At 34.1% G+C, this 144179-nt stretch overlaps 3 protein-coding genes, 1 long non-coding RNA gene, 2 other non-coding genes and 1 pseudogene across 9 annotated transcripts; 4 read left to right on the top strand and 3 right to left on the bottom strand.

The window, feature by feature from the left end:
* Nucleotides 1–39360: 39360 nt before the first annotated feature.
* On the top strand, nt 39361–39440 carry LOC115983012. The gene has a single exon (XR_004089829.1). It is a non-coding gene; the product is annotated as a small nucleolar RNA R160 (small nucleolar RNA).
* Nucleotides 39441–39666: 226 nt separating this feature from the next.
* LOC115983013 lies at nt 39667–39745 on the top strand. Its single transcript, XR_004089830.1, has one exon. It is a non-coding gene; the product is annotated as a small nucleolar RNA R160 (small nucleolar RNA).
* Nucleotides 39746–43254: 3509 nt separating this feature from the next.
* Nucleotides 43255–52616, bottom strand: LOC115980976 (annotated as a pseudogene).
* A 14762-nt stretch (nt 52617–67378) lies between these two features.
* LOC115982142 (deoxymugineic acid synthase 1-like) lies at nt 67379–69950 on the top strand. Its single transcript, XM_031104665.1, has 4 exons — nt 67379–67771; nt 68749–68992; nt 69095–69274; nt 69529–69950. The coding sequence occupies exons 2-4, from the start codon at nt 68879–68881 to the stop codon at nt 69751–69753; spliced, it is 519 nt and encodes a 172-aa protein (XP_030960525.1). The 5' UTR covers nt 67379–67771; nt 68749–68878; the 3' UTR covers nt 69754–69950.
* Nucleotides 67431–68863, top strand: LOC115980974 (NAD(P)H-dependent 6'-deoxychalcone synthase-like). The gene is made up of 2 exons (XM_031103166.1): nt 67431–67771; nt 68749–68863. The coding sequence occupies exons 1-2, from the start codon at nt 67431–67433 to the stop codon at nt 68861–68863; spliced, it is 456 nt and encodes a 151-aa protein (XP_030959026.1).
* Nucleotides 69951–82754: 12804 nt separating the features above from the next.
* On the bottom strand, nt 82755–84393 carry LOC115979668. The gene is made up of 3 exons (XR_004089138.1): nt 84036–84393; nt 82985–83092; nt 82755–82869 (listed from the first exon to the last, which is right to left on the bottom strand). It is a non-coding gene; the product is annotated as an uncharacterized LOC115979668 (long non-coding RNA).
* Nucleotides 84394–94208: 9815 nt separating this feature from the next.
* LOC115981978 (chaperonin 60 subunit beta 4, chloroplastic-like) lies at nt 94209–118192 on the bottom strand. 4 transcript variants are annotated; one of them, XM_031104439.1, is made up of 15 exons: nt 117917–118191; nt 117701–117826; nt 116446–116583; nt 115831–115926; nt 115496–115738; nt 115183–115417; nt 114271–114440; nt 114015–114092; nt 113839–113910; nt 113656–113760; nt 113362–113454; nt 113146–113238; nt 112561–112684; nt 95322–95528; nt 94217–94279 (listed from the first exon to the last, which is right to left on the bottom strand). In XM_031104439.1, exons 1-14 carry the CDS (start codon nt 118064–118066, stop codon nt 95494–95496), a joined length of 1758 nt encoding a protein of 585 aa, XP_030960299.1. In that variant the 5' UTR covers nt 118067–118191; the 3' UTR covers nt 94217–94279; nt 95322–95493. The 4 variants fall into 4 exon arrangements, with proteins under 4 accessions (XP_030960302.1, XP_030960299.1, XP_030960300.1 ...); XM_031104442.1 differs by lacking the exon at nt 113362–113454 and having other exon boundaries at nt 94209–94279; nt 117917–118192; XM_031104440.1 differs by lacking the exons at nt 94217–94279; nt 95322–95528 and adding an exon at nt 112071–112465 and having other exon boundaries at nt 117917–118190.
* Between the last annotated feature and the right edge of the window lie 25987 nt (nt 118193–144179).

The raw sequence follows: 144179 nt of genomic DNA, 5'->3' as shown, positions 1-144179 counted from the left end.
TTTCAGCCTCTCCTGACCCGTTTCGTCTTGAAATTAAGCCTGGATGATGTTTTTTAATTTTTAGAATTTTTTTGTATTTATTTTTGAATTTTCTAACTCGGGTTGGGTTCGAACTGATACAAATGAAATTTTTTTTGTTCTCTATTTTTCGGCCTGACCTGACCCGTTTCATATTGAAATGAAGCCTGGATGATGTTTTTTAATTTTTAAAATTTTTTTGTATTTATTTTTTGAAATTTTTCCTAACTCGGTTCGGGTTCGAATGGATAGGAAGGAATTTTTTCTTATTCCCTCTATTTTTCGGCCTGTCCTTTGCCCGTTTTCGGTCTTGAATGAAGCCTGGATGATGTTTTTTTTAATTTTTTAAATTGTTTTACATTTATAATTTTGGAATTTTCTAGCTCGGGTCGGGGTTCGAATGGATAGGGATGGAAATTTTTTTGGCTCTCTATTTTTACGGCTGTTCCTTTGACCCGTTTCGTCTAGAAATGAAGCCTGGAATGATGTGGTTTTTAATTTTTGAAAATTTTTTTTGATTTATTTTTGAATTTTCTAAACTCACGGGTCGGGTTCAACGGATAGGAAGGAAATTAATTTTTGTTCTCTATTTTTCGGCCTGTCCTGGCCCGTTTCGTCTTGAAATGAAACCTGGATGATGTTTTTTAAATTTTATAATTTTTTTGCATTTTTTTTTGAATTTTCTAACTCGGGTCGGGTTCGAACGGATAGGAATGAAATTTTATTTGTTCTCTATTTTTCGGCCTGTCCTGACCCGTTTCGTTTTGAAATGAACCCTGGATGATATTTTTTCATTTTTAGAATTTTTTTGCATTTACTTTTGAATTTTCTAACTCGGATCTGGTTCGAACGGATAGGAAAGAAATTATTTTTGTTCTCTATTTTTTGGCCTGTTCTGACCCGTTTCAGCTTGTAATGTAGCCTGGATGATGTTTTTTGATTTTTACAATTTTTTTGCATTTATTTTTGAATTTTCTAACTCGGGTCTGGTTTGAACGGATAGGAAGGAAATTATTTTTGTTCTCTATTTTTCAGCCTGTCCTGGCCCGTTTCGTATTGAAATGAAGCCTGGATGATACTTTTTAATTTTTAGAATTTTTTTGCATTTATTTTTGAATTCTGTAACTCGGGTCGGGTTCGGATGGGTAGGAAATAAATTTTTTTTATTCTCTATTTTTTGGCCTGTCTTCACCCGTTTCGTCTTCAAATGAAACCTGGATGATGTTTTTTAATTTTTAGAGTTTTTTTGCATTTATATTTGAATTTTCTAACTCGGGTCGGGTTCGAACGGATATGAAGGAAATTTTTTTTGTTCTCTATTTTTTGACCTGTCTTGACCCATTTCGTAGTGAAATGAAACCTGGATGATGTTTTTTAATTTTTAAAATTTTTTTGCATTTATTTTTGAATTTTCTAACTCGGGTCTAGTTCGAATGGATAGATAGGAAATTTTTTTTGTTCTCTATTTTTCGGTCTGTCCTGACCCGTTTCTTCTTGAAATGAAGCATGGATGATGTTTTTTAATTTTTAAAATTTTTTTGCATTTATTTTTAATTTTCTAACTTAGGTCGGGTTCGAATGGATAGGAAGGAAATTTTTTTTTTCTCTATTTTTCAGCCTGTCCTGACCCGTTTTGTCTTGAAATTAAGCCTGGATGATATTTTTAAGTTTTAGAATTTTTTTCCATTTATTTTTGAATTTTCTAACTCGGGACGGGTTCGAACGAATAGGAAAGAAATTTTTTTTGTTCTCTATTTTTCAGCCTCTCCTGACCCGTTTCGTCTTGAAATTAAGCCTGGATGATGTTTTTTAATTTTTAGAATTTGTTTGTATTTATTTTTGAATTTTCTAACTCGGGTTGGGTTCGAACGGATAGGAATGAAATTTTTTTTGTTCTCTATTTTTCGGCCTAACCAGACCCGTTTCATATTGAAATGAAGCCTGGATGATGTTTTTTAATTTTTAAAATTTTTTTGCATTTATTTTTGAATTTTCTATCTCGGTTCGGGTTCGAATGGATAGGAAGGAAATTTTTCTTATTCTCTATTTTTCGGCCTGTCCTTGCCCGTTTCGTCTTGAAATGAAGCCTGGATGATGTTTTTTAATTTTTGAAATTGTTTTACATTTATATTTGAATTTTCTAGCTCGGGTCGGGTTCGAATGGATAGGAAGGAAATTTTTTTTGCTCTCTATTTTTCGGCCTGTCCTGACCCGTTTCGTCTAGAAATGAAGCCTGGATGATGTTTTTTAATTTTTGAAATTTTTTTGCATTTATTTTTGAATTTTCTAATTCGGGTCAATTCGAACGGATAGGAAGGAAATTATTTTTGTTCTCTATTTTTCGTCCTGTCCTGGCCCGTTTCGTCTTGAAATGAAACCTGGATGATGTTTTTTAAATTTTATAATTTTTTTTGCATTTATTTTTGAATTTTCTAACTCGGGTCGGGTTCGAACGGATAGGAATGAAATTTTATTTGTTCTCTATTTTTCGGCCTGTCCTGACCCGTTTCGTCTTGAAATGAACCCTGGATGATATTTTTTAATTTTTAGAATTTTTTTGCATTTACTTTTGAATTTTCTATCTCGGATCTGGTTCGAACGGATAGGAAAGAAATTATTTTTGTACTCTATTTTTTGGCCTGTTCTGACCCGTTTCAGCTTGTAATGTAGCCTGGATGATGTATTTTAATTTTTACAATTTTTTTACATTTATTTTTGAATTTTCTAACTCGGGTCTGGTTTGAACGGATAGGAAGGAAATTATTTTTGTTCTCTATTTTTCGGCCTGACCTGACCCGTTTCATATTGAAATGAAGCCTGGATGATGTTTTTTAATTTTTAAAATTTTTTTATATTTATTTTTGAATTTTCTAACTCGGTTCGGGTTCGAATGGATAGGAAGGAAATTTTTCTTATTCTCTATTTTTCGGCCTGTCCTTGCCCGTTTCGTCTTGAAATGAAGCCTGGATGATGTTTTTTAATTTTTGAAATTGTTTTACATTTATATTTGAATTTTCTAGCTCGGGTCGGGTTCGAATGGATAGGATGGAAATTTTTTTTGCTCTCTATTTTTCGGCGTGTCTTGACCCGTTTCGTCTAGAAATGAAGCCTGGATGATGTTTTTTAATTTTTGAAATTTTTTTGCATTTATTTTTGAAGTTTCTAACTCGGGTCGGGTTCGAACGGATAGGAAGGAAATTATTTTTGTTCTCTATTTTTCGGCCTGTCCTGGCCCGTTTAGTCTTGAAATGAAACCTGGATGATGTTTTTTAAATTTTATAATTTTTTTTGCGTTTATTTTTGAATTTTCTAACTCGAGTCGGGTTCGAACGGATAGGAATGAAATTTTATTTGTTCTCTATTTTTCGGCCTGTCCTGACCCGTTTCGTCTTCAAATGAACCCTGGATGATATTTTTTAATTTTTAGAATTTTTTTGCATTTACTTTTGAATTTTCTATCTCGGATCTGGTTCGAACGGATAGGAAAGAAATTGTTTTTGTTCTCTATTTTTTGGCCTGTTCCGACCCGTTTCAGCTTGTAATGTACCCTGGATGATGTTTTTTAATTTTTACAATTTTTTTGCATTTATTTTTGAATTTTCTAACTCGGGTCTGGTTTGAACGGATAGGAAGGAAATTATTTTCGTTCTCTATTTTTCGGCCTGTCCTGGCCCGTTTCGTATTAAAATGAAGCCTGGATGATATTTTTTAATTTTTAGAATTTTTTTGCATTTATTTTTGAATTCTGTAACACGGGTCGGGTTCGGACGGGTAGGAAATAAATTTTTTTTATTCTCCATTTTTCGGCCTGTCTTCACCCGTTTCGTCTTCAAATGAAACCTGGATGATGTTTTTTAATTTTTAGAGTTTTTTTGCATTTATATTTGAATTTTCTAACTCGGGCCGGGTTCGAACGGATATGAAGGAAATTTTTTTTGTTCTCTATTTTTCGACCTGTCTTGACCCATTTCGTAGTGAAATGAAACCTGGATGATGTTTTTTAATTTTTCATATTTTTTTGCATTTATTTTTGAATTTTCTAACTCGGGTCTAGTTCGAATGGATAGGAAGGAAATTTTTTTTGTTCTCTATTTTTCGGCCTGTCCTAACCCGTTTCTTCTTGAAATGAAGCCTGGATGATGTTTTTTAATTTTTAAAATTTTTTTGCATTTATTTTTAATTTTCTAACTTGGTTCGGGTTCGAATGGATTGGAAGGAAATTTTTTTTTCTCTATTTTTCAGCCTGTCCTGACCCGTTTTGTCTTGAAATTAAGCCTGGATGATATTTTTTAATTTTTAGAATTTTTTTCCATTTATTTTTGAATTTTCTAACTCGGGTCGGGTTCGAACGAATAGGAAAGAAATTTTTTTTGTTCTCTATTTTTCAGCCTCTCCTGACCCGTTTCGTCTTGAAATTAAGCCTGGATGATGTTTTTTAATTTTTAGAATTTTTTTGTATTTATTTTTGAATTTTCTAACTCGGGTTGGGTTCGAACGGATAGGAATGAAATTTTTTTTGTTCTCTATTTTTCGGCCTGACCTGACCCGTTTCATATTGAAATGAAGCCTGGATGATGTTTTTTAATTTTCAAAATTTTTTTGTATTTATTTTTGAATTTTCTAACTCAGTTCGGGTTCGAATGGATAGGAAGAAAATTTTTCTTATTCTCTATTTTTCGGCCTGTCCTTGCCCGTTTCGTCTTGAAATGAAGCCTGAATGATTTTTTTTAATTTTTGAAATTGTTTTACATTTATATTTGAATTTTTTAGCTCGGGTCGGGTTCGAATGGATAGGAAGGAAATTTTTTTTGCTCTCTATTTTTCGGCCTGTCCTGACCCGTTTCGTCTAGAAATGATGCCTGGATGATGTTTTTTAATTTTTGAAATTTTTTTGCATTTATTTTTGAATTTTCTAACTCGGGTCGGGTTCGAACGGATAGGAAAGAAATTATTTTTGTTCTCTATTTTTCGGCCTGTCCTGGCCCGTTTCGTCTTGAAATGAAACCTGGATGATGTTTTTTAACCTTTATAATTTTTTTTGCATTTATTTTTGAATTTTCTAACTCGGGTCGGGTTCGAACGGATAGGAATGAAATTTTATTTGTTCTCTATTTTTCGGCCTGTCCTAACCCGTTTCTTCTTGAAATGAAGCCTGGATGATGTTTTTTAATTTTTAAAATTTTTTTGCATTTATTTTTAATTTTCTAACTTGGGTCGGGTTCGAATGGATTGGAAGGAAATTTTTTTTTTCTCTATTTTTCAGCCTGTCCTGACCCGTTTTGTCTTGAAATTAAGCCTGGATGATATTTTTTAATTTTTAGAATTTTTTTCCATTTATTTTTGAATTTTCTAACTCGGGTCGGGTTCGAACGAATTGGAAAGAAATTTTTTTTCTTCTCTATTTTTCAGCCTCTCCTGACCCGTTTCGTCTTGAAATTAAGCCTGGATGATGTTTTTTAATTTTTAGAATTTTTTTGTATTTATTTTTGAATTTTCTAACTCGGTTGGGTTCGAACTGATAGGAATGAAATTTTTTTTGTTCTCTATTTTTCGGCCTGACCTGACCCGTTTCATATTGAAATGAAGCCTGGATGATGTTTTTTAATTTTTAAAATTTTTTTGTATTTATTTTTGAATTTTCTAACTCGGTTCGGGTTCGAATGGATAGGAAGGAAATTTTTCTTATTCTCTATTTTTCGGCCTGTCCTTGCCCGTTTCGTCTTGAAATGAAGCCTGGATGATGTTTTTTAATTTTTGAAATTGTTTTACATTTATATTTGAATTTTCTAGCTCGAGTCGGGTTCGAATGGATAGGAAGGAAATTTTTTTTGCTCTCTATTTTTTGGCCTGTTATGACCCGTTTCGTCTAGAAATGAATCCTGGATGATGTTTTTTAATTTTTGAAATTTTTTTGCATTTATTTTTGAATTTTCTAACTCGAGTCGGGTTCGAGCGGATAGGAAGGAAATTATTTTTGTTCTCTATTTTTTGGCCTGTCCTAGCCCGTTTCGTCTTGAAATGAAACTTGGATGATGTTTTTTAAATTTTATAATTTTTTTTGCATTTATTTTTGAATTTTCTAACTCGGGTCGGGTTCGTACGGATAGGAATGAAATTTTATTTGTTCTCTATTTTTCGGCCTGTCCTGACCCGTTTCGTCTTGAAATGAACCCTGGATGATATTTTTTAATTTTTAGAATTTTTTTGCATTTACTTTTGTATTTTCTATCTCGGATCTGGTTCGAACGGATAGGGAAGAAATTATTTTTGTTGTCTATTTTTTGGCCTGTTCTGACCCGTTTCAGCTTGTAATGTTGTCTGGATGATGTTTTTTAATTTTTACAATTTTTTTGCATTAATTTTTGAATTTTTTAACTCGGGTCTGGTTTGAACGGATACGAAGGAAATTATTTTTGTTCTTTATTTTTCGGCCTGTCCTGGCCCGTTTCGTGTTGAAATGAAGCCTGGATGATATTTTTTTAATTTTTAGAATTTTTTTGCATTTATTTTTGAATTCTATAACTCGGGTCGGGTTCGGACGGGTAGGAAATAAATTTTTTTTATTCTCTATTTTTCGGCCTGTCTTCACCCGTTTCGTCTTCAAATGAAACCTGGATGATGTTTTTTAATTTTTAGAGTTTTTTTGCATTTATATTTGAATTTTCTAACTCGGGTCGGGTTCGAACGGATATGAAGGAAATTTTTTTTGTTCTCTATTTTTCGACCTGTCTTGACCCATTTCGTAGTGAAATGAAACCTGGATGATGTTTTTTAATTTTTAAAATTTTTTTGCATTTATTTTTGAATTTTCTAACTCGGGTCTAGTTCGAATGGATAGGAAGGAAATTTTTTTTGTTCTCTATTTTTCGGCCTGTCCTAACCCGTTTCTTCTTGAAATGAAGCCTGGATGATGTTTTTTAATTTTTAAAATTTTTTTGCATTTATTTTTAATTTTCTAACTTGGTTCGGGTTCGAATGGATTGGAAGGAAATTTTTTTTTCTCTATTTTTCAGCCTGTCCTGACCCGTTTTGTCTTGAAATTAAGCCTGGATGATATTTTTTAATTTTTAGAATTTTTTTCCATTTATTTTTGAATTTTCTAACTCGGGTCGGGTTCGAACGAATAGGAAAGAAATTTTTTTTGTTCTCTATTTTTCAGCCTCTCCTGACCCGTTTCGTCTTGAAATTAAGCCTGGATGATGTTTTTTAATTTTTAGAATTTTTTTGTATTTATTTTTGAATTTTCTAACTCGGGTTGGGTTCGAATGGATAGGAATGAAATTTTTTTTGTTCTCTATTTTTCGGCCTGACCTGACCCGTTTCATATTGAAATGAAGCCTGGATGATGTTTTTTAAATTTCAAATTTTTTTTGTATTTATTTTTGAATTTTCTAACTCGGTTCGAGTTCGAATGGATAGGAAGAAAATTTTTCTTATTCTCTATTTTTCGGCCTGTCCTTGCCCGTTTCGTCTTGAAATGAAGCCTGAATGATTTTTTTTAATTTTTGAAATTGTTTTACATTTATATTTGAATTTTTTATCTCGGGTCGGGTTCGAATGGATAGGAAGGAAATTTTTTTTGCTCTCTATTTTTCGGCCTGTCCTGACCCGTTTCGTCTAGAAATGATGCCTGGATGATGTTTTTTAATTTTTGAAATTTTTTTGCATTTATTTTTGAATTTTCTAACTCGGGTCGGGTTCGAACGGATAGGAAAGAAATTATTTTTGTTCTCTATTTTTCGGCCTGTCCTGGCCCGTTCCGTCTTGAAATGAAACCTGGATGATGTTTTTTAACTTTTATAAATTTTTTTGCATTTATTTTTGAATTTTCTAACTCGGGTCGGGTTCGAATGGATTGGAAGGAAATTTTTTTTTCTCTATTTTTCAGCCTGTCCTGACCCGTTTTGTCTTGAAATTAAGCCTGGATGATATTTTTTAATTTTTAGAATTTTTTTCCATTTATTTTTGAATTTTCTAACTCGGGTCGGGTTCGAACGAATTGGAAAGAAATTTTTTTTCTTCTCTATTTTTCAGCCTCTCCTGACCCGTTTCGTCTTGAAATTAAGCCTGGATGATGTTTTTTAATTTTTAGAATTTTTTTGTATTTATTTTTGAATTTTCTAACTCGGGTTGGGTTCGAACTGATACAAATGAAATTTTTTTTGTTCTCTATTTTTCGGCCTGACCTGACCCGTTTCATATTGAAATGAAGCCTGGATGATGTTTTTTAATTTTTAAAATTTTTTTGTATTTATTTTTGAATTTTCTAACTCGGTTCGGGTTCGAATGGATAGGAAGGAAATTTTTCTTATTCTCTATTTTTCGGCCTGTTTGCCCGTTTCGTCTTGAAATGAAGCCTGGATGATGTTTTTTAATTTTTAAAATTTTTTTGTATTTATTTTTGAATTTTCTAACTCGGTTCGGGATCGAATGGATAGGAAGGAAATTTTTCTTATTCTCTATTTTTCGGCCTGTCCTTGCCCGTTTCGTCTTGAAATGAACCTGGATGATGTTTTTTAATTTTTAAATTTTTTTGCATTTATTTTTGAATTTTCTAACTCGGGTCGGGTTCGAACGGATAGGAATGAAATTTTATTTGTTCTCTATTTTTCGGCCTGTCCTGACCCGTTTGGTCTTGAAATGAACCCTGGATGATATTTTTTAATTTTTAGAATTTTTTTGCATTTACTTTTGAATTTTCTATCTCGGATCTGGTTCGAACGGATAGGAAAGAAATTATTTTTGTACTCTATTTTTTGGCCTGTTCTGACCCGTTTCAGCTTGTAATGTAGCCTGGATGATGTATTTTAATTTTTACAATTTTTTTACATTTATTTTTGAATTTTCTAACTCGGGTCTGGTTTGAACGGATAGGAAGGAAATTATTTTTGTTCTCTATTTTTCGGCCTGACCTGACCCGTTTCATATTGAAATGAAGCCTGGATGATGTTTTTTAATTTTTAAAATTTTTTTATATTTATTTTTGAATTTTCTAACTCGGTTCGGGTTCGAATGGATAGGAAGGAAATTTTTCTTATTCTCTATTTTTCGGCCTGTCCTTGCCCGTTTCGTCTTGAAATGAAGCCTGGATGATGTTTTTTAATTTTTGAAATTGTTTTACATTTATATTTGAATTTTCTAGCTCGGGTCGGGTTCGAATGGATAGGATGGAAATTTTTTTTGCTCTCTATTTTTCGGCGTGTCTTGACCCGTTTCGTCTAGAAATGAAGCCTGGATGATGTTTTTTAATTTTTGAAATTTTTTTGCATTTATTTTTGAAGTTTCTAACTCGGGTCGGGTTCGAACGGATAGGAAGGAAATTATTTTTGTTCTCTATTTTTCGGCCTGTCCTGGCCCGTTTAGTCTTGAAATGAAACCTGGATGATGTTTTTTAAATTTTATAATTTTTTTTGCATTTATTTTTGAATTTTCTAACTCGGGTCGGGTTCGAACGGATAGGAATGAAATTTTATTTGTTCTCTATTTTTCGGCCTGTCCTGACCCGTTTCGTCTTCAAATGAACCCTGGATGATATTTTTTAATTTTTAGAATTTTTTTGCATTTACTTTTGAATTTTCTATCTCGGATCTGGTTCGAACGGATAGGAAAGAAATTGTTTTTGTTCTCTATTTTTTGGCCTGTTCCGACCCGTTTCAGCTTGTAATGTACCCTGGATGATGTTTTTTAATTTTTACAATTTTTTTGCATTTATTTTTGAATTTTCTAACTCGGGTCTGGTTTGAACGGATAGGAAGGAAATTATTTTCGTTCTCTATTTTTCGGCCTGTCCTGGCCCGTTTCGTATTAAAATGAAGCCTGGATGATATTTTTTAATTTTTAGAATTTTTTTGCATTTATTTTTGAATTCTGTAACACGGGTCGGGTTCGGACGGGTAGGAAATAAATTTTTTTTATTCTCCATTTTTCGGCCTGTCTTCACCCGTTTCGTCTTCAAATGAAACCTGGATGATGTTTTTTAATTTTTTGAGTTTTTTTGCATTTATATTTGAATTATCTAACTCGGGCCGGGTTCGAACGGATATGAAGGAAATTTTTTTTCTTCTCTATTTTTCGACCTGTCTTGACCCACTTCGTAGTGAAATGAAACCTGGATGATGTTTTTTAATTTTCAATATTTTTTTGCATTTATTTTTGAATTTTCTAACTCGGGTCTAGTTCGAAAGGATAGGAAGGAAATTTTTTTTGTTCTCTATTTTTCGGCCTGTCCTAACCCGTTTCTTCTTGAAATGAAGCCTGGATGATGTTTTTTAATTTTTAAAATTTTTTTGCATTTATTTTTAATTTTCTAACTTGGGTCGGGTTCGAATGGATTGGAAGGAAATTTTTTTTTTCTCTATTTTTCAGCCTGTCCTGACCCGTTTTGTCTTGAAATTAAGCCTGGATGATATTTTTTAATTTTTAGAATTTTTTTCCATTTATTTTTGAATTTTCTAACTCGGGTCGGGTTCGAACGAATAGGAAAGAAATTTTTTTTGTTCTCTATTTTTCAGCCTCTCCTGACCCGTTTCGTCTTGAAATTAAGCCTGGATGATGTTTTTTAATTTTTAGAATTTTTTTGTACTTATTTTTGAATTTTCTAACTCGGGTTGGGTTCGAACGGATAGGAATGAAATTTTTTTTGTTCTCCATTTTTCGGCCTGACCTGACCCGTTTCATATTGAAATGAAGCCTGGATGATGTTTTTTAATTTTCAAAATTTTTTTGTATTTATTTTTGAATTTTCTAACTCGGTTCGGGTTCGAATGGATAGGAAGAAATTTTTTTTTATTCTCTATTTTTCGGCCTGTCCTTGCCCGTTTCGTCTTGAAATGAAGCCTGAATGATTTTTTTTAATTTTTGAAATTGTTTTACATTTATATTTGAATTTTTTAGCTCGGGTCGGGTTCGAATGGATAGGAAGGAAATTTTTTTTCTCTCTATTTTTCGGCCTGTCCTGACCCGTTTCGTCTAGAAATGATGCCTGGATGATGTTTTTTAATTTTTGAAATTTTTTTGCATTTATTTTTGAATTTTCTAACTCGGGTCGGGTTCGAACGGATAGGAAAGAAATTATTTTTGTTCTCTATTTTTCGGCCTGTCCTGGCCCGTTCCATCTTGAAATGAAACCTGGATGATGTTTTTTAACTTTTATAAATTTTTTTGCATTTATTTTTGAATTTTCTAACTCGGGTCGGGTTCGAACGGATAGGAATGAAATTTTATTTGTTCTCTATTTTTCGGCCTGTCCTAACCCGTTTCTTCTTGAAATGAAGCCTGGATGATGTTTTTTAATTTTTAAAATTTTTTTGCATTTATTTTTAATTTTCTAACTTGGGTCGGGTTCGAATGGATTGGAAGGAAATTTTTTTTTCTCTATTTTTCAGCCTGTCCTGACCCTTTTGTCTTGAAATTAGGCCTGGATGATATTTTTTAATTTTTAGAATTTTTTTCCATTTATTTTTGAATTTTCTAACTCGGGTCGGGTTCGAACGAATTGGAAAGAAATTTTTTTTCTTCTCTATTTTTCAGCCTCTCCTGACCCGTTTCGTCTTGAAATTAAGCCTGGATGATGTTTTTTAATTTTTAGAATTTTTTTGTATTTATTTTTGAATTTTCTAACTCGGGTTGGGTTCGAACTGATACAAATGAAATTTTTTTTGTTCTCTATTTTTCGGCCTGACCTGACCCGTTTCATATTGAAATGAAGCCTGGATGATGTTTTTTAATTTTTAAAATTTTTTTGTATTTATTTTTGAATTTTCTAACTCGGTTCGGGTTCGAATGGATAGGAAGGAAATTTTTCTTATTCTCTATTTTTCGGCCTGTCCTTGCCCGTTTCGTCTTGAAATGAAGCCTGGATGATGTTTTTTAATTTTTGAAATTGTTTTACATTTATATTTGAATTTTCTAGCTCGGGTCGGGTTCGAATGGATAGGAAGGAAATTTTTTTTGCTCTCTATTTTTCGGCCTGACCTGACCCGTTTCATATTGAAATGAAGCCTGGATGATGTTTTTTAATTTTTAAATTTTTTTTGTATTTATTTTAATTTTCTAACTCGGTTCGGTTTCGAATGGATAGGAAGGAAATTTTTCTTATTCCCTATTTTTCGGCTTGTCCTTGCCCGTTTCGTCTTGAAATGAAGCCTGGACGATGTTTTTTAATTTTTGAAATTGTTTTACATTTATATTTGAATTTTCTAGCTCGAGTCGGGTTCGAATGGATAGGAAGGAAATTTTTTTTGCTCTCTATTTTTCGGCCTGTTATGACCCGTTTCGTCTAGAAATGAAGCCTGGATGATGTTTTTTAATTTTTGAAATTTTTTTGCATTTATTTTTGAATTTTCTAACTCGGGTCGGGTTCGAACGGATAGGAAGGAAATTATTTTTGTTCTCTATTTTTCGGCCTGTCCTGGCCCGTTTCGTCTTGAAATGAAACCTGGATGATGTTTTTTAACCTTTTATAATTTTTTTTGCATTTATTTTTGAATTTTCTAACTCGGGTCGGGTTCGAACGGATAGGAATGAAATTTTATTTGTTCTCTATTTTTCGGCCTGTCCTAACCCGTTTCTTCTTGAAATGAAGCCTGGATGATGTTTTTTAATTTTTAAAATTTTTTGCATTTTTTTTAATTTTCTAACTTGGGTCGGGTTCGAATGGATTGGAAGGAAATTTTTTTTTCTCTATTTTTCAGCCTGTCCTGACCCGTTTTGTCTTGAAATTAAGCCTGGATGATATTTTTTAATTTTTAGAATTTTTTTCCATTTATTTTTGAATTTTCTAACTCGGGTCGGGTTCGAATGGATTGGAAGGAAATTTTTTTTTCTCTATTTTTCAGCCTGTCCTGACCCGTTTCGTCTTGAAATTAAGCCTGGATGATGTTTTTTAATTTTTAGAATTTTTTTACATTTATTTTTGAATTTTCTAACTCGGGTCGGGTTCGAACGGATAGGAAAGAAATTTTTTTTGTTCTCTATTTTTCGGCCTGACCTGACCCGTTTCATATTGAAATGAAGCCTGGATGATGTTTTTTAATTTTTAAAATTTTTTTGTATTTATTTTGAATTTTCTAACTCGGTTCGGTTTCGAATGGATAGGAAGGAAATTTTTCTTATTCTCTATTTTTCGGCTTGTCCTTGCCCGTTTCGTCTTGAAATGAAGCCTGGACTGATGTTTTTTAATTTTTGAAATTGTTTTACATTTATATTTGAATTTTCTAGCTCGAGTCGGGTTCGAATGGATAGGAAGGAAATTTTTTTTGCTCTCTATTTTTTGGCCTGTTATGACCCGTTTCGTCTAGAAATGAATCCTGGATGATGTTTTTTAATTTTTGAAATTTTTTTGCATTTATTTTTGAATTTTCTAACTCGAGTCGGGTTCGAGCGGATAGGAAGGAAATTATTTTTGTTCTCTATTTTTTGGCCTGTCCTAGCCCGTTTCGTCTTGAAATGAAACTTGGATGATGTTTTTTAAATTTTATAATTTTTTTTGCATTTATTTTTGAATTTTCTAACTCGGGTCGGGTTCGTACGGATAGGAATGAAATTTTATTTGTTCTCTATTTTTCGGCCTGTCCTGACCCGTTTCGTCTTGAAATGAACCCTGGATGATATTTTTTAATTTTTAGAATTTTTTTGCATTTACTTTTGTATTTTCTATCTCGGATCTGGTTCGAACGGATAGGGAAGAAATTATTTTTGTTGTCTATTTTTTGGCCTGTTCTGACCCGTTTCAGCTTGTAATGTTGTCTGGATGATGTTTTTTAATTTTTACAATTTTTTTGCATTAATTTTTGAATTTTTTAACTCGGGTCTGGTTTGAACGGATACGAAGGAAATTATTTTTGTTCTTTATTTTTCGGCCTGTCCTGGCCCGTTTCGTGTTGAAATGAAGCCTGGATGATATTTTTTTAATTTTTAGAATTTTTTTGCATTTATTTTTGAATTCTATAACTCGGGTCGGGTTCGGACGGGTAGGAAATAAATTTTTTTTATTCTCTATTTTTCGGCCTGTCTTCACCCGTTTCGTCTTCAAATGAAACCTGGATGATGTTTTTTAATTTTTAGAGTTTTTTTGCATTTATATTTGAATTTTCTAACTCGGGTCGGGTTCGAACGGATATGAAGGAAATTTTTTTTGTTCTCTATTTTTCGACCTGTCTTGACCCATTTCGTAGTGAAATGAAACCTGGATGATGTTTTTTAATTTTTAAAATTTTTTTGCATTTATTTTTGAATTTTCTAACTCGGGTCTAGTTCGAATGGATAGGAAGGAAATTTTTTTTGTTCTCTATTTTTCGGCCTGTCCTAACCCGTTTCTTCTTGAAATGAAGCCTGGATGATGTTTTTTAATTTTTAAAATTTTTTTGCATTTATTTTTAATTTTCTAACTTGGTTCGGGTTCGAATGGATTGGAAGGAAATTTTTTTTTCTCTATTTTTCAGCCTGTCCTGACCCGTTTTGTCTTGAAATTAAGCCTGGATGATATTTTTTAATTTTTAGAATTTTTTTCCATTTATTTTTGAATTTTCTAACTCGGGTCGGGTTCGAACGAATAGGAAAGAAATTTTTTTTGTTCTCTATTTTTCAGCCTCTCCTGACCCGTTTCGTCTTGAAATTAAGCCTGGATGATGTTTTTTAATTTTTAGAATTTTTTTGTATTTATTTTTGAATTTTCTAACTCGGGTTGGGTTCGAATGGATAGGAATGAAATTTTTTTTGTTCTCTATTTTTCGGCCTGACCTGACCCGTTTCATATTGAAATGAAGCCTGGATGATGTTTTTTAAATTTCAAATTTTTTTTGTATTTATTTTTGAATTTTCTAACTCGGTTCGAGTTCGAATGGATAGGAAGAAAATTTTTCTTATTCTCTATTTTTCGGCCTGTCCTTGCCCGTTTCGTCTTGAAATGAAGCCTGAATGATTTTTTTTAATTTTTGAAATTGTTTTACATTTATATTTGAATTTTTTATCTCGGGTCGGGTTCGAATGGATAGGAAGGAAATTTTTTTTGCTCTCTATTTTTCGGCCTGTCCTGACCCGTTTCGTCTAGAAATGATGCCTGGATGATGTTTTTTAATTTTTGAAATTTTTTTGCATTTATTTTTGAATTTTCTAACTCGGGTCGGGTTCGAACGGATAGGAAAGAAATTATTTTTGTTCTCTATTTTTCGGCCTGTCCTGGCCCGTTCCGTCTTGAAATGAAACCTGGATGATGTTTTTTAACTTTTATAAATTTTTTTGCATTTATTTTTGAATTTTCTAACTCGGGTCGGGTTCGAATGGATTGGAAGGAAATTTTTTTTTCTCTATTTTTCAGCCTGTCCTGACCCGTTTTGTCTTGAAATTAAGCCTGGATGATATTTTTTAATTTTTAGAATTTTTTTCCATTTATTTTTGAATTTTCTAACTGGTCGGGTTCGAATAACTCGAAATTTTTTTTCACTATTTTTCCAGCCTGTCCTGAACCGTTTTGTCTTAAATTAAGCCTGGATTGTATATTTTTTAAAAATTTTTAGCATTTTTTTCCATTTATTTTTGAATTTTCTAACTCGGGTCGCGGGTTCGAACGAATTGAAAGAAATTTTTTTTTTCTTCTCTATTTTTCAGCCTCTGCCTGACCCGTTTTCGTCTTGAAATTAAGCCTGGATGATGTTTTTTAATTTTTAGAATTTTTTTGTATTTATTTTTGAATTTTCTAACTCGGGTTGGGTTCGAACTGATAGGAATGAAATTTTTTTTGTTCTCTATTTTTCGGCCTGACCTGACCCGTTTCATATTGAAATGAAGCCTGGATGATGTTTTTTAATTTTTAAAATTTTTTTGTATTTATTTTTGAATTTTCTAACTCGGTTCGGGTTCGAATGGATAGGAAGGAAATTTTTCTTATTCTCTATTTTTCGGCCTGTCCTTGCCCGTTTCGTCTTGAAATGAAGCCTGGATGATGTTTTTTAATTTTTTAAATTGTTTTACATTTATATTTGAATTTTCTAGCTCGGGTCAGGTTCGAATGGATAGGAATGAAATTTTATTTGTTCTCTATTTTTCGGCCTGTCCTGACCCGTTTGGTCTTGAAATGAACCCTGGATGATATTTTTTAATTTTTAGAATTTTTTTGCATTTACTTTTGAATTTTCTATCTCGGATCTGGTTCGAACGGATAGGAAAGAAATTATTTTTGTACTCTATTTTTTGGCCTGTTCTGACCCGTTTCAGCTTGTAATGTAGCCTGGATGATGTATTTTAATTTTTACAATTTTTTTGCATTTATTTTTGAATTTTCTAACTCGGGTCTGGTTTGAACGGATAGGAAGGAAATTATTTTTGTTCTCTATTTTTCGGCCTGACCTGACCCGTTTCATATTGAAATGAAGCCTGGATGATGTTTTTTAATTTTTAAAATTTTTTTGCATTTATTTTTGAATTTTCTAACTCGGTTCGGGTTCGAATGGATAGGAAGGAAATTTTTCTTATTCTCTATTTTTCGGCCTGTCCTTGCCCGTTTCGTCTTGAAATGAAGCCTGGATGATGTTTTTTAATTTTTGAAATTGTTTTACATTTATATTTGAATTTTCTAGCTCGAGTCGGGTTCGAATGGATAGGAAGGAAATTTTTTTTGCTCTCTATTTTTCGGCCTGTTATGACCCGTTTCGTCTAGAAATGAAGCCTGGATGATGTTTTTTAATTTTTGAAATTTTTTTGCATTTATTTTTGAATTTTCTAACTCGGGTCGGGTTCGAACGGATAGGAAGGAAATTATTTTTGTTCTCTATTTTTCGGCCTGTCCTGGCCCGTTTCGTCTTGAAATGAAACCTGGATGATGTTTTTTAAATTTTATAATTTTTTTTGCATTTATTTTTGAATTTTCTAACTCGGGTCGGTTTCGAACGGATAGGAATGAAATTTTATTTGTTCTCTATTTTTCGGCCTGTCCTGACCCGTTTCGTCTTCAAATGAACCCTGGATGATATTTTTTAATTTTTAGAATTTTTTTGCATTTACTTTTGAATTTTCTATCTCGGATCTGGTTCGAACGGATAGGAAAGAAATTATTTTTGTTCTCTATTTTTTGGCCTGTTCTGACCCGTTTCAGCATGTAATGTAGCCTGGATGATGTTTTTTAATTTTTACAATTTTTTTGCATTTATTATTGAATTTTCTAACTCGGGTCTGGTTAAAACGGATAGGAAGGAAATTATTTTTGTTCTCTATTTTTCGGCCTGTCCTGGCCCGTTTCGTATTAAAATGAAGCCTGGATGATATTTTTTAATTTTTAGAATTTTTTTGCATTTATTTTTGAATTCTGTAACACGGGTCGGATTCGGACGGGTAGGAAATAAATTTTTTTTATTCTCCATTTTTCGGCCTGTCTTCACCCGTTTCGTCTTCAAATGAAACCTGGATGATGTTTTTTAATTTTTAGAGTTTTTTTGCATTTATATTTGAATTTTCTAACTCGGGCCGGGTTCGAACGGATATGAAGGAAATTTTTTTTGTTCTCTATTTTTCGACCTGTCTTGACCCATTTCGTAGTGAAATGAAACCTGGATGATGTTTTTTAATTTTTAATATTTTTTTGCATTTATTTTTGAATTTTCTAACTCGGGTCTAGTTCGAATGGATAGGAAGGAAATTTTTTTTGTTCTCTATTTTTCGGCCTGTCCTAACCCGTTTCTTCTTGAAATGAAGCCTGGATGATGTTTTTTAATTTTTAAAATTTTTTTGCATTTATTTTTAATTTTCTAACTTGGTTCGGGTTCGAATGGATTGGAAGGAAATTTTTTTTTCTCTATTTTTCAGCCTGTCCTGACCCGTTTTGTCTTGAAATTAAGCCTGGATGATATTTTTTAATTTTTAGAATTTTTTTCCATTTATTTTTGAATTTTCTAACTCGGGTCGGGTTCGAACGAATAGGAAAGAAATTTTTTTTGTTCTCTATTTTTCAGCCTCTCCTGACCCGTTTCGTCTTGAAATTAAGCCTGGATGATGTTTTTTAATTTTTAGAATTTTTTTGTATTTATTTTTGAATTTTCTAACTCGGGTTGGGTTCGAACGGATAGGAATGAAATTTTTTTTGTTCTCTATTTTTCGGCCTGACCTGACCCGTTTCATATTGAAATGAAGCCTGGATGATGTTTTTTAATTTTCAAAATTTTTTTGTATTTATTTTTGAATTTTCTAACTCGGTTCGGGTTCGAATGGATAGGAAGAAAATTTTTCTTATTCTCTATTTTTCGGCCTGTCCTTGCCCGTTTCGTCTTGAAATGAAGCCTGAATGATTTTTTTTAATTTTTGAAATTGTTTTACATTTATATTTGAATTTTTTAGCTCGGGTCGGGTTCGAATGGATAGGAAGGAAATTTTTTTTGCTCTCTATTTTTCGGCCTGTCCTGACCCGTTTCGTCTAGAAATGATGCCTGGATGATGTTTTTTAATTTTTGAAATTTTTTTGCATTTATTTTTGAATTTTCTAACTCGGGTCGGGTTCGAACGGATAGGAATGAAATTTTATTTGTTCTCTATTTTTCGGTCTGTCCTAACCCGTTTCTTCTTGAAATGAAGCCTGGATGATGTTTTTTAATTTTTAAAATTTTTTTGCATTTATTTTTAATTTTCTAACTTGGGTCGGGTTCGAATGGATTGGAAGGAAATTTTTTTTTCTCTATTTTTCTGCCTGTCCTGACCCGTTTTGTCTTGAAATTAAGCCTGGATGATATTTTTTAAGTTTTAGAATTTTTTTGCATTTATTTTTGAATTTTCTAATTCGGGTCGGGTTCGAACGGATAGGAAGAAAATTTTTTTTTGTCTCTATTTTTCGGCCTGTCCTTACTCGTTTCGTCTTGAAATGAAGCCTGGCTGATGTTTTTTAATTTTTAGAATTTTTTTGCAGTTATATTTGAATTTTCTAACTCGGGTCGGGTTCAAACGGATAGGAAGAAAATTTTTTTTACTCTCTATTTTTCGGCCAGTCTTCACCCGTTTCGTCTTGAAATGAAACCTGGATGATGTTTTTTAATTTTTAGAATTTTTTTACATTTATTTTTGAATTTTCTAACTCGGGTCGGCTTCGAACGGATTGGAAGGAAATTTTTTTTGCTCCCTATTTTTCGTCCAGTCTTCACCCGTTTCGTCTAGAAATGAAGCCTGGATGATGTTTTTTAATTTTTAAAATTTTTTTGCATTTATCTTTGAATTTTCTAACTCGGGTCGGCTTCGAACGGATTGGAAGGAAATTTTTTTTGTTCTCTACTTTTCGGCTTGTCTTCACCCGTTTACTCTTGAAATGAAACCTGGATGATGTTTTTTAATTTTTAGAATTTTTTTGCATTTATTTTTGAATTTTCTAATTCGGGTCGGGTTCGAACGGAGAGGAAGGATATTTTTTTTGATCTCTATTTTTCGGCCTTTCCTGACCCGTTTCGTCTTGAAATGAAGCTCGGCTGATGGTTTTTAATTTTTAGAATTTTTTTGCAATTATATTTGACTTTTCTAACTCTGGTCGGGTTCGAACGGATAGGAAGAAAATTTTTTTTGTTCTCTATTTTTCGGGCAGTCTTCACCCGTTCCGTCTTGAAATGAAACCTGGATGATGTTTTTTATTTTTTAGAATTTTTTTGCATTTATTTTTGAATTTTCTAACTCGGGTCGGGTTTGAATGGATAGGAAGAAAATTTATTTTGTTCTCTACTTTTCGGTCTGTCTTCACCCATTTCGTCTTGAAATGAAACCTGGATGATGTTTTTTAATTTTTAGAATTTTTTTGCATTTATTTTTGAATTTTCTAATTCGGGTCGGGTTCGAACGGATAGGAAGAAAATTTTTTTTTGTCCCTATTTTTCGGCCTGTCCTGACTCGTTTCGTCTTGAAATGAAGCCTGGCTAATGTTTTTTAATTTTTAGAATTTTTTTGCAATTATATTTGAATTTTCTAACTCGGGTCGGGTTCAAACGGATAGGAAGAAAAATTTTTTTGCTCTCTATTTTTCGCCATTCTTCACCCTTTTCGTCTTGAAATGAAACGTGGATGATGTTTTTTAATTTTTAGAATTTTTTTGCATATATTTTTGAATTTTCTAACTCGAGTTGGGTCCGAACAGATAGGAAGGAAATTATTTTTGTTCTCTATTTTTCGGCCTGTCCTGACCCATTTCGTCTAGAAATGAAGCCTGGATGATCTTTTTTAATTTTTAAAATTTTTTTGCATTAATTTTGGAATTTTCTAACTCGGGTCGGCTTCGAACGGATTGGAAGGAAATTATTTTTGTTCTCTACTTTTCGGCCTGTCTTCACCCGTTTCCTCTTGAAATGAAACCTGGATGATGTTTTTTAATTTTTAGAATTTTTTTGCATTTATTTTTGAATTTTCTAATTCGGGTCTGGTTCGAACGGATAGGAAAGAAATTTTTTTTGGTCTCTATTTTTTGGGCCTGTCCTGACCCGTTTCATCTTGAAATGAAGCCCGGCTGATGGTTTTTAATTTTTAGAATTTCTTCGCAATTATATTTGAATTTTCTACCTCTGGTCGGGTTCGAACGGATAGAAAGAAAATTTTTTTTGTTCTCTATTTTTCGGCCAGTCTTCACCCGTTTCGTCTTGAAATGAAACCTGGATGATGTTTTTTATTTTTTAGAATTTTTTTGCATTTATTTTTGAATTTTCTAACTCGGGTAGGGTTCGAACGGATCGGAAGAAAATTTATTTTGTTCTCTACTTTTTGGCCTGTCTTCACCCGTTTCGTCTTGAAATGAAACCTAGATGATGTTTTTTAATTTTTAGAATTTTTTTGCATTTATTTCTGAATTTTCTAATTCGGGTCGGGTTCGAACAGATAGGAAGAAAATTTTTTTTGCTCTCTATTTTTCGGCCAGTCTTTACCCGTTTCATCTTGAAATGAAACCTGGATGATGTTTTTTAATTTTTAGAATTTTTTTGCATATATTTTTGAATTTTCTAACTCGAGTTGGGTCCGAACAGATAGAAAGGAAATTATTTTTGTTCTCTATTTTTCTGCCTGTCTTGGCCCGTTTTGTCTTGAAATGAAGCTTGGATGATGTTTTTTAATTTTTAAAATTTTTTTGCATTTATATTTGAATTTTCTAGCTCGGGTCGGGTTCGAACGGATAGGAAGGAAATTTTTTTTGCTGTCTATTTTTCGGCCTGTCCTGACCCCTTTCGTCTAGAAATGAAGCCTGGACGATGTTTTTTAATTTTTAAAATTTTTTTGCATTTATTTTTGAATTTTCTAACTCGGGTCGGCTTCGAACGGATTGGAAGGAAATTTTTTTTGTTCTCTACTTTTCGGCTTGTCTTCACCCGTTTCCTCTTGAAATGAAACCTGGATGATGTTTTTTAATTTTTAGAATTTTTTTGCATTTATTTTTGAATTTTCTAATTCGGGTCGGGTTCGAACGGATTGGAAGGATATTTTTTTTGGTCTCTATTTTTCGGCCTGTCCTGACCCGTTTCGTCTTGAAATGAAGCTCGGCTGATGGTTTTTAATTTTTAGAATTTTTTTGCAATTATATTTGAATTTTCTAACTCTGGTCGGGTTCGAACGGATAGGAAGAAAATTTTTTTTGTTCTCTATTTTTCGGCCAGTCTTCACCTGTTTCGTCTTGAAATGAAACGTGGATGATGTTTTTTATTTTTTAGAATTTTTTTGCATATATTTTTGAATTTTCTAACTCGGGTCGGGTTCGAATGGATAGGAAGAAAATTTATTTTGTTCTCAACTTTTCGCCCCGTCTTCACCTGTTTCGTCTTGAAATGAAACCTGGATGATGTTTTTTAATTTTTAGAATTTTTTTGCATTTATTTTTGAATTTTCTAATTCGGGTCGGGTTCGAACGGATAGGAAGAAAATTTTTTTTTGTCTCTATTTTTCGGCCTGTCCTGACTCGTTTCGTCTTGAAATGAAGTCTGGCTGATATTTTTTAATTTTTAGAATTTTTTTGCAATTATATTTGAATTTTCTAACTCGGGTCGGGTTCAAACGGATAGGAAGAAAATTTTTTTTGCTCTCAATTTTTCGGCCAGTCTTCACCCGTTTCGTCTTGAAATGAAACCTTGATGATGTTTTTTAATTTTTAGAATTTTTTTGCATATATTGTTGAATTTTCTAACTCGAGTTGGGTCCGAACGGATAGGAAGGAAATTATTTTTGTTCTCTATTTTTCGGCCTGTCTTGGTCCGTTTCGTCTTGAAATGAGAAGCTTGGATGATGTTTTTTAATTTTTAAAATTTTTTTGCATTTATATTTGAATTTTCTAACTCGGGCGGGTTCGAATGGATAGGAAGGAAATTTTTTTTGCTGTCTATTTTTCGGCCTGTCCTGACCCGTTTTCATCTAGAAATGAAGCTTGGATGATGTTTTTTAAATTTTAAAATTCTTTTGCATTTATTTTTTAATTTTCTAATTCGGGTCGGGTTCGAACGGATAGGAAGTAAATTTTTTTTGGTCTCTATTTTTCGGCATGTCCTGACCCGTTTCATCCTGAAATGAAGCCCGGCTAATGGTTTTTAATTTTTAGAATTTTTTTGCAATTATATTTGAATTTTCTAACTCTGGTCGGGTTCAAACGGATAGGAAGAAAATTTTTTTTGTTCTCTATTTTTCGGCCAGTCTTCACCCGTTTCGTCTTGAAATGAAACCTGGATGATGTTTTTTAATTTTTAGAATTTTTTTGCATTTATTTTTGAATTTTCTAAGTCGGGTCGGGTTCGAACGGATAGGAAGAAAATTTATTTTGTTCTCTACTTTTCAGCCTGTCTTCACCCATTTCGTCTTGAAATGAAACCTGGATGATGTTTTTTAATTTTTAGAATTTTTTTTCATTTATTTTTCAATTTTCTAATTCGGGACGGGTTCGAACGGATAGGAAGAAAATTTTTTTTTTGTCTCCATTTTTCAGCCTGTCCTGACTCGTTTCGTCTTAAAATGAAGCCTGGCTGATGTTTTTTAATTTTTAGAATTTTTTTGCAATTATATTTGAATTTTCTAACTGTGGTCGGATTCAAACGGATAGGAAGAAAATTTTTTTTGCTCTCTATTTTTCGGCCAGTCTTCACCCGTTTCGCCTTGAAATGAAACCTGGATGATGTTTTTTAATTTTTAGAACTTTTTTGCATATATTTTTGAATTTTCTAACTCGAGCTGGGTCCGAACGGATAGGAAGGAAATTATTTTTGTTCTCTATTTTTTGGCCTGTCTTGGCCCGTTTCGTCTTGAAATGAAGCTTAGATGATGTTTTTTAATTTTTAAAATTTTTTTGCATTTATATTAGAATTTTCTAGCTCAGGTCGGGTTCGAATGGATAGGAAGGAAATTTTTTTTGCGGTCTATTTTTCGGCTTGTCCTGACCCGTTTCGTCTAGAAATGAAGCCTGGATGATCTTTTTTAAATTTTTAAATTTTTTTGCATTTATTTTTAAATTTTCTAACTCGGGTCGGCTTCGAACGGATTGGAAGGAAATTTTTTTTGTTCTCTACTTTTCGGCCTGTCTTCACCCGTTTCGTCTTGAAATGAAACCTGGATGATTTTTTTTAATTTTTAGAATTTTTTTGCATTTATTTCTGAATTTTCTAATTCGGGTCGGGTTCGAACGAATAGGAAGATATTTTTTTTTTGTCTCTATTTTTCGGCCTGTCCTGACTCGTTTCGTCTTGAAATGAAGCCTGGCTGATGTTTTTTAATTTTTAGAATTTTTTTGCAATTATATTTGAATTTTCTAACTGTGGTCGGATTCAAACGGATAGGAAGAAAATTTTTTTTGCTCTCTATTTTTCGGCCAGTCTTCACCCGTTTCGCCTTGAAATGAAACCTGGATGATGTTTTTTAATTTTTAGAATTTTTTTGCATATATTTTTGAATTTTCTAACTCGAGTTGGGTCCGAACGGATAGGAAGGAAATTATTTTTGTTCTCTATTTTTCTGCCTGTCTTGGCCCGTTTCGTCTTGAAATGAAGCTTGGATGATGTTTTTTAATTTTTAATATTTTTTTGCATTTATATTTGAATTTTCTAGCTCGGGTCGGGTTCGAATGGATAGGAAGGAAATTTTTTTTGCGGTCTATTTTTCGGCCTGTCCTGACCCGTTTCGTCTAGAAATGAAGCCTGGATGATGTTTTTTAATTTTTAAAAGTTTTTTGCATTTATTTTTGAATTTTCTAACTCGGGTCGGCTTCGAACGGATTGGAAGGAAATTTTTTTTGTTCTCTACTTTTCGGCTTGTCTTCACCCGTTTCCTCTTGAAATGAAACCTGGATGATGTTTTTTAATTTTTAGAATTTTTTTGCATTTATTTTTGAATTTTCTAATTCGGGTCGGGTTCGAACGGATAGGAAGGATATTTTTTTTGGTCTCTATTTTTCGGCCTGTCCTGACCCGTTTCGTCTTGAAATGAAGCTCGGCTAATGGTTTTTAATTTTTAGAATTTTTTTGCAATTATATTTGAATTTTCTAACTCTGGTCGGGTTCGAACGGATAGGAAGAAAATTTTTTTCTTCTCTATTTTTCGGCCAGTCTTCACCCGTTTCGTCTTGAAATGAAACCTGGATGATGTTTTTTATTTTTTAGAATTTTTTTGCATTTATTTTTGAATTTTCTAACTCGGGTCGGGTTCGAACGGATCGGAAGAAAATTTATTTTGTTCTCTACTTTTCGGCCTTCCTTCACCCGTTTCGTCTTGAAATGAAACCTAGATGATGTTTTTTATTTTTTAGAATTTTTTTGCATTTATTTCTGAATTTTCTAATTCGGGTCGGGTTCGAACGGATAGGAAGAAAATTTTTTTTGCTCTCTATTTTTCGGCCAGTCTTCACCCGTTTCCTCTTGAAATGAAACCTGGATGATGTTTTTTAATTTTTAGAATTTTTTTGCATATATTTTTGAATTTTCTAACTCGAGTTGGGTCCGAACGGATAGGAAGGAAATTATTTTTGTTCTCTATTTTTCTGCCTGTCTTGGCCCGTTTCGTCTTGAAATGAAGCTTGGATGATGTTTTTTAATTTTTAAAATTTTTTTGCATTTATATTTGAATTTTCTAGCTCGGGTCGGGTTCGAATGGATAGGAAGGAAATTTTTTTTGCGATCTATTTTTCGGCCTGTCCTGACCCGTTTTGTCTAGAAATGAAGCCTGGATGATGTTTTTTAATTTTTAAAATTTTTTTGCATTTATTTTTGAATTTTCTAACTCGGGTCGGCTTCGAACGGATTGGAAGGAAATTTTTTTTGTTCTCTACTTTTCGGCTTGTCTTCACCCGTTTCCTCTTGAAATGAAACCTGGATGATGTTTTTTAATTTTTAGAATTTTTTTGCATTTATTTTTGAATTTTCTAATTCGGGTCGGGTTCGAACGGATAGGAAGGATATTTTTTTTGGTCTCTATTTTTCGGCCTGTCCTGACCCGTTTCGTCTTGAAATGAAGCTCGGCTGATGGTTTTTAATTTTTAGAATTTTTTTGCAATTATATTTGAATTTTCTAACTCTGGTCGGGTTCGAACGGATAGGAAGAAAATTTTTTTTGTTCTCTATTTTTCGGCCAGTCTTCACCTGTTTCGTCTTGAAATGAAACGTGGATGATGTTTTTTATTTTTTAGAATTTTTTTGCATTTATTTTTGAATTTTCTAACTCGGGTCGGGTTCGAATGGATAGGAAGAAAATTTATTTTGTTCTCAACTTTTCGCCCTGTCTTCACCTGTTTCGTCTTGAAATGAAACCTGGATGATGTTTTTTAATTTTTAGAATTTTTTTGCATTTATTTTTGAATTTTCTAAGTCGGGTCGGGTTCGAACGGATAGGAAGAAAATTTATTTTGTTCTCTACTTTTCAACCTGTCTTCACCCATTTCGTCTTGAAATGAAACCTGGATGATGTTTTTTAATTTTTAGAATTTTTTTTCATTTATTTTTCAATTTTCTAATTCGGGACGGGTTCGAACGGATAGGAAGAAAATTTTTTTTTTGTCTCCATTTTTCAGCCTGTCCTGACTCGTTTCGTCTTAAAATGAAGCCTGGCTGATGTTTTTTAATTTTTAGAATTTTTTTGCAATTATATTTGAATTTTCTAACTGTGGTCGGATTCAAACGGATAGGAAGAAAATTTTTTTTGCTCTCTATTTTTCGGCCAGTCTTCACCCGTTTCGCCTTGAAATGAAACCTGGATGATGTTTTTTAATTTTTAGAACTTTTTTGCATATATTTTTGAATTTTCTAACTCGAGCTGGGTCCGAACGGATAGGAAGGAAATTATTTTTGTTCTCTATTTTTTGGCCTGTCTTGGCCCGTTTCGTCTTGAAATGAAGCTTAGATGATGTTTTTTAATTTTTAAAATTTTTTTGCATTTATATTAGAATTTTCTAGCTCAGGTCGGGTTCGAATGGATAGGAAGGAAATTTTTTTTGCGGTCTATTTTTCGGCTTGTCCTGACCCGTTTCGTCTAGAAATGAAGCCTGGATGATCTTTTTTAAATTTTTAAATTTTTTTGCATTTATTTTTAAATTTTCTAACTCGGGTCGGCTTCGAACGGATTGGAAGGAAATTTTTTTTGTTCTCTACTTTTCGGCCTGTCTTCACCCGTTTCGTCTTGAAATGAAACCTGGATGATTTTTTTTAATTTTTAGAATTTTTTTGCATTTATTTCTGAATTTTCTAATTCGGGTCGGGTTCGAACGAATAGGAAGATATTTTTTTTTTGTCTCTATTTTTCGGCCTGTCCTGACTCGTTTCGTCTTGAAATGAAGCCTGGCTGATGTTTTTTAATTTTTAGAATTTTTTTGCAATTATATTTGAATTTTCTAACTGTGGTCGGATTCAAACGGATAGGAAGAAAATTTTTTTTGCTCTCTATTTTTCGGCCAGTCTTCACCCGTTTCGCCTTGAAATGAAACCTGGATGATGTTTTTTAATTTTTAGAATTTTTTTGCATATATTTTTGAATTTTCTAACTCGAGTTGGGTCCGAACGGATAGGAAGGAAATTATTTTTGTTCTCTATTTTTCTGCCTGTCTTGGCCCGTTTCGTCTTGAAATGAAGCTTGGATGATGTTTTTTAATTTTTAATATTTTTTTGCATTTATATTTGAATTTTCTAGCTCGGGTCGGGTTCGAATGGATAGGAAGGAAATTTTTTTTGCGGTCTATTTTTCGGCCTGTCCTGACCCGTTTCGTCTAGAAATGAAGCCTGGATGATGTTTTTTAATTTTTAAAAGTTTTTTGCATTTATTTTTGAATTTTCTAACTCGGGTCGGCTTCGAACGGATTGGAAGGAAATTTTTTTTGTTCTCTACTTTTCGGCTTGTCTTCACCCGTTTCCTCTTGAAATGAAACCTGGATGATGTTTTTTAATTTTTAGAATTTTTTTGCATTTATTTTTGAATTTTCTAATTCGGGTCGGGTTCGAACGGATAGGAAGGATATTTTTTTTGGTCTCTATTTTTCGGCCTGTCCTGACCCGTTTCGTCTTGAAATGAAGCTCGGCTAATGGTTTTTAATTTTTAGAATTTTTTTGCAATTATATTTGAATTTTCTAACTCTGGTCGGGTTCGAACGGATAGGAAGAAAATTTTTTTCTTCTCTATTTTTCGGCCAGTCTTCACCCGTTTCGTCTTGAAATGAAACCTGGATGATGTTTTTTATTTTTTAGAATTTTTTTGCATTTATTTTTGAATTTTCTAACTCGGGTCGGGTTCGAACGGATCGGAAGAAAATTTATTTTGTTCTCTACTTTTCGGCCTTCCTTCACCCGTTTCGTCTTGAAATGAAACCTAGATGATGTTTTTTATTTTTTAGAATTTTTTTGCATTTATTTCTGAATTTTCTAATTCGGGTCGGGTTCGAACGGATAGGAAGAAAATTTTTTTTGCTCTCTATTTTTCGGCCAGTCTTCACCCGTTTCCTCTTGAAATGAAACCTGGATGATGTTTTTTAATTTTTAGAATTTTTTTGCATATATTTTTGAATTTTCTAACTCGAGTTGGGTCCGAACGGATAGGAAGGAAATTATTTTTGTTCTCTATTTTTCTGCCTGTCTTGGCCCGTTTCGTCTTGAAATGAAGCTTGGATGATGTTTTTTAATTTTTAAAATTTTTTTGCATTTATATTTGAATTTTCTAGCTCGGGTCGGGTTCGAATGGATAGGAAGGAAATTTTTTTTGCGGTCTATTTTTCGGCCTGTCCTGACCCGTTTTGTCTAGAAATGAAGCCTGGATGATGTTTTTTAATTTTTAAAATTTTTTTGCATTTATTTTTGAATTTTCTAACTCGGGTCGGCTTCGAACGGATTGGAAGGAAATTTTTTTTGTTCTCTACTTTTAGGCTTGTCTTCACCCGTTTCCTCTTGAAATGAAACCTGGATGATGTTTTTTAATTTTTAGAATTTTTTTGCATTTATTTTTGAATTTTCTAATTCGGGTCGGGTTCGAACGGATAGGAAGGATATTTTTTTTGGTCTCTATTTTTCGGCCTGTCCTGACCCGTTTCGTCTTGAAATGAACCCTGGATGATATTTTTTAATTTTTAGAATTTTTTTGCATTTACTTTTGAATTTTCTAACTCGGATCTGGTTCGGACGGATAGGAAAGAAATTATTTTTGTTCTCTATTTTTTGGCCTGTTCTGACCCGTTTCAGCTTGTAATGTAGCCTGGATGATGTTTTTTAATTTTTACAATTTTTTTGCATTTATTTTTGAATTTTCTAACTCGGGTCTAGTTTGAACGGATAGGAAGGAAATTATTTTTGTTCTCTGTTTTTCGGCCTGTCCTGGCCCGTTTCGTATTGAAATGAAGCCTGGATGATATTTTTTTAATTTTTAGAATTTTTTTGCATTTATTTTTGAATTCTGTAACTCGGGTCGGGTTCGGATGGGTAGGAAATAATTTTTTTTTATTCTCTATTTTTCGGCCTGTCTTCACTCGTTTCGTCTTCAAATGAAACCTGGATGATGTTTTTTAATTTTTAGAGTTTTTTTGCATTTATATTTGAATTTTCTAACTCGGGTCGGGTTCGAACGGATATGAAGGAAATTTTTTTTGTTCTCTATTTTTCGACCTGTCTTGACCCATTTCGTAGTGAAATGAAACCTGGATGATGTTTTTTAATTTTTAAAATTTTTTTGCATTTATTTTTGAATTTTCTAACTCGGGTCTAGTTCGAATGGATAGGAAGGAAATTTTTTTTGTTCTCTATTTTTCGGCCTGTCCTGACCCGTTTCTTCTTGAAATGAAGCCTGGATGATGTTTTTTAATTTTTAAAATTTTTTTGCATTTATTTTTAATTTTCTAACTTGGGTCGGGTTCGAATGGATAGGAAGGAAATTTTTTTTTTCTCTATTTTTCAGCCTGTCCTGACCCGTTTTGTCTTGAAATTAAGCCTGGATGATATTTTTAAGTTTTAGAATTTTTTTCCATTTATTTTTGAATTTTCTAACTCGGGTCGGGTTCGAACGAATAGGAAAGAAATTTTTTTTGTTCTCTATTTTTCAGCCTCTCCTGACCCGTTTCGTCTTGAAATTAAGCCTGGATGATGTTTTTTAATTTTTAGAATTTTTTTGTATTTATTTTTGAATTTTCTAACTCGGGTTGGGTTCGAACGGATAGGAATGAAATTTTTTTTGTTCTCTATTTTTCGGCCTGACCTGACCCGTTTCATATTGAAATGAAGCCTGGATGATGTTTTTTAATTTTTAAAATTTTTTTGCATTTATTTTTGAATTTTCTAACTCGGTTTGGGTTCGAATGGATAGGAAGGAAATTTTTCTTATTCTCTATTTTTCGGCCTGTCCTTGCCCGTTTCGTCTTGAAATGAAGCCTGGATGATGTTTTTTAATTTTTGAAATTGTTTTACATTTATATTTGAATTTTCTAGCTCGGGTCGGGTTCGAATGGATAGGAAGGAAATTTTTTTTGCTCTCTATTTTTCGGCCTGTCCTGACCCGTTTCGTCTAGAAATGAAGCCTGGATGATGTTTTTTAATTTTTGAAATTTTTTTGCATTTATTTTTGAATTTTCTAACTCGGGTCGGGTTCGAACGGATAGGAAGGAAATTATTTTTGTTCTCTATTTTTCGGCCTGTCCTGGCCCGTTTCGTCTTGAAATGAAACCTGGATGATGTTTTTTAAATTTTATAATTTTTTTTGCATTTATTTTTGAATTTTCTAACTCGGGTCGGGTTCCAACGAATAGGAAAGAAATTTTTTTTGTTCTCTATTTTTCAGCCTCTCCTGACCCGTTTCGTCTTGAAATTAAGCCTGGATGATGTTTTTTAATTTTTAGAATTTTTTTCCATTTATTTTTGAATTTTCTAACTCGGGTCGGGTTCCAACGAATAGGAAAGAAATTTTTTTTGTTCTCTATTTTTCAGCCTCTCCTGACCCGTTTCGTCTTGAAATTAAGTCTGGATGATGTTTTTTAATTTTTAGAATTTTTTTGTATTTATTTTTGAATTTTCTAACTCGGGTTGGGTTCGAACGGATAGGAATGAAATTTTTTTTGTTCTCTATTTTTCGGCCTGACCTGACCCGTTTCATATTGAAATGAACCCTGGATGATATTTTTTAATTTTTACAATTTTTTTGCATTTATTTTTGAATTTTCTAACTCTGGTCTGGTTTGAACGGATAGGAAGGAAATTATTTTTGTTCTCTATTTTTCGGCCTGACCTGACCCGTTTCATATTGAAATGAAGCCTGGATGATGTTTTTTAATTTTTAAAATTTTTTTGCATTTATTTTTGAATTTTCTAACTCGGTTCGGGTTCGAATGGATAGGAAGGAAATTTTTCTTATTCTCTATTTTTCGGCCTGTCCTTGCCCGTTTCGTCTTGAAATGAAGCCTGGATGATGTTTTTTAATTTTTGAAATTGTTTTACATTTATATTTGAATTTTCTAGCTCGGGTCGGGTTCGAATGGATAGGAAGGAAATTTTTTTTGCTCTCTATTTTTCGGCCTGTCCTGACCCGTTTCGTCTAGAAATGAAGCCTGGATGATGTTTTTTAATTTTTGAAATTTTTTTGCATTTATTTTTGAATTTTCTAACTCGGGTCGGGTTCGAACGGATAGGAAGGAAATTATTTTTGTTCTCTATTTTTCGGCCTGTCCTGGCCCGTTTCGTCTTGAAATGAAACCTGGATGATGTTTTTTAAATTTTATAATTTTTTTTGCATTTATTTTTGAATTTTCTAACTCGGGTCGGGTTCGAACGGATAGGAATGAAATTTTATTTGTTCTCTATTTTTCGGCCTGTCCTGACCCGTTTCGTCTTGAAATGAACCCTGGATGATATTTTTTAATTTTTAGAATTTTTTTGCATTTACTTTTGAATTTTCTATCTCGGATCTGGTTCGAACGGATAGGAAAGAAATTATTTTTGTACTCTATTTTTTGGCCTGTTCTGACCCGTTTCAGCTTGTAATGTAGCCTGGATGATGTTTTTTAATTTTTACAATTTTTTTGCATTTATTTTTGAATTTTCTAACTCGGGTCTGGTTTGAACGGATAGGAAGGAAATTATTTTTGTTCTCTATTTTTTGGCCTGTCCTGGCCCATTTCGTATTGAAATGAAGCCTGGATGATATTTTTTAATTTTTAGAATTTTTTTACATTTATTTTAGAATTCTGTAACTCGGGTCGGGTTCGGACGGGTAGGAAATAAATTTTTTTTCTTCTCTATTTTTCGGCCTGTCTTCACCCGTTTCGTCTTCAAATGAAACCTGGATGATGTTTTTTAATTTTTAGAGTTTTTTTGCATTTATATTTGAATTTTCTAACTCGGGTCGGGTTCGAACGGATATGAAGGAAATTTTTTTTGTTCTCTATTTTTCGACCTATCTTGACCCATTTCGTAGTGAAATGAAACCTGGATGATGTTTTTTAATTTTTAAAATTTTTTTGCATTTATTTTTGAATTTTCTAACTCGGGTCTAGTTCGAATGGATATGAAGGAAATTTTTTTTGTTCTCTATTTTTCGGCTTGTCCTGACCCGTTTCTTCTTGAAATGAAGCCTGAATGATGTTTTTTAATTTTTAAAATTTTTTTGCATTTATTTTTAATTTTCTAAATTGGGTCGGGTTCGAACGGATAGGAAGGAAATTTTTTTTTTCTCTATTTTTCAGCCTGTCCTGACCCGTTTCGTCTTGAAATTAAGCCTGGATGATATTTTTTAATTTTTAGAATTTTTTTCCATTTATTTTTGAATTTTCTAACTCGGGTCGGGTTCGAACGAATAGGAAAGAAATTTTTTTGTTCTCTATTTTTCGGCCTCTCCTAACCCGTTTTGTCTTGAAATTAAGCCTGGATGATGTTTTTTAATTTTTAGAATTTTTTTGTATTTATTTTTGAATTTTCTAACTCGGGTTGGGTTCGAACGGATAGGAATGAAATTTTTTTTGTTCTCTATTTTTCGGCCTGACCTGACCCATTTCATATTGAAATGAAGCCTGGATGATGTTTTTTAATTTTTAAAATTTTTTTGCATTTCTTTTCGAATTTTCTAACTCGGGTCGGGTTCGAACGGATAGGAAATAAATTCTTTTTATTCTCGATTTTTCGTCCTGTCTTCACCCGTTTCGTCTTGAAATGAAACCTGGATAATGTTTTTTAATTTTTAGAATTTTTTTGCATTTATTTTTGAATTTTCTAACTCGGGTCGGGTTCGAACGGATAGGAAGGAAATTTTTTTTGGTCTCTATTTTTCAACCTGTCCTGACTCGTTTCGTCTTGAAATGAAGCCTGGATGATGTTTTTTAATTTTTAGAATTTTTTTGCATTTATATTTGAATTTACTAACTCGGGTCGGGTTCGAACGGATAGGAAGGAAATTTTTTTTGTTCTCTATTTATCGGCCTGTCCTGACCCGTTTCGTCTTGAAATGTAGCCTGGATGATGTTTTTTAATTTTTAGAATTTTTTTGCAATTATATTTGAATTTTCTAACTCGGGTCGGGTTCGAACGGATAGGAAGAAATTTTTTTTTGTTCTCTACTTTTCGGCCTGTCTTCACCCGTTTCGTCTTGAAATGAAACCTGGATGATGTTTTTTAATTTTAGAATTTTTTTGCATTTATTTTTGAATTTTCTAATTCAGGTTGGGTTCGAACGGATAGGAAGGAAATTTTTTTTGGTCTCTATTTTTTGGCCTGTCCTAACCCGTTTCGTCTTGAAATGAAGCCTGGCTGATGTTTTTTAATTTTTAGAATTTTTTTGCAATTATATTGGAATTTTCTAACTTGGGTTGGGTTCGAACGGATAGGAAGAAAATTTTTTTTGTTCTCTATTTTTCGGCCAGTCTTCACCCGTTTCGTCTTGAAATTAAACCTGGATGATGTTTTTTAATTTTTAGAATTTTTTTGCATTTATTTTTGAATTTTCTAACTCGGGTCGGGTTCGAACGGATAGGAAGGAAATTATTTTTGTTCTCTATTTTTCGGCCTGTCTTCACCCGTTTCGTCTTGAAATGAAGCCTAGATGATGTTTTTTAATTTTTAAAATTTTTTTGCATTTATTTTTGAATTTTCTAACTCGGGTCAGGTTCGAACGGATAGGAAGGAAATTTTTTTTGTTCTCTATTTTTCGGCTTGTCCTGACCCGTTTCGTCTTGAAATGAAGCCTGGATGATGTTTTTTAATTTTTAAAATTACCCGGGCAAGAAAATTCCGAGAAAAATAGAAAAAAAAAATGAAAAATTAAAAAACCTCTTTCCGGCATTATATTTAGCAAAAACGTGATGAGATAGGCCGAAAAAGAGAGAAAAAAATTTTAGTCCCGAATTCCGTTCATACTCGACCCGGGCAGTAAAATTCCGAAAAAAATAGCAAAAAATTAAAAAACCTCTTTCCGGCATTGTTTTTCGCCAAAATGGGATGAGATAGGTTGAAAAAGAGAAAAAAAAAAATTTTAGTCTCGAATTCCGTTTATACTCGACCTGGGCAGGAAAATTCCGAAAAAAATAGCACTCGGCTCGGGGAAGAAAATTCTGAAAAAAATAGCAAAAAAATTCATAAAATTAAAAAACCTCTTTTTGGCATTATTTTTAGCCGAAACGGGATGAGATTTTTTCAGAATTTTCTTCCCCGAGCCGAGTATGAACGGAATTCGGGTCTAAATTCTTTTTCCCTCTTTCTCAGCCTATCTCATCTCGTTTTGGCTAAAAATAATGTCGGAAAGAGGTTTTTTAATTTTTTGAATTTTTTTGCTATTTTGTTCAGAATTTTTTCCCCGAGCCGAGTATGAACGGAATTCGGGACTAAAATTTTTTTCATTTTTTTTACTTTTTTTATTTTTTTGCTATTTTTTCCGAAATTTTTTTACCCGGGTCTTCTTTGAACGGAATTCGGGACTAAAATTTTTTTCTCTCTTTCTAAGCCTATCTCATCCCGTTTTCGCTATAAATAATGCCGGAAAGAGGTTTTGTAATTTTTTGAATTTTTTTGCTATTTTTTTTCGGAATTTTCTTGCCTAGATCGAGTATGAGAATTCGGGACTAAATTTTTTTTCTCTCTTTCTCGGCCTAACTCATCCCATTTTGGCTAAAAATAATACCAGAAAGCGGTTTTTTAATTTTTTGCATTTTTTTGCTCTTTTTTTTTTTCAGAATTTTCTTGCTCAGGTCGAGTATGTATGGAATTCGGGACTAAAATTTTTTTCTCGCTTTCTCGGCCACTATCAACCCGTTTTGGATAGAAATAATGCCAGAATTAACTTATTTAATTTCGAAAAAATAGCAAAAAAAATTCAAAAAATTAAAAAACAAGTTTCCGGCATTATTTTTCGCCAAAATAGGATGAGATAGGTCGAAAAAGATAAGAAATAGACAAATATTATAAAGTGATATTTATAGTAATCATAACGTGGTCTTATATTTGGTTTAATAAGTATTATAAAAGAATTAGTAAACATAATTAATATTCTTCTAAAAAAAACATAATAAATATATAATTGTGTTTACATCTTTAAGCTTTATCCAATGTTTTTTTATTTTTTGTCCCCTCTCTTTGTATTTAAATAGAAAAAATTACAAATGTGTGGAGGCAATTGTTTACCATTTTAATCATTTTAGAGGTTTTTAGATATTTTGGACATTTTAAAGTTTTCGGGGTACTTTTGTTTATTCTAGAGGTTTTGAGGATATCTTGGTCATTTTAGAAGTTCTAAGAGTACTTTGATCATTTTACTAGTTAAAAGGTATTTTGGTCATTTTAATAGTTTCAAAGCATTTTTCATCATTTTAGAGGTTTTATTCTAGAGGTCTTAGGGATATTTTGGTCATTTTAGAGGTTTTCTTCTGGAGGTTTCAGGGATAGGTCATTTTAGAGGCTTTGAGAATATTTTGATCATTTTATTGGTTAAGGGGTATTTTGGTCATTTTAGAGGTTTTGGGGGGGGGGTTTTGGTGTCATTTTAGAGGTTTTGGGGGCATTTTGGTCATTTTAAAGGTTTCAATATTATTTTGGTAATTTTAGGGGTTTAGGGGTAGTTTGGTCATTTTGGAGGATTCAAGTAAGGTCATTGTAGTGGTTTCAGAAGTATTTTGATCATTTTTGAGATTTCAAGTCATTTTTGGTTTGGCTTTGAAAAAAAAAGAAAAAAAAAAGTCATTTTTGGTCATCTTAGAGGTTTGGCGTATTTTGGTAATTTTTGAAGTTCCAAGGGTATTTTGGTAATTTTTGAGGTCTAGGGGTATTTTGGTCATTTTAGAGGTTTTCGAGGTTATTTTGGTAATTTTTTTTGGTCTAGGGCCATTTTAATCATTTTAATGGTTTCAAGGGTATTTTGGTTGTTTTAGAGATTTTTAGGTATTTTAGGTCATTTTAGAGGTTTAAGGTTTTTATTTTATTTTATTTTTTTATAATGTTATTTTAGTGGTTCTAGGAATTTGTGGGAATTTTGGTCATTTTTGAGGTTTTAAGAGTATTTTAGAGATTTTGGGGTATTTTAGAGGTTTAAAAAAAAAAAAAAAAATTGTCATTCTCTTGAGTAAAATAAATTTTTTTGGTATGAGCAATATTTTTAATTTTATAAATTATTATAACCCACCATAATTAATGTAAAATTACACCTATTTAATAAGGTGGTGATGAGATTAAGGTGATGTGAAATATTTTACAATCTTAGATTATTGTAATCTTGTAACAAAAAGATGAACTAAATATCATAATGATCACATTACAGTGGTCTGGTCTTGATGTGATGCACATCATGGTAAACCAAACGTGATTCGAGATTAAGAAGTTAATTCACACTCAATAGTGATGTTGTAGAGAGAGACCATATTAGAATTAATCGAGGTCACCTTTATGATATTTGACTTTTTCTTTTTGGAAATGTTTTCAACTAGTCTTAATTTTCATTTAGATGGGGTTAATTGGGGTAAAATTTGCTAAATAATGTGTGTGTATGTGTGTATATAATATTAATGATTTAAATTGGCATTGCCTTGAAACGAATTACATGATTTAAAAAAGGCCTAGGTTCTTGAATAATTTCAAAATAATGTCAGTTTCAATAAATAATTAATATTGTTAAAGAAGTATTATTTTGTAAAATTTTCCCGCTGTATATGTTTTTGGTATGGGTTTTTTTTTTTTTTTTTTTGGTAAACTGGATAGAGAATATTAACTAGGAAATACTGGCAGAGGATTTTGGTATGGTGTTACTGTGTTAGTATATATATATATTTGGGGGGGGGGGGGGTGGGGGAAGATATGGTGTTAGAATCTAATTATTCAACTAACTAGACTTATCATACACGCTTTGCACGTGCAATAATGCTCTTCTTTATTTATTTGTTTTTTGGTTTAGTATTATAATGTTTAAGAGTGATATATAAATAATTGTGTGTATTATTTATTTATTTTATAAAGAAAGAGGTAAGGTAACGTAGAATAATGTTTGAAAATGAGATAGAGAACCGTAAGAAGTTGAAACCAAATGGGAAATTTGAAATTATTGATTGGGATTAGAATTGTGATAAGTAAAAAAAATTTGAGATTTAAATAATAGAAAGATGATATACGGTAGTGTGGATGGATGGGAATTTGTAATAATTGTATAAAATTTGGATAACAGAAATTTTGAAATTTAAAGAATTTATTAAAAAAAAAACATAGAAATTTTGGGATAAGAATTAATAGTTTTTACGTGAGGTAGTGGTTTTTTTTTTTTTTTTTTGAAAAAGTAATTTTGTAGTTTTTTTTATAAATATAATTAAAGTATTTGAATACAAATAGATAATGGTTATTTGGTAAGAATATTTAAATTTAGTTTTTTGTTTTGCAATCCATAAAATGGTGAGTTCCACACTTGAATTTATTGTTTGGCTAATATTTTCAAAATACAGTTTTCAAAAAACTGTGTCCTATTTTCCTGATTTAAAATGGGATTTTGAAAACGGCTAAAGGGGGTGTTTTTAGGACACAGAAAATGTTTTTAATGACATAGTTATAAATAAATTAAAAATAGTGGACTCCACTTATTTGTCCAAACTCTTTTATCTCTTTATCACAAAAAGGATTCTCACACTTCAAATTTGAAACTTATCATTAATAAAAAAACATGATGAGCTCTATTCCTTTATCATTATCTACCAAAAAAAAAAAAAAAGTAATCTATAGATTCTACACATTACTTTTTGTAAATAATTTTTTTTTTTAAATCTCAAAAATAGAAATGGTCTCCTAAACAATTATTTTTATTTTTAGTATTTTGAAAATTACTTAAAAGTGGGAGCCAAACACATAAATTATAAAAATTAGTATCTAAAAACTAGTTTCATGTTCAATTTTTTTTTTTAAAAATTGTTTTTATACTGTTTTGAAAACAAAAATAAAAATTCTACTACTAATCAGGCCCTGACATATATAGATAGGAATAAGACATTTAAATATATTAAGGTGGTGAGAATAATTGTTTTTTTTTGGTATGTGAGATATTATTACTCTTTTAACATTTTTTGGAAAAGTAATTTTGTACTATTTTTATAAAGATAATTGATGTTTTTGAATTCAAATAGATAACAAATACTAATAGGAATCAGACATTTGAATACAAATAGGTAGTGAGAATAACGGTTTTTTTTTTTTTTTTGGTACGTGAGATAATATTACTATTTTTAACATTTTTTTTTCTTTTTTGTAGGAAAAAAAAAATTAAACTAAAGGATATGTTATTTCAAAATTTGTACTAGGGTATTTTGGTACGCCAAAAATTGAAGATGAAATAGAAAAATCCTGAGGTTATTAAGGGTGTGTTTGTTTGGAGGTGAAACAAGATGGATGGAAAACTTTGGAGAGAAATTAGAAAGAAAAACTTTTTTGAAGTGTATTTAGTTGGGTAGGAATGAAGGAAAATAAATAGTGAGACCCAGATGTTTTTTCTCCAGGCTCACCAAAATATTTTCTCCTTAAAATGAAGAGAAAATTGAATGGGGATAAATTTTTTTTTGATCGGCAAAAATGCCAATGTACACGTACACATGGGCTTCTTCAAGTAGCTTTTATTATTTTTTTTCTTCTCCCTGGGCACTGGGCAGCAACGTTGCCTTGTTGTTTTTTTTTTTTCCTCCTCTTTCGGCCAGTATCGTTGCTTTTTTTTTTTTAACTAGACGTGATTTTTTTTTGACATGATTTTTATTTTTTTAATAAATTTAGGTGGTTACTCTTTTTTTTTTTTGTGATTATTTTTCATTTTCAACCAAATAAAAGTGAGAAAAAATAAATTTTTTTTTATCCTTTAATTTTTCTACTTTTTTTACTCCTTCAACCAAACCACCTAAGTAAAACAAACCTAGTTATAGGTTAACACCTGGTCTTTATTAATTGGTTGGGTCATGGGTGTACTGTCTGAGACACTACTGTGCGGTCTACCTGAACCGCTAAACCCTAATTCCAACCTCCAATCTATCAGATATCACCTATAAAAGTCACCTAATCTCTTTAGCCTTTGAAAGGAAATCCCAAATGGAAAAGAGAAAAAGAGAGCCGCCGTCTCTGAACAAAAGAGCGATCGGCACTCTTTAAGCTGTTGATTCTGGAATCAGGTATACAACTTAGTGACCTCCACGGTCACCCATCTCTTTTTTTTTTTTTTTTTTTTTTGGGTTTGGAAATATAACCCAGTATTATTTATTATTATGCACCAAATAGCCCCTTGCTTCTTCAAGTTCAGTGGCAAGGAAACATAGAGAAAAGGGTTTAAGGGTGCTAAATTGACACTTTGGCACTAACATTTTTATGCTGTGAAAAAATTTTAAAAAAAATTCCTTTGCACAACTCTGTTATGCCAAAAATAATGGAATTACATTTTTGTGCATTTTATTGGTTATATATTTATGTTTATGTTTTTTATTTTTAAAGTTGGCAAAGCAAAATGATGAAGTTCTATGCTCTGAATTTGATGTGGAACATATATTATGTATTTGCCTTCAAAGTTCTCTGATTGCTTTGCTACATTAGATTGTGTATGGTAGTAAACTGCCTATTTTTGAGCACTTATATAAAGGGTCATTATGTATATTATAGTTAAAATTATGATCTGATTCTTATTTTCAACATATATTGATGTCTCTTAGTGGGTCTTTACAAACTTTGTTTTCGATGCCTTTTAAGGTATCAATGTGATTTCTTGATTATTAATTTCTGAAGATAAAGCTATTCTGGCAAGAAGCAAATCAATATGACGAGGTTATTATATCCGAATATGATGTAGAACCCTATTTCATATTGGCTTTCAAAGTTCTCTGATTGCTTTTTTTCTCAGTTCAAGCAAATCTTTCAATCGTCTAATGGATCATATATATATTATTGTTTTTTGTTAAGTTAAAAAAACTTTCTAATATGTTAACACATCTTATTCTTTCTATGAATTCCTTAAACTGGTTTAAGGTCTGTGTGTGTGTGGTGAGGGGTCAGAATTGAAACTCCAAATTGATAACTTTAGAGGACATATGTTGATAAGGAAGAGTCAGCTGGATTGTGAATTTAGAAGATAATATGAATAAAGCTATATGCTTGGTTGGGGGTACTCAAATGCCATCACAATTGTAACAACCTAATCATCTTTTAAATGCTTTTGATATGTCATTGCAAAGGCATGCTCTCTCTCTATTTTTTCTTCACTTACCAATGAATGGAAATTATAGTGTTTTATTAATGGGAACTTTTATGTGAATGCTGGCACCAAAATTCATAGCCTGTTATGTACTCATATTTCAGACTGTACGAGCATGGTGCAATATTTAAATCTTTCTTTTGCTTGTTCATTTTTTAGCTTGGCTTGTCTTTGAAAAATGACTAGTGGAGCCAAACAGGGGAGAGACATGCTGGCTTTGTGATCAAACAGCTATTTTTGCAAGCGATCATATGCTACTTTTCTTATTCTATTTCTTCAAAAACTAGTTTTGGTGGCACGTACTTGTTTCTTTCAACTACAACAACCAAACCTTAGTTTCAAAACTTTGGGGTGGTTGTTTCAATGATTAAAAAAAGTGTTTTTATTTTTTTAATTTTTTTTATTAAAAAAAAAAAAAACTACACAGGATCTTTGGGATGGTTGTTTCATACAATTTTAATATTATTAAAACGTAGGATCATTCACGATATATGCATTGTTCTTTCACGAATGGAATGAAAAATTTCATCTCATGTATTTTTCTATAAGGACAGTTGCAAACATTTTTCTCAAGAAATTTCTTTGTTCAACATTTCAATCATATAATTATTACAAATAACATTGCACAAATTCCCCCTTAAATACTCTCTTTTTTGGGGGGGAGGGGGTGGGGAGTGGGGTGGAAATCATTCTTTTCTAGGATATTAACAAGCTTGGGGTGTGTGTGTGTGTATATATATATACTACACACAAAAATTTTGCTTAAAAGTTTTTGGTGGCCAAAATAGTTTCTTTAATATTGACATCCAACAAGCTGCTTTTCTAAGAAAAAAAATTTGTTAAATAATTACAATAAATAATAATAAACTTGCGGTTCATCTTTTATTTACTTCTAAGTTGACAACAAATGGGCTAAAATTGAAATGTGATAATTCTGAGCTTGAAGTTAAAAAACTCTAACATAGATAATAGATTAGATTTTGAGGGTATTTGTACTTATATTTTTTGTACTTTTATTTTAGTCAATTTATTTCTTAAACTTCAAATATGTGCTACATTACTCTTGTTGCTTTGCCATCCAAGCCGTCCAACTCGCATGGGACACAAAAATTGGCAAAACTCATCTACTTAACCAATTCAGAAAGAGAGAAACCTAGGGAATGTTTTGAATCACTGTAAAGGTTATATTGGATTAAGAATCTATATTACAGGGAGTACAAAGCCTTCATGTAATAAGTATTCCTATTCAACGTTTAGTGATAACTCAGGCTGAATTTGTATTCAATATTTTTGTAATATTTGATAAGTGAGGGGTATGACATTATATTTTTGTTAAAATTTCTAAAATACTCTTTTAAAAAAACTATATATTTACATTTTTTGTGGTATTACTTAGCATAAGTATGTACTAGCCTCATTACACACGTGTGCGATGAGGCTTTCTTTAAAAAAAAAAAAACCTATGTTTTTATTTTACATATATAAATTTTATTTTGAGAATCTAATTTATAACTGGATAAAACAATTTGAAAATTAACAGGAGAGTAGTTCTATTTTTTAGGCAATGTTTTAGTGGTAGTTAGAGTTATATTTTTACCTCTACTTAAATATAAGGTTGTAGGAGAATTTTTTAACAAAAAAGAAAAAAGAAAAAGAAAAAAAAGAGAGGCTTCCAAATAAAACAAACGGGAAGAATTGGGGGAGTGCACTATTCATTGAATTCGTGTTTCTGTCTAGAGGGGGCTCCTTTTTTTTTTTTTTGGCAGTTAAGATAGTAGTTGTTAGAGCATCCCCATCCGAAAATTGTATTCTATCTTATGTTACCATTTCAAAAAATTATTTTATCAATTATACCATATCATTTTACAATACTTCAGCATCCCAATTTTTATTTTACAATACAACATATTAAAATAATATTTCTACACAATAAAATAATATATCCCAAAACCCAAATAAAAACAAAAACCCAAAACCCAAAACTCAAATCACCTCTACAACCACCTGCTACCACCATCAGAACAAAGAACATTTCGCATCTCCCACAAAAGTATTTCCTCGAAAAATGAGGGGGTGTTTGGATTCATTTTTTTGATCACTCAATTTCCATCACTCATCACTCAATTTTTCACACCCGTTTGGCATCATCACTCAATTTCTATCACTCAATATTTTTTACACTATTTGTGGGTCCATACCTGTCAGCTGGTGCAGCTTTTCTCTCTCTCTCTTTTTTGTTTTTTTTTTGTTTTTGTTTTTTTTTCAGTACCCAAACTCATCGAAGCTAAAAAAAAAAAAAAAAAAAAAAAAAAAAAAAAAAAAAAAAAAAAAAAACAGAACTGAAGATTGAACAAGTGAAAAAAAAAAGTCAAAAGGTGGTCAAAAGTTGCAGCTGTGGGTCCCCTATGTGTGTTTAATTACAATATTGTCATTGAGTTATGAGTTATGGAAGGCTGTTTTCAGTTTCCATGACTCATAACTCAAAAATCAGAGAATTAAGTGATAGAAACAGAGTTATCATTTGCCAAACAATCTTTTTGCTATGGGTCCCACCATTTTTAAGTTATGAGTTATGGAAATAGAGAATTGAGTTATGAGAATTGGCATTGTCCAATTCAATGAACACAACTAAAGCACACATAAAAAACTAACAATCTAGAGATGCAGCTCATTCCACAAACCTCACCTATTCAACATCCTCCTCTGTTGCAATAAAACAAACAAAATAGGTGCAACTAAAAACAACTAAAACAAGTAACAATAAGCATTCCCTTCAAAATAGGGACAACCAAGTCACAAAATTCACTCATGAAATCCCTCCCAACTCAACTAATCACAAATTGCTAACTTTTTTAAGTCTTATCCAATTCAATGAACACTACCATAAAAAAGTGTAAAACCACAACACAAGTCTATTTTGTCTATCACATTCTTTGTGGCATTACAACAAACACAAGGAGTGCAAAAAAAAAAAAAAAAAAAAAACCCCCACTAAATTTGCAAAATTCATTCATGAACATCAATCACATTTCACTGTACCACCAAAATCCAACTATAAACTAAACCCAAAAACACAAATTAACCATTACAAACCCCAAAATCAAATTCAAATTACACAATAGCAATCTTAGCTCTGGCTTCCTCAAGCTACTTCTTGGCCTCTTCAACCTCATCTTTAAAAACCCCTTCCTTAAACTTCTTAGGCAACCCTTCAATCAAATCCTTAGCCTCCTTCAAAGCCAAGCTCGTCAACGCCCTCACCACGTTAATCACCGAAATCCTCAAACTGCTGGGGACATCCTCGATAACCACGTTGAACTCAGTCTTCTCTTCGACAATGGTGGGTCCTGCATCAGCTCTAGCAATGCCAAGAGAAACAGGCCACCACTGCCGCCACAGCGTGGCAAGGTCACCATGCTGCAACTTAAATAATGCTCCCAAGTGCAGGATTGTTGCGAAGTAATAACTCGGTAAGTCTGAGATTGAATCCACAGGAAAAATGAATTGATTAGCAAACCACAAGAGAATAAAACTAAATTAATAAAGTTTAATTGAAGAGATTTTTAATTCTTTAGTGAAAGTAATTTAAATTGAGTGAAAATATCAATATATTAAGGCGCTAAGGTTTACTGATCCACACACAACACATTTTATTAGTAGTCTTAACAATATTTATTTTGTAACTCAACTAAAATTCATACGAAGGATGATTTTAGTAGGATGATTTAACAAAAAAAAAACTCAAGAATTAATTGTCTAAGGTAGTTTCATGCAATTGATTGATTTTAGGCAAAACAAAACTAGTTAGTTCACAGGGAATACTAAGCATTTAACGTACCTGGAGTCTACGATAAATCAAAGGATTATCATGGGCGGCGCCATGCATAGTTCAGGGGGTTCAAATGAACCCCCTGAGATATTTTTTTTTTAATATATATATAATTTTTTTTTTGTTAATTTACCCTCCTAAAATAAAAATTTGAACACTATGACACTAAATTTTTTAAAACCCACTTGAAATAAGTTTAATTATGATTCTCTTAATAATGTTTTGATCTTTTTAAACACAAAAAAGGCCTAACAATAAACCAATTTTATCTAAAATTTGGGAGAAATAGTAAGCCCAACAACAAAAGTAATTTTTTTAAAAATCTTAAATCTTAAATAAAATAAATCATTTAGATCTTAACAAATTTGAAATAAACTAATAGAAAATACATAGTTTACCTTGTATATTTATAGTGTTTCTAAACAAATGTGTACAATATTGTATATTTTTTGCAAATGTATATAGTATCATTATCTATAATGTAAATCTTACATTGATTCTAAACAAACGTGTAAGTATAATTGTTTGCAATGTAAATTTTACATTGATAGTACAATGTGAACATATAGTTGTCCTAAACTAATAAATAAAAGTATTTTAAGTATTAATAATTAAAATTTACTTAACATAATTAACATGTTCATTATATTAAGAAAAAATATGTCAATTAAACCTGTAATATATTTTTTATTCTACTACTAGTATGTACTATAGACAAATTTGTAATAAAGAAATCGTGTAAACCGTAAGATTCATATTTTACCTAAGATGTATCTTCTTATTGACCCCCCTAGAAAAAAATCTTGGGGCCGCCACTGAGGATTATATAGAACTAAACTCTTTTTTAGATGAGTAAAACAATCAAAAACATAAAAACATAAGTATTAAAAATAATAAATAATTGTTAAGAACATACCAATAAACGGTTGGGTTTCACCCCTTACCTTAGCAAGGCTTTTAGCAAGCCATAACACAAATAAAACTCTAAAAATTGTATAGAAACTTTAAGAAAACCTAAGGGCATGTTTGGTAGACTGTAATAAGCGCTGTAATGTAATAGTTATTCCTATCGTTTAGTTATTCTTTAGTTTGGTTATGTTTTTATTACAAGGAATAAGCATTTTTTATGAATAGCTATTCTTCAAAATGAGGAATAACTATTCCTCTTTAAAAGGTTGTATTAGCTATTCCTTAGTAAGTGTAATTGTATGGACTCAATTTGTAACGACCCCAAACTGGTTTTATTGGGTTCGAACGTTTAAGGCCCAAATAATAAATTTGTAGAGAGTGGGCTAAAAGGCTAGGTCTTGGTTACCGGACAGTAGTTAGTCATGGCGTTCATGGTAATTGCACAAGGATGAACCGTGCTTGCCCAAGAAGGTTTTCTCCTCGGCACGGCCTGGGAGGCTCTAGTTCTTGGCCCTCCTCCCCGTCCCCTGTTCTGGACTGCTTCCTTCTCTTTTTATACTAACCTTTACCCTTTCTCTAACGTCCACGTGTAAGTTCAGTTTTCTAGGGCTGATACTTGTCCTATCAGCCCATACCCAAAGTGGTTGGGGGTGGTTGTAAAAATTGAAAAGTATTGCTCTGTCAGGCGTAGAGTATTTAATTGCAGTAATGGCAGCCTGTCCCTTGTTCTTCGTCGCCACACTGTTCAGGGGTCCTTTCTCCATCAATGCGGAGGGTTCCTATACCTTACTTGCCCTTTCTTCTAAGAGCGCTTTGGGATGCCGATGACAGAATCGTCCTCGGTCATATCTCTAGGCCATTTGGATTTTCATTGTATGTCCTCGGCAATGTCCCTCCTCAGCTCGGGCCTTGGGCCCTAACGTAAAGTGGGCCGGGGTCACAAGTTCTCTAGCCCCACAGTAATAATTTCAAAACTTAATATATTTCCAAATAAACAAACTTTCTATATACATCTAACAATTATAAAAATAAAAAATCATAAAAAATAACACATATCTCTCTTAAATTCAAAAATAATAATTTTTAAGGAGATATAATTGTATGAGTAAGATATTTCCTAAAATAAATGTTAAGTTTCATTTTAATGTTATAACTTACAACCAAACTAATAAATATGTTTAGTTATTACATTACAACACATTTTATTACTAGTAATAAATATTACAATTCATGTCGTAATCTCTATTCAGTGTACCAAAAATACCCTAAATTATGTTCTACAGGAGCTCCCCTTTGAATGTTGCCCTAAAAAGCCTTTAAATAGGTTAAGGAATCCTATTACAAGTTGAATTCCCATTTGGAGGAAATCCCAGGTTTTTTGGCTTCAATTAACTGACGTTTGTGGCCCATTTAACTTCAGAATTCGGACTTTGGGTAAACTAAAAAGTTGTAGCCCTTTAAGTTATCTTTCCAGCACAACTTGAATCATTTTGATTGGACATCTGAGCTGAAAGTTATGCTCCAAATACTAACTGGTGCGCAAGCTGGAATCCTAATTTGAATTGGACTTGGATTAAGTGCAAATTTTCTTTGATTCCTTCCTCCAATTGGACTTGAATTTAATTGGGTTGGCTTTCTTTGACTTTATCATGGCCCTTGTAAAATTAAAGTCTATTAGCTTTTTTCTTTGCACAAATCCACTTATTTAATTTGATTATCCTACAAAAGACAAATTCACGCATTAAAATTCAACTAAGCACAAAATTGATTATTCAGCATTATTCCAAAATCAACTATAAAATGCATGAATTAACTCAAAATAAGTATGATAATGATTTCTAATAATGATATAAATGTGCAAAATTAAGCTATTATCACACTCCCCAACTAGCTCATTGCCAGCCTCTAGCAATTTAAGCGACTCGAGACAAAGACACAAAATAACAAAAAATTATTACTTTAGTAGAAATAGTTAATCAAAGGTCAAAACACTAACAACCATCAAAGATATTCCACATGCCATCAATACTTAGTGTGTGAATAGTTTAGCCAACACAAACACAACCTTAGTCTTGAGATAAATATGGCTTGAATTTCTATCCAAAGTTATGCTTCAACTCAAATCTCACAGTTGTTAACACTCAACAAATAAAATCATTCCGAAAAGGGTGTAACACTCTCAAACATATGTGAGCAAAATAATATAGAACAAAGACTAATATCTCACATATAAATAAGATGAAGAACGGTGAAGCAAAATAAAGGATATTTATAGTCTCATGAAAGGATGCCAAACACTAAGAATATTACACCACACACATTGATTAGTCATGTCAAGATCCAAACCATTCCTTCCTTAAGATGAAATAGGACTTTCATTGGGATGTAATGTAGTGTAAAGAGGAGGAATTTAGAACAAAGGGTATAGGTAAAAATAAAAAGTGTTCCAAAGAATAATTAGAGAGACAACTTCTTTTGAATATATGCCAATTAATTTATTCTCTCAAGTTTCTTGAATATTGCACTTTCACTTTTTTTTTTTCTTTTTTCTTCAAAATTTCATCAACAAATTCATTCTCTATTTCTTCCTCTTTCACATTCGTTTTTTTTTTTTTTTTTTTTTTTTGTTTATGACTCTTTTTTTTTTTTTTTTTTTTGAGTGAGTCCTCATTTTCTTCTGAATATTTCACCACAAATTTATCGTAATCAAACAATTTGATTTCATTAATTCTTGGAACACCTTAGGAAAGGGTTTGAGAAAGAACGACTAAAATAATAGGCTCAAATGGGTGACTAGAGGTAATGTATCAAGAAAGAAAATAATAAAGGCTCAAAATTAACAAAGATGGCCTAAAATCATCTCTTAAGAATTGGGATAGTTCTTCAAAATCTACGACTTTAACATATTTAGGTGTGGCATAAAATTTGATGAATTCTTATCATTCGACCAAATCAAATGATAATGAGACTAAACAACAAAAAAGTTATGTTCTTCCAAATGAAAAATGAGGTCAAAAGAAAATAACCCTCTAAAAAAATGAATGGCTCAAGAAATCACTTTGGTTATAGTCTCTACATTTTATTTTCAAGATTTTCAAAGTCATCTCTATCTCTCAACCAAGAAACTTGTTCATGTGGCTAAAGTGCATGTGCATACTAGTTGAGCATGAAAAATAGTGGAATTCTTTAGATAGAAATAGCATAAAGAACTTTGACTTAAAACTCTTGCTAAAGCAACACTTTTTTTTTTTTTTTTTGAAAATTGGACTAAAAAAAAAAACAGAAACAAAAATCACTAAAAACAACCCCAAAAAAAAAAAAATTAACATAAAATAAAACCAAATGCAAATCATCTCAAGTTCCTCCCCCTAACCTAAAACTTACATTGTCCTCAATGTTAACAAGGAAAAACAATAAAGAGTAGAGATTACAGAGAGTACCTTGAAGAGATGAACATAAATGAACAAAAAAAAAAAACTTTAACACCTACAAAAAGGGTTAGAAAACAAAAAAAAAAAGAAAAAGAAAAAGAAAAAAACACAATATAAACTATGACACAAACTCTTATGCTAATTGCTTGGCAAGTCTTGATAAATGGGATCCTCCAAATTAATGGATTCCTTCTCTTGCGAAAAATTCTCAAGAAATGGCTTAAGACGTTGTCCATTCACCTTAAATATGTTACAATTCTTAGGATTTTCAATTTCTATGGCACCATGGGGGAAAACATTTTTAACAATGAAAGGTCCAGTTTTCCAGGAAACAAATGTAACCTAGAATTATACAAGAGAACTTTTTGAGATGGTTCAAATGATTTCCTTAAAATTTTTTGGTCATGAAAAACCTTCATTCTTTCTTTAGAAATCCTAGAATTCTCATATGCATCACGCCGAATTTCTTCCAACTCATTCAATTGCAATTTTCTCAATGAACTAGCCTTGTCTAAGTTAAAGTTAAACATCTTTATTGCCCAATATGATTTATGTTCCAATTCCATAGGCAAGTGACAAGCTTTACCATAAACAAGTCTATAGGGAGACATACCAAGAATATTTTTATAGGCAGTGCGATATGCCCAAAGTGCATCATTCAACCTCAAAGACCAATCTTTATGATTTGGGTTAACCGTCTTCTCCAAAAAATTTTTAATCTCCCTATTGTTAAGCTCAACTTGTCCACTTGTTTGTGGGTGATATGGGGTGGCAGCCTTGTGTGTTATGAAATATTTTCTCATTAATGCCTCAAAAGGTCGGTTGCAAAAGTGTAAGCCCCCATCACTAATAATTGCCCTAGGGATGCCAAACCTTGACAAAACATTTTCCTTTAAAAATTTCAAAACAATTTTGTGATCATTCTTTTTGCAAGGAATAGCCTCAACCCATTTTGAAACATAAGCTACAGCCACTAGAATGTAAAGATATCCAAAAGGAGGGAATGGACCCATGAAATTTATGCCCCAACAATAAAAAATTTCAACAACTAAAATTGGGTTTAAAGGCATCATATTTCTATGAGTTATTCCTCCCAACTTTTGACAAGACTCACAAGATTTGCAAAAATGATGAGTGTCTTTAAACATATTAGGCCAATAAAAACCACATTGCAAAATCTTTGCAATAGTTTTCCTTGAAGAAAAGTGGCCTCCACAAGCTTCATTAAGACAAAAGGAGATGACACTAAACATTTCATTATCAGGGACACATCTCCTAATGATTTGATCTGGACAGTACTTAAATGAATAAGGATCATCATAGAAAAAATTGCGTGCCTCAACCATGAAGCGTTTCTTATCTTGAGCACTCCAGTGTGATGGTGTTTGGCCTGTGACCAGAAAATTGACAATATCAGCATACCAAGGCAAAGTAGAGATGGAAAACAATTGTTCATCAGGGAATGAATCCCTAATGGGCAATGCATCCATGGATTCATTAAAAGTGAGGCGCGACAGATGGTCTGCCACCATATTTTCTACTCCCTTTTTATCTTTAATGGTGACATTAAATTCTTGTAGTGGAAGAATCCATCTAATCAACCTTGGCTTTGCATCCTTCATTGAAAGAAGATATTTTAAAGTTGCATGGTCAGTGAAAACAACAACAAGAGAGCTAAGAATATATGAACGGAATTTATCTAAGGCAAATACCACAGCAAGTAACTCTTTTTCAGTTGTAGAATAATTCATTTGAGCTTCATTCAAAGTCTTACTTGCATAATAAATTACATGAGATTTTTTATCCTTTCTTTGCCCTAAAACAGATCCAATCGCATAATCACTTGCATCACACATAATTTCAAAAGGTAAAGTCCAATTTGGTGGTTGTATGATAGGTGCAGTGGTAAGCATGCCTTTTAGCTTATCAAAAGCTTCTTGGCAAGCTTGGGTCCATTCAAAGGGAGTGTTATTTGTTAAGAGGTTACACATAGAAATCTAGCATGTCCTAGGAATGATCTCACATCTTTAACAGTCTTAGGTGTAGGCAAATTAGCAATCAACTCAATCTTTGCTTTATCCACCTCAATGCCTTTTGAAGAAACAATGTGGCCTAATACAATCCCTTTTGTGACCATGGAATGACACTTTTCCCAATTTAGTAGTAAATTTTTTCTTCACACCTAGTTAAGACTTTTTGCAAATTAGAAAGGCATTCGTCAAAAGAGTCACCAAACACAGAAAAATCATCCATGAAAACCTCTAAATAATGTTCAACCATGTCACTAAAAATACTTATCACGCATCTTTGAAAAGTGGTAGGTGCATTACATAAACCAAATGGCATCCTCCAAAAGGACAAGTAAATGTGGTTTTCTCTTGATCTTCAAATGCAATTTCAATTTGATAGTACCCAGAATACCCATCTAAAAAGAAATAGTACTCATGATCTGATACTCTCTCTAAAACTTGATCCAAGAAAGGTAAAGGGAAGTAATCTTTCCTAGTGACTGCATTCAATTTTCTATAATCAATACACATGCGCCAACCTGTGGTGATATGAGTTGGAATTAACTCATTGTTCTCATTTTTTACCACAGTTATTCCAGATTTCTTAGGCACCACTTGAGTAGGACTTACCCATTTACTATCTGCGATGGGGTATATGATACCCACATCTAACAATTTGAGCACTTCAGTCCTAACTACCTCTTTCATTGTAGGGTTTAACCTATGTTGCATCTCCCTAGATGGTTTAGCATTGTCCTCTAAATAAATCTTGTGAGTACAAACCAATGGGCTAATTCCTTTAATGTCAGCTATGTTCCTTCCTATGGCACTCTTATGTATTCTCAAAACATTTAATAACTTACCTTCTTGCAAAGAGTCAAGTTTAGAAGAAATTACCATAGGAAAAGTCATGACAGTTCCTAGAAAAGCATACTTGAGTTCAACGGGCAAGGGCTTCAACTCCAATTTTGGTACTTGCTCACTAGATGGCGACAACTTTATCTCACGAGGTGGCAACTCCTCATATTTCAATTTCCAATTGCTCACTTCCAATTCCCGCGTAGATTCCAAAAGACAGTGAATGTATGCAATTTCAGAATTCTCATCAAAATTAAAATCACATGAATTGACTAGACAAGCTTCTAATGGATCTAAAAAACATGTTTTGTTGAATTGTTCTTGAAAAAGTGTTTCAATTAAGTCAACTTCATGCACATCCTCTTCATCTCTAGGTTGCTCACAAGTATTAAAAATATTAAGCTCAAAGGTCATACTGCCAAAAGATAATTTTAAGACTCCACTTCTACAATTTATCAATGCATTAGAAGTTGCAAGAAATGGGCATCCTAAAATCACAAATATTTGAGAATTAGCATTCGAAGCAGGATGCATGTCCAAAATAATAAAGTCAACAAGAAAATAAAATTTGTCCACTTGAACCAAAACATCCTTAACAACACCCTTTGGAACAATCACAGATCGATCGGCAAGTTGTAAAATTATGGAAGTGGGTTTTAACTCGCCTAGACCTAATTGCTTAAACACTGAATATGACAAAAGATTCACACTTGCCCCAAGATCAAGCAAAACTCTCTCTATTTTTGAATTACCAATCACACATGAAATAGTGGGACAACTTGGATCTTTAAACTTTGGAGGTCTATTGTTTTGAATGATTGCACTAACTTGTTCAGTCAAAAATGCCTTCTTATGTATATTAAGCTTACGCTTAACAGTACACAAATCTTTCAAAAATTTAGCATATGATGGAATTTGCTTTATGGCATCCAAAAGAGGAATGCTCACTTTAACTTGCTTAAGCACTTCAAGGATTTCAAAATTTTGATTCACTTTTTGAGGGGGAGTCAACCTTTGGGGAAAAGGAGCAGGGATAGGACACCTTTCAATTTCATTAGATTTAGGCTCAAGGACTTCATCACTACTCTTTATTTTGGAAGACTCATCATGTGTATTGCTTTTAGGAATATCTTTTTCAATGATTTTCCCACTACGAAGAGTAGTTACAGATTTAACTTGACTCACTTTATTTTCAGAGGAAGTACAATCATCAACACAAAATTGACCTTGGGGGTTTGGTTGTGGTTGAGATGGAAACTTACCCTTTTCTATTGTGCTCAAGGATGTGGTCAATTTAGTAAGAGTGCTCCTAATGTCATTTATGGCTTGTGAGGTCTGATTATTAATAGTGGATTGAGTCTGCATGAATTGTTGCAAAGTGTCCTCAAGATTCTTCTTTGGAGGGGGATTATAGGGAACAAAATTTGAAGAATCATGTGTAGGAGGTAAAACCACATTGGTCACTCTAGTCATCTTCCAAGATTAAATTATGGGTGCAAAATCGAGTGTCTACAACTTGACTTAAAAAAATGTATAACTTGAAAATGAATGAAAATAAGTAATTTTTTGTTCAATATAATGGTTTAGAAAAATTCTTTTTTTTTTTTTTTTTTTTTTTTTTTTCATATTATTGATTCCACATAACACATCTTGGCGTGTGCTATTTTATAGTAATGACTTCACACAATACTCAATTGCAATTAAATCTACTAACCACCACCAATCTAATCTATATTATCTTGATAGTAGATCTACAAATTGCATTCTCATATACTCTATCATTTAGAAAGTAACTGAAGTAATGATTGTATATAATGTATAAATTTTATTCTTTTACAATAAAAAATTATTAAAATAATTAAAATAAAATCTAATGTTCTGGAAATTTTTTGAAACAGAATTTTAATTTTCTTAAAATTTAGTTAATAGAGTTTCTATTTTACCTAAAAGTGAACTATCACAATTAATGAGAATTTAACCATTTTTGGCAAAGAGAAGATAACCATAGGCCCAATTTTTATTTTATAGCATAGGATGTTACAGTTAGATCTATACCATGTGCAATACGTTAGTCCATTATGATAGTTCCAAATAATATCCTAATACCTATCTATATGAGTTTTCTTTTTAATAATGCCATAAAAGATGAAGTTTAATAGAAGTCATTTAAGATCCAACAAATCCAATAAATTTTCTTTAAAAAAAATGTAATTTCAAAAGTCTTTTAATTGTAAATTTTTTTAATCATAAAATAGACTCCATCTAAACTCTAAAGGAAAGCATTCAGAATGATCACATCATTGATACCATATCATGATGGTTGCAAATAGCAATATTATTATTCATGATTAATAGATGAATAATGAAACTGTGAATTAACAATTTAACAATTCAAATACCAAGTTTAAACTACACAAACACACACACACACACACACATATATATATAAGACTCCAAATATTGGAACATACTTCTTTTGTCATTTTCATTATTCAATCAAAACCAAAGTTTCAAAGATAATTCCAATTTAATTAAACCCAACACATATATATACATGAATGTAAAGAATCCCCCCCCCCCCCAAAAAAAAAACAATGATCTCCAAAAGTCTTTGCCTAATTTCATCAAACTTTTTATAATTGACCAAAATATCTCTCATATATGTTAACATTAAACCTAATAAGAAAAATTTACATACCTTTTGTTTTGAAGGCGATCCAAGAACCAAAATCAATGCAACATCAGAGTGGTGTTGGAAGAATAATCCCCAAAAAAAAAAAAAACTATTTAAAATATAATATAGGAATGAAAAGCCGAGTTGAAATTGTAACAAATAATCCCTAAAAGAAAACTATTTATAATATAATATAGGGTTATGGATTCCTAATCAAATTTGGTTATATAATTTATTTTTTAAAGGATGAATATGTTGGTAGAGTCCTTTTGATATAAAATTTAAATCCTATTGAAATTAAAAATGATATATATTTGTTGAGTCTCGTTTGATATAATTCTAGAGTTTAAATCCTATTGAAATTATAATAATGAACGTTAATATAAAAAAATGAAAAAGAATAGAAAGAAAACGTGATTGATAGATATAAGGAAATATGATAGAATTTTTTTTTTTTTAAATGTTATCAATGTAGAAATTATCAAAATAATAGAGATATATTCCATTTTTTAGGATAGATTTATATTAATGGAGTTATTATATAGTTTGTTAGAATTATCTAAAAATTCCCCAATTAGGTGATAATTTAGGTCTCCTTTAAGTATAGTGATTGTATGACACCAAATAACTAAATTTAATTTTTTTTAAAGAAATTTAATTAATTTTCTACAATTTGGTGCTATAAAATCGAAAGGACTAAATCAAATTAAAAAATATAAATAAAAAATGCTGATGTGGAAAATTGTGGAAAGGTCAACCAAAAGTTAAAGGATTCGGTTTTATATAATAAGGTATGCAAGAGTAACATTTTACTTCACAAATTTAGAAAGAAGCATTTATATAATAACAAACTATAGTTGGATACTTGGATATCCACCTCTATTATTGTTGTTGACAGATTTGCATTTGGTAAGGGACAAAGTTTAACTACAAAACTAGTTGTAGCCTAAGGCTACAAACTGCTCTAATAAAATGACGTGTAAAAATTGACATGTGCATTGCACATGATTACTTAAGTAAACTTAACCCAACTAACCCTAGTTAACTACACCACCTATTAAAAAAATAAAAAATAAAAACTAAAACACCTATACGTACTCTCTCTCTCTCTCTCTCTCTCTAAACCTAGAAACACAATCCCTCTTCTCTATAACCCAAAAACCTAATCCCTCTCTTTTTCATCAACTTCTCACCACTGGTCACCTTAATCCCTCCTCCCTCCAATGCAATAATACGGAAATACCATTCTAAAGTAGTCCAAAAATGTGGAATTTTGTAGTCACCATTCTACAACTATTATTATCGAAGGAAGATTGAAAGGGAAACTAAGATCCAAACAATTTTGAGTGAGCTGCATGAACCCTATTTCGCCATTCAGAAAAATTTGAATGGTAGTAGGTCTTAAATAAAAGAAAAGGTACTTGTTTAAATTATAATTGGGATAAATTTGAATATCTAAATTAATTTTCTTTAGATATTTGTTTGTGTCATCAATTTAGATCAGCCCTGAAATTGTTTCAATATTAGTGCTTATGGTGGAGGAAATAGAAGAAAAGAGACAATGGCACTGAAATCCTTACGATAAAGAATGCCCATGTAGTTTATTTGTTAAATCCTCCATCACACGTGGAACTACTTTCAAGAATTCCAATAAAATTTCAAATCAGTATTAAAGTAATCAGGTTCTATGGCATACTCGCTGCTGTGACCAAACTAATTCAATTACAAGCTTCAACCCATCAAATATAATCACCACCTTAAGAAGAGTGTAGAACCTACAACCAACCAAACAAAGATTTTGATGAGGTACAAACAACAGTTCATTTTTAAGGTATGGAAATCAGTGCTTTGGTTTAATAATTCTTACTGACATTTTTTTTCTCTGATGATTGCACAATAGTAAGTCTCATCTATTTAAAATATATGGATTGGTGTGACCGGCGGTGGAGGGAGAAGAGGCATTAGGATGATCGGTGGTGAGAAGTCGATGAAAGAGAGAGGGATTGGGTTTTTGGTTTATAAAGAAGAGGGATTGTGTTTTTGGGTTTACAGAGAAGTCGAAGAGAGAGAGAAAGGTGTTTTAGTTTTTTAGTCTTTATTTTTTTATTTTTTTAATAGGTGGTGTAGTTAATTAGGGTTAGTTGGGTTAAGTTTACTTAAGTAATCTTGTACAATGCACATGCCATTTTGTACACATCTGAGTTTATTAGAGCAGTTTGTAGCCATAGGCTACAACTGGTTTTGTAGTTAAACTTTGTCCTTTGGCAAGGTTTGGTTATTTTATTTTTTTATTTTTTTTATGAAAGGTTTGGTTATACTTATCAAAAAAGAGAGAGATATATATATATAAATATATATATATATATATATATATATATAATGGTGGGGGTAAGCTGGTTTGGAAAAGGTGGGGAATTAAAAAGTAAAATTCGAAAAACAAACTCAAAACTTTTGGACGTAATATGCAATTTTTGAACCATTTGTGTTGGTTACACATTTTCACAATATTTTTCACTGTTTTAATCGGTTGTCATCACTGACGTCACTTGATATAAATTATTGGGATTGATGACAGACTATATAAATATAAATATAGAATATAAGACTGATAATAAGTAAGAGTACCTCAAAGTAGCTAACATTCTTTTTGAACCTTTTGTGTTGGTTACACATTTTCACGGTGAAAATAGCCCAATACTACGTTTTGGCAAAATTTGTGGCAAACTAACACTATTTCGAAAATATTTAGAAATTTACCACTTTTTTAATACTCGAGTTCCACAAAATTGAGTTCTAAATAATACTCAAGTTCCTAGTGAGTCGCCAACGTGGAACTACTGACCTAGAATTAAAAAAAAAAAAAAAATATATATATATATATATATATAGTACTCGATATTAGCGAAATCGAGTATCTCTTTATAGTACTTGAGCTTAGTGCAGTCGAGTATCTTCTTGTTGTTGTTGTTGTTTTTTTTTTTTTTTTTCTACTTTTTTTTTCTATTGGAATGGCTTAAATAATCAAACTTAGTGGCTTGACATTAGCCAACAAACCATTAAATGGCTTGCATGCCCATGTCAGGAAGATGCATGATATTCAAGAAGTTTCTTGTGTGAAGAAATGCAAGAGCTTGCATTAAATCTTCTTCATGAATTGTCAAAGAAGATGGCCAGGACCAACACCTGACATGCAAACCAAATTCATGCTTCTTCTTTTTTGGCCGAAATGGATGACACTTTGGCCATAAATGCTTGCCATTTTCTTTGACTTGACAAGTTTCATGTCGGTGTAACTATTGATATTTCGGCTGAACTTTGGCCATAAATAGTTGGTGAATTTGAGAGAAGATGCGAGAGTGAGTTCCTACGAGAGATTAAAAAAAAAAAAAAAAAAAACAAGGTACTTGACTGTATGAAGCTCTAGTACTATAAAGAAGTACTCGATTTCAATAATATCGAGTGTCACGCTAGCGACTCACTAGGAACTCGAGTTCATTGAATTCGAGTACTAAAAAAGTGTTAGTTTACTAAACGAAGAAAAATTGAAATAGAACTCAAATTGAAATAAAACTCCTATTCAACTAAAACACTAAGAGATATTTGAAACGTACTAAGACACTAAGAGAGTAAATATCTAAAACATATATTCAAATTGAGAGATAAGAGTGAAATAGTGTTTGGGTTGTAGTGGGTTTTTCACTCTGCAAGATTTTTGTGTGGTTATCTTATCTAGAGATCACAAGTGAGATATTTAAAGACCCACAAAAGTTGCCAACGTTCATTTCAGTTCCTACAAATTAGGACATCAACATTAAAGTCTCTAACGTTTATTTAAACATTAAAATCAGATTTCTTATCCACCTCATTGCCTCCATTCACAACTCATTATCCTTGAGAAATCTCAACTTTATATTTGACCATGTCAAACCCCACACAGCCAATCATGGCCAAAACATGCAATTCCATTATTCAAACAATTTTATTAATAATAATCATCTCATGTACAATATCATGTAAGATAATTTCTTTTGAGAATTACACACATACACATTGTGGGTTATTTAACCACTCTGTTCAACATCCATATTGTGGGCTATTTGGCCACACAATCCAACATCTCCCACTTGGCCAAATAATTTGAGACGTACAATAATTATTCAATAACTCCCATAGTACGGACATGTCCCTTGAAACTCTTTGCAGCAGCTGCCTTTGTCAACGGATCCGCCACTATCTCCTTTGATGATGCATATTCTACAAGAATTTCATTTTTCAGTACCACATCAAAAATATAATAATACTGACGTTCAATATATTTACCTCTTGTACCAAGCTCACCGGTTTTTATGGTGCATATTGCAGCTTGGTTATCACACATAACTTTTATAGGCTCATCTAGTATTTCTTTTATATTTAAACTTTTAAGAAAGCATTTTATCCAAACAGCTTCTGATATAACACTACTACATGCTATATATTCTGCTTCCATAGTCCTTTTAGCTACACAACTTTGTTTTTTACTACACTAGGAAATAGCTTCTCCTCCAAGGAGGAATACATAACCTGATGTGCATTTCCCATCATTTGTGTCACCAGAGAAATCAGAATTTCAATTTCCAATAACTTTCAAATGTTTCCCACTATAAGTCATTTTATGACTTTTTGTACCCTTAATATATCTCAAAATTCTTTCAGCAGCTACCCAATGGGCCTCACCTGGATTCCTTTGAAATCTACTCACACGTCTTATAGCAAAGCGTAGGTCAGGTCTAGTACATAGCATAGCATACATTATGCTACCAACAACTTGAGCATAAGGTCTGTGCTCCATTTTTCTTTTCACTTCATCATTTATAGGACACATTTTCTTAGACAATTTGGTTTGTTTATGGATAGGAGTATCAATTGGATTTGAACTATCCATATAAAATCTTTTTAAAATTTTATCAATATATTGTTCTTGAGATAATTGAAGTATTCTTGATTTTCTATCTCTAATAATTTGAATTCCTAACACATAGGAAACTTCACCCAAATCTTTCATTTCAAATTGGGATTTTAGAAAATCTTTAACTTCACATATAAATTCAACATGATTACCAACAATCAAAATATCATCAACATACAAAGATAAAATTATAAAATCACTCCCACTATTCCAATGATATACACAATGATCATAATCATTAGCTCTAAAACCAAATTTACCAATTGCATTATGAAAAGTGTAATACCATTGTCTTGATGCTTGTTTCAAACCATACAATGATTTCTTAAGCCTATACACTTTGTTTTCTTGACCCTTAACTTTATAACCATCAGGTTGTTGCATAAAAATTTCTTCCTTTAGGTCTCTATTTAGAAATGCAATTTTAACATCCATTTGATATAATTCTAAATCTAAGGCAGCAATAATGGACATTAAAATTCTAATGGAAGTGAATTTAGCAACAGGAGAATATGTTTCCTCATAGTCTATACCAGGTTTTTGTGTGAATCCTTTTGCCACTAATCTAGCTTTATATTTTTCAATACTACCATCACACTTAAACTTTCTCTTTAATATCCATTTACTACCAATTGCTTTCCTATTTGTAGGCAATTCCACTAATTCTCACACATTATTTTTAATTATTGAATCTAATTCTTCCTTAATAGCTTCTTTCCATTTCAATGAATCTGGGGCAGACAAAGCTTCTTCAATTGTTAAAGGGTCTTCAACATCCCCTTCACTTTTAAAAGTGAAATAATCTTTTAATTTAGTAGGGGGATTTCTTTCTCTTTGAATCCTACTAAGTGTATCATGAGGATTTTCACTATTAGGAACAAAAACATATTCATTATTAACCACTTCCTTCTCCTTAGAAATTTCAAATAATTCTACTAATTTATTGGGATCTCTTGTATCAATTTCTCCTTCTAAGAATCTTGCATCTCTACTTTCAGTTACACTAATAGTTCCACCACTATGGTGAACAAAAAATCTATACCCCTTAGAATTTTCAGGATATCCAATAAATGTACCTTTGATAGTTTTACTATCTAACTTACTTCTTAAATGTGATGGGATTAATATATGAGCTGAAGAACCCCAAACCTTTAAATTTTGTAGATTGGGTTTTCTTCCAATCCATAATTCATGTAGTGTTCTACTATGAATTTTTGTAGGAACTAGATTAAGCAAGAACATAGCAGTTACAATAGCTTCTCCCCAAAAAATAGAACCTAATGAAGAATGGCTTAACATAGACCTTACCATGTCCAACAAGGTTCTATTACGTCTTTCAGCAGCACCATTTTGTTGTGGTGTATAGCTCATTGTAAGTTGATGCATTATTCCATTTTCTTTCAAAAAATCACTAAATGGATCTGACATATACTCTCCCCCACGATCTAATCTTAGTATCTTAATATTTCTTCCTAATTGATTTTTAACTTCCTTTTTGTACTCTTGAAATTTTTCAAAAACTTCATATTTTTTATGCATCAAGTATATGTGTCCATATCGAGAAAAATCATTAATGAATGTGACAAAATATAACATACCCCTATGAGTTTTAATATTTAATGGACCACATACATCAAAATGTACAATAGCTAATCATTCATTGGATCTTTGTCCCTTAGGAAAAGGAAGTTTAGCCATTTTACTAGATATGCAAGGTTCACAAGAAGGAAAAACAATGTTCATGTTTGGAATTAATCCCATATTAATCTTCCTTTTCATTTTATTTTTATTAATGTGTCCTAATCTCATATGCCATATATAAGGATCATCCATACATAAACAAGCATCATCATAAGCATAAGAATGATTAATAGACGTATCAAAGTAAGCAAAAGAACCAACTATTGCATTATTTTTAGCAAAAGAAATGTCATTAAGATAGTACAAACCAACCATCTTATTTCCCCACATTAAGATTCTACCATGTTTTCCAATTGACACTTTTCCAGAACAAAAACGAATCTCAAAACCTTTTTCATCCAAGCAAGGGATAGAAATGAGATTACGTCTCATGGTGGGTGCAAAAAGTAAATCTGACAGATAGAGGTTTCTTTCTCCAGGTATCATGATCTTCACAGTTCCAATACCTAACACATCACAATATTTGTTATTTCCCATGTACAAACGATGATCACCGGCTTTAACCTTTTCATGTCAACAAAGAAATCTCTCATCTTTGCCACATGGCGTGATGATGCAGAGTCTACCCACCTTGCTCCGGAGTCAACATCAGTTAACAGAGATTCAGATACCACACAAATTAATATCCTTGGAACCTCCATAATTAGGTTTGCTATATATATATATATATATCCGAAACTTTTGAAACTCCCACAATTTTCCATGTCAGCAATACTTATATAAATAATAATAAATCTTTTTTTTCCCACCAAATACAAATTATAAACCCAATTCTTATTAAAACCCAACTACAAGAGGAGCCTAAATGCAAGTTTCAACCGCAACATCTTAAACCTATCTCTCAAACGCAAACTCAGCCCTAACAAAACCCTCGATCAAACTCTCTCTATTTCAAACTCACTCCCATCTCCTTCTTCTTCTTTAACTCTCTCATTCAATGCAGCTCCCTCCTTTTCTCAGCCATAACTCCTCTGGCTGATGTCAATTTTGATTCATGGTTATTTTGTTCTTGAGTTTTTATCATTTGGGCATTGATTATTTTTTGGCCCCCTTTCTGGGCATTTGATTTTCAGGACTGACTTGAAGAATTTGGATCCTTTTCCGTTTCTAATGTTGGACGAATTTGGATCCTTTTCTGTTTCTGATGTTGGGCGATTTTTTAGGTATGAAGAATTCCAATCTGATCTTTTTCAAGTTTCAATTTTATTTGATTGATATGGGTTAAAATTAATATTGAAATTGATTTAAATGGAACAGAGCCTCAAAGTTATGTTTTAATTATATGTCTTCAATTAGGTTTTCTATTGATTCAGGGATTTCAAATTCTACAGGTTTTGTAAGAAAATATTGTAAATATCGATGGGTTTCATAGTGGAGATAGTATCGATTTAATGGGGTTTTTTTTTTTTTTTTTTATGTGTTTTTGAAAGGCCTAAGAGCTGGCTTGATGATTAATTTATTTTGGCTAAAAAATTAATTCATATTATTGTAGATTGTGGTTTCAGAATTTTCAGTGATATGTATGGGCTGTGTGTTGCAAATAGTTATGGGTTGCTGCTGGGGTTTGTTTAATTAATTTATTTTGGGTTGCTGCTAGGGTTTGTTTCAGTTTCGGGTTGCTGGAGTTTTTAATATCATTTTTTATTTGAATTTGTTTTAATTTAGACTTATGTTTGGATTTATCAAAAATTTAGGCTTATGTTTGGGCATGTGATTTTTTGAAAGAAAAATTCTTTTTGTTAACAGAGAATGTTCATAATATATGATTGTTTAAGGTCCTCTGATATTGTCTAGAACTATTTTTTTTCTTTTTTGTTTCTCTAAAACTACACAGCAAATTAAAACATGCATTTCTCTTTACAAAAACAGTCCTATGGATAGTGAGATTGACATGTCTTTCCATTTGATTTTTGAATTTGATTGTGATTATCAATTTTCATATACTTACTAATATATTTATTGTTTCTGTCTTATTGTGGTACAAATCGAATACTTTAGTGGGGTTTTTCAAACTTGGGCTTCTTCCGAGTTAAGTGATGGTATTATGATTTCTTTTGATTATATTTTTGTTTATGGTATCTTAATTTCTAATGTTGTTTCCACTTTGCAATTTTTATTTCATGTTAAATTATGCTTGATATGACTTTTGATTTTAGTTCTAATATCACATTAGCTACTGAGCATGTGAATCTGTTTCCAACTACTAAAGCTTAGAATGACCTGTTTTTGATGTTGTCTTCCAGATCTTGCACATTTGTTTGCTACCTCCTAAAGATTGCAATCTCTGTAGTTCTGTACCTCTAAAATCATAATGCACCTGAGCATGTGAATCAGTTTCCGACTATTAAAGATTGCAAAGCCAGTACCTCTTTTCTCTGAGAAACTGAACATTTTGGTACTACACACAAACAGACAAACCTACATTGATCCATGTCTAGGTTTAGAAATATATATTATGTTACTTTCTTTTTTGTGTGCTTGGAGTTGCAAAGGATGTAGGAGTTAATTCTCTCGCTGTTGCTTTTGTGAGTAGGTATTAACTTGATTTAGGTGTTCATTTATTGCACTATTATTGATTTTCGTTATTTTGTTTTTTACAAATTATTTTAATTAAAAAAACTAAAAAAAATACTTATTTTGCAGGTTCTGCATCGACTCAAGGTTTGTTAACAATTTTTGTAAAAAAAATTTTAAAAAAAGTTCCTGTTGCATAAAAGTTATATATAAATAGTCAATATAAAACCATTAATCAAATCATTTACTGCTTTGCCACTAATACATGTATTGCACTATTTGTCTGATGTAGATAGTTTTGTTTATGGAATCTATATTTGTTCATTATTCTGTTTACTTGCTAAATAAAAGAAAAAAGAGAAACAAAAAAAAAGACTCTTTTGTTTTTAGACTATTTTCATTTTAAAATTTTTTTAAAAGTATATTTAACTCAACTAAGTTGTTATACAAAATAAAAGAAATATTTCTTTTAAACGGTTAGAACATATTGTTTATTGCGATTGTTATACTCATTATAATTGTTTTTAGTTGTTTTTCCAATAATTCATTGTGAGAAGGTAAAATATTTCTTTTAAATGGTTGGAAGGTAAAATATTTGATTTCAATCATACAACCTGCCCTTGAATATTTTGTATCTATAAAAATTCTTCTCTTGGCTTCAACTCAAACTTTTTCTCATAAACAATACTACTTTTGTTAGTGGGAAAGAAAGGAAAAACAGCCACCGTACATCATCTGCAAAGGAAAAACCAAACAACTCGGCAACCCAATCTGTTTTGTTAGACAACACCTTTAAGAAAATATACCTGACTGTTTTGTTCTTATTACAGAATCTGAATCAAAATTCCCAAATTTTTGAATGTTTAGATAAATTTATGATCTTTTTCACTCATTTTTATTGTGTCCATGCTTTAATTTAAAAGATATTGCATTAAACGACGTCGTTGGGTTATTTTGGCATTCCAAAAGGTGCAGGAGTGGTGGAGAAAGTAGAGGTAGAGGTGGAGAGAAAGAAATATAAGTATGAGGAATTAGTTAAAACCCTTGAAAAATTTGAAAACAGGTATTATATCTTTCTATTCTTTTTGTTTGTTTATCTAATTCTTTGACTGGATTGAAAAGAATTAGATTCCCATAGGTGTATAAAATTTGTTAACCCTGACAAACTTTAGTAGTTTTGGAAGCCCTTAAACATTTTTGGCAGTTATAAATAAACAATTAAGTTCTTTCTCAATCTAACATTTTAATCTATTTAGATTTTTATAATTTTGGGTGTGTTATTGATGGTTGATATACATGCCGATTTGTTTGGTCTGTTATCCGCTCATCCTGTAACTCCCTTGATATCCTTGCTCCAGGAGGTATAAAACAACGCAAGAAAGCTTGGCAAGCTAAAACTTTTAGAGTTACTTCCTTTCCAATCAAGTCTAAAATCTTAACAATTTATGCTAGGTTTGTTAATTCTGCTTCCAACAATCTTCCTCTATGTTCTTGATATTTGGTTCTTCACTTTGTGAATTTTAATTATTTTTATTTTGCTTCATTCATCTCTCTTCAAATATTACGATTATTTGTTGGTGATATTTATGCATTATGGTGTTTTTAAAAGAAAGGCTACTTTTGAATCAATTTGTATCTATGCTAATGGTGTATATATTGAGAATTTTAATAATAAAGGCATGGAAGAAAATTCTAGAATTATGCTTTTGTCTGCATAGTTTTGCAAGGTAGGAAGCTTATGATGGGGGAGCTTTAGTTGTAGAGTAGAGAGAAGAATGAAGCAATCCAAGAGAGACTCTTTGTGATACAGTGTAGAGTCAACAACAATATGCTTGCACCTGTTTTCTCATATTTAATATGATGACTTAAACATGTCTTATGAAGAAAATTATTTTTATTGATAAAAATATAGTTAGTGAAGCTGCCCCCAGTAATTTAATAAGATTTTGTTGTTGATTTACAAAACTCTTTGAATATTATGATCATTTGTTATTAGTGCATGTCATATATTTTACTTTCTGTTAGTATTTATTTTAAATGTGATATGTAATCTTTTGATTTGAAATTTTACCCTTTTTGTTGTGAAGGCAATAACCAGTGACAGAACATCATACTATTTTTCATCTACTCAAATTGTAAATCACAACAACAAAAATTATGTAAGCTTCTGCCTAGAATGAACATTGTAAATTGCTTCAAATGAGCAATAATTTGCTTTGTTGGCAAATTAAGAAATATTTGACAAGGTCACTATATATATATAAATATATATATATATATATATGTATATATAGAGACACACACACACACACCTACCTTGGTTGACCAACTCAAATCCTTATGAAATTTGTATATTCCCTTTTGTGTGAGTTATTCCTTAAAATCCAAAGCGAAAAGGTTCATTTAAGTTGACTAAATTTCTCTCAACCCGACAAAAAATACATTTAATTTGATTAAAAAAAATTATTTAGCATTTCTAAGAACTTTCCTATACATCGTACGGGTTAGCGACTAGTTGTTTTTATTTTCATGACAATTAGCTTGATAATGGCCAATTTTTCCACGCTTAAAACACTTTCCCTTACCCCTTTTATTCTTATCATTGTTCTTGAAATTCTTTCCTTTGCCTTTGAAATTTTTAGAAAAGTTTTTCTTGTCATTTTTAGGAGTTTCATTTTTTGGGGTTGACTAGTGGAAGCACTTGTAAAGAGAGATTTAGATGTATTCTTTTTTATTTCTTCTTTTTGCTTCTATCCCCAAAAGAGTTGGTAAGTTTTTCATGTTTACAGGGGTTGCAAAATAGTTTAGAGCTACCACTACAGAATCTCATGAGTCAGACAAACTATGCAAAATAGTAGACACTTGCATCTTATCAGGAATTAGATTTCCTAAGACAGCTAACTCTTTTGCAATTACTAACATTTTATTGAATGTTCAATGACAATATCACTTTCATTCATCATGGTTCCATTAAATCTCTCAATTAAAAGTTGAATGTATGTTTCAAAAGATGCACGATATGCTTCAGTAATAGCATCAAACATGGTTTTAGCATGTGTATATTCTTCCAAAAGAATTTCAATGTTAGGTTCCATGAATGTAAGCAAAATATTTCTAGCAGTTTTATCATCTTCTACATGTTTTTCATACATTCTTTTTGCAGCAGCATTAGAATTTTCAGGTGGTGGAGTTGGAATGCCGATATCAATAACATACTCAACTTTGTCTTGAAAGACTATGTGACGGATACGATGTTTCCAAACAGAATGTTTAGCCCCATTTGATTTTCAATTTTGCTTAATTCTTGACTAACAGCTTTACTAGTCATGATCAATCAATAAGAATTAAAAGGATTTTAGGTTAGAAAGCTGACCTTGATGGAGAAACCTAAAAAATAAATTTGTGTGTACCAAATTTGTACTGATGTTTGCTCCAACACTCCCTTTTTGGCTCAGCCAAGCTTTCACGTTAAAATGAAGAAATCCTTTGTATGTTGGGGTAATTTGAATTGCCTTCCACCACGTAGCAAGAGTCCCACCCAATCAAAAAAAGAGTTGCACGGCTTTACTAGGAAAGTAGACTTGCTTCAAAGCTCTGATTCCAATGAAGCAAAATTGAAATAGAACTCTTATTCAACTAAAACACTAAGAGATATCTGAAACGTACTAAGACACTAAGAGAGTAAATATCTTAAACATATATTCAAATGGAGAGATAAGAGTGAAGTAGTATTTGGGTTCCAGTGGGTTTTTTTACTCTACAGGATTTTTGTGTGGTTATCTTATCTAGAGATCTAAAGTGGGATATTTAAAGACTCACAAAAGTTGCCAAAATTCATTTCAATTCCTACAAATTAGGACATGAACGTTCAAGTCTCTAATGTTTATTTAAACGTTAAAATCAGATGTCTTATCCACCTCACTGCTCCTATTCACAACTCAATATCCCTAAGAAATCTCAACTGCATATTTGACCATGTCAAACCCCACATAGCCAATCATGGCCAAAACATGCAATTCCATTATTCAAACAATTTTATTAATAATAATCATCTCATGTACAATACTGTGAAAGGTAATTTCTTTTGAGAATTACACACATACACATTGTGGGTTATTTAACCACGCAATTCAACATTTATATTGTGGGCTATTTGGCCACACAATCCAACACTAAATATTTCCAAAACAATGCTAGTTTACCACAAGTTTTGCCAAAACGTGATATTTGGCTATTTTTACCTATTTTCACAATATTTTTCACTGTTTTAATCAGTTGTCATCACTATCGTCACTCGGTATGAATTATTGGGATTGATGGCAGACTATATAAATATAGAATATAGAATATAGAATATAAGACTAATAATAAGTAAGAGTACCCCAAAGTTGCTAACATTCAACATTCAAGGTTCAGTGCATTCTCAGTTTCTCTCTCTCTCTCACCACACATGGCTACTACTACGCTAAATTCAGTTACCAAAATCCCAAAAATGGAGCTGAGCTCCTCCTCCAGCCTGGTGTCCATGCCCGTGATTGGCTTCGGCACGGCGGCTGACAACAACGACGGTGCCACCTTGATTTCAGTTGTGCTGGAGTCAATCAAGCTTGGTTACAGACACTTCGATACTGCTTCAGCATATGGGTCGGAACAGGCTTTAGGAGAAGCTATTGCTGAAGCACTTAGACTTGGTCTAATTCCCTCTTGGGATGACCTCTTCATTACTACCAAGCTTTGGCCTAGTGAAGCTCATGCTCATCTTGTTCTTCCTTCCTTACAGAAATCACTTCGGTGAGTCTTCTCTTGTCTTGTCAACCTGAACCAAAGCACACTGCCTTGAATTACATTGTGATCAAGCTAAACATTCCTACTTTTACGTTTAGAATTTGTGCCTGGTGGGACCCTAGTAACCAAATGGGAAGAACTTTATATTTTAGGGATGTTTTAAGCAAAAACTCTTTTGGCCTTTTAGGTCCTCTTTTTGATTAATTAGCATTTATATTGTCCATCTCATGTTCGCAATTTTGTTTCCTTTATTCGTTTGGATTTATTTTTAATGATTTGAGAATTTTATTCATGTGGATTGGTTTCAACATTTTTGAATGTTTACCAAGAAGTAAAGAATTTGCACGGACATGTTTGTCCATGTCTTTCTGTTCTTTAGTCAGTACAGGTGTACAAAACAGAAAATATATATACCAACTAGATGATATTTAAAGCAAGACTATCTTCAAGTAAGCAACTTGTCCATTCACTTTGAGATGCGTACCATCTAAAACACTTGCCACAAAATGATCCTTTTCTTGTTCATCTTCTTCTTCTTCCGAGCAACACCTATATAGAGCATTTTTGTGAGGCTAGTAAAATAAAATAATGGGAACTCCTTGCGTACAAACCACCCCCCTTTTTTCCCTGTTTAAAATTGGATATGAGTTTTCTAATTTTCTGAAAAAAAAAAGTACTATTTTCATGTATCTATAAAATCTGTTGAAAAGAAGTTGGAATTCAATCATACAATTTAAGTAGAGAGATTAATTTCCTTTTCTGGTGTAACATTTATGAAACTTCCAATTGGGAAATTGCAAACTTAGTCTTGGCCATGGTCAAGGATTAAAATATTTTGGGACTTTATGATTGACATGAACCTCTTTTATGGTATCACAACTGCATCTTAACTTTCCAGGAATAATTTACGATCATATATGGAAAATCAAGTAATTAAATACCTATTCAAGCAAATCATGTTTTTGAATGACTAATTTGTATAGGACTCTTCAGCTGGAATACCTAGACCTCTATCTGATCCACTGGCCCATCACTGTTACTCCTGGAAAGAGGGAATTCCCTTTTGATAAACAGGACCTTATGCCAATGGACTTCTAGTCTGTGTGGGCAGCCATGGAAGAGTGCCAGAGACTTGGCCTTACCAAGTCCATTGGAGTCAGCAACTTCTCTTGTAAGAAGCTTGAAAACTTACTCTCCTTTGCTACTATGCCACCTTCAGTGAATCAAGTGAGTCATTGCAGCAACTTAAAAATTCTGGACAATGATTTTCACAAATTTAATTTGGCCTATAGATAAACAATGATGATTAGGATATGATCGTTTGTATAGGTGGAGATGAACCCAGTTTGGCAACAGAAGAAGCTGACAGAGTTTTGCAAGGCAAATGGTATCATTGTCACTGCTTTCTCCCCTTTGGGAGCAAAAGGGAGTAGTTGGGGCACCAACGATGTTGTGGACAATGAAGTGCTCAAAGAGATTGCGAAAACTCACGGAAAGACTGTTGCTCAGGTTCTACTATGTAGTTTTAAAGATTGCAGAGGGTCAAATTTCATACACAAAAGACTGATTTGGTGGATGTGTTATGGAAAAAAATACGTATTGGAGAGAATAAATACAAAGAAAGTTCAAAAACAGATCATATGTTATGGACATAATTTCACCTAGACACCCAATTATATATACAGAAACCATAGCTATATATACATGTGTGTGCGTGTCCCAATATGTTCAACTAACTTTATGATTGTTTGGTTCATTGACAGGTTTGTCTCAGATGGGTTTATGAACATGGGGCGGCTCCTATAGCCAAGAGCTACAACAAGGAGAGGTTGAAGGAGAACCTGCAGATATTTGATTGGGAACTATCAGAGGACGAATATTACAAGATTGGTCAAATCAAGCAGCACCGAATGATGCTTAAAGAGGAACTTGTTTCCGCTCATGGACCATACAAGTCCATTGAAGAGATGTGGGATGGAGAGCTTTAACGTACTTGTAGCCATTGCAGGCACGTGTTTAATGTATATTTTAATAAGAGTGAAATGGGGGTCGGGTTAATGCATTGAATTGAATCTACCTTTCCTTATTGTTAATCATCTGTAAGATAGTTCGCTAGTTGCAATATGCTTTAATAAGATGAAATGATGTGAGAGTTTGAGTAAGCTTTAATAAAGTGTGAAATGATGTGAGAGTTTGTGTGAGAGTTTGAGTAAGCTTTAATAAAGTGGCAAAGAGCCCTTTGAGCCTTAATTTGAGCTGGCCCTTGCAAGTCAACTGGGTTTTAGATTTGCTAGTCGGTTATAAGATTTGTTGATATTTGGTGTTCCTTGCAAGTCAACTGGGTTTTGGATTTGCTAGTTGGTTTTGAGATTTGTTGATATTTGGTGTTGGATTTGAGACTCCTTGACCTTGAGTAGTTAATATAACATACATAGCCAAATTTAACCCAAAAAACTTAAGCCTAATGAGTATGAGCTCAATTATATATGTTATATTAACCGCTTATTTTTATTATCATTATTTAATGTGGGATGTCACTCACACATCTATACTCAACAATCTCCCCCTCACGTGGGAGTCTCTGCCTCTCTTTGGACCATAAACAAGTCCTACGTCTTTTATCCATGGAAACCTCACACCTCATCATTGTCTAGCACTATTGACAATACTCATTTGTTGGACTATTTTCCAAGATAGTTTGTGTAGACTTTTATGGGCTTGTCTTGTGCGAAATATTGTCCTCACTCCAAATGAGAAAGTGGCTCGTCCCTACTCCATTTGCAAAAGGGAGCCAAGTATACACCCCATTCCTGCTCCAATTGCAAAAGGAACCTTGATAACCTTGCCACCTTTTGCCCCACACCACCATGTGCTCTAATACCACTTGTTGAGGAGATATACACATTGGAAAGACTAGAGACACACATAACCCAAAGGCCTAAACCCTATAAGTATGAGCTCAACTATGTTATATTAACTACTCATTCTTTTTATTATTATTTAATATAGGTCTCCATTCACACATGTACACCAAACATATATAGGTTTGATGTGAATTTGTTGTAGTTGATATGAGTTTTCACAATGATTGTAGAAGTGAAATGGAAAAGAAAGAGGTAAAAAAAATATTTGAGTGGAAAAAATAATATTTTAATAAAATAGGAATAGAATATTGAAGCTAATGCATTTGTTGTAAAAATGCATTAGCTAAAGTAATAAAGTGAAGTTTTTTGGGTTAATTTAGCTATCAAGGACTTACCAATAACAAGCCCTTGCACATAATTATCTTTTCATCTGATCCGACTTCTTGCAACTGACAGAATCATCTATCCTAGTATTTTATTTTGGTGATGTCTTTTGATGAGAAGACTTACCAATAATAGCCTTCTTCACCTTGGAAATTGAATGCTTGACCTTTGAGCCAACTCCCGACAGGATATTAAATTATGCACAACCTTAGCGTCTATATCTTTAGAGGCTTCTACCATGACCTGAGCATCATAGCCTGTGTCTGTCCTTTTGTGTTCATCTCCCTCGTCTTAATCTGTTTTGGCTCCATCAATTGTGGTTTCTGTTTCTTGTCTTTGAATTTCTTCTTTGTTAGGCACTGGTTGTCTCTCCTTAGTTAAGTCATTAGCCCCTTCGCCAATTTTTCTTTGTTGGTTCTTTGCATGAGGCAGATAATGAAATCCATTGATGTAGACTTCCAGTTAATTTTTCAACCAAATCATCGATACTTTTTTCTCCTTCACATTCAACCCCTCTCACTTTTTCATGCCTCTGTAGCTTTTCCAGGTCTTGTATCTTCTAGTAGATAGAAAAAATAAAATAAAATAAAATTTAAAAACTAATCAATTATAATAATAGTTCAAAGTTTTTACCAAACAAAAACGATTATAATCCTATAATTTTTCTTTTTGAATTAAACCCCAGAAATATTATTGAACTATAAATCAAAGTTTACAATGGTAAGAAGGAAAAGAGCACAATCCACTCAATTACATTTCTTTTGGATGCACATGAAAGTATTGGAAAATTTAGACTCCGGTTGATAAAATTAACAAGTTTTAAATCCAAGTTGTTAATTAGATTTATTATTAATAATAAAACTTGTTAAAACAAACAAACATCAATATCATGTCAAAATCATACAGTGGAAAAATAAATAAGACAAGATATAATGACTCAAGAAAACCATTAAACCCCGGTTGATAGAATTAACAAATTTTAAATCCAAGTTGTTTATTAAATTTATTATTAATAAAATTTGTTATAACAAACAAACATCAATATCATGTCAAAATCATGTAGCGGAAAAATAAATAAGACAAGATGTGATAACCCATGAAAACCAATGAAACAAACAAGTTTCACAGTAAAAAACTTAGGGGGAAACCTTCTCGAAAAGCAATCCACTATGGTAAAGAGAAGTTTCAGATCGAGTACGAAACCTTTGTCCTTAGACTCTACAATCCTTGTAGATGAACTTACAGCAAAAACCTTATACCGCTTCAGAACTTCTGAATTCTTCAATATATAAACGCCACCATTTTTGCTCGAATCCCAGTACATGACTAACCAATGATGCATGGTTCCTAGTACATGACTAACTTACCAACTTGAAGAAGATGTTGGCTGCAAAGTTCTTCACTTCATTAACAACGAAGATCAAGAAGCACTTGGTTATAAAACCCTATAGCGCAAAAATGCAGTAACTTCTTTCAGAGAGAATAAGGCATCGGTCACCTTTTGCATTCGTTCTCCTTGTATTCTCTTGTGTGACGGTCTCTAAAATAAGCTTTATATATGTCTAGGGTTGTGAGAAAAAAAAAAAACTCAAACATACAATCACGGATTGGAGTCAAAATAGACTTGAAACTCTTTTTTTCATAAATCTCGATAGATACCTATCTATCGAGTTATTGTCGAGCCACGGGCTTCAATAGCTCTTCAAAACTCGATAGATGCTAGTTGTTGAGCTAACTGTCGAGTTTTAATAAACAACACTTTTCACACTTGAATTTTGAACAGACTTGCATAACTTTAACACTTGAACTTGAAACAAGGTTTCTCGAAATATTAAACACATCCTAGATCTACCCAATTACAAGTAAAGTGCGTTTTGTCAAAAGATTAGTCAATTACATAAAATAGTGACATATGTTCCTAACAAGTGTGAATGCTCGAAAATATGTTAAAACACAAGAGCTATTTAGACCCCCAAATTAAAGTTACGATTCGATTGATTTTACTCTAACTTAATACTAAGTGTGGAATAGAATAAATGTGAGCGGATAAACAAACAAGCTACTCTAACCCATAATCATTATAACACAGCAGTAAAATGAAAGGTAAAAGAGTAGGGAAAAAGAATGTAAACACAAGATAACATGCTGATGTGTTATCGAAGAACTCAGCGAAGAACCTTTCCGCCACATTCCAAGTGGTAATCGATCTATTAGACAATCAGTTGGGATACATGGGTCAGCAAGAAACCCTCCAAGTCTAATCTACCCGATATACCTAAGCCCTCTAAGCTCCTACTTCAACAAGACTTCTCGGAAACATACCTTGTCTAACTCTCCAGATCCCGCAATACGCCCGATTGCATCTGCCAAAGCCTGACTTCTTCCAATACTTCCTAGTAGCAACAAAACCTCCTTGACACTCTTAAAGGGTGTGGTAAGTGTTTGAGCTATCAACCTCTCAATGGTATGAAAATGGAGAGGTAGGAGTTGAGGAAAATCCCCAAGCAATTGTGTAGAGAAATGTGGGTATAACAATCTCTAACTCTTAAGGTTTGTGGCTAGGGTTTTCTCTCTGAAGCACTTCTCAACATATGTGGGTAATGTGAGTATATATAATGTGGGTACAGAAAGTGTGTATCAGATAGGACAATCTGGCAAAATAGAATGTTTCGCTAGTGTCTCACGGGAAGACCTTACTTGCGAGCTACTCACGAAACACAACTATCTCCATCCTGTCTTGACTTTTCACAATCCAGTCATGTATAAGGCATATGCATCATTTCACGGGATGCTTAGTCGCGAGTTACCCGCGAAAACTCTTCAGTCTTTAATTTGCTTAAGTCTTCACATTTTCTCTCTCTCACATACAACCCTTACAATTAAATCCCACGTTAAATACAAAGTACAAAAGATTGAACATAATTACAATCAAATTTGGCACAGAATAAAAGCCAACAAAACATATAGTTGTAAATTACAATTTTACAGTCTCCCCCTTTGGCTATTCCATGACAAAACCCTAAAACAGACTCTAGACTTAAACGTAAGTTTGTGAACAGTGGCAAAACTCACTCAGACCTAATTTAGAAGCTGTGAAGCACTTGCACGTATATACCTGTAACCTGAAACACTTGCACACAAACAAAACTTTCATTAAGCTCATGACAAGTTAAAGACATGGCACATACATGAGCAAGTAAAGTGCGATCAAGTTTGTAAACACTATAAAACATGTAAGCATATCTTGATCATACAAGAACAATCATTAAAAAATGACTACAATGAACATTTAACTAGTAAATGCTCATTCGAACATGCAATGCAATTAAGATCACTCACAAGGATCAATTGCATGTCCAACACAAAACCAATACAAAATACACGAAGTATTTGCATCTAGGATACAAGATCCTACTAGGGTACAAGTGAGAGGTACTAAAGATATATAATCAACATCTAAAAGTACTAAAAAATGCTCCAAAGCATTGAGATAAACACAACTACTGAATATAAACCGAAATTAAAAACAGAATACTAAAGTTTTAAAAGAAAGCAATAAAGAGATCTAAACAAACAATTATAAAAGTTAAAATAAATAATGCTAAACCGCCTGTATGAACCAATTGTTTTTAAGCCTAAGCTATGCTCCCCCTTAACTATACAAGCTCCCCCTCAAAATTTTCTCCCATTTTTTGACCAGAAATGGCCAAAGAGGTTAGAATTGGTCGGACTTTGAATCTATACCATGGTTTACGGATAAGTCCTCGATCTGAGAAGATAATGCCATGATCTGACCCTGAATGCAAACTGGTCTGCAGTGTGCTACACATGGGAGTCAAGCATGGTAAACATCAGGTCCACTTTAGCTAGGAGGCGATCAAGTTTGTCTGGTCCTCATGCTGGTGCTGAAGAAGATGGCTGAGCTGAAGTCTCTGGTGCAGAAGTGAATCTATCAATCTCATCCTCTGTATCGCCACCCCCCTCCTCAACACTATCCCGTGGTATTGAAGACACGCCAGTTCTGGAGCCTTTGATGTGGGCTATGCTTTGAGTCACTGTATGTGCACCAATGGGATAGTCTCTTTGAACCACAGTAAGACCACTCGGAAGTTTGAGCCTTGACTTTGCAATGAGGCCCATTATGAGTGAGGGGAATGGCATGATTGTTCTGGAGTTCTGCTTCTCTATGCTCTTCTTCAACAGATGGAAGATGTGTCCACATATATCAATCTCCTTGTGAGTAAAGAGATCGTACAAAAAAATTGTCCTTGGAGCGGACAATGTCGTGAGGTTGGTAACCGAATATAAGTTGTGGATCATCACATGAGCAAGAGTCCTCATCTCCGGATTGAATGGAATTGTGTTCATGGAGGTCTTCTTAAATGTACCACCAAGAGTTAACACCATTTCCTCAGTAGGGTCCAAGCGATCCTCACATTGGACTGTGATTGGTTGTGAGGGAGGACGAATCTCCAAAAATTCTTGTATGCTTTCCCTTGTAATCACAAACTCTTTGTGTCTCACCCAGCAATCTATATGATCTTCTTCTACACTTGCATTGGAGAAAAATTCCTTTATGGTCTCCGAGTATACAACTCCAGCTAGATTCAGGAGCTTTGTCTACGTCCTTTCCTTGAACACTTCAAGTATGAAGGTGTCCTCAAGGGTATCCAATTTCACGACCCTTTCCATGATAATCGTTGCTCTTTTGCAGCAGTCATTATACTTTAAATCTACCTCAATAGACTTGAAGTTGTCAGAATTTGTGCAAGCACGTTTTGATGACTTCTTGGTCGCAGAATGTTTGGTAGGAGACATCTGCACATTTACACAGACAACCAAGAAAAGAAACAGGTGCACAAACATAAAACAGAACATAAAACTTGATTAGATTCAAATTAGTCCAAAACAGAAGTAAAAACACTTATAACATAACACAACAAACTTAAAAGTAACACGTAATGAGTGCTAAGACATGTAAACAATGCAAAATGCAAGAAAATAGCAACTGTGCATGTGTGTGTATGTTTTGTGCATATGTGTGCAGTAGGTGATGCATGGGGTGTGCTTAGAGAGTGCCTATTGTGTGCCTAGGAGGTGCATGGCATGGCACAAAAAGGGAAAAATGTGTAAAACACACCCTTTGACTAAAACATGTTACCCAAATTTAATCAAGGGTATGCCCAAGGAATGGAGCTCAGTTGAGTTCAATCCAACACAAGAATGTCATATGAACATTCTGTTAAACACATAGCATGCAACAGTGAACAACACAAATGAACAATGCATAAACATGATGAAATCTGCCTCAATACATGTTTAGATTGCCACAAAGGGCCAACACAGATGCACAAAGATCAAATGGGACTCAGCCCAATCAAAAATTTTGAAAATTTTTTCACAAAAACATAAATCCCAACCCATTTTTGAAAAAATCCCCAATTTTGGAAACCCTAACTTAATTTCTACATAAACTAAGACAAAAGAGAAGAAAATGTTTTAGAAAACATACCTTGAAGATGAAAATGCAGAAAACAAGCTTGAGAGTGAAGGGGTTTGAGTGAAAAATGATTTTGGGTTGAGAGGGGTTCAAGAGATGTAGTGCGAGGGAAATGAAGTGAGTTTGAAAAACTGTCACATTTGCTATATAAAACCGAAAACACGCATTTTTCGCAGGTTAGGCAGTTACGAGATTAGTCGCAAGAAGCACAAAAGCTTTTGCGAGAAGCTATTAGTCGCGAAATAGTCGTGAGACAGTCGCGATAGCCTCTGTATGAAATTGAAAAATTTCCAGTTTTTTCCTAAAAAGCATTTCGCGAGAAAGGTTTAGTAGCGAAATACCCACAAGACAGTAGCAAGACTCTTTGTATGAAACTAAAGAAAAAAATTATTTCCCTTAAGCTGGTTTTGCGGGAAGCTCTAAGTCGCGAGCTTCTCGTGAAACTGCCTCTGAATAAGTTTTTGAAGAAAAACGCAAAAAGCATTTTGAACAAAAACTAAAAAGCACGAAATTATAAAATCACTTTCAAAAACATATAAAACACTCAAAAATCTTTTTGGGTTTGATCAACAAATAATTGAGCATACACATCACATTTGAACATGTACAATCACACAAATGAGATAAGCATTAATTGAATCAAAGTCTTGTGTGTTGTGGGTGAGTACCAAATGTGGAATAGTCCTTAAACTAGGGTGAAACTTCAATGATCAATTCAATCAAGTCATACACAACTGTTACTAATTCAAGAGGTCTATCTCAATTATGAAAATAAACATATATGACCTCTCACAAGAGAATGATTACAAAACTTAGAAGCTTTTCATTTGGCTTTTGCATAAATCATAACATTTGATCCTCTTTAGATAATACATCTCCTTTTTGAGATCGGTGCTTGAAATTTTTTATATTTCAACATTGAGAGTTAGCCTTTGGCTTTTTGAGCACCATACATTTCAATACAAAAGTCGCTTTCCCTTTTTTCCTAGTCAATACTAGTAGCTCATAATCTCTTTTGCATTTTGAGATTTACATTTGGTGAGCTCTATTGCAAAAACATAAAAAATAAAAGTAGAAAGATATATAGATACAAGTCTATGCAAGTATTAAGACCATCAAGGCTATTGAACAATCATTCATGACAAGCTTGAAGATCTATTTACAACAGTCACACATAGTTTTCAAGATTTCTCCCACAAAGATATATGTCCATACATAACAAGTTAAGCTCGTAAATACACTACGTCATTAGTACGAAGGTACTAGGCCAAACTCACATGTGATATACATAACACAAGCAATTAAACTTTTTGAAGATTTTTCAATTTTTATGGGTTTTTGAATTTTTGAACACACTCAAAAATAGAACAAGTAAAGTAAGATCAACAAAAACAAGAACAAAACAAAAACTTGTAAAAGAAACATGCTAAAAACCGAAAGCAATTGACACACAATGAATTATGCATGTCATGATGCATGAACCTATGACCCTAAACATCGGAAGTATTAATGCATGGGCATAGAGGGTGATCATGCATAAGAACCCTTCTTCACCCACTCTTTATGAGTATTTTGGGTGAGAACCTTAGATGGCGGGATACGACCAACATAACTTTCAAACCTCGGAGTAAAGCTAGTAAGGCACAATGATATGTTTTTCAGTATTTCCATCACGTCTCCAATGAGATGTCCTTCACTATCTCCCTTAGCTTGTGCTTCCCTTGGTCTTCTCCTTGAATTTTCTTGGCCACGCATAGAATCAGCCCTCTTAAGTGCATGAAGCTTGAAACAATTCGACCTTGTGTGTCTTTGTACTTTACAATGATGACACAAGTGTTTTACTTGAGGTCCCATTTGATTTTTGGGTAATGACTTCCCTTTTTCCTTTGGTTTTGCACCAATGTTTTTCTTTACTACAGCAGGGGTCTCAATCTCAGGCTTCACTTCTTTAAGTTTCTTAACATTTTTGGCTGAAACGAACTTCACTTCCTTCTTGGGTTCGCTGCTCGAACTTCCTTCTCCAGTATAACACAAACTGGTCTTATCATGTGAAGATTTTGAGAAAATAGCACATTGTTAAATTTCTTGGTGGAGATGCGCTCAACCTTGACATTTGCTTGAATAATTTCAAGTTTAAGAAACTTGATCTTAGAGTAAGATGCAACCAACACTCCTTTGAGTCTTTCTTCTATACACTTTGATTCCTTAAGTTGCACAAGTATACCCTTATGCTCTTTTTCAACATTTTTCATCTTTTTCATAGCAAGGTTAGCAACTTTGGCGTATTTGCCACAATCTTCCAGCAGAGAATCATAGGCTTCTTAAAAGTTGTTCTCCCCTTCATTTGGCATACGTCTTCATCTTCGGATTCTTCAATTTCCTCATCCTCAAAAATATTACCAAGTTCATCAACCAAATTGCTCGAATCATCTTTTGAATCAACTGAGGCAATAGCCATAAAAGCCCTATAATTCCCTTCACTGTCACATTCTCCTTCAGTGTCTGAACTTGAGCTGTCAGAATCACTAAGGGTAGTGGCAAACACTTTACCCTTTCCTCTCAGGTAGTTAGGACACTCCTTCTTGAGATGCTCATGGCCATTGCATTCGTAACACACAATTCCTTGAGGGGATTGAAACTCCTTCCCATCTTCTTAAACTCCTTCCTATCACCCTTAGAGGATGTAAACTTTCCTTTGTTGAAAGTCTTCCCATTGTTTTTCATCTTTAGAAATTTTCGGAAGTTCTTTACAAGGAATGTTACTTCCTTCTCCACATCATCCTCTTCAGAGGAGTCGTCCATTCTTTCGGTGATGGTTTTAAGAGCAAGAGATTTGCTCGATTTATAAGAAGGCAGTCTCAACTCATATGTTTGGAGAGATCCAATTAGCTCTTGGATTTTGATCTTATCCAAGTCTTTACTCTCTTTTATAATTGTAACTTTTGCTCGGAAGCCCTCTCGTAAAGACCTCAAAATCTTTCTCACCACCTTAGAATCCTCATTATTCTCTTCGAGATTGAGCTTAGCAATTACAATTTCATTGAGCTTTCCATAGAATGAATCGAAAGCTTCATCATCACCCATCTTAAGCTCTTCAAATCTGGTGGTAAGCATTTGGAGCTTTGTGTCCTTGACTTTCTTGGTACCTTCATAGGTAGTCTCAAGAATCGTCCAAGCTTCCTTGGCTGTCTCCACATGCAATGTCTTGTGAAACTCATCAGGGGACACCACATAATATAGCATTAATGGCCTTACTATTCGCATTAGCTAATGAAAGAACTGCCTTGTCCCATTCGCACTTAGCTGTTGTGGGTTTAACATACCCATTCTCAACAGAATTCCATACGAACTCATTTATAGCACACAAGAAAGCCCTCATATGGATTTTCCAAAAGGCATAATTGCCCCTATCAAAGATTGGTGGAGCATTGAAAGATTGTGACCGGTCCATCACAAAGGGTCAAGGATCACACTCAAGTAATTAAACCACAGTGAGTGTATCTGATCTGATACCAATTGAATCCTCGAAAATATGTGAAAACACAGTAGCTATTTAGACCCCCAAATTAAAGTTACGGCTCAATTGATTTTACTCTAACTTAATACTAAGTGCGGAATAGAGTAAATGCGAGCAGATAAACAAACAAGCTACTCTAACTCATAATCATTATAACACAGCAATAAAATGAAAGGTAAAAGAATAGGGAAGAAGAATGCAAACACAAGATAACACGTCGATGTGTTATCGAAGAGGAAATCGAAGAACTCGACGAAAAACCTTTCCGCCGCCCTCCAAGCGGTAATCGATCGACTAAACAATCAGTTGGGATACATGGGTTAGCAAGAGACCCTCCAAGCCTAATCTACTTGATGTACCTAAACCTTCTAAGCTCCTACTCCAACAAGGCTTCTCAAAACCATGTCTTGTCTAGCTCTCCGGATCTCGCAATACACCTGATTGCATCCGCCAAAACCTAGCTTCTTCCAATACTTTCCAGCAGTACCAAAACCTCACTTGACACTCTGAAAGGGTGTGGTAAGTGTTTGGACTATCAACCTTTCAATGGTATGGAAATGGAGAGATAGGAGTTGAGGAAAATCCACTAGCAATTGTGTAGAAAAATGTAGGTATAACAATTTCTAACTCTCAAGGTTTGTGACTAGGGTTTTCTCTTAGAAGCACTCCTCAACATCTGTGGGTAATGTGGGTATATATAGTGTGGGTACAAAAAGTGTGTATCAGATAGGACAATCTGGCAAAGCAGAATGTTTCGTGAGTGTCTCGCGGGAAGGCCTTACCCGTGAGCTACTTGTGAAACACAGTTGTTTCCATCCTGTTCTGACTCTTCGCATTCCAGTCATGTGCAGGACACATGCATCATTTCGCGGGATGCTTAGTCATGAGCTACTCGCGAAAACTCTTCAGTCTTCAATTTGCTTGAGTCTTCACATTCTCTCTCTCTCACACATAACCCTTACAATTAAATCCCACATTAAATACAGGGTACAAAAGATTGAACATAATTACAATCAAATTTGACACGGAATTAAAGCCAACAAAACATATAGTTGTAAATTACAATTTTACAAAGTGAATCACATATGTCCTAACAAAAAGAAACCTTTTGAAAGCCCGTGAGTAGAGATTGAATCAACTAGCAGACCCAGTTTGGAGAAACATGGTGCCACAACTGTCAGCAAAGGGTAAAACAGCCTATTACCACAGTCAACTTTCAGTGCCCAAAAACCCATATCTTTGCAGTAGAGGAGATCTTGAAGTAGTGCATAACAATATAACATGCTTATGGAAGGAGCAATCACTGTCGTAATGATTCCACTATTGCTACCAACATTTTTCTAGCTGCATCACAGATCACAGCTTCAATTCCTCCTAAGAGTCTTAATTTGGTAGAGGCATTGGCCAAACTAAACTTACATATCAATCTGCTAGAGAGGATGTGACCATTTTGGAAGCCAGAAGGCCCAGAACAACATTATGATTTTGCATAGTTCTGATCTCATGAAATTGTAATTTTGCCATCTTTGCTTTGCTGCACTAAGACTCCAAATTGCTGTGTGTATCACCCAGCCTCCATGCATTGCATAGGATTAAGATAGAGATTTCAATGTCAGGCGATTAAAACTTTGTCATGATGATCTTCACAGAATCCCATCTAGTCTTGGGCTATTCCTGTAGTTGATGTAATAGTACTTATGTTCTAGACCCCTTAGACATGAATGAATATCAGTCTCTACACCCTTGGTACAAAACACACATAACTCTTAGAGATGACTCCTCTCTTAAACAGAGTTGTTTAAGTGGACAAGATTCCATTACACATCCTCCATATGAAGTTGACTTTCGGTTGCATTTGTAGAGACTAGAGTGAATTCCAAAAGGAGCGAAGGGTAGCATTGGCTGACATGTTGAGCTAGACATGATAAGTGGTCGGGGTCGATAACCATTGGTCTTGCCAACAGTCCGCCTACAGGCAAAACTATTTCCACACTCAAATCTACTACATGCTTGGGTGACAATTTTTGGTTGGATATCGACACTTGTACATGGGACCACCATTTGTAACTTAATGAAAAACTTGATTTTGGTGCACCAATCACAAGTTGTCACTTAAGTATGTTTGGATTTTGGCATGTAAATGGATGTCTATAGAGTTTTCCATCTTGACAAACTTGCATGCTATCCCCATTGCCAATACCCTAACATGTTCCCACAATAAATCAATAATAACATGTCTTGCCTGTGCAATACTATGCAAAGTGTAAGATGATTGGGTGGGCATTGGGGCTTCTAGGAATGATATGTAAGAAAAAAACCTTAGCCTTCAGTACTTGGAATTTTAATGATTGTGGATTGTGGATTAGAAGCCAACCTTGCTTGGCTAACAAAGCTAGATTGCCATACTCCAGCTCTCTAAAACCCGTTCATGAAGATGAAGGTGACTTTGGATATTGAAGGGGTAGAAAATCAATACCTTGAAACTGAATTAAGGGGCTCCCTTGGGTGAGAATATAATTTTGGGGTCTTTTTGTATGAGAGGCCATGGGAGGCTTTAGGCCTAAGCCTAGTGCCAGCCTTGCTACAAGCTACAGTATACAAATTTGTAAGCCAAAATGTTCAACCTCTAGATTTTATATGGAAGGGCAACCTAAAAGATACATAAGAATATTAAATTGAAAAAAAAAATGCTGAAAAAAGTCTAGTAAATATCAAAATTGCCAGATTTTTATTGCTCAATAGTGGGGAAAATGCTACATTCTTTGAGTACATACAGGCGAGTGGAAACATAGTGTCACTCCATAATAGTTAGAAGTTCCTTCCGTACTTCCAGGAACACCTAAAAATATTAATTCAATACACAAGTTATTATATCCATATTAGTCTGTGAAAAGCACTAAAATGACAGTATAACAAGTAAAAACCTGAAAAGAGTGTAGTAAAAAGAAAATTACATTCCCATTCAACTTAAAGCCTGTTGTGCCACATAAGTGTTCTGGTTGGTAATAAATCTTTCCATCTCAGTGTTTGAGATGCTTGGATGAATAAAGCCGTTACTTGTTCTGTTTGACGAAATCATGTTTTTATCAAAAGACTTGGTCTGTTCAAAAATGCATTTTTCACTGTAATACAGATACATTATATTTCACATCCTTGTAGTAAGTAGTAATTGAATGTACACTTTTCGCAATGATTTATAACAAAACAGACTACCACAAAGCTACAAAAGCAAATTGTAATGAAAATATAAAGTTGGCCAACTGCAAAGGGATATCTAATAAGTGCTAATCATTGAATCAGTAACAATTAATTTCCTGCAAACCTGTTTACAATCAACATACTACAAATTATAGTCTGAAACAACCAACGTAGACCATGAGATTAATAAACTTATACTCTGCTTGCATATTCATCTTGTAGATTCTAATACAAGAATGAAAATCCATATTTGGATTTTCAATGTATGCGTTTCATGGCACTAGTTTGGGCACCCCAAGTCCCAGACATATTAGCAACTATTGCACTTAGAGAACTCGAAGTAGTTTTGACTAGGACTGCACTTGACATATTAATCTTGCAATATATTAAATGTTGGACAATATTGTTTCTAAGCAACCTGTTCATAAGTCAAAATTATGTGAGCTATTATCCTTGTCTTATGTACTATAATGTGTTTGTTTTGCAAAGTTAGCACTAGTTACAAAAAAGAAGAAAAAAAAAAAAAAAACTTCTTTCTTATTATATATATATTTTTTGATAATTCGATAATTATAATGAGGATGAGGGACCTGAACACAAAGAAGTACCAATTGAAATTAACATTTAAAAGGAAGAGATGTCCTATCATATTATCAGATCAACAAGTATCTAATAAGTTTGGGATTTACCAAAACAGAAAACTGGTCTAAATAGTAGAGAAATCTAAAACCCATAAAAGCTTAAAATAACTTCTAATCTATATTCTTCTAAAAAAAAATCTAATATATATAAATATCTTTTTTGTACCGATGAATTTTGCTCATAATGAGGAGTACATATCTAGCATGCCATCCAGAGCAATTGTTCTTCTGCAGCTACACCTCCATCAACCATACAATGGAAGCTTCATCTGAGAAGATCTCAAGTGATAGTTAGTTCCTCATTTGTTGGATTAATGAGCATTTCAATGTTCATTGGGTCCTTTATATACAAATTGCCGTATAATGAATTAGCAAGGCCTAATAACATTATTGTCATAGCATTTTGTGAGCCTAATTGGAAATCAACCGTCCTCTAATTAATGGCTACAGAAAAAGCAATATATTTTGTTGAGTTTAGGAGATGATAACGATGGTAAATCACTATATTCTACCAAAAAAGACTAGTAAATACCTTGAAATGGAATTAAAAGACTTCCTTGGCGTTGTGGAAGAAAGCACCAGAGCAAAGAATGGAGGCAATAAAGGCAGAAATTCCGAGACCAATCATCAAAGAGAAACCAGCTACCACTGCACACATAAACTCATCATCATCATCATGTTTTGAATCAAAAACTCGGATCTCTCTCTCTCTCTCTCTCCGAGAGAGGCAAGAGCGGGGAAAGGCTCTCTCTCTCTCTCCGAGAGAGGCAAGAGCGGGGAAAGGAAACAAAAAGATCAAGATTACTGTCTGTGTCTCACTGTTGGCCTTGTGGGCTGGGCCATGTTGTGGTGACTCCGGGCTCTGTAATCAGTAATCACTATTCACTATACCATTTCAAGCCCAATTTTTATCTCACCCGGTACCATTCCTCTTCCTCTTCCCCACATAATTGTTGGCCTTGTGGGCTGAGCCATATTTGGAGCATAACTTTTGGCTCAGATGTTCAATCGAGATGATTCAAGCTGGGCTGTAAAGTTAACTTAAAGGGCTACAACTTTGTAGTTTACCAAAAGTCTGAATTCTGAAGTTAAATAGGCCAAAAATGTCAGTTAAGTGAAGCCTAAAAACCTGAGATTTTCTCCAAATGGAAATTCAACTTGTAATAGAATTCTTTGACTTATTTAAAGAATCTTTAGGGAAAAATTTAGGGGAGAGCTGCCATAGACCGTAATTTAGGTTTTCTTAAAGTTTCTTTACCAATTTTAGAGTTTTATTTGTGTTATGACTTGCTTGCCTTGCTAAGGAAAAGAGTGAAACCTAATCATTTATTGGTATGTTCTTAACAATTATTTTATTGTTTTAATGCTTATTTTATTATGTTTTTGATTGATTTACTCATCTAGAAAAATGTTTAGTTTTGTATAATTCTTTGATTTATTGTAGACTCCAGTCACATTAAAGGCTTAGTATTTCTTGCGAACTAATTCATTAGTTTTGTTTTGCCTAAAATCAATCAATTTCATGAAACTACCTTAGACAATTAATTCTTGAGTTTTTATTATTAAATCATCTGACTAAGATCATCATTCGTATGAATTTTAGTTGAGTTATAAAATAAATATTGTTAAACCTACCAATAGATGTGTTGTGTGTGAATCCCAAAACCTTAGCGCCTTAATATATTGTCATTTTCTCTCAATTTAAATTAACTTTACTAAACCATAAAAAATCTCTTCAATTAAACTTTATTATTTTAGTTTTATTCTCATCTCTTCACATCACTTGTTCAACCCTAGGGTATTTTTTTCCCTTTATATGCACCCCAAACACGTAGTTCTAAACTTTATAAGGATCTTGTGTAATATTTATTATGTGTTACAATGATTAAAAATCAACTAAATAGAAAGTTGTTAAAAATATGAATCTATTGCTTGTTTGAATTGACAACTATTTATTTATTTATTTTTGGACTAAGTTTCAATTATTGTAAAAGTAACTAAATTTCAAAAACAATGTCATATTTCAAATCAACTATTTCTTATATAAATATTAGAAAAATGACATCAAAATTTCATTATACTTAAATAATTAATGCACCACTTAAAATAATTAATATAAATAAATAAATGTATTTATCCAATTAATACTCATTTTAAGTACATAGAATAAATACTATAATGTTGGTTATATATATATTACATGTCACTAAAACAAGTTAGGAAATCTAAATGGTTAAGATTGATTTTAATGAATTCACATAAGTATAATTTTTGATGGTTTTTGTTTCAAATTGTTGTCAAAGAAACTGAATGTGAGGAACAATGACATATTCCAAAAAATAGTTTCTTTTATAAGCTATATGTTAGGACATATGTGAATCATGTTAGAAACATATGTAAATGTAGAATTGACTAATCCTTTGACAAAACACACTTTACTTGTAATTTGGTAGATCTAGGATGTGTTTAATATTTCAAGGAACAAGGTTTCAAGTCCAAGTGTTAAAGTCATGCAAATCTATCCAAGAATCAAGTGAAGAAGTGTTGAATTTTAAAGCTCGACAGATAGCATCTATTGAGGTTTAAAAGGCAGTTTTTGCCCGATGCTCGACAACTGATCAATAGATACCCTATCTATCGAGATTTAAGAAAATCAGATTTTCAAATTTGATTTCACTCCAATTTGTGTATGCATGTTTAGGCTTTCTTTTCTCATAACCCTAAACATATATAATGATTATTTTAAGGGCCGTCACAGATGATGCAAGTGAGTGCAACTTGATGCAAAGGTTATTCACAAGCATATTGTGATTGGAGCCAATTTGCCCTAGTTCATCTTCCTCTTCAAGAAACTGCTGCATTTGTACGCCGTAAGGTTTTATAAACAAGGAGCTTCGTGATCTTCATTGTGTTCATGAACTGAAGGACTTTGCAGCCAACATCCTTCTCAAGTTGGTGGTTAGTCATGTACTTGAATCTATGCATCAATTGGTTAGTCACGTACTGGGAGCCGTGCATTGAAAAGGAGAGATTGTTACTACAGAACAAGTCCGATTGAGTATTGGGGTAAGGGTTTAACTGTAGGTTGGTATAAGGTACTAGGATTTCTTTACTTGTAACCGTTTGTTGTGATAATAGTAGATTCTCAAGAGTGGTGGCCTTAGAATCATTCGGTGGGGTTTTTGCCTTGGATGTTTTTCCCATTTGTAAAAAAATCACCGTGTCAACTTTATTCCTGCATATTAACTTAATTAATAATTTGTTTGTGCTACCATGCATATTGCATGTTAATTAAATTAACTAATTCAGTTGACTAATTAATTGGTTAATTTATCATAAGAGGTCAATACATTCTTGGCCTATCAAGTAGTATCAGAGTAGGCACACTCTGATTAGGGTTAATCTTTGCTGTGTGATTTATTGACCCCTATTGTCATGGATAGATGATAATCTTTAATTATACCTCATTTATTTGATGACACTAACTATACATACTGGAAAGTATGCATGAGAGTTTTCTTGCAATCATTAGATGAAAAAGTGTGGCAAGTTGTGGAGATAAGCTGGACCAAGCCTAAGGAAGCGCCGGTTGATTAGGATAATGCAAAAATCAAAGCGGCTAATTTCAATAGCAAGGCATTGAATGCCTTATTCAGTACAGTCACGAATGAGGAGTTCAAGAAGATATCTTCCACTGAAACTGCAAAAAAAGCATGGACCATCCTCTAGACAACCTATGAAGGAACCAAGGTTGTCAAGGATTCAAAGCTTCAGAGGCTTACCACAAGCTTTGAAGAGATTAAGATGGAGGAGGATGAGTCATTCGATGAGTTCTATGCCAAGCTCAAGGATAGAGTGAACTTAGCCTTTAATCTTGGGGAAACCATTCCCGAACCCAAGATTGTTAGAAAGGTGCTCAGATCTCTACCGGAGAGATTTCATGCCAAGATCACTGCGATTGAGGAATCAAAAGATGTTGACAAAATTCCTTTGACAGAGCTGGTTGGCAATCTGCAGACCTATGAGTTGGGTTTGACAAGGATTGGGAATTCTAGTAAGGGCAAGAGTATGGCATTGAAGACTAAGAGCAGTGACACTGATGAGTCTTTAGACGATGAAAATTCTAAGATGAAATCCTATATCACTAGGCAATTCAAAAAGTTTATAAAGAATGCCAATGCTAAAGGATTTGACAAAGACTACAAGTAGTCCAGTTCGTCTCAGTTCAAGAACCAAGACAAAGGAAAGAAGGATGCTAAGAATAGCGGTCAGTACACTATTCCCTTAGGACCAAAGTGCTTTGGGTGTCAGGGTTTCGGTCACCTGAAACAAGAGTGCCCTATGTATCTCAAGACCATTGGGAAGAGCAAGACACTTGCTGCTACTTTAAGCGACACCGAGCCTGAAGATGATTCTGATAATGAGGATGATGGAATCCGTAATACCTTCACTACCACTATAAATCCTACTGAGGGGATTGTTGAAGATATGGATGAATAAAAGGACTTGGTGGAGTCTAAATTTGAGAAGATGGATGAACAAGATGACATCCATACAATCTATGCAAAATTATAAAAGGTCTCTTAAAAGTGTGAGAAGTTGTATAGGTTGGCCACCAAGAAGCTCAGTGATGTGGAGCTTAAACGAGAAGAAATCTCCACAAAGTTTGATGAAGCTAATCAAACCATTGGAGCACTGCGGTTTGAAAATAATTTCTTGGTTGAGAAGATTAAGAAGCTTGAGGCAGAGCTGTTCCAAGTCAGAGCTTAGTTGGAAAGAACTCCAAGTGCAAAACTTGACAAGATGCTCAACCTTGAGAAATCTGCTTTTGATCGAACCGGTTTAGGATATGATTTCTCTTCTCCTAGTATTGCTTCTACTAGTACTACTGTTTTTGTTTCACCTGCTAATAATGTAGAATCTAAGAACAATGATGTGAAAATTGTTTTAGCTAGTGAGAACATAGACAAGGGTAAATCTATCTTAGGAGCACCCCCCTAAGCTTGATAAGAAAGAGACTAAAAACCCTAGGGTAAGAAGGGAAATACTCAAAAATATAAACAGAAGAAGTAACATCTCTGTCATCGCTGTGGAGTAGCTAGACATACTCGACCAAATTGCTATAAGTGGTTAGCCACTCAACAGAGCAATAATATGATCTCATCGAGAAATCAGAATCAGTTTCTATCCTTTTTTGCTTCTCTTGGAGATCTATTTAAAGCCTTCATGTTCCTTTCGAACTTGAACGGTTTCAATTCTCCCCCCAGCACTGGATTAAGGGTTTACCAAACGAAAAGGTTCTTCCAAGGTGTGGAAGGAAAAATGATCCAAGTGATTTAGTCACTTTTTTTTTTCTCTCTCTCTCCCCTTCTTGTGTTTGAGTATGCATTACTTGTGTGTTTTTCCTTTTTGTTTTAAGTTAGTCTAGTTTTATGCTTTGTTTTGTTTAACATGTTTTTGTTTGTTTATTTTCAATTTTGTTCTATTTTGCTTTTCATAAAAATAAAAAAAAAAAATTGAAAAATCAGACAAATACAAAAACAGTGTGTATTTTGTGTACATTGGTAATTGTGTACCTTGGATGGCCGTTGAAACAAAGTTTTCTAAACTTTGTATCTTTTGTAGCTTAGATGAGCATCTCTATGCTCAACTAAGCAAGTGAGCTTTGTGGCTCATGTTTGTGATGAGTAAGATTAAGCAATCTCTTGTACTTAACACTCGTATCACTTTTTATGATGTGAAGGACTAGAAAATCCTAAGAGAAAGGCATAAATAACCATCTCACCATTATTGCCTGTCAATCATGAAATGACATCTATATGTTTTGGCATAGTAAAAGTGCAATGTTAAATACTTAACATCATTGGGTATTTCTTTTCTCTCTCCTATATGCCCATGCATGGTTTGTTTAAAAGAAAATATCAAAGAAAAATAAAAACAAAAAGAATCAAAATGCTTTATATATGATTACAAGCTTGTCTTCTAGGAGATGTAGGAGTTATAGGATGTACCTCAAAGGTGATAGTCTCCATTAAGCAGTTATGATTGTGTGTGAGTAAAGTAATTTTCTCATATCTCAAATCGTCATACCATGAAGACACTTATGCAATCTTGCGATATTTTCACACACAACACGCAATATTCTTTGCTACTCTTGATACATGTGCAGGTACAATGTGATTTGACCATCACAAGGAATACATGTGTTAATGTATGCTCACTAAACTGTCTTGATTTGTTTTTGAAATACAAAATTGGTTAGACTTGTTGTGTGTGTGTGTGTGTGTGTGTGTGTGTTTTGGATCTAAATGCTTGACATTTTTCTTGTTGAGAGATGTTTTTGAGAGCTTAAAAGGTTGTTTGGATCTTTGGTTAAGTAGCATGTTTGATTGCATTCATGTTTGTGTTTTTCTCTTCTTTGAAAAATTGTTTTAAGCAATCTCGACACCTCTCAACAGCTAGGCTATCTATTGAGCCTCTTGTGCTTCTTTTCTCGATAGTTGTTATCACAATTTCGATCCATTGAGGTTTTTGAAAATTAGTCTCGATAGCTGCTTGACAACTTCTCGATCCATCGAGGAAGTTTTTATATGCTCGATAGATTCTCGATAGCTTCTTGATCCATTGAGGTCAAATTGCTGTGGACGCCTCTCGATAACTCCATCTAGCTATTTTTAATCCTTGACACTTCTCGATACCTGCCAATCCATCGAGCTGCGTATTTGTCTATATATAAAGTCAACGCGATTTTTCTTCATTTCTGACCAATCTCTCTCGACACTTTCTGACTCCTCACCTCTCCAAACTCCCTTCTCTCACTCAAAACATCTTCCTCACTTAATCTTCGGCCTCAAAGGTGATTTCTTCCTCTAGTATGATCTCCTTTCTTACATTTAATCATGCATTTCATCCTTTTGACCTAACTTTTGGGGTTTTTCAAAATTGTCGAGGTTTTTGTGAAGTTTTTGGGATAGGTTTTTTGTTTAAATGATTTTAAATGATCATGCATTGCATCACATTTGCATTTTATCAATGATTCATGCATTTTAGATGTGTGATTACTATGTTGAAATGATGTGTGTTGGTAGTTTTGGATTGGGCTAAGCCCATGATGTTTTTACTTTTGCATGTCATATGTTCATTCATTTTTCATGCATACGTACCAATTTTGTTTCTATCATATTGATATTAAACTGTATTGGTTCTTTTCTACGTGTTTCTCTCTCTCTTTCTTTCGTTAGTTGCTCTATGGCATCTAAACAGAAATCCACTCCATCCCGAAACTCTCTTTGTTTTGGGGCATCTTCTTCTTCTCCTTTTGCTGATCTTACTCCATCTCACGTTTGGTTCCGTGATGATAAAGCCCGTAAGGACTTTTCAGAGAACTTTTCATAATGCAGCATTCATTCGGAACGCTAAGTCGTTCTATCGGACTTTTTCGATCTGACCTTCCTACTATCATCTACAATAGGGGTTAGGAGTCACTGTATGGCATCTTGGTTACCTATCCTTCCATGATCATATAGGAGTTTTACTCCAACATGCACGGATTTGACTATTATGTACCTCAGTTTATTACTCACGTTTAAGGTACACGCATTGTAGTCTCTACGAATCTTATATCTGAGGTGCTACACATACCGAGGGTAGAGTTTATTGACTACCTCGGTTGTGAGCGCCTTAGGATTGTGTCCAAAGATGAACCCTCGTCTCGCTTCTATAAGACACCTTCATTTTGGGGTGATTGTCAAAACACCCTTTGCTTGGGCTTTGCAAAAAGTCCGAGGTTTCTTAACATGGTGATGACGTTCATTCTTCATTCTTTGTCTCACTATAACTCCATTACTGAGCCACGTGCTCGATTTTTGTTATCCATACTTGAGGGACTTACTATAGATTTTCCCTCTCACTTCATTCTCTCCCTTATAGATGTCTATAGGAATATGGCGACCCATGATAAGCTCATTTTCCTTTCGGCTATCACGTGAATTCTTCGCCATTTTTTTCTATCTCCTATCTTAACTCTACACACTTTTTTGCTATGTATGCCATAGACGTTGCTACCATTAGAAGGAGCGAGGCCTAGCTTCGATTGAAGCAGTCACGGACTGAGACGACGACTCTTTCGGCTTCTTCCGCTCTACATCCACTCCTTCTTCATCAGCGGGTGGTGTGACCCTCGAGGTGGTCATGGCGCAGCTTCAGCATAGCTACCGTTAGACGAAGCGAGGCCTAACTTCGATCGAAGTGGCCACGGACTGAGACAGTAACTCCTTCGACTTCTTTCGCTCCATCTACATCCACTCCTTCTTCATTGGCGGATGGTGTGACCCTCGAGGTGGTCATGGCGTAGTTTCAACGCATGGATGCTCGCCTTGACACACTTAGTGATGAGTTGTGTCAAGTGAACACCTATATTGGCTGTATTGCCCGACAACAGGCTCGCCTTGGTGGCTTTGTAGAGTCTTCCTCTCCTTCTCCAGAGGTATCTGAGGACGAGGATGATGATGATGATGGTGACTTCGACGACGATGATGATGATGAGGATGAGGATGCTAGTTCTTTCGGTGGCAACGTGATGACTGCTTGAGTTACTTGCCCTTTGTCATTCGTGACAAAAAAGGGAAGTAGTTTTGATATGAGAGTGAATGTTCAAATAGTGTGTAAAACACCATGAACGTTTAAACTCCCATATTACAAATTACTAATTCAAGCTTATTATCAAACAATGTATGTGCGGAATATAAAAATAAGCTAAAACAGAATTGATAAAACAATCTAAATCAAATAAAATCACAACCATAGTAGAAATTAAATGGCAAAGATTAAGGAAAGAGAGATGCAAACACAAAGACAACACAACGATGTGTTATCGAAGAGAAAACCGAAGTTCTCGGCTTGAAACCTCTCCGTCGCCCTCTAAGCGGTCAATAATCCACTAGAGAATGAAGTTGGGATACATGAACAACAGAAGACCCTCTAAGCCTAATCTACCCAGTGTACCTAAGCCCTCCAAGCTTTTTGCTCCAACGAGGTTACACCAAACCTTTGTCTTCTCTACCTTACCGGATTCCACTATAGCCCATAGCATCAACCAATATCAATTGGTCCATTCCTAACTGTTTCCCACGCACCAAATAACCTTCTCATAGATATGAGTATAGTGAGAAAAGGGTTTGGCTAAATGTATCTCTCAAGGATGTAACAATAGAGAGGGTGAGAGTAGAGGAATTTGGAGAATCAAAGGATGAAGATTGTGGATGAGTCAATCTTATTTTTCTTTAGGGTTTCTCTCTCAAAATTTTCTCTGGAAGCTCTCTACAATACGTGGAAATAAGGGGTATTTATACTGGTATGTGTTTAGAATGCGAAAGGTCAGTTTTTCTTAAACAGAATGGTTTGGCGACTTAACCTTGCAACTTGACTGAGTCACGAGTTTAAGTCGCGAGCTAATTGCTTGGCCGAACTAGAAGTTTTGTCCTGTAGTGCTCCAGCTGGTGTGATTCTTCAGCTCCTCTACATGCTTCACACGTGTGCCAGCTTTGGCGACTTGCTAGTCGTGAGCCAGTCGCGAGATCCAGTTGCGAGACCCTATTGAGAGCACATTCTTGAGCTTTTTCTTCACACTTTCTCACACATTACCCTTACATGATTCCTACCTAAATACAGGATTTCTAAATGCTGAATTACAAGCAAATTTGACATGGAATAAAACCAACAAGATGGTTGATTAAATTCAACCTTACAATCTCCCCCATTGGCTATTCCGTGACAAAACCCTAAAACAAACTCTAGACTTAACATGTGAGTTGGGAACAGTTGAATAAAACTCATTCACACCTAACTTTAGAATCTGTGAAGCTCTTGAACTATAAGAACAAGTATCTCCTGAAAAATAACAACACAATATAGTCATTGTATGCAGAAAACTTGTAATGCATATGGAGCAAGCACATTGCGATCAAGCAGTATAGAATAAAACAATAAAGCATGACTTGACCAAAAAAATGAACAATCACTATAAATAGTGACCACAATGCTCATTCACACAAGGAATGAACATCCGGACATGCAAGCTAATAAGCTCAATGTAAAGTATCATTTGCATGTTCAACACTTAACCGATACAACAACTCAAAGTAATTGCATAAAGGATATAAAATCCAATAAGGGCACAAGAGTGATGTACATAAAGAAAATGCATAACATTTAACAACAAGTACTAAGCTACAAAGTATGGGTACAAAAAAAAATATTTTAAATAGCTTAGTATAATTATGAATTATGAGCAAAGAAAAAACATAGTTAATATAACACAAAGCTCTTTCTTTCTTTCTCCCCCTATCATATCTCTTCCCCTATCATGAATCATAGGAGCTATGATAAACTTGGAACATATATACTTGTAACCTGAAACACTTGCACAAAACACATTAGACCCTCAAGGTAAAGTAAGAAATAAAAAGACAAGTATAATGTAACAAGTAAATTGCAATCAAGTAAACATGATGTAAAATATATGAGCAATTTAATCATACACCAAAACAATCATAAAGAAAAACAAACAAAACAAAGTTTTTTTATTAACACAATATTTTCTCCCCTTTGGTATATGCATCTACCTTATGGAATATTTCTCCCCCTACAAAAATGTGCATGAGAAATAGAGTTTCTCCCCCTAAGGATATGCATAAGAGCCATGAAGAAATGACAAAAGCTCTTTGGTATAGACGAGGGCAAGAGATGAAAGTACGAACAATGATAATGATGCATGAGGGGTGCGAGATGAATGAGAAAATGAAACTCAATCTTAAGACAAAGCAAATTGATACAAAGTATAAGGTAAACATAACATGCTAGAATGAACAAGGTATAGACCAATGCATGACAAGGGTAGCAAAAGGTGTGTGCAAGAGGTAGCTATATGCAATGCATGACTAATGTATGGAAAATGCACATGTGGTGCAAGGTGTGATAAATACACAACCAATGAACCAAACATGTTCCTTATGAGGAAACATGAGAATTCTCAAAGTTTGGTACTCATCGGAGTCCAAACAAGTGAAAAAATGCTTAAGAGGCATTTTATCAAACACCTAGCATGCACGCTATGAACAACAATGTAAAACAATGCATGAACAACATGAAATCCACCATTAATACATGTTCTTTTTGCCACAAGGAACCAACAACCAAAACAAATCATCAAAAAAACCAATCCCATACAAAAATTTGACAAAAAAATAAGTTTTCCTAGCCACTATGAAGAAATCCCAACCAAGAGTACAAAACTCTTCAAAACATAATCTAAGAATCCAAAACAATGAAAAGAGTTTAAAATTACCTTAGAGATGTTAATAGAATGAAAAACCATTTAAATTGATTGGGTTTTGATGTAAAAATATTGAAAGAGGGGTTAAAAAGAGGATGGGAAAGGTTTAAAACAAGTTACCCATGAAAAGCCCTTTAAAAAGCTGTTTCTAGGCGTTTCGTAACTGAGCAATTCGCAAAGTAAGTCGCAAACATTTTCGCGAGTCGTGAGATGAGTCGCAAAAGCTTCTGGATGAACACGCAACTTGCGTTGCGTGACTGACTGGCAAGTCGCGAGATGAGTCACGAAAATTTCACAAGTCGCGTGAGTCGCGAAAAACTCTGACACCTGTTTTTCAACACAGAAGATGTTTAAACAATGAAAAACAAAGTAAGCACTAAACATGAACACAAAGAGTGATAAAAATCACTTCCAAATACATATAAAATGATCAAAAATCTTTTTGGTTTGATTCATATAAAAATGAGCACACACACATCACATTTAAATAAGTACAATCGAACAAACAAATAAGATATTCATTAAACATTAGGCATGTGTGTTGTGTGTGTGTATTAAGTATGGAATAGTCCCTAGTCTAGAATGAAGTTTCAATGATCAATTCAATCAAGTCAAACAATACTAGTACTAAGTTAAGTGGTCTATCTTAATTATAGAAATAAACATATATGATCTCCCACAATAAAATGATTACATAACTTTGAAACTTTTCATTTGGCTTCATACACATCTTAACATTTAATCATTTTGAATCAATATATCTCATTTTGAGATCGATACTTGAAATTTTTGATATTTTAATTTGATGAGCAAGTCTTTGGCTTTTTGGGAATTATACATTTTCATAAAAAGTCGCTTTCTCTTTTTCCTAGTCAAAATTTGGAGCTCATTATCTCTTTTCATTTTGAGATTTACATTTATTGAGCTCTTTAAACAAAAAATAAAAATAAAAAGTGTGGGAAGATATATAGGCACTAGTCTATGTAAGTATCAAAACCATCAAAACTATTGACCAATCATTCATGACAAGCTTGAAGATCGATTTATAACAATCACACATAGATTTCAATATTTTTCCCATAAAGATAGATGTGCATACATAATAAGCTAAACTTGTAAATGCACTACGCCATTAGTACGAAGGTACTAGGTCAAACTCACATGTGAAATGTGCTCAAACATATACAATCAAACTTTTTGAATTTTTCAATTTTATGTGGTTTTGAATTTTTTATTCACACAAAACTAAAATATAAAAGTAAGATCAAAACAAAACAATGCATATAAAGAAATGCAAGATGCGCAAGATGCACAAAATGCATGAAGATATGACATTTAATGCATGAAGGGTCCTACAAAGATCGAAAGAATTAGATCAAGGACCAAAAGAACAAAGGTTCAACCATAGGAACCCTTCCTCATCCAAACAGAACTATTGTTTGGAATGAGTTTCTCATGAGAATTGAGACTAGGGTTGGAAGAATGAGAACCGGAGATGCACATAGATAAGGAGTTAAGAGCATTAAATATTTTCTTTAACAACATGCTATTTTCACTGAAATCCGGTTTACCCTTTTTGAGCATAATTTCCATGAAGCTCAAGTTTCTCTTTTCTTTTGATTCTTTTAAGAGCGTGAAACTTAGAGTAATGAGGTCTTAGATGACCAATATCACCACAATGGTGACAAACAATGTGTTTAGGTCCACTAGGCTTTTTGGGAAGGGATCTAACATCATGATTTTGTTCTCTTTTCAACTTATGACATTGAGGTCTTATATAACCAATCACACCACAATGGTGACAAGTTGGAACAAACTTAGATCCATTCAAAGCCTTAGGTTAAGACCTAAACGGAGGCTTTGACTTAATAGCTTTTCTCTCCACCTTTTGATTTCTTTTATGTGGAGGAATGTACACCGATTTATCCTTTGAGGTAAAACACACAATAAAAACAAAATCGAGTACCACAACATGATTGCAATAAATATTTTCATCCCTTTTAGCAATAGGTTCAGTAATCAAACATTTGGCATACATCTTAAGAGATTCATTTTCACATTTTAGCTCATCATTAAGTTTGTTAGACAAAACAAGTTTAGTATCCAATGCTATATTCAAACATTCAAACTCTTTTAGCTTTTTAAGAGAATTTTCAGCAAGTTTCTTATATCTTTCAACTAATTTGTTGGATTCATTGAGCTTAGCAATCAAATCATCATTTTCACAAAATAACTTGCTCAAATCCTTATTAAACTTCTTAGCATTTTTCTTGAAGAATTGGATGTTAGGAATATCAACAGCATCCAAGGATTCATGTAATATAGCTTCACAATCATGAGGATTATAACCCATAGAGGCATTTTCACAAACACGTGGCACGTTACATTCATCAACATACAAAACATGCATAGAAGCATACAAATCACTATCCATGACAAATAACACAAGGGGTCAAGGATCATACCAACAAGTGTACCCGTTTTGATACCAATTGAATGTTCAAATAGTGTGTAAAACACCTTGAACGTTTAGACTCTCAAATTACAACTTACTAATTCAAGCTTATTATCAAACAATGTATGTGCGGAATATGAAAATAAGTTAAAACAAAATTGATAAAACAATCTAAACCAAATAAAATCACAACCACAGTAGAAATTAATTTGAAAAGATTAAGGGAAGAGAGATGCAAATATAAAGACAACATAACGATATGTTATCGAAGAGGAAATCGAAGTCCTTGGCTTAAAACCTCTTTACCACCCTCCAAGCGGTCAATAATCCACTAGAGAATGAAGTTGGGATACATAAACAGCAAAAGACCCTCCAAGCCTAATCTACCAAGTGTACCTAAGCCCTCCAAGCTTCTTGTTCCAATGAGGTTACACCAAACCTTTGTCTTCTCTAGCTTACCGGATTCCGCTATAACCCATAGCATCAACCAATATCAATTGGTCCCTTTCTAATTGCTTCCCAAGTACCAAATAACCCTCTCACAGATATGGGTATGGTGAGAAAAGGGTTTGGCTAAACGTACCTCTCAAGGATGTAACAATGGAGAGGGTGAGAGTAGAGGAATTTGGAAAACCAAAGGATGAAGATTGTGGATGAGTCAATCTTGTTTTTCTCTAAGGTTTCTCTCTCAAAATTCTCTCTGGAAGCTCTCTACAATACATGGGTATAAGAGGTATTTATACTGGTGTGTGTTTGGAATGTGAAAGGTCAGTTTTTCTCAAACAAAGTGGTCTGGTGACTTGACCTTGCGACTTGACTGAGTCGCGAGTTTAAGTCGAGAGCTAACTCCTTGGTCAGATTGGAAGTTTTGTCCTGTAGTACTCTAGCTGGCGTGACTCTTCAGCTTCTCTGCATGCTTCACACGTGTGTCAGTTTTGGCGACTTGCCAGCTGCGAGCCAGTCACGAGGCCTTGTTCAGAGCACACTCTTGAGCTTTTTCTTCACACTCTCTCACACATTACCCTTACATGATTCCTACCTAAATACAGGGTTTCTAAATTCTGAATTATAAGTAAATTTGGCACGGAATAAAACCAACAAGATGGTTGATTAAATTCAACCTTACAAAGAGTAGTCATATTCTTAAGGGGAGAGTTTGTATAGGAGATAGATATTTTTGTTAGGGGGAGTGTGTTTTCTTTTTATGAGGGATGTAGTGAGGACTTTTTGTTTCTTTTCTTTTCTTTACTTTTTAGATACATTGTTCTTACATTGTGATAACAAACCTTGTACTCATTTTTTATGTATATATATATATATATATATATATATTGAGGTTTTTATTACAGTTTCACCTATCTCTTTATGTGTGTGTGTGTGTGTGTGTGTGTGTGTTTTTTTTTTTTTTTTTTTTTTTTTTTTTTTTTTTTTTTTTAATGCACATGTTTCTTATATATTGTATGCAATCTTTTATTTCTATTTCACACTAAGATGCCGTGATGCATTTTATTTAAAGTATTTCAGAAATACAGGTTCTCAAAGTCTTCCTTGTTATGAACTCACTTCTTGCAAAGTTTTTCAAGAGCTTGTGTTATGATAGATTTTATTGTATTCAACAAGTGAATATGAATTGAGTGATTTATTACTTCTCTCATATGTTCATTTGTTTGTTATGGTTTTGTCACGGATTGCTAAAGGAGGAGATTGTTAGGACATATGTGAATCATGTTAGGAACATATGTCAATGTAAAATTGGCTAATTCTTTGACAAAACACACTTTACTTGTAATTGGGTAGATCTAAGATGTGTTTAATACTTCAAGGCACAAGATTTCAAGTCCAAGTGTTAAAACCATGTAAATCTGTCCAAGAATCAAGTGAAGAAGTGTCGGATTTTAAAGCTCGACAGATAGCATCTATCAAGGTTTAAAAGACAGCTTTTGCTCGATGCTCGACAGCTGCTCGATAGATATCCTATCTATCAAGATTTAAGAAAATCAGATTTTCAGATTTGATTTCACTTCAATCCGTGTATGCATGTTTAGGCTTTTTTTTCTCATAACCCTAAACATATATAATGATTATTTTAAGGGCTGTCACATATGATGCAAGTAAGTGCAACTTGATGCAAAGGTTATTCATAAGCATATTGTGACTAGAGACAATTTGCCCTAGTTCACCTTCCTCTTCAAGAAGCTGCTACGCCATAGGGTTTTGTATCCAAGGAGCTTCGTGAACTTTATCGTGTTCATGAATTAAAGAATTTTGCAGCCAATATCCTTCTCAAGTTGGTGGTTAGTCACGTATTTGGATTCATGCATTAATTGGTTAGTCATGTACTGAGAGCCATGCATTGAAAAAGAGAGATTGTTATTACAGAACAAGTCCAATTGGGTATTGGGATAAGGGTTCAACTGTAGGTTGGTATAAGGTATTGGGATTCCTTTACTTGTAACTGCTTGTTGTGATAATAGTAGATTCTCGGGAGTGGTGATCTTAAAATCACCCGGTGAGGTTTTTGTCTTTGAGGTTTTCCCAATTCGTAAACAAATCACCGTGTCAACTTTATTTTTTACTGCATATTAACTTAGTTGGTGATTTGTTTATACTACCATGCATATTGCATGTTAATTAACTTAATTAATTCACTTGGCTAATTAATTGGTTAATTTATCATAAGGAGTCAATACATTCTTGGCATATCATTATAAAAAAATAATCATATAAATTTTTTATATATAAATAATTAATACACAATTATAGATAATTAATATATGCATTTACTCTATTGATTATTTCAATAAACTAATATTTTGATATAAATATAGACTTTTTCTTCCTTGAGATTCAAGCCTAAATAAATAAATAAAAATCAAAGAATGCACTACATTACAATTACATGACAACATGCTGACATCTTTCTAAAAACTCAGTATTGTGGATAATGAACCCAATTAATTCAACAATTGTGGTGAGGCTATCCCTCCCAGGTTCCCACTTGATGGTGGTTATTATCTCTAACTTGTAGGATACATGTCACTAAGAATGAGTGAGAAATTAACAAGGATGGAGACAATATTTTTCACTACTTTTTCACAATTCTTGACAATATTTATCTGAATTCAACACTTATATTAATTTTATTATGAACTAATCCCAACAGATCATGTCAATCGTTATTAATAATTATGAAAAACATTGTCTCTCGAGTTAAAGGTGAGAAATAGCACCATCTCCCCTAGTCAAGACAAGAGTAATTTCATTTTATCCTGCGCATTTTCTTTATACCTTATATCCTTTCCTTTACCAAAGGATAGCTTTGCTCCCAATCCAAATACGATCATTTCTTACTATTCACAACCTTATTTTCATCAGGAGTAAGTTTATTGCCTACCAAATGTATGGGATCCACAAACGCAAATGATAAGAAAATTTTGTAAGGAATATTGGTTCGTTTTGAATAATTTTACAACCTCTAAAATTTTAAATTGATAATTCCTAAGTTTCTTTTACTCCAAAGCAAAAAAAAGGCTATATTGTGAATTGATATTGTAAGGTTGAATTTAATCAACTATCTTATTGGTTTTATTCCATGCCAAATTTGCTTGTAATTTAACAATTAGTAACCCTGTGTTTAGGTGGGATTCATGTAAGGGTAGTGTGTGAGAGAGTGTGAAAAAATGCTCAAGACTGTGCAGTGAAGCAGGGACTCGCGACTGGATCTCGCGGGTGGCTCGCAGTTTGCAAGCCGCCAGATGATGCACACAAGTGAAGTATGTAGAGAAACTGAACCGTTATGCCAGTTGTAGCACTACAAGACAAAAATTCCAGACTGGCCATTTAGTTAGCTCGCGGCTTGGACTCGCGACTTAGACAAGTCGCGAGGCCAAGTCGCTAGTCCACCCTGTTATGGAAAAACTAACTCTTTGCATTCCTTCTCACTCCAGTATAAATACCCTTTATACCCATGAAATATAGGGAGCTTTCAGAGAGAATTTTGAGAGACAAACCCTAGAGAAAAACAAGATTGACTCATCCACAATCTTTACATAGTGACTCTTCAAATTCTTCAACTCTCACCTTCTCCATTATTACATTCTTGAGAGGTACATTAGCCAAAACATTTTTTTACCATACCCATATCTGTGAGAAGACTATTTGGTGCTTGGGAAGCAGTTAGGAAGGGACCAATTCATATTGGTTGTTGCTATGGGTTATAGCGGAATCCGGTAAGTTAAAGAAGACAAAGGTTCGGCGTAATTTCGTTGGAGTAAGAAGCTTGGAGGGTTTAGGTACACTAGGTAGATTAGATTTGGAGGGTCTTCTGCTGTTCATGTATCCCAACTTCATTCTTTAGTGGATTATTTACCACTTGAAGGGCGGCGGAGAGGTTTTATGCCGAGGGCTTCGGTTTCCTTTTTGATAACACATCGTTGTGTTGTCCTTGTATTTGCATCTCTCTTCCCTTAATCTTTATCATTTAATTTTTACTGTGGATGTGATTTTATTTGATTTAGATTGTTTATCAATTCTGTTATAAGCTTATGTTCATTTTTCGCACATATATTGTTTGATATTAAGCTTGAATTGGTAAATTGTAAATTGGAGGTCTAAACGTTCAAGGTGTTTATACACTATTTGAACATTCAATTGGTATCAGAGCGGGTACACTTGTTGTGGTTTAAATGCCTAAGTGTGATCCTTGACCCTTTATGTGTTTTGCCATTGATAATACTTTGTATGCTTCTATAGATGTTTTGGATGTTAATAAATGTAACATGCTACATGTTTGTGAAAATGTCTCTATGAGTGATGATCCTCATGATTGTGATGCTATGTTACATGAATCTTTGGATGTTGTTGATATTCCTAACATCAAATTTTTCAAGAAAAAGGCTAAAGAAGTTTCATAAATATTTGAGCAAGTTATTTTGTCAAAAGAATGATTTGATTGCTAAGCTCAATGAATCCAACAAATTGGTTGAGAAATATAAGACATTTGCTGAAATTCTCTTAAAAAGCTGAAAGAGTTTGAATGTTTAAATATGGACTTGGATGCTAAACTTGTTTTGTCTAACAAACTTGTTGATAAGCTAAAATGTGAGAATAATTCTCTAAAAATGCATGCCAAGTGTTTGATTGCTGAACCTATTACTAAAAAGGATGAAAATATATGTTGCAATTATATTGTGGTATCCGATTTTATATCCATTGTATGTTCTACCTCAAGGGACAAATCGGTGTACATTCCTCCACATAGAAGAAATCAAAAGGTAGAGAGAAAGGCTATTAAGTCAAAGCATCCGTTTAGATTTTAAATTAAGGTTTTAGATGGATCTAAATTTGTTCCAACTTGCCATCATTGTGGTGTGATTGGTCATATAAGACCTTAATGTCGTAAGTGGAAGAGAGAACAAAATCATATGGCTAGATCCCTTCCCAAAAAGCTTAGTGGACCTAAACACATTGTTTGTCACCATTGTGATGCTTTTAGTCATCTAAGACCTTATTACTCTAAGTTTCATGCTCTTAAAAGAATCAAAAGAAAAGAGAAACTTGAGCTTCTTGGAAGGTATGCTAAAAAGGGTAAACCAGTTTTGAGTGAAGATAGCACGTTGTTAAAGAAAATGTTTAATGCTCTTAACTCCTTGACTATGTGCATCTCCGGTTCTCATTCTTTCAATCCCCGTCTCAATTCTCATGAAACAGTCATTCCAAACAATCGTTCCGTTTGGATGAGGTATTTCTATTTCACACTAAGATGCCGTGATGCATTTTATTTAAAGTATTTCAGAAATACAGGTTCTCAAAGTCTTCCTTGTTATGAACTCACTTCTTGCAAAGTTTTTCAAGAGCTTGTGTTATGATAGATTTTATTGTATTCAACAAGTGAATATGAATTGAGTGATTTATTACTTCTCTCATATGTTCATTTGTTTGTTATGGTTTTGTCACGGATTGTTAAAGGAGGAGATTGTTAGGACATATGTGAATCATGTTAGGAACATATGTCAATGTAAAATTGGCTAATCCTTTGACAAAACACACTTTACTTGTAATTGGGTAGATCTAGGATGTGTTTAATACTTCAAGGCACAAGATTTCAAGTCCAAGTGTTAAAACCATGTAAATCTGTCCAAGAATCAAGTGAAGAAGTGTCGGATTTTAAAGCTCGACAGATAGCATCTATCGAGGTTTAAAAGACAGCTTTTGCTCGATGCTCGACAGCTGCTCGATAGATATCCTATCTATCAAGATTTAAGAAAATCAGATTTTCAGATTTGATTTCACTTCAATCCGTGTATGCATGTTTAGGCTTTTTTTTCTCATAACCCTAAACATATATAATGATTATTTTAAGGGCTGTCACATATGATGCAAGTAAGTGCAACTTGATACAAAGGTTATTCATAAGCATATTGTGACTAGAGACAATTTGCCCTAGTTCACCTTCCTCTTCAAGAAGCTGCTACGCCATAGGGTTTTGTATCCAAGGAGTTTCGTGAACTTTATCGTGTTCATGAATTAAAGAATTTTGCAGCCAATATCCTTCTCAAGTTGGTGGTTAGTCACGTATTTGGATTCATGCATTAATTGGTTAGTCATGTACTGAGAGCCATGCATTGAAAAAGAGAGATTGTCATTACAGAACAAGTCCAATTGGGTATTGAGATAAGGGTTTAACTGTAGGTTGGTATAAGGTATTGGGATTCCTTTACTTGTAACTGCTTGTTGTGATAATAGTAGATTCTCGGGAGTGGTGATCTTAAAATCACCCGGTGAGGTTTTTGTCTTTGAGGTTTTCCCAATTCGTAAACAAATCACCGTGTCAACTTTATTTTTTACTGCATATTAACTTAGTTGGTGATTTGTTTATACTACCATGCATATTGCATGTTAATTAACTTAATTAATTCACTTGACTAATTAATTGGTTAATTTATCATAAGGAGTCAATACATTCTTGGCATATCATTATAAAAAAATAATCATATAAATTTTTTATATATAAATAATTAATACAAAATTATAGATAATTAATATATGCATTTACTCTATTGATTATTTCAATAAACTAATATTTTGATATAAATATAGACTTTTTCTTCCTTGAGATTCAAGCCTAAATAAATAAATAAAAATCAAAGAATGCACTACATTACAATTACATGACAACATGTTGACATCTTTCTAAAAACTCAGTATTGTGGATAATGAACCCAATTAATTCAACAATTGTGGTGAGGCTATCCCTCCCAGGTTCCCACTTGATGGTGGTTATTATCTCTAACTTGTAGGATACATGTCACTAAGAATGAGTGAGAAATTAACAAGGATGGAGACAATATTTTTCACTACTTTTTCACAATTCTTGACAATATTTATCTGAATTCAACACTTATATTAATTTTATTATGAACTAATCCCAACAGATCATGTCAATCGTTATTAATAATTATGAAAAACATTGTCTCTCGAGTTAAAGGTGAGAAATAGCACCATCTCCCCTAGTCAAGACAAGAGTAATTTCATTTTATCCTGTGCATTTTCTTTATACCTTATATCCTTTCCTTTACCAAAGGATAGCTTTGCTCCCAATCCAAATACGATCACTTCTTACTATTCACAACCTTATTTTCATCAGGAGTAAGTTTATTGCCTACCAAATGTATGGGATCCACAAACGCAAATGATAAGAAAATTTTGTAAGGAATATTGGTTCGTTTTGAATAATTTTACAACCTCTAAAATTTTAAATTGAAAATTCCTAAGTTTCTTTTACTCCAAAGCAAAAAAAAGGCTATATTGTGAATTGATATTGTAAGGTTGAATTTAATCAACCATCTTATTGGTTTTATTCCATGCCAAATTTGCTTGTAATTTAACAATTAGTAACCCTGTGTTTAGGTGGGATTCATGTAAGGGTAGTGTGTGAGAGAGTGTGAAAAAATGCTCAAGACTGTGCAGTGAAGCAGGGACTCGCGACTGGATCTCGCGGGTGGCTCGCAGTTTGCAAGCCGCCAGATGATGCACACAAGTGAAGTATGCAGAGAAGCTGAACCGTTATGCCAGTTGTAGCACTACAAGACAAAAATTCCAGACTGGCCATTTAGTTAGCTTGCGGCTTGGACTCGCGACTTAGACAACTCGCGAGGCCAAGTCGCTAGTCCACCCTGTTATGGAAAAACTAACTCTTTGCATTCCTTCTCACTCCAGTATAAATACTCTTTATACCCATGAAATATAGGGAGCTTTCAGAGAGAATTTTGAGAGACAAACCCTAGAGAAAAACAAGATTGACTCATCCACAATCTTTACATAGTGACTCTTCAAATTCTTCAACTCTCACCTTCTCCATTATTACATTCTTGAGAGGTACATTAGCCAAAACATTTTTTTACCATACCCATATCTGTGAGAAGACTATTTGGTGCTTGGGAAGCAGTTAGGAAGGGACCAATTCATATTGGTTGTTGCTATGGGTTATAGCGGAATCCGGTAAGTTAAAGAAGACAAAGGTTCGGCGTAATTTCGTTGGAGTAAGAAGCTTGGAGGGTTTAGGTACACTAGGTAGATTAGATTTGGAGGGTCTTCTGCTGTTCATGTATCCCAACTTCATTCTTTAGTGGATTATTTACCACTTGAAGGGCGGCGGAGAGGTTTTATGCCGAGGGCTTCGGTTTCCTTTTTGATAACACATCGTTGTGTTGTCCTTGTATTTGCATCTCTCTTCCCTTAATCTTTATCATTTAATTTTTACTGTGGATGTGATTTTATTTGATTTAGATTGTTTATCAATTCTGTTATAAGCTTATGTTCATTTTTCGCACATATATTGTTTGATATTAAGCTTGAATTGGTAAATTGTAAATTGGAGGTCTAAACGTTCAAGGTGTTTATACACTATTTGAACATTCAATTGGTATCAGAGCGGGTACACTTGTTGTGGTTTAAATGCCTAAGTGTGATCCTTGACCCTTTATGTGTTTTGCCATTGATAATACTTTGTATGCTTCTATAGATGTTTTGGATGTTAATAAATGTAACATGCTACATGTTTGTGAAAATGTCTCTATGAGTGATGATCCTCATGATTGTGATGCTATGTTACATGAATCTTTGGATGTTGTTGATATTCCTAACATCAAATTTTTCAAGAAAAAGGCTAAAGAAGTTTCATAAATATTTGAGCAAGTTATTTTGTCAAAAGAATGATTTGATTGCTAAGCTCAATGAATCCAACAAATTGGTTGAGAAATATAAGACATTTGCTGAAATTCTCTTAAAAAGCTGAAAGAGTTTGAATGTTTAAATATGGACTTGGATGCTAAACTTGTTTTGTCTAACAAACTTGTTGATAAGCTAAAATGTGAGAATAATTCTCTAAAAATGCATGCCAAGTGTTTGATTGCTGAACCTATTACTAAAAAGGATGAAAATATATGTTGCAATTATGTTGTGGTATCCGATTTTATATCCATTGTATGTTCTACCTCAAGGGACAAATCGGTGTACATTCCTCCACATAGAAGAAATCAAAAGGTAGAGAGAAAGGCTATTAAGTCAAAGCATCCGTTTAGATTTTAAATTAAGGTTTTAGATGGATCTAAATTTGTTCCAACTTGCTATCATTGTGGTGTGATTGGTCATATAAGACCTTAATGTCGTAAGTGGAAGAGAGAACAAAATCATATGGCTAGATCCCTTCCCAAAAAGCTTAGTGGACCTAAACACATTGTTTGTCACCATTGTGATGCTTTTAGTCATCTAAGACCTTATTACTCTAAGTTTCATGCTCTTAAAAGAATCAAAAGAAAAGAGAAACTTGAGCTTCTTGGAAGGTATGCTAAAAAGGGTAAACCAGTTTTGAGTGAAGATAGCACGTTGTTAAAGAAAATGTTTAATGCTCTTAACTCCTTGACTATGTGCATCTCCGGTTCTCATTCTTTCAATCCCCGTCTCAATTCTCATGAAACAGTCATTCCAAACAATCGTTCCGTTTGGATGAGGAAGGGTTCCTATGGTTGAGCTTTTGCTCTTTTGGTCATTGATCTAATTTTTTCGATCTTTGTAAGATCCTTCATGCATTGGATGTCATATCTTCATACATTTTGTGCATCTTGCTTTTCTTTGTATGCATTGCTTTTGTTTTGGTCTTACTTTTATGTTTTAGTTTTGTGTGAGTAAAAATCCAAAACCACATAAAAAGTGAAAATTTCAAAAAGTTTAATCGTATATGTTTGAGCACATATCACATGTAAGTTTAGCCTAGTACCTTTGTACAAATGGCTTGGTGTATTTATAAACTTAGCTTGTTATGTATGCACATCTATCTTTGTGGGAAAAATCATGACATCTATATGTGATTGTTGTAAATCGATCTTCAAGCTTGTCATGAATGATTAGTTAATAGTCTTGTTGGTTTTGACACATGCGTAGACTTGTGTCTATATATCGTCTCACTCTTTTATTGTTTTTGCTTAAAGAGCTCAATAAATGTAAATCTCCAAATGAAAAGAGATAATGAGCTGCAAAAACCGTCGTACATACTAGTATTCTATTAGGAAAAAAGGAAAGCGACTTTTATGAAAATGTATGATGCCCCAAAAAGTCAAAGGCTTGTTCATCAAATTGAAATATAAAAAATTTCAGGCATCGATCTCTAAAATGAGATGTATTGATTCAAAAAGATCAAATGATATGAATTGTAAAGAAGCCAAATGAAAAGCTTCAAAGATATGTAATTATTTTATTGTGGGAGGTCATATATGTTCATTTCTATAATTGAGATAGACCACTTGACTTAGTACTAGTTGTGTATGACTTGATTGAATTGATCATTGAAACTTCACTCTAGACTAAAGACTATTTCATATTTGATACACACATACAACACACATGCCTAATGTTCAATGAATGCCTTATTCATTTGTTCGATTGTACTTGTTTAAATATGATGTGTGTGTGCTCATCTATATATGGATCAATCCAAAATGATTTTTGATCTTTTTATATGTATTTGGAAGTGATTTTTATCACTCTTTGTGTTCATGTTTTGTGCTTACATTATTTTTCATAGTTTAAACATGTTCTGTGCTGAAAAACAGGTGCCAGAATTTTTCACGACTCGCCAATCATGAAACCCCAGTCGCGAGTTCATCCAAGAGTTTTCGTGACTCACTCGCGACTCAATCATGGCTCGCGAAAATTTTTGCGACTCCTCTAGTCGCAAAACGCCCAGAAATAGCTTTTTAAAGAGTTTTTTTGTGGGAAAATTGTTTTAAACCTCTCCCATCCTCTTTTAAACCTCTCTTTCAATATTTTTACATCAAAACCTAATCAATTTGAATGGTTTTTCATTTCATTAACATCTCTAAGGTAATTATAAACTTTTTTCATTGATTTTGATCCTTAGATTATGTTTTGGAGAGTTTTGTGCTATTGGTTGGGATTTTCATCATAGAAGTTGGGAAAACTTAATTTTTGTCAAATTTTTTCTTGGGATTGGTTTCTTTTATTGATTTGCATTGGATGTTGGCCCTTTATGACAAAAAGAACATGTATTAAGGGTGGTTTTCATGATATTCATGCATTGTTTTATATTGTTGTTCATAGTGTGCACACTAGGTGTTTGATAAAATGCCTCTTAGGCATTTTCTCACTTATTTGGACTTTGATGAGTATCAAACTTTGGGATTTCTCATGTTTCCTCATTAGGAACATGTTTGGTTCATTGGTTGTGTATTTAACACACCTTGCTCCACAAATGCATTTTCCATGCATTAATCATGCATTGCATATCGCCACCTCTTGTACACACCTTAGCTACTCTTGTTATGCATTGGTCTATACCTTGTTTCTTCATCCTAGCATGTCATATTTACCTTATACTTTGTAGCATTTTGTTTTTATCTTTTGTTTGAGTTTCATTTCTCATTCATCTTACACCCCTCATGCATCATTCTCCTTGTTCATACCTTCATCTCTTGCCCTCTTTTCTCTTTGACCCATTTGTCTATTCGTGTCAAAAAAAGGGAGAGTATACTCTAGAGTAGTATACTGGAGAGTTTTGTCATTTCTATATGACTCTTGTGCACATCCTTAGAAGAGAAATTCTATTTCTCGTGCACATGTGTAGGGGGAGAGATATTCCATAGGGAAGATGCATATACCAAGGGGAAGAAGACATTGTGTTAATATGAAAACTCTGTTTTGTTTGCTTTTCTTTATATTTGTTTTCTTGTTTGCTTTTTTATGCTTTGAGTTATGTTTAGTATCTATGCTTTGTTGTTCTCATTGCATCGTGTTTATATGTTGGACATGCTTACTTCCTTATGCTATTGTTCTTCATTGAATGCATGTTCAGATGATCATTTGTTTTGCTATGTGATCATTGTAGTCATTTTTATATGACTATTTTTGGTATAATCAAGTTGCTCATATGTTTCACATCTTGTTTACTCGTAATTTACTTGTTACATTATACTTGTCCTTTTATTATTTGCTTTACCTTGAGGGTCTAATGTGTTTTGTGCAAGTATTTCAGGTTATATATGTTCCAAGTTCATCACATCTCCTATGACTCGTGATAGGGGGAGAAAGAGAGAAAAAGCTTTGTGTTATATTAACTATATTTTTGCTTTGCTCATAGTTCATGATAATGCTTAGCTATTTAAAATAGTTTATTTTGTACCTTTACTTTGTAGCATAGTATTTGTTGTCTAATGTTTTACATTTTCTTTAAGTACATCACTCTTGTGCCCTTTGTTGGATTTTTATCCTTGATGCATTTACCTAATGTTTATGTATCGGTTGAGTGTTGGACATGCAAATGATACTTTGCATTGAGCTTATTAGCTTGCATGTCTAGATGTTCATTCCTTGTGTGAATAAGCATTGTGGTCACTATTTATAGTGATTGTTTGTTTTTGGTCAAGTCATGGTTTATTCTTTAATTCCATTTTTACTTGATCGCATTGTACTTGCTCCGTATGCATTACAAGTTTTCTGCATACAATGATCATATTGTGTTGTTGTGTTTCAGGAGATGCTTGTTCTTATGGTTTAAGAGTTTCACAGATTCTAGAGTCAGGTGTGAGTAAGTTTTGTTCAACTGTTCCCAACTCACATGTTAAATCTAGAGTTTTTTTTAGGGTTTTGTCATGGAATAGCCAAAGAGGGAATTTGTAAGGTTGAATTTAATTAACCATCTTATTGGCTTTATTCCGTACCAAATTTGCTTGTAATTTAGCAATTAGTAATCCTGTGTTTAGGTGAGATTCATGTAAGGGTAGTGTGTGAGAGTGTGAAGAAATATTCAAGATTGTGCAGTGAAATAAGGACTCGCGGCTGGATCTTGTAGATGGCTCGTAGCTTGCAAGTCGCTAGATGATGCACACGAGTGAAGCATGCAAAAAAGCTGAAACGTTATGCCAGCTGTAGCATTACAGGATAAAAAGTCTAAATTGGCCATTCAGTTAGCTCGCAGCTTGGACTTGCGACTCAGTCAAGTCGCGAGGCCAAGTCATCAGTCCACTCTGTTATGTAAAAACTGACTCTTCGCATTCCTTTTTCACTCCAGTATAAATACCCCTTATACTCACGAAATATAGAGAGCTTCCAGAGAGAATTTTAAGAGAGAAACCCTAGAGAAAAATAAGATTGACTCATCCACAATCTTTACATAGTGACTCTTCAAATTCCTCAACTCTCACCCTCTCCATTATTACATCCTTGAGAGGTACATTAGCCAAAACATTTTCTCACCACACCTATATATGTGAGAATGCTATTTGGTGTTTGGGAAACAGTTAGAAAGGGACCAATTCATATTGGTTGATGCTATAGGTTATAGCGGAATCCGGTAAGCTAAAGAAAACAAAGGTTCGACGTAACCTCGTTGGAGCAAAAAGCTTAGAGGGCTTAGGTACACTGGGTAGATTAGGCTTGGAGGGTCTTCTGTTGTTTATGTATCCTAATTTCATTCTTTAGTGGATTATTTACCATTTGGACGGTGGCAGAGAGGTTTTACGTTGAGGGTTTCGGTTTCTTCTTCGATAACACATCGTTGTGTTGTCCTTGTGTTTGCATTTCTCTTAAGATCTTTGCCATTTAATTTCTACTGTGGATGTCATTTTATTTGGTTTAGATTGTTTATCAATTCTGTTATAAGCTTATGTTCATTTTCCGTACATATATTGTTTGATATTAAGCTTGAATTGGTAAATTGTAAATTGAGGGTCTAAACGTTCAAGGTGTTTTATACACTATTTGAACATTCAGATATTTCTCCCAAGACAGGCAGGGTGAGCCCAGAAACACATTACAATTTAGACCAGGTTTACAAAATTGTAATAGCTTATAGCTTTTCCAAATGTATCATATGTTTAGCCAGTAATGCATTTCAAGGTAAATTCTGTCTTGATCCTTTGAGGTTCTGTTGTCATTACCAGAAAAAATTAGCTTCCATCAAGGAAAGCAACATCACTAGTACCATACCATATCCCTTTCCAAAGTGAGCTAACTTAGGCAACCACCTTATCTTGTTGGATTCCCTCTTTAGGCCCCCGAGGCAAATTAGCATGAAGGAATTGAATTGAACATTAGCACCATTGTATCGGTAAATTGGGATTTTTAGGTAACCTTTGTATGATTGATAAATCCTATAAGGCTTTGTTTGAGAGTTCATAAAAGAATAGAATGGAATTGAAAGAGTAAATTTATAAAGGACTAGAATGAGCGCAGCATTTTAAGAGCTGGATAGGAGTATAAGTCCATCCCCCAAACTAAAAGTTCATTGGGCTGAGACCTGAATGATAAAATATTGAAATATATCGTCACTTAACTTGCTACAATATGTCACAGATGAAGAAATTAAAACTTCTTTGGGAATGCAGAAATCACCTGACGTTGGCATTGGTGGTCTCCTTGGGATGGGCTCTAGTTCCTTGATGTCAACTACAACTGCAGAAGAAGTCAGAAAACTCTTGGCTACAGATGCTGCATGCTCCAAACAACATCTAACTACCTGCTCCAATGTTTGGTCAATGAGATAATTTTATTAGCTATAACTTCTCCTACATCTTGGTTAGGTCAAAGACTAGATTTTCTGGCTTAGAAGTTAAAACTGAAATCCTTAATTATATATGTTCTTGATTGAGATCTTAATCTAATTTCATTGAAACATATTCATTTGTAATGTTTTCTGCATGAGAGTTAGATAACATCTCTCCAGATCATCTGGTAGCTTTCTCATGGGGTGAAATATATTGGCACATGGTATGCCCAACACTTACATGTCCAGGTAATTAGGCCAGTGATATGTGCATCTTCTAATATATCCATTCTTTTTATTTTTGATTTGTAAGTTTACACATGCATCTAGTGTGTTTTGAACCTACAACCTTACCCTCCACCCTTTCTTATAGGGAGAGGAGGTGCCATCTGAGCTAGAGCTCATTAGTGATAAAACCATTCAGTTGATGATACCTTTGATGGATCCATAATTCCTGCCTTCATCAAATCCTCATAACAGTCTCTTGCAGCGTTGTATCCATAGTTAATATTATCATTAGAAAGAACCTGCAAACATTATTTAACAGGACAGTTTATGGATTGTATATCTATAACAAACAGCATAATTTGGTTTTTTTTTTTTAATCTCAATTTACTTAAAAAAGAAAATAAGGCTTATTGTGCAGAGACCTTTTCTATAACCACATTGCCATTTACACCTGCATTTTTGGCAATCAGTCTTGCAGGATAATGCAAAGCTCTTCGGAAGATCTCAGCTCCAATCTGCAAAGCACTTCTATTTCTAACTTCACAATCTTTTTATGTACAGTCAAAGGAAACTAATTGCATCACTACAACACCATGTGGATATGTAATATATGACATACACTTGATTTAGAAATTCGGAAATGAACTTATGTGGACTTCAAATATTAAGGCCACTGATTGTGATATGTAATCTGGAAGGAAATGACGGAGACGTACCTTCTGTTCTTCATTGTCCAAGAGTTGTTTGATGCCATCTACCTTTGTAGATAGCCTCAAAAGGCAACATCCCCCACCAACTACAACACCTTCCTCAATTGCTGACTGTAATATTCCAAGTTAGTAGGTTACTTTACTGATTCACAAACCAGCTTCTAATGAGATAAAAAAGAGATTTGCTACCTTGGTTGCATTCAAAGCATCTTCAATCCTGAGTTGCTTATCCTTCAATTCAACTTGTGTTTGCGCTCCTACCTAGGATTAAATTGATAAAACTCAGTCTGTCAGTTTGACAGTGAGCTACAGCCTCCAGACTCCCAGATTGGCAAGATGCGGGCTGTAAACATAACTTTGATTACCTGAAGAATGGCAATTCCCCCTGATAACCTAGCTATTCTTTCATTCAGTATCTTCTTTTGAAAATTTTCTTCAGTATTCTGCAAAACAAGAAACCATCCCATTGGTATTCTTGGGAATGCTAACAATACATCAATTCTTTCTACAACTCAGCAGTGCACTAGTGTTAAAGCGTGCCTATTTACTCTTGCAATTAACATTAAATATGGAACTTCGAAGCAGACAATACACCAATGCAGCTAGAGATGTTAGTTGCACCTCAACAAGCCCCCGGATTTGAGAAACCCGCTTTTCAACTGCTTCAAAAGTGCTCCCATCTGTGACTAGTAACGTAGAATCCTTGGTTATCAAAACCTTGGTAGCACAGCCCAACACCTCCTTGCCAGCCTTCTCGAGGGTCAAACCTATCTCATCTCTGATTACTGTACCTGCAAAAATTATCAAGATCCAAGAATGCAAGAGCATGAAGAACTGTAAAAGGCAAAATGTGAAAGGGATGAAAGAACAACTCAACTAATTAAGTATTAACACAAACTATGTGAGTTTGGTTACATGAATTTCCTATCACTAAATCCCATTTAACCTTATATCCATTTTTCAAAAGAATTTGTGCTTATGAGATGTGGCTAACTTTGCCTTGACCTACAACCATCCCCCCATTTTTCTGGGCAAGGGATCCACTATGTAAATATATTCAAGATGGGCTAAGGAGAAACATAAGAAACGAAATTTTAATATTTAAATTTAAATGAAATTGTATTTATTTAGTTTTATATAAAGGATCTTAGAATATCAAACAACAATCAATTGCAGACCTAGATTGATTCAGTGTGTTGTCTGTTAGTAGTACTAGTAGTAGTGGTGTTACTGTTGCTACTAATACTACTCTTTGTTACTGTTATTATCACTGAGATATAGCCCAAAGGATGTGTTTTTATTGTTCACCTCAAAAAGCTACTGAAAACAGCATGTTCATATTTGGTGTTTCAACAACCCTAAGTGCATGGGCATAGAATTTGGGTTACTGGAATACCCAATAAAGTTAAAGTTGCTTCTTTCTTTTTCCTCATCCAATGAAAGGAAATATATGTTTGTAGCTGTTGTAATTGACATATAAGCACTATCAAAATCGATGCTATAATATCTAAGTTCTGGTGTTTAATCCGCTACCTCCAGTCAAGATGGCGATGTCATCTAAGTAGTGGCTCTTGCGCTCACCAAAGGCAGGAGCCTTAATAGCAGCTGCCTTCAGCACACCCCTGAGTTTATTTCTAATTACTGCAGCCAGAGCTTCCTGCTCAATGCCCTCTGCAACTATCACAATTGGATACTTCTCTTTAACTGCACTGTCCAATATTTTAAATATCTCCTTTGGGTTTGTGATTTTTTTGTCTACCAAAAGTAACTGCAAACAAAAAATTTCACACGTTCTAATCACTTCATGGGAGAACATGCCAGACTATGTAAATTGTACAATTCCTACCTTGCAATTGTGGAACTCCACTGTCATCTTTTGTCGATCAGTTACAAAGTAAGGAGACAAATATCCACGATCAAATTGCATTCCTTCTACAATTTGTAGACTGTTCTCGGTACTTTTTCCTTTTTCAATTGTCACTACACCCTTCTTCCCCACTTGATGAAGAGCATCAGCTATCATGTTTCCCACCACATGATCATTTCCCGCACTAACTGCAGCAACATATGCAAGCTCATTATCTTCAACCTGCATACATATGAAATGTATTGCAGTTTAATTCAGCTAAAATGAGAAAATACTTCTTGGAGAAACCAAAATAAGAAAAATATCTTGTTTACCACTCTGGACATTAATTTCAGTTCAGAAACAAGGGCCTTTGCAGTCTTCTCAATCCCACAAGCAATTTGGACAGGATTCATACCAGCAGCAATAACCTAGGAAAGGTTCAATGATTAAAACAAAATATTGACTGAGCTTGACATAACTTCCTAATCCATTCAGAGTGGAGGTACCTTTATATATATATGTGTGTGTGCGTGTGTGTTGTCAAAAGAAGTGCCTTTAATATAGAGAAAGCTGTAGGAGATATTAACTCCATATAAGCAATTTCATGAGGCAATTGACAAGCCCTGCCTTCTGTATAATTTTTTATGACACAACCTAACCTAGATGGTAAGGCCTTATTGGTGTAGAACCTGCTCAAAACTAGTTGTCTTCTTAACTCACAAATAATCTATCGCCTAATTGAGAAGTGCACTTTCACAATGTTAAAAAGCCCTGCCATTTGTTGCCTAGTGTTTTTAGAAAGCTTGCCTTCCAGGCATTTCCTTGTTTAGAAAGCACTCCATTATATTTCAATGGTAGAATATGCAGTGGTCCTTAACCCATCAAAAGAAAAACTTCTTTTGTTGTAGTTATAAACGGGCTACTCATGTACAGGACCCAATTCATACCTTCAAACCCTCAGCAATTAGACCCTGAGCAAGAATGATTGATGTAGTGGAACCATCACCAGCAAGGTCATTTGTTCTGGCACCAGCTTGTCTCACCAGTTTAACTCCAACATTCTCCAAGGGGTCCTCCAATTCAATCTAAATAAAACAATTTAGAACCAGTTAAGGGGAAAGCACCTGATAAGAAAAGTTATGATTTAAATATTAGATTTTCTTTTTGTTAATGATGTAATTTGAATAATTAGAATTTTCCCTTTGCTACTGATGTTACTCCACCATTGTGTCAGAGAAAAATGATTTGAAGTAAAACAATAGCAAGAATTAAGGCGGATGAGGGAATGAAATGAAGTTACTTTCTATAGAGATTTCTTTTAAAGTCTTTGACAAACACTTAAAAAATAAAATTGTATATTAAATTATGGCCATAATGCCATTTTTGATATAGATGAAATGCTATAAGCTTTTTTTTTTTGGATAAGTAATGATGATATATATTCAAGAACACTACCTTAAGCAAAAAAACTTGAAAGTCAACTCACATATTTATATATACAAAATAAGCTCAAAATGAAATTGTCAATTTGATATGCATGCATAATGTAAGAGATAAAAAGGTATCAAATAAAATTAAAAAATGTTGTTGCAACGAGGCAAGTAGATAATGAAAGATGAAGAAAATCCCCAGCAAATTGTGATAAAGATATAAAAGACGCATATGTCCTGGTATAAGTCACTTCTCTCTTACTGCACACTTGCACCTCACCATGAAAGACATCTGCTTTTCCTCTTATATGTTGTTCTTGCTTACAAAGTACAATCGTACTTGCATATATGATATACACAAAAAATAGTAATAGTTGTTCTATATACTGCAGCCAATTGATTTTTATCTTACTATCACTTAACTGTTTCAGGTCTGGATAATATATAAGCGGGGAACCATTTCTCATGCTGAAACCTTGGCTCCCGCAATTGTACAAGCATTTGAAACATGGCTTCAATGGTACTTAACTTAAATGCATTATCTCAAACCAAAACTACAAGTCTTACAAATTAAAATCATGGTAAACTTCTAGGACTAGGGAGACAAATAATTAATAATCAACTCTGTATGAAAATTTGAACTAATAGTAATTTAAATTTCTAGCCACCTATGCCATAATTGTCAACTTAAAATGTGTAACCAAATAATGAAATGGACAAGATAAAGAAGAATGTGAAAAGGGTAATGGACAAATGGGTACGTGTGCAATACCTCTTTGAGAACAGTTTCACCATCATTTACAATTTTTGGAGGTCCGTACTTGTTCTGCAATACCACATTCCTCCCCTTTGGACCCAAAGTCACCCCAACAAGTTCAGCCACCATGTCCACCCCTGCCTGCATCACCAAAGTCCAAACCAGACATTCAAATCAAGCCCAGCAAAATACAAATGTGGGTGTTGAAGAACTAGTGCCATGGACTGTAACCTGAAGCTTCTTTGTGGTTGAACCATCTTGGTTAAAGTGAAGCTCTTTGGCCATGGCTTTTGGGTTTAACATGGAAGGTGAGGAAGGTCTTTTGGGCAGTATTGGGTTGGCGAAATAAAGAACAGAGATATGGGTTGCAGAAGATGCCATGACCTGCTGGTTCAGTTTGGTGTGCTGGTTAAAGTAAAAAATATCTTGATAAATTGTTTGGAGGATAAGAGATTACGAGAGAGAGAGAGAGAGAGAGGATGGTTCTAACGAAAAAAAAAAAAAAAATCTAAGTACATGTTTTGGCGCTATTCCAAGACCAACATGTATGTAAGTCTAATAGAACATTACGGTTGTCTATGAAAGAGGTAATCGTAGTGGCGTGCGTTCAACCTACTATTCGGACGACCCCAACCAACCTGTCGTTTTGGGTTGTTTTTTCGTTGGTGTGTTTGATTAGGATGTGAATTTTTTGTGAAGCTTAGGCTGTATCAAATCCGGATTGGCAAAAAGTAGATGATTTTAGATTGTTTAGTTGATTTATTTTGAATTTTGAGATTTTGTTTAATATATGTATAATATATAAAAGTTTGAATAATGGAAGGAAAACTCTCTTTTTTTTGGGCTTAACAATATGGTTAGATGATCCAACCCAACCCAATCCAACCCAACATGAATCCTACACATCATGTTTGTGTTTGTTTTTAAAGCCATCATAGGTTGGGTTGGGTTGACAATTTCTCAACCTAATAATATTGAGTTAGGTTGAAAAATACCTCAAATGCAACTCCGACCCAACCCATGCACTTCCCCACCGTATCATAATTTCTTAGATGCTTTGTTTTTGGTCTATAAACCACATCAAGGCAATGTTGAACATTAAGGCCTTGTCAGCATATCGTCAATAAGGCTGTCCACAGGTCGGATTAGGTTGGGTTTAGGCCTAACTCATACTCGACTAGACTAGGTTAGGTGACTAAAAATTTGACCTGTACTCGACCGAATATAAGGGTCAGATCCGGTGGTTTGGTTCGTCGGTTGAATAGGTCACACTCGTCGATTAGGCGAGTTCAGGCTTCGGATTGGGCCACTTTTGTGGATTTGCATGGATTTTTTTTAATTCTATTTTTTATAGGCTTTTTTGGCCCAAATTAATGGCTTACCAAGACATAAAGATTTATAAATTTTTGAACCTTGTATCTATATATTAGAGGGGCCTCTCTTTACATCATTTATTTCAAATTGGGCCTTCAAGTTCAACTTGTATTAAGCCACTACATAACTTTGAATTTTTTGGACCTCCAAGCCATATTAGTCCAAATTTAATATTTCCTAGTCCCCACATATTAACAAATAATGACAAAATATACACAAAATAGCATGTAAAAACCTGGGCAAAATATCAAACAAATAAAAACACACATAATAGCACTTTTTAACCACTTGTTAAGCAACCACACAATACAAGTAAAAAATATTTTCAAAATGCCTTAGCCTTAGGAGTTAAGACCTAGGCAGTACCTTAAAAAGCCAGAAACAAATCAAGAAAACTCAATTGTCATAGGCATATGAAAGCCCATCTCAACCTATTAAACCTACCAACCATTTCTGAAAGTTCAAATAGTGTAAAAACACCCTTGAACGTTTAGACCCCCAATTTACAAATTAACCAATTCAAGCTTTATGTCAAACAACTAGTGTGCGGAAAATGAACAAAAGCTATAATATATAATTGGAAAAACAATCTAAACCAAATTAAAATCACAACCCACAGCAGATAATAAAAGGCAAAGATAAAAAGGGAAGGAAGATGCAAACACAAAGACAACACGCGATGTGTTATCGAAGAAGAAACCGAAGCCCTCGACGTAAAACCTCTCCACCGCCCTCCAAGCGGTAAACAATCCACTAGAAAATGTAGTTGGGATACATGGACAGCAATAGACCCTCCAAGCCTAATCTACCCAGTGCACCTAAGCCCTCCAAGCTTCTTGCTCCAACGAGGTTGCGCCAAACCTTTTTCTTTTTTAGCTTCCTGGATTCCGCTACTAGACCATAGCATCAACCAATGTAGATTGGTTCCTTCCTAACTGCTTCCTAGAACACCAAACAGCCCTCTCATAGTAATGAATATGGTGAGAACAAGGTTTTGGTAAAATGCCTCTCAAGGGTTTGACAATGGAGAGGAAGAGAGTTGAGGAATTTGAAGAGACTCTAATGTATAGATTGTAGTTGAATCGATCTTGTTTTACTCTAGGGTTTCCTTCTCAAAATTCTCTCTGGAAGCTCTCTTTCTTTTGTGGGTATAAGGGGTATATATACTAGGGTGAGAGAGGAATGTGAAACGTCAGGTTTTTCAAAACAGGGCTGGCTCGCTGCTTGGCCTCGCGACTTGACTGAGTCGCGAGATCCAGTCGTGAGATAACCGTATGGCCAGTTGTCCTGTAGTGCTCCAGCTAGCATGACTGTTCACCTTCTGGCATGCTTGGCACATGTGCTGCATCTGACAGCTTGCAGCCGCGAGTCACCCACGAGATCCAACCGTGAGTCTCTGTTTTCTTGCACACTCTTGAGCATTCGACACTCTATCTCACTCACTACCCTTACAACAAAACCCACCTAAATACAGGGTTACTAAATGCTAAAATACAAGCAAATTTGGCACGGAATAAAGCCAATAACATCGTTGATTAAATTCAACCTTACAATTTCACACAGCAAGTAACAAATTCTAGCAAATAAATCATAATCACACAGCAAGTATGGCAACAACAGATAAGAAGAGCATACTGTAAGGAAATAAACTACCAAGGCAGTAGGCTAGTTACAATATTCTCAACAGTATATATAATTAATTACAATTATGAAATACCTAATTATTCCAAAAAAAAGCTTTTTCTAAAGCATTAAAGAACAACTACTGTTTCTCGGAAAAAAAGAAAAAGAAAAAAAAGAACAACTACTCTATTATCTATAGTTAAGTCCATAAAATATAGAGAAGCAGGAACAAACATAGGATTTCAAGTTAGGGGAGCAGAGTATAAGAAAAAAAAATGTGGGCAAGTCCAAATTTTATTTTATTTTTTAAAATTTGTGTGACATTTTAATTATAAGGGAAATTACAGTAAACCTATGGTTTTAAAAATTGGTACAGTCAAAAAACCGCAAAAGGGACTGGTTATCAATTTTATGGTTTGAACACAATCGAACCAATGACATCATAAATAATTTAATTAAGAATTTTTAAATTAAATAAATAAATAATAAGTTTTTTTTCATATACTAATAAACTAATAGTAATAAATATGTATGCTTGAAAAATATAAAACATCTTTTGAAAGAATTTATGTAATTTTTTAGCATTTTACCTCTTATATTTGCATAATAAAAATACCAAAATGTAACAAAGAGGATCTTATATCTAGAAAAAAAAATTCTCAAAAAAAAAAAAAAAATAAACATTTTATATATAGTAAGTTTATAACCGAAATTAATAATAACTTAATAATAAATTTGTACTAAAATGAATTATTATTTAATATTTTAAAATTATATATTATACATTATTGTACATTTCTTATATATAATATAAAATAATATTATATATATATATATAATATAATATTATATATATATGTGTGTGTGTGTGTCTCTATATATATATATGTTACTATATATTTTGTTTAATTTTTAGTACTATGTAAGTCCTTAAAAAAAAAAAAAAAGTATCTCATGTAAGACCACAACATAGCTCTCTACAACTACGGAATGAATAATATAATAAAAGAAAATCTATTAACTACCCACCTACCCCACTTGAGCACTTCTTTATCTTCTTATTATTTTCACCGGATATGTGGGTTGTTTAAAGTTCTAGTTTCTTTCTCCTTAAACTCCTCTTTCAAAAGTTTTGGATATGCATCTGCTTCTTCTCATTTCTGTTAAAATCTTGCACTATGTAGCAAATTTGAGATTAAAGAAATTTGTAGTAGCTGAATTTTTTGCCTCTCTTTGCAAACATATTTATCACTCCATCTCTCGATCTCTCTCTCTCGACTTTCTCCACCACTTCCCCCCCACCTCCCCCCCCAGGCAGTATTTGGTTTGTATAAGGCTATCCTTTCTATAAACATGAGTTGATTTATATTTAGAAAAGCTGAAAGTTCAAAAACGTGTAAAACACATTTGAACGTTTAGACCCCCAAATTACAACTTAATCAATTCAAGCAATATGTCAAACAACTAGTGTGCGGAAACTTAACATATGCTATAATACGAAATTGATTAAATACTATCTAAGTCATAACAGATTAAAATCCACAGCAGATAAATGAAAAGGCAAAGATAGAGAGGAAGGAAGATGCAAACACAAAGACAACACGCGATGTGTTATCGAAGAGGAAACCGAAGCCCTCGGCGTAAAACCTCTCCGCCGCCCTCCAAGCGGTAAGCAATCCACTAGAAAATACAGTTGGGATACAAGGACAGCAATAGACCCTCCAAGCCTAATCTACCCAGTGCACCTAAGCCCTCCAAGCTTCTTGCTCCAACGAGGTTGCGCCGAACCTTTTTCTTTTCTAGCTTCCCGGATTCCGCTACTAGACCGTAGCATCAACCAATGAAGATTGGTTCCTTCCTAACTGCTTCCCAGAAATTCAAACGACTGTCTCACAGTGATGATGATGGTGAGAACCAGGTTTGGTATAATGCCTCTTAAGGATTTAACAATGGAGAGGAAGAGAGTTGAGGAATTTGAAGAGACTCTAAGGTAGAGATTGTGGGTGAAACAATCTGGTTTTTCTTTAGGGTTTCTCTCTTAAAATTCTCTCTGGAAGCTCTCTTTCAATCGTGGGTAAAAGGGGTATTTATACTGGAGTTGAGAGGAATGTGAAACGTCAGGTTTTTACAAAACAGGGGTGGCTCGCGGCTTGACCAAGTCGCGAGATCCAGTCGCGAGATAACCGTATGGCCAGTTGTCCTGTTTTGTCCTGTAGTGCTCCAGCTAGCATGACTGTTCACCTTCCAGCATGCTTGGCACGTGTGCTGCTTCTAGCGGCTTGCAGTCGCGAGTCACCCGCGAGTCCTAGCCGCGAGTCTCTGTTTTCTTGCACACTCTTGAGCAATCTTCACTCTATCTCACTCACTACCCTTACATCAAACCCACCTAAATACATGGTTACTAAATGCTGAATTACAAGCAAATTTGGCACGGAATAAAGCCAATTAGATGGTTGAATAAATTCAACCTTACAAAAGCAATATATATGTCCAAAAGAGCTTCCAAAATGTATCCAAAAGTTTGCCTCTTATACAAAATGTGTCATTCGTCCTACAATACAAGGGGCAAAAAGATATTTATCAATAATATATAAGGACAAGAATAACAGTAAGGGTAGTAACCAAAATCAATAGAGATAACAGTTAAGGGCAGAAACTTACCCTGTCAGTGATCAGTCATCAACACTAATTGAGATACCTTTGCTTGAGCTAGAACTTTTGCTTGAACCGGAACCACCTACTATTGCTTGATTTATAACTAGAAAAGAAAAAGAAATAAAGGCAATAGATTAAATTTCATTTGAATATAGGACACATTTAATAATACTTAATAGAAAAAAAGTTTGAAAGTTAAAACATATTACCTAAGTCATGAAATTCATCATCTAATGCCTCTACCCTATCCTTTGATTTGCGAAAAGAAATTGGCACCAAGACTTGAAGCCAATTTTGAGCACAAACAAGATTTTGAACCATGAGAGTGAGTGAACTCCAAAATGGATCAATTATGCGCCCTCTGATACTAAATGCTGACTCAGTAGTAACAGTAGAAAACAGGTATAGCTAGCACATCCCTAGCCATTTTGGACAACACTTGATACCTATTTGAATTCGCCTTCCATTACCCCAATATCTCAAATTTTGCATCCCTAATTTTGCATCCCTTCTACCTTCACAATTTTTAGTCATATATTTTTCAATCTCATTGTTACACCCTATGGACTGCTCAGCCTCCAAGAAACACTCATATCTAGAATTAACCATCGCATATGGATTGGTACAACCAACTGAATCACCTTCTGTGTGTGTCCTCTCCCTCCCACTTGGTACTTGCACATTTGGTGAATCAACACAAAAGTAATAATCATACAACTTGACCAAGGTACCCCTCACCAAATCAATCATCTCATCAGCCACTTCATCTCCATAAATTTCAGAAAAAGAAAAATTCAAAAACCTCATTTTCTTTCTTGGATCAAGAACCACAACCACATATAAAAGATGATTAATTTTATCCCATTTCCCCCAATACTTATCAGATTTATATTCCATTTTAGTTGCCATGTTTCTCAAGAGGTAGTTTTGAGATTTAATTAAATGAGCAATATTATCTTGAATAACAAACATCTCATCAAAAAAAGTATTTGAAATAACATACAAAGAACTGGAGAACTTCTTTGTTGCATTATAAAAAAGCTTTTAAAAAAACCCACAAATGTCCTATGATTTTGGAAATCAATACCAATAGGAGATCCCAAATGTAAGGTTGAATTTATTCAACCATCTAATTGGCTTTATTCCGTGCCAAATTTGCTTGTAATTCAGCATTTAATAACCCTGTATTTAGGTGGGTTTGATGTAAGGGTAGTGAGTGAGATAGAGTGAAGTTTGCTCAAGAGTGTGCAAGAAAACAGAGTGTCGCGGCTGGGACTCGCGGGTGACTCGCGGCTGCAAGCCGCCAGAAGCTGCACACGTGCCAAGCATGCTGGAAGATGAACAGTCATGCTAGCTGGAGCACTACAGGACAAAACAAGACAACTGGCCATACGGTTATCTCGCGACTTAGTCAAGCCGCGAGGTCAAGCCGCGAGCCACCCCTGTTTTGTAAAAACCTGACGTTTCACATTCCTCTCCACTCCAGTATAAATACCCCTATTACCCACGATTGAAAGAGAGCTTCCAGAGAGAATTTTGAGAGAGAAACCCTAGAGAAAAACTAGATTGATTCACACACAATCTATACCTTAGAGACTCTTCAAATTCCTCAACTCTCTTCCTCTCCATTGTCAAATCCTTGAGAGGCTTTATACCAAACCAGGTTCTCACCATCATCATCATTGTGAGACTGCTGTTTGGATTTATGGGAAGCAGTTAGGAAGGAACCAATCTTCATTGGTTGATGCTATGGTCTAGTAGCGGAATCCGGGAAGCTAGAAAAGAAAAAGGTTCGGCGTAACCTCGTTGGAGCAAGAAGCTTGGAGGGCTTAGGTGCACTGGGTAGATTAGGCTTGGAGGGTCTATTGCTGTCCTTGTATCCCAACTATATTTTCTAGTGGATTGATTACCGCTTGGAGGGCGGCGGAGAGGTTTTTCGCCGAGAGCTTCGGTTTCCTCTTCGATAACACATCGCGTGTTGTCTTTGTGTTTGCATCTTCTATCTTTGCCTTTTTATTTATCTGCTGTGGATATTAATCTGTTATGGCTTAGATAGTATTTAATCAATTTCGTTTGATAGCATATGTTAAGTTTCCGCACACTAGTTGTTTGACATATTGCTTGAATTGATTAAGTTGTTATTTGGGGGTCTAAACGTTCAAAGGTGTTTTTGTACACGTTTTTGAACTTTCAATTGGTATCAGAGCAGGTACACTGATATTGGTTTCATTACCATTGTGTGATCCTTGACTCCCTTTTGAGATGGATAGGTCTCAATCCCTAAATGCACCTCCATATTTTGATGGTAGTAATTATGCTTTTTGGAAGGTTCGAATGAGAGCTTTTTTGTGTTCTATTGATGAATCCGTTTGGGATGCTGTTGAGATTGGTTGGACCAAACCAGAGGCAGCAAAATCCACATGGGATAAGGCAGCACTTGCTGCATCTAATGCTAACAGTAAAGCACTCAATGCTATTTTCTGTGGTGTGTCTCCAGATGAATTTCACAGGATTTCTCATATTACCGTGGCCAAAGAAGCATGGGAGATTTTGGAAACTACCTATGAAGGCACAAATAAAGTGAAAGACACCAAGTTACAAATGCTGACCACTCGGTTTGAGGAGCTCAAAATGAGTGAGGATGAGTCTTTTGACTCTTTCTATGGGAAGTTAAATGAAGTGGTTGTCAGCAAGTTCAACTTGGGGGAGAAAACGGAGGACTCGAAGATTGTAAGAAAGATCCTTCGATCATTGCCGGAAAGTTTTCGAGCTAAAGTGACAGCAATAGAAGAGAGCAAGGACCTCGATGACATCAAAGTGCAAGAGCTGGTGGGTTCTCTGCAGACTTATGAGATGTCGCTGCCCAATCAACAGAAGAGTAAATCTCTTGCTCTAAAGACCATTAATGAGAAGGTGGAAGATCAAGACTCATCAAGAGAAGATGTGGTTGACAAAGATGTTGCATACCTTGTCAAAAATTTCAAAAAGTTTTTGAAATTCAAAAATAATGGCAAATTTGATGATAAAAGAAAATTCCAAAGTTCTGGAAGGGAGAAAAGGGAATTCAAAAGGAAAGATGGAAAAGAATCCCAACCTACACAAGGTGTCACTTGTTTCGAATGTAACGGGCATGGACACTTCAAAAAGGAATGTCCGAATTATTTGAAATTGAAAGGTAAAGTGTATGCCACGACCTTGAGTGACTCAGATTCGTCTGACTCAGAGTCTGAAGAGAGCTGTGATGGAGAGGGAAACTATTCAGCTTTTATGACTATTGCTCATGTTGAGTCGTCAGATGAACTGAATCTGCTTGTACAAGACCTTGGAGAACATAGTGATGATGAATCACTAGGAATTGTTGAAGAATCGGATGCTGAAGAAGATGGAAGCAACGCGAATCTTCAAGAGAATTATAACTTACTTTTGGAGAAGTCCGGGGAATACACAAGGGTGGCCAAGGCTGCTGTGAGAAAAATGAAGAAGGCTGAGGAGGACTACAAAAGTCTCCTAATCCGATATAGGGAGGCCAAGTGTGAGATAGAAACTCTGAATGGAGAGTTGTCCGAAACTTACACAAAAGTAAGGTTTCTTGAGAGTGAGGTTGTGCAAGCTAATGCTAAAGTAGAGAGGGTTACCACCAAGAAGCTAGATGATGTTATATCATCTCAAAAGAGCTTTTCAGACAAATCCGGATTGGGATATACCGGAGGAGGTAGTTCGTCTAGAAATATCACAAAAGAAGTAAAGTTTGTAAAGGCCAAAGATCCAGTTGTAGCTGACTCTACTGGTGAAAAGCTCGAGGTGAAGGAGAAGAAGAATTTGGTGAACCAACGGATGTTAAATCATCACAATCAGTTAGCAGGCAGGTCTGAATCTCGTGCCAAGTCACGTCCTCGACCACAAAGAGGTCCTAGAGGAACTTATGTGTGCCACTACTGCGGACTTCAAGGGCATACTCGACCAAATTGCCAAAAGCTGAGAGCAAAGAATAGTGCAACCCCTCAAAGGTCAGGAGGACCTAGAAATGAGAGAAGAAGTTGGGCTGGAGATCAATCTAGAGATCAGAATGGTGATCCCGGAATGATGAACGTGATAAAGATGATTGGTGCATTCACCAACTGCTTGGAAAGCTTCTCACGAAGGTTTGAAAGCCCTAACTCCCGTACCCAATCCTATAAGGAAATCACCCCAAACGCAAGTGACGTGAGGGTGAATAAGGGTACTCATGCATAAGCATTACAACATGTCCATGCATCAATACTTCCTATGCTTTGTGACTATGTTTGATTGTTTTGCTTGCTATTTTTGCTGTTGGTTGTTTGTTTGTCTTCTTGTACATTTCTTTAATTTTGTCTTATCAATCTTTTTGTTTCTTGTGTCAAAAATCCAAAAAAAACACATAAAAATAGAAAATCAAAAAGCTTGATTGACTTTGTTGAGCTTTTGTCTCAAAACTTGTTTTGCCTTGTACCTTTGTGCTAATGGCTTTGTGCATTTTCGAGCATTGCTTGTCTTTATGCACTTATATCACTATGGGAAAAATCTTGAAATCTTTGTGATTGTTGTAAATAGATCTTCAAACTTGTCATGAATGATTAGTGAATGGTTCTGTTGATCTTGAGACTTGCATAGACTTGTGTCTATATATCTTCCCACTCTTTATTTTTGTTTTGCTAAAAAGAGCTCACCAAATGTAAATCTCCAAATGAAAAGAGATATCGAGCTGCAAAAGTCTGTCGCACATTCTAGTATTTGACTAGGAAAAAGGGTAAGCGACCTTCTATTGAAGTGAATGTTCATTCAAAAAAGCCAAAGGCTTATTCATTAAAGTGAAATATCATGTATCAATCTCACAATGAGAGGTGATTGACTCAAAAGATCAAAAAGATCAATTGTTATGTTTGAAAGTGGAGTCAAATGTAATGCTCCAAATCATGTTTTTCAAGTTTTGTGGGAGGTCATATATACATACTTCTATAATTGAGATAGGTCACATGATCTAGTGCTAATTGTGTATGCCTTGGTTGAATTGATTATTGAAGCTTCACATTAGACGAAGGACTATCTCATTGTTGATATCCACACACAACACACAAGTTTATGTTCAATAAATGCCATATTCATTTGTGTGATTGTACTTGATGAAATGTGTTTTCACATGCTCAATCTTTGTTATTTCAAGCACAAAAGATTTTTGAGTGTTTTAGGTGCTTTTGGAAAGTATTTTTGTTTGAAAAATCTGAAAATTTCAAAAAACCAGTTTTGCCCTGTTTTGGCGGCTCAGTCGCGGGTATGTCAAGTCGCGAGTCTCAGTCGCATCTTCGCCGGTAATTTTTGGCGACTTGTTCGCGAGTGGAAGGTCCAGTCGCGAGGTTCACTCAGAGATTTTCGCGGCTCAGCTCTCGACTTGCTCGCGGGTAGACCTTCCAGTCGCGAAAAACACTTAGAAAAATTTTTTTCAAAATTTTGTTCTTGAGTGCTTTGGCGGCTTGAGCTGGCGACTGTGTGGCGACTTAATCCAGTCGCGAAAATCGCGTGTTTGGCAGAAACAGGAGCAGTTTTAAAACTTGTTTCAGTTTTTCCCTCGAACATTTGTAACTGTTCATCTTCTCTCTAAACTTCCTCCTTTCCAAAAACTCTGTGAATCCATATTCAACCCTCATTGGTGCTTCATTTCTTATCCAAATCATCAAGAAAAGGTAAGGGTTTATGCTTTCTCAATCTCATTTTCTCTTTTCCTGGTTTTTCTTGCTGCTGTTTGGGTTGATATTGTGTACGAAATACTTCTCTCTTATGAAATGGGTATGGCGGGTCTTGTTTGATATTGTTCTCATCTGTTCTCATGTTGAACGGTCAAAATGTGATGTTCATTGTTCTGATATTTGCCTATTATTGAGTCTGAAAATCTTTTGTTAAATGGGTTTGGTGTCTATTTGGCTTACTCATTTCACTTGCTTAAGCATTGTTTCTGATAATGATATTGGTTACTGAATCCTTTTTGGGTGTTTGTATCTCAACCTTGTTCTCTAGTATGGATTATTGGGTTCTTCATGTTGAAATATTTTTCCTTACTCATATCTCTGGTGGAGTATTTTATGTTATCTGCTCTAAATGTTCAAATGCTGTATTTGTTTGCATATCATGGTCTTGATAACTTGTCTCAGCGACAAGTGTTAGTTGTTTTGTCCTTCTATGTCTTGGTGCACTATCACCATATTGCTGCACCTATCATTTTGTGCTCCTGTGTATTGTTGGTAGTTTGATTGGGTCTGCACTATCTTCAATTTGTGTTTGTATATTGATATTCTGTTTACACTGAATCATGTTGACATTGGTCTTGTGTGGTATTGGTGTTTGGTTCTTTGCTGTGGGAATGTTATCTTGCAGATGTCTCGTCGATCTTCCAGGGGTAAAGACATTATTGCTGACGAACCAGCAACACCAGTTGCCAAAAGGACTCGATTATCATCTCAGGCTTCTCAAGACCCCAATGAGGATAGATTTAGACTTCCTCTTAACTCACACGTCTACTCAAACGTGTTTGACAAGTCGACCACTATAGTGGAACGAGTGGTAGAGTTTAATACCTTAGGGACCACTATTATCCCTCGAATCTTTGAGAACCGAGATTGGGCAAACTTGTTCGGGAACTTTGATGACCCAGTGGATGAGCTGGTCAAAGAATGCTTCTCCAATGCAACTGATCTTGGACCTGAACTCGTTTTCTGGGTCAGAGGAACAGAGTTCAGTGTTACCCCAAACTCCATCGCAGACCTTCTCAGCATCACCAGACCTCGGAATGTTAATATTACTCCTTACGATGAACGAAATCCGGAAGTTGGAGAAATTTTGCAAATCCTAGGATACGATCATGAAGTATCCAATGCAGAACCTCCATCAGCACCGCAAAGTTTGCACCCGAGCTGACCACACTGAAGTTGATCATGTTCACCAATCTCTACCCATTGTCCAACACTACATTCATCAATCTTGGGAGAGCTCTATTTCTTTGTGACCTTATTACAGGAGCTCCCATTGACATATGTGCTCACATCTACTACATCTTGAGGAAGACCGCATGTCGATCTGCAGCACGAGGAGTTATTCCATTTTGCAGTCTCATCATGAAGCTCATTCTTCGTGAAGGCATTACTCCTCCTGCAGATGGAAAAATGTTGACTCGTCAACGTCCCATTTCCTTGCTCACTCTTCAAGCTAGCAGAAGTCACTCCTCTAAATCACCAAGGAGTGCTCACATCTCTCCGGTCACTCTATCTGCCCCTGACTCAAAGACACCAGCACATACCACATCTACATCACGTGCTGTTCCTGAAGCTTCACCAGCTCCTATTCCGCAAGCACCGACTGCTCCTCATGCTGATAGAGCTGGCAGTGTACTTGAGCATATTCAGAAACGCGTTGATGAGCTTGTGGCACTTCTCTACTCCACAAACAACCATGTTCAAATGCGTCTCGAGACTATGGAGAATCAGCTAGATGATATTCAACGAAAGTTGGACGAGAGCCTTTAGCTATTCGTGACAAAAAGGGGGAGAGCTTTCAGTAAGGGGGAGAAAAGTCCAAAGGGAAGTGTGCATAGTGATAGGGGGAGTACTCACATACACACATACTTTTGTCATACTTTTGTTTTTAGTCTTATCCTCTAAACTTATGGTTTTTAGGTTTATGCTTGTTGGGTACTATTTAATGTTTTTATGGGTTTGATACACTATGTTTTTGGTGTATTGTTTTTAAACTCTTAACTTATACTCTTGGTTTAAAGTTTAATATATTTTGATGATGTTATTCAAGGTTGTTTGTGTTTTGTACCCATGTGCTTATGTAAGCTTTTAGGGTTATGTTTTTATGCATATTTGTAGGCTTTATGGTATGTACCTTGCTTAATGCAGCCTTTATGCTATGTTGAAATCAGTACTTTAATCTAAATGGTATGCATTTTGGTTTATGTACTGTCACGCCCTTGTAGGATTGTTCCTAGATGCATATACCTTGTGAGTTATGCATTGGTTGAGTGTTGAACATACAAGTGTCTTGCCTTGTGCTTGTTAACTTGTATGTCCTTGTGTTCATTCCAAGTGTGCATGAGCACTGTGATCACTACCTTGTGGTGTTCACTTGGTTGATCAAGCCATGGTTTGTTTCATAACTCCATCTTTGCTTGATCACATATTGCCTGTTTCATATGCATTTTATAATTTTCTGCTTACAATGATCATGGTGTATTGTTGTGTTTCAGGAGTATTATGTTCATATGATTCAAGTGCTTCACAGCTTCTAGAGTTAGGTGTGAGTGAGTTTTGTTCAACTGTTCCCAACTCACATGTTAAGTCTAGAGTCTGTTTTAGGGTTTTGTCACGGAATAGCCAAAGGGGGAGATTGTAAGGTTGAATTTATTCAACCATCTTATTGGCTTTATTCCGTGCCAAATTTGCTTGTAATTCAGCATTTAGTAACCCTGTATTTAGGTGGGTTTGATGTAAGGGTAGTGAGTGAGATAGAGTGAAGTTTGCTCAAGAGTGTGCAAGAAAACAGAGTGTCGCGGCTGGGTCTCGCGGGTGACTCGCGGCTTCAAGCCGCCAGAAGCTGCACACGTGCCAAGCATGCTGGAAGATGAACAGTCATGCTAGCTGGAGCACTACAGGACAAAACAGGACAACTGGCCATACGGTTATCTCGCGACTGGATCTCGCGACTTAGTCAAGCCGCGAGGTCAAGCCGCGAGCCACCCCTGTTTTGTAAAAACCTAACGTTTCACATTCCTCTCCACTCCAGTATAAATACCCCTATTACCCACGATTGAAAGAGAGCTTCCAGAGAGAATTTTGAGAGAGAAACCCTAGAGAAAAACTAGATTGATTCACACACAATCTATACCTTAAAGACTCTTCAAATTCCTCAACTCTCTTCCTCTCCATTGTCAAATCCTTGAGAGGCTTTATACCAAACCAGGTTCTCACCATCATCATCATTGTGAGACTGCTGTTTGGATTTCTGGGAAGCAGTTAGGAAGGAACCAATCTTCATTGGTTGATGCTACGGTCTAGTAGCGGAATCCGGGAAGCTAGAAAAGAAAAAGGTTCGGCGTAACCTCGTTGGAGCAAGAAACTTGGAGGGCTTAGGTGCACTGGGTAGATTAGGCTTGGAGGGTCTATTGCTGTCCTTGTATCCCAACTATATTTTCTAGTGGATTGATTACCGCTTGGAGGGCGGCGGAGAGGTTTTTCGCCGAGGGCTTCGGTTTCCTCTTCGATAACACATCGCGTGTTGTCTTTGTGTTTGCATCTTCCTTCCTATCTATCTTTGCCTTTTTATTTATCTGCTGTGGATATTAATCTGTTATGGCTTAGATAGTATTTAATCAATTTCGTTTGATAGCATATGTTAAGTTTCCGCACACTAGTTGTTTGACATATTGCTTGAATTGATTAAGTTGTTATTTGGGGGTCTAAACGTTCAAAGGTGTTTTTGTACACGTTTTTGAACTTTCACCAAACCAATGTTATTTTCCTTATTCATAAAGTATGACAAATAATTGTTATCCTCAAAGTCCAATACGAACACTTTCTCAAAATTTTTATCAGTTTCCAACATAAGGTAGGTAGAGTTCCACCTAGTTGGTACTTCTAGACAAAGAAGAGATTTGGACTCAATACCTAATTTCTCCACAAAACTCCTTAAAATTTGATTTCTATTTGGTGAGGACTTCACATACCTCACAGTTTCATGCACCTTAGCAATGGATGCATCAATTTTTTCAAACCATCCCCCACAATTAGATTTAGAATATGTGCATAACACCTTATGTGTAAGAACTTATGTTCTAAAATAGTTTCCTTCCAATCTTTAGTTAACGTTTGCAAAAACTTAATGGTGGCACCATTTAAGATATCCAATGTCAAAGTGAATATGCCATCAATACCATACTCACGCAAACACATCTCAATCTTTCTACCTATAGTCTCCCCTTTATGGTCTTCAGCTTGACAAAAATTTAAAATTCTTTTATGCAAATTTCAATCATCATCAATGAAATGATATGTGAGGGACATATAATTCAAATTTTGAATACTAGTCCATTGTTGATGCCCGACCTCGATCGGGGTGAAAAACCGCCACTATGGGCCTTCGTTCGACCTCGTGTGCGTAGGGGGCCGTTGGAGGCGCCTCTCGGAAATGGTATTGTGCACGTGTGTGGTGTGGTTTGCGCGGGACTTCGTGTGCTCTCTCTCTCTTGGTGGAGGAAGGTAGGTCTACCTTTGGCATTATGGCAGGAATCTGGGCTAAATTTTAAGGGATTACTAAAGGTAAGTGGTGTCACCACCAATCATTAGGTTTTTCTAAGGTGTAATTGGTCACCTGTTTCTAGTTGATTTTATTACCAATCCTAGGCAAAGAAAATGGGCATTTTTCCTAAAAAAATCTTGATTCTTGAGTCCGGAAGTTTGGTTACGTGTGGGGAAGGTGTTAGGCACCCCACAACACTTGTCCAAGGATAGTCCTTTGTTTTGATAAAACCTTAATTTTCGGAGATTGGCAGTAAAAACATGATTTTGGCATTGGCTTTTGGGGCTTTTCATGCATGGGGGCTTTGAGATTTGGCTTTTGAATGGGTGTGGTCCCAATCTATGCCTTCCTAGGGCATTCGGGCAAAGTACTAGATTTCCACGGTGAAAATCCGGCGACGTGTCACCTTACTTTCGCGGCGGAAATTAGGCATCGCTTTGCCCTAGGTGACATGGACAGTGACAATCACATCGAAAGGGGGCGATCAGGTATATATATACATACATGATGCACAATGCTATCATACAGAGAAGGAAAGTAAATGCCTACATCCCTAAAGCATTGCCAAAAATATAGGTGCAGGAAAGTAAACACCTGTCATACTCTAGAGATGAGGACGAATGGTACATGGCATGGTATACCTAATATAACCTATCTAAGAGAGAAATGGAGGAAGAAAGGAGTTTAAAAGTGTACATAATCAAATGGGAGAAGCTAGACTCCTAAATCTATTGAACATTGTTGCTTGGCTTATATCTACATGCTTGCATCCATGCCCTAGCTCCAAGCGTCCTCGCTCCATGTGTGTATGTGCAAAGGCAAAGACAAGAAACCAGCAGACAAGCAATGGAAGGAAAAGATGCAAAGCATATGAAAAGGCATAAAGCGGATAAGCATGATAGGCATGGCAAGCAATGAAGCAAGAAAGCAAGCAAACAAGTAGAAAGGCAAATAAGCAAGAAAGCAAACAAAAGGTAGTGTCTACAAGGGACAATTGTAGGTTTGGATCAGATGTCCATAGCTTCATTGTGTTGAAGCATGGATGACACATTAGCAAGCAAGACTCATGCATGGACAAATGAGCAAGCGTGTAAAGATGCATAGAAAGCGAACGGGTGGCACAAACAAACATGGCAAGCAAAGCCCTCACGCGGAGTGGAAAAAGGGAAGGGTACGCACAAAACGACCGGCATCATGGTGATGTATCCCAAAATGGTTACATCTAGACAAGGCCTCATGGGCATTAGATGTAACCACACAACCACTAAACCCGCTAAGGGCGTCAAGTGTGGCAAATCCTAGAACAAGAAAGGCTAAGGCGTTCATAAAGCATAGAAGCAAGCAAGCATAGATATGCAAATAAGAATGATCCAAACCCTTTGATGTGGGCCAAGGTCTATGGACAATGACAAAGACCATAGGGTCTAGATCGGGTCCAAATCGATAGGCCAAAACACAAGAAAGAAAGACAAAGCGATAAAAGAGCAGCAATAGCACATGGCATGACAAACATAGCCTAGCTCTAGGAACACAAGCATGGCATGCAGCACATAAGCACATGGAAGATAGCATAAAACATGTAGAGAACATAGATCCAAGCACATAAGCATGTGGAAACATAGATCTAAGCATATAGGCATAGAAACACGCATGTGAACATGTAGAAACTTAACACATAAACACGGAAGAACATGAATCCAAGCATATAAGCATGTGAAGACAAGGATCTAATCATATAGCATGGAAATAAACACATGAAAGACATAGATCCAAGCAAGGCATAGCCAATTGTAGGAAAAAACATGGTTTGTATCTCATACAAAACATACGTAGCAGAAAATTAACGGATCTACTTTATTCGCAATTGATAATATGTACTGTATAAATTTCAGAATTTAAGAAAAAGAGAGTGTACCTTAGTACAATGAAATTCAAAACCAAAGGTTAGAAGTACTTGGGAACACTTTTAATCTTCACTCCAATTCCATTTGTGCCCAAGAAATGTGGTCTCTCAATCAGTTTATATGTATATGTTCAAGGGAGAATTGGAGAGTGGCTTACACTCACATACACACCATTTCATTCACTTACAAAATTCTGTATATTTCTCTCCTTATAACTGATTATCTAATTAGGCTAGCCTTTTGGGTATTCCAATTGGGCTTTAGTATGTGGCTTGAAGTAGGACCAAAAGGAAACAAATGAGACATTAGCTCCAATGGGTTTTGGGCTTTTCTTTCAACTCTTGACAAACCCAAAATTACCATTAATTATATTTAATATCACTATATAAATATAGTTGCACTCTAGGTCTTATTAATAAATTATATCCTAAGACTTTATTATACATTCAACCCCTTCATTAAAATATTAATAGTAATACAAAGTCATGAATGTTGACTGCTACTTTGAAGATTACTACATCTTTATCCTTGAGTACCCGATTTAATCCTTTAAGTTATTCTTCATATATTTATGAAATCCAATTTCATAAATATATACTTTAGTAACTCCTTACTAAAGTGGTTAAGCCTAAAACTCTGAATAACTGAACCCATTAAACTTATCTAAAGGGTATATTTTATATCTCTGTTAAGAGATTATGAATTCCATCTTGAGAATATATGTTCCTTCAACACTAAATGTGGCTTCCTAACATACTAAGGTTTTGATTGTGACTTTAGATTTCACTCCTGATATATCAAAGCAACCTGCACTTTATGGTCAAGTTCATTACTCTCTCAGGATTAAGAGTTGATGTAAATAGAAGTTGTGAGATTTATTATTCATTTGATAGTCGTTAGTAGAATAATAAATCTCACGGCTATCTAGTTCAATATGTCTTAACACTTAAAACATATCAACTAGAAGTTTCCACTTCCATGATCAAGATAAATCATCTTAGTTGATATGTTATAGTTTTCGCAAATGAAACGCCCAATTTCATCACCAACTACGAACTAAATTCTGAGTTTACAAAGAACTTGTGACTTATATCTTCTATGACTAAATCACATACTATGCATCTCATGGATTATATAATAATGTCCAAATATTCATGTTACTATTATTTTAGATAATAATAAAAGAACTTTATTAATCACAACATAAAAGAGCAAAATGAATGCTAGAAAAAAAGATTTAGAAGGTTAGGGGTGTGGATGGTAGCTAAAAAGCTACATCCACACCCCTAAGCCCCAAATCCTAAGTGTAGAACCAAGGAAAAGAAGATTGGATATAAGAACAATACATTGTGTTTTTGGTGAAGTGAGAAGAATCAAGAAACTTTGATGTGTTTTTGGGTATCTTTTGTGTTTGGAAGAGGGGAAAATCGTGTAGAAAAACCAGGCAGAGAGCAAAACCTAGTAAAAAATGGTCTCCTCCCAGTCTGATGGGTGCCTGGGGCTTTTTATAGCCCCGACACAAATTTCAAGCGGATGACCCTTCAAGGGCCGCCACCTTCAAACTTCATTGGATGGGTTTGATATTGACATTTCTAGAAAGGTCTTGATTTCCTATTTCTGAGAAGGTATGGATCTTGAAAATTCAATGGTCGGATCAAAAGTAATGGCTCTCGGAATTTAACGGTGCATCGATTAGTGCATTATCCCGGTTTTCATGACATCTCGACCGTTCTAACTCCGATTTTGACCCATGAATAGTCATTGGAATGAAAATTTGTTAATCTTCATAATGGCATTAGTTTCAACCCGTTCTAACAGCCGAATCATAATTAGGGTTTTTGGGCCCACTTAGGATCGACTTCAGGTCAAATTTGGTCAAACTTCGTTGAAGTTGTTAAAAATCTCCCAAAAGCTTGTGTTTGATGTAAAACTATGAAAAATTTTGTTTTGTGAGGGTTTTGACCTCGTTTGACCTTCAGTCAAACTTAAAGGTTGACTAGGGGCATTTTGGTCATTTTAGCTGAAAGAGGCACTTCGGGTGCTCTGATGCCTGAATGGGTTGTGCCGCGTCATTCTGTATGTTCTTGCAGCCCCATGAAGAGAAAATAATATTTTGGGATTTTTCGGGGTTTGGCATGAAAATTGAGGGCGGACAAAATACGGTATGAACATTCATGTGTCCGTAGTAAAGCACACCCTACGACCCTTCGAGGCCTCCTTTAGTTTCACTCTCTCAACACCATATATGTCAATCACATCTGTAGCCATAGTTTGATGAGATGGGATGTCCCTATACGCAACTTAGGTTGTAAGGTTGTAAAAAATCTTTGAAACCTATACCATTCAACAAACCTAAAAAGCAACTCATCTATTATAACCATTTCAGTAAGTGCCTTTCTAAAAACCTCAACAGTAGAGGCTATTAGTACAATCCAAAACCTTTCCTCCCCATCTATTATGAGTTTAAATGGTAAGGTTTGTTGCGCTTTAAGTGCATCTCTATTAGGGTTCCTAAGACAATTTAGCACATGAACCAATAAATTAGTAGTACCATTTCCCTTAAAATGACCCTCACTAATCTGTACTTTTTCAAAATGATCCCAAGCAATAAACTTTTTCCTATTATTAAAGGATTCCATAACCTGATGAAATCAAATTTAAGTATTAGCAAACCACCACAACAATGATACTACTATCATTTTACCACTACTACTAATAATAATATTAATCATTCAAACAAAAAATAATAAACAAAGATTAAGATTTAGCGCACACAGAAATGTGTTGAAAGAATCCAAGGAAAATAACAAGCAAAAATAAAAAAAATTCCATATACATTTGTCCTATCTCCAACCATAAATTTAGAGAAAAATAAAGAAATTTTATGTCATTTAAAATATCAAATTCACCTATGAATCCTTCACATTTTAATAGTGCATTCAAATAACCACTAAAGTAACCCTCAAATCTAGCTATTACTATAAGAAACAAAGGGGCATAGAAGCAAAAAATCTTTAGACATAAACAAGTGAACAAAATAAAACCACCAAATTAACTGCTAAGAGCCACAAGTTTTACATTAGATGGCAAACCCAAAATCATAAAAACATTCAATTTAACTACCCCAACCATAGATAAGTCATCAAATCACACCCCAACAACAATCGGTATTAATTAAATCCAAAAACTACTAACCCAGTTACAAGAACACAACACAAGTGACAAAACAACAACAACAAGTCAAAGCAACAACAAAAGCAACGACAAAAGTAACAAACAAACAACAAGAAGTTAAAAGAGAAACAATAGACGGTAAACCATACCTTAGAGAATCCTTAGCTATTAGGGATTTGAGCTTGATGAGGAAGCAAAAAGAGTAGTCTACTTGAACAACTTTCAACTCCTGTATAAAATTAGGGTTTCAATTTTTTAAGTTAGTAAAACAAAATGAATCAAACAAATGGGTAATAAAATACAATCAAATAAACAAAATAAAAATGTGTTAGGATTTCATCTTTTTAAATTAGAGTTTCATCTTTGAAAAGTGAAAACTCAAATCTATGACCTAATAAATCAAATTAAACCAATAAATATAATGGCTATCAATTATAATGGCCTTTGATAACAACCCCTTTTATCTTCTTCTTCTTTCTTTTTAATCGTCCATTCTCTCCAATAGGATGAATGAACAATTTATTTCACAAGTCAGTATATCCTATACTCTCACTTTAAACTCCAATCTAGGACTCTACAATTTACTACACAAATCAGCTTAAAGCTTTAGATAACGTATACTCCCTCCGTCCCAATTTGTTTGTTCTCTATTCCATTTTGGGATGCCCTAAAATATTGTCATATTTCTAAAATTAAAAGCCATTAATTTATTATTTTCTTATTATGCCCCTACCTTATTTCCAAAACCATTTTTGATAAATTTATTTAAGGGTAGTTTTGGAAACTTATACATTTTTATACAACAAACAAGACAATAAATGATGCTCCTTTAAAAAGTTGGATTTTTGAAAAATAACAGACAAATTGGGATGGAGAAGTACATAGGGGTGGCAATTTATGTTTGTGGGTCGGATTCGTGTTGTGTTGAGTCATAAGTATTCGGCTATATGGGTTGACCCGAACCTGACCTGTTTAGTAAACGTGTCACGAATCCTCAACCCAAACACGACCTATTTTTTAAACAGGTCAACCCGACCCGACATGCTCAACTCGTTTAATTAACAATTCATGTAAAGGTCAATACAAATAGCCCATTTAATAATCTATTTGATTAATAGATCATACCAAAACCTATATAATTTTTATAAATTCCCATATAGCTAAAATTAAAATACAATTAAAACTATAAATATAGTAATAAACATATAAAAATAACCATTAATTAAACAATAATATCAAAATAACTAATAATTTTATAAGTTAAACAGGTTAGACAGGTCAGACGGGTTTGCATGTTGAACACAAACATGACCTGTTTATTAAATGGGTTAGCCATGTCAACTCGGATATGACCTGAACCTATTTTGTCTCAACCCATGACTTGTTTATAAATAGGTCAGTCGTGTCAGATTTTGCCACCCTTAGGAGTACAATTTTAACATTAGCAAATACAAATAGAGGCTCATTTTTTAAGCACATGCAACTCTACGGCTTAGCAATTTCTCACAACTATAATCTTTGAGTTTTAAATGAATTGAAAAAAATTGATAAACCCATATCTCAAAATAGAGAAAAAGATTGATGAAAAAGGAAGAAAATGTTAGGATTAGTGCCCTTAAATCCTATTGTATGATGTTATGTATGACATTATGTGTGACTTAATATATGATTAATAAAATTGTTTTATTATTATCTGAAATAATGGTAACATGAATATTCGGACATTATCACATAGTCCATGAGATGCATAGTATATGATTTATGTGATTTAGTCACAGAAGATATAAGTCACAAGTTCTTTTTAAACTCAGAATTTTAGTTCGTAGTCGATGATGAAATTGGGTATTTCATCTGCGAAGACTATAATATATCAACTAAGATGATTTGTCTTGATCATGGAAGTGGAGACTTCTAGTTGATGTGTTGATATGTTTTAAGAGTTAAAACATATTGAACTAGACTGCTGTGAGATTTATTATTCTCCTAATGATTGTCAATTGAATAATAAATCTCACGACTTCTATTTACATGAACTCTTAATCACGAGAGAATAATGGACCAGATCATGAAGTGTAGGTTGCTTTGATATATTAGGAGTGAGATCTAAAGTAACAGTCAAAACCTCAGTATGTTGGGCAGTCACATTTAGTGTTGATGAAACATATATTCTCAAGATGGAATTCATAGTCTCTTAATAGAGGTATAAAATATTCACTTGAGATAAGTTTAATGAGTTCAGTTATTCAGAGAATTAGGCCTAACCACTTTAGTAAGGAATTACTAAAGTATATATTTATGAAATTGGATTTCATAAATATATGATGAATGACTTAAAAGGATTAAACCGAGTACTCAATGATTAAGATGTAGTAATTTACAAAGTGACAGTTTACATTCATGACCTTGTATTACTACGAATATTTTATGAAGGGGTTGCATATATAATAAAGTCTTGGGATATAATTTATTAATAAGGCCTAGAGTGCAATTATATTTATATAGTGATATTAAATATAATTAATGGTAACTTTGGACTTGTCAAGAGTTGACAAAAAATCCCAAGGCCCATTGGAGCTAGTGTCTTATTTGTTCCCTTTTGGTCCCACTCCAAGCCACATACAAAAGCCCAATTGGAAAGGCCCAAAGGCTAGCTCAATTAGATAATCAGTTATAAGGAGAGAAACAACAAGAACATAAAATGGTATGTATGTGAGTGTTAGACATTCATTCATTCCCTCTAGAACATATACATATAACTGATTGAGAGACCACACTTCTTGAGCATCAAGTGGAATTAGAGTGAAGATTAAAAGTGTTCTCAAGAACTTTTGATCTTTGGTTTTGAATTTCACCACACCAAGGTACACTCTCTTATTCTTAAATTCTAAAACTTACATAGTGCATGTTATCAATTGCGAAAGAAGTAGATCCATTAATTTTCCGTTGTATATGTATTTATCCATCAAAAAATATACCTGACACTAAGAAGTTGAGATTGAGATGCTAAGACTCAACCTATGGTGGAAAAAAAGTGAGGCGAGGAAGTGGTGGTGTGGTGATGAGGCAGCAGCAGCAGCAACTAGGGTTTAGAGAGGAAGAGGAGTGTGAAGAGTGGAGTGGAAAGTGGAGAGTAGAGAGAACAGAGAGACTGAGACTCTGAGAGAGTGAGATAAGGGCTAATAAGTATGCGGAAGTGGAGTGGAAGACTAAAACTCTGTTTTGATTTGATATTAAGCTGTGTGTACGTCTTAGTTAACGTGTAAATTATAATTAGTCAGAACTCTAGAGTACAGGCTACTACTATGTATTATCACTTCACATCTTTACCTATAAAGGATTGAAAAAAAATAATAATTAAATTTTTTTTGGAAACCTTTGGTTAGGTCGGTTTATACAAGTTTTTAATCCCTTAACAAGCTGCCCAAATCTAAATCCGACCAACCATGGGCTTCAGGTTCGACTGCTGGGCTTTGGATTAGGCGGATCTGATCAATTTGGTCGTGTCCTTGACCTACTAGATAGCCCTAATCACCATTATGTTGTTATTATACTATCATTGTCTTTGTGGTACTGTTATTATAGTGTTAAAGCATTCGCATTAGTCTATCTAAAATTTTATGTCTATTATAACATAAGAACCTACTTTTCTATTTTACACAACCACTTTGCAAGAACATCCACATCAGATTTTCTATTATACACTCTATTTTAATATAAATTAATTTTTTAATTTTTTTACTCTTATTTCTATCCTTTTTTTACCATTTGTTTCCTTTGTTTTCTCTACAAACCAATACAATTTAACCCAAATCACACTCATGACAAACCTCTACAGACAAAAATCATAGCCTCTATCTTCCTTAGCCAAAACCCCCCTAAATCCAAATCAAAGCAAATTCAAGCCAAGACTGGGCAAACCAACCACCAAAATCACTAAATCAGTAAAATTGGTTTGCGAAATTATCCACCAAAATCAGTAAACCAATCACTTGCACCACTAGATCTAGACAATCAGTGCCAAAGAGGAAAATTGGCTACTCTATTATGGGTTTTCAGTTGAGAGAGAAGATCGTGGCTAGGAAAACAAAGGAGAACCACCGCCTAAAGTGTAGGTGGTGGCAAATAGCGGCGGTGAGTAAGGACTATAGATGAAGGGAAGAAAGAGTGAAAAAGAAGAAGCCATAGACATGAGAGAGAGAGAGAGAGAGAGAGAGAGAGAGAGAGAGAAGAAGAAGAAGAAGAAGAAGAAGAAGAAGAAGAAGAAGAAGAAGAAGAAGAAGTAATAGATGGAATAGAAAGAGAGAGAAATTAATTAAATAATGAAATACAAATGAACAATAACCGTGTATATTTACACGATTATTGTAGCTCATTTGTAAATTTGCACAATTTTAGAAGAGCTGATGCAAGTGATTTTTAAGATTGAATGTGTAAAATTGAGCACTTTTTGAATTTTAGATGAGTTGATGTGAGTGCTCTCAATGTCTCACTAGCCTTTCTATATACATACATACATACATACATACATACATACATATATATATATATATATATATATCTCCAGCATGGTATTAGAGCCAAAACTCTTGACTTATTGGTGTTCCCTTCACAATGCCTATCTTTTCTAGTGTTTCTCCATTGCCTCCGCCTTTGCCGACCTTTTTCTGCCACCGTTAGACTTTCCTAGCATTCCTCCACTATCGTTGGAAGCCTCTCGCCACTGTAAGACCATTGCATCAATATTACCTACCATTTCAACTCTGCCACATCAATATCGTTGATTATTGATCATTCGTCATTGACTTTAACTGACTAGGTATTTCCTACCTAATATTTTAAATTTCCAATCTATTTTTGCATTTGAAGTGTCTAAATGACTCAAAATGATATTTCTTACTCCATTCTATGTTATGAGAGAGAGAGAGAGAGAGAGAGAGAGAGAGAGAGAGAGAGAGAGAGAGAGAGAGAGAGAGAGAGAGAGAGAGAGATTGATTAATTGAATCTTAAATGAAATATCATGATAAATCTGCTGCTAGCAATATAACAATATGACAAAAAATTACATGAAAATTTCACTAATGAATAAGAAATTTATCAAAATTGTAAGCGGATGACAAAAAAAATACAATAGAATAACAAAAAAAATTATCATAATAATGTTCAAATAGGTAATCTAACATATTTTTTATCATTATAAAACAAAGACTTATGTGAGTGCACCGCCCCATCGCCCTAGCGGGCTTCAGGTTTGCGTCTTGGTCAGTGTGTATTCTTTGCACTTTGCTAAGGAGTACACCTTGGTCAAGTGGATCAAAGGCGGAAGGTTTGGGAGTCGTCACCTTATTTAGGTCCAAGAACCAACTAGACCCCTTGTAGAGGATCTTATATATCCAAATTCTAGATCCAAAGTTAAGGTATGAGGATGGAAAGGTTTTAGACACTCAACCTTGCTTGGCCCG

Source organism: Quercus lobata, chromosome 3, assembly GCF_001633185.2.
Source record: "Quercus lobata isolate SW786 chromosome 3, ValleyOak3.0 Primary Assembly, whole genome shotgun sequence".
NCBI lineage: Eukaryota > Viridiplantae > Streptophyta > Magnoliopsida > Fagales > Fagaceae > Quercus > Quercus lobata.
This window is presented reverse-complemented; position numbering and strand designations above follow the sequence as displayed.

Coding starts and splice junctions, on each gene's coding strand:
- LOC115980974 (XM_031103166.1), top strand. CDS start 67,431: ATGGCTACTACTACGCTAAATTCAGTTACCAAAATCCCAAAAATGGAG. Junction 67,772..68,748: donor TCCTTACAGAAATCACTTCG/GTGAGTCTTCTC, acceptor TAATTTGTATAG/GACTCTTCAGCTGGAATACC.
- LOC115982142 (XM_031104665.1), top strand. CDS start 68,879: ATGGAAGAGTGCCAGAGACTTGGCCTTACCAAGTCCATTGGAGTCAGC. Junction 68,993..69,094: donor TGCCACCTTCAGTGAATCAA/GTGAGTCATTGC, acceptor TCGTTTGTATAG/GTGGAGATGAACCCAGTTTG. Junction 69,275..69,528: donor ACGGAAAGACTGTTGCTCAG/GTTCTACTATGT, acceptor GTTCATTGACAG/GTTTGTCTCAGATGGGTTTA.
- LOC115981978 (XM_031104439.1), bottom strand. CDS start 118,066: ATGGCATCTTCTGCAACCCATATCTCTGTTCTTTATTTCGCCAACCCA. Junction 113,911..114,014: donor GGGGAATTGCCATTCTTCAG/GTAATCAAAGTT, acceptor ATTTAATCCTAG/GTAGGAGCGCAAACACAAGT. Junction 95,529..112,560: donor ACCACCAATGCCAACGTCAG/GTGATTTCTGCA, acceptor GTTGAAAAACAG/GTGTCAGAGTTTTTCGCGAC.